Genomic DNA, 140241 nt, shown 5'->3' on the forward strand with positions numbered 1-140241 from the left:
TCTGGTCCTGACTTTGCCAGGGCATTCTGGGAGACCTGTGGCAAATCGTTCTCCTCTCTGTGCCTCTTTTCCCATCCTTAAACTGGAGATAATGATCCTGGCCTTCTTTCTGCAATCCATGGCTGAAACGTGCTAGATAAGAGGGAGGCATTATTATGAATAAAGTGTCCTGGAGAGAGCACGCTGAGTGTGTGTCTCCTCTTGAACACGCTACCGCTTATCTGAACACAAAATGGCAGCTGCCTCCAGCACTTCAAGCACTGGCAAAAGCAGCTCTGGTTTTCGTCCCACTGCAAAGGACGGCTTCATCCCAAACCCGAAATGTGGCCATTGAACATGAAAAAAAGAGTGAGGAGAAGATTGGAGGCGAATTGTAGCAGGGCAGGAAACACAGCAAGCTCAAATCCAAACCAATCTGCCGAGGGAAGCTGGGCACAAAGGAACCCTTCCCAATTCAGGAGGCGCGAGGCGCCTCCTTTACTTCCTGCCTGAGCCCCGAAGGGCTCATCTTCCCCTCCACAAAGGTGGCGAATCCTCAAGCACCTTGCAGCAGAGTGTGTGTGCGTACGTGTGTGTATCGCTGTATGGCTCTGAGCATTGTGTGTAGGTGTTTGTGCCAGTTTTTGTGGGGTGTGTGTGTGTGTGTGTCAAGATTAGTGTGCATGTGTGAGTGTGTGTGAGATCTCATTCTCTAGACTGAATTTATGAACATATCTATGGCAGCTCGCCCCGCGCCCTCAGTTCAGTGTCATTTGCCTCTTCACCCTGTGTGCCGGTGCCCACATCCTTGCCCATTTCATGTTCCCCCTGCTTGGCGGAGACATTGCAAACCAGTCCAGACAGAGGGAAAGAGCAGCTCACAGCCAGCAATCGGGGGCAGCAGCGGGGTTATGTTGCTTGGAGCCAGAAGCGTCCAGCTTTACACACAGGAGGGAGGTGGGATTCATTTAACGGAACGTCCCAAGGGCAGGGTGGTGAACGGCCCAGTGGCAGTGCCAGAGTGGGATGCAGGTGCCAGAAGCCTCGCCAGCTTCTTTGAAGCAGGGTTTGGACTAGTGGCTCTTGGACCCAGAGGATCAGCAAGTGCTATTTATTGACTAAGCTGCCGGAGAGCTGGCTGGGTTAGCACAGCTCCAGCTTTCAGTCCATTGTGTCAGCCAGGGAGGGGAGGGACACGAATTTGCTTGGAGGAGGTTGGTTCTCTGGACGTCTTGGGAATAGTGCCTTGGGCATTAGTGAGCAGCTGAAATGATTGAAGCTTCTGCTTTGGTGATGCTTAGGGGCGTCCGTGGACGGCTTTAACATTCCTCCAGTGCTTTTGGAAAGCCTTTCTCTTCTCCCTCTGGACAGATGCAGGGAACTGAACGTACTTTATGAGCTGACCTCTAATTCAAGGTCAGCAGGTCCTCTGGCCCAAACCTCAGGAATGTTGGATCACAGGATTTTCAGATGTCTTGCTAGTTAACTTCATTCTGAGAGCGATGTATTCATTTAAAAATATCCTCTGACAAATGCCTGCCTCCTTAATGAGCACAAATACGGCGCCTCTGACGGGAAGAACACCACCTATTTTTTAAAGTAGCATCTGTAATTTTCCACTGCAATGAAACATTTCCCTGGCCTCGGTGCCCTGAGTTTCTGCCGAGATTTTAGTCTTTAGTTTAATTAATGGCAATACCACTTAGGCCCCCTCCAGCCTCCTGCTTTGCAAGTTATACTGAATGCAAGCTCCCAACTCTCCGGGGAGGGGCGTGACCCCCAGCGTGACCCCCAGGAGAGGTGAGGCACAGAGGTGAGGAGACTGGCCCAAGACTGCACAGGGAGTGAGTGGCACAGCCCGGAAGAGAAACAAGTCCTGGCTCCTGGCCTCAGACCACCAGACCACACACCTTCCTTCCCCACAGCTGCTGCTTTCACTCAGAGACCGCTGCCGTATCCTCTGCTCCCGGGTTAGACTGACGCTGGGAAACAGCAGGCAGTGAGTGCTCACCAGGGGTGCCGCCCGCGGGTACCGGGGGCTGACGGGCACCACCGGTGCGTGGCTGGGTTCAGCTGGCTGATCAGCGGGCAGGTGCATGCGCGGTTCCGGGTGAATGACAGCGAGCAGCCAAAGAGCCACTTCGCCGGGTCGCCGTGAGCCCAGGAGTTCACTCCGCGCTGGCTGAGCGCACGGCAGAGAGGCGGGTATTTTCCCCAGACTGCCAGTGTCTATGGCACTTTTGAGGCCGGGCCCAGCACTGCTCGGTGCCCCCCGCCGCCCTCCTCACCCGTACGGAGCCCCTTGCTGCCGTGGAGAGGCAGCAGGCCGCTGCAATGACTCTATGGGGTGCTCTGGGGAGGCAGCTGCATACAGACAGCCCCTGTGCTCCTCTCTGGCTCCCAGACTGACCGACACAGCCCACGCTGGCTGGTGTCGCCGCACAGGGTCTCCCTAAAACCTGGTCTGGCCAGCAGTCCTGGAGGGGTCTGCTCAGTATGCTGGACTCCTCTGGCTCTGCCAGCAATGCCGTCTTCACCACTCCCTCTACTTCTTTGCCCACTCGCCCCGTCCATGCCTGGAATGGCCGCTGTATCCTAGGGCGCCAGGCTGCCATCCTCAGCCCCCCAACCCCGCAGGAAAACCTGCCTCTCATGCAAGACAAGTTGTTGTCACTAGTCCCGTTTTTAGCAAAATAAACCAACAGAATGGCCACCTGGTGTGTCTCCGCCAGCTTTCTGGCTGAGCTTAGATTGCAAGATCCCTGGAGCCTGCAGTGATACCTTGTTCAGTGCCAGCGCTTACTCAACAACCATGACTCACCTCCCTCTCCAGAGAGCACCTCGCCCCTCCGAGCCGGCACTGAGGGATGGTCTAGCACACCCTTGGGGGAAGTGGCTGGAGTCCATTCGGGACTCAGCGTGACCCTGGTTTGAGGGATTAGCAGGCTCCATTTCCAGGTGGAAGAGGATGTTCTCGGGCAGGAGTGGAGTACCAGGACCTGGGCCTCTTGCTCTGTAATGCACATCACGGGTGCCGGCTACCCGGCTGAGCCACGTTTTCCTCTGGGCGGGGTTAGGTTCTTGCACCTGTGCGCACTTGGCCCTAGTTCTGTCCAACAGAGACTTGCTCTGGTGTCACACCATCCAGAGATCCTGGGTGTTGTTCCACGCCCCAGAAAGCAGAAGCCCTCCCAGCTAATGAGCCCTGCTGTCTGTGATGGAAGCCAAGTCACCAGCAAAAAGGCTGCGCAAGAAACCAGAGGGGAAATGAGGGTAATGAGCCTGCCGGCTGCTGCCCGGGAGCCGTGTCACTCTCCCATGCAGCATGCAGCCGGCACAGGGCTCTGTCAATCCGGAGCACTGGGCAGGGAAGGGCCTGCTTAGGTTGCGGAGCCAGAGGCTGTGGAGGGAAGGCCAGGCAGCTGCCTGGGAGCTGGGCCAGGACGGTTGAGAGCAGGACCAGCAGTAGCAGAGGGTGACAAGACTCAGATCCTTGTATTGGCTCCCCGGCCCATGTTGTGCTGACGGGCTTGGTAAGCATTGAAGCCATGGCTCCTGGGGAATGTCAGCCTTTCTCTCTGGCATGCAGGAAAGTATCCTGTGGTCTGTATGGAAGGTGTGAGTGTTAGTGGGGGTGGGCTGTGAGCCCAGGGCTAGGGGCAGCCCCAGTGCTAGCCGCCCAGCCCACAGTGCACGGAGCAGCTCCCAGCCATCAGACAGGACTGGTATCACAGCCCTCGTGGCCTCACCCTGCAGGAGAATAGGGCAGGTACGGGCCTGGGACGGCCTCCCAGCCCCATTCCCAGTGGGGCAGCCAGGCTCCGCTGCAGGGACTTCTTCCCCTTCTGATCCGAGCGAGCGGCGCATTGCACCTGGCTGAATCCTGCATCATCAGACCTCAGCAGGCTGGATTCGGGGTGAGAGCCCAGCGCGTGGGCCTTGGCTGCTGTGTTGTGTCTAAGCCTGGTCCAGGTACGGAGCCCGGCTCGTCGGTGGCATGGTGGATCTGGGTGCTGACTCGTGGCGCTGAGTCACTCGCCCCGGGAGGGGCCGGAGCCAGGCAGGACACTCTGTCAGCCCAGTCCTGTCTGTGGCCAGGGGCACTGCGTGACCCGTTCAGGGCATTCCCGGGAGGAAGGAGCAGAGATGCTGTCTTCACAGGCTTCACCAGGCTGCTCACCCAAGGAAATAACCCGCTATAACTTTGCTGCCTGGGCACCTTCAGGACGGGGAGGGGTCACGGGGCAGCCCGGGGGCCAGCCTAGTCCCTAGCGCAAGGAAGAAGAGCCCCCAGGTCTGTGCTGTGACATCAGCTGCCCACAGCCACCACCAGGTGCAGTCCAGAGTCGCTCCAGCCATGCCCCTCCTGCCCCAGCCACTCCCCCGGCAGGCTGGGGCTGCCTGCGGGTGGAGATGGGGCTCCTGGGACTGGCCCTACACTGACCACACGGTGAGGTCCCTGCCACCCCATTGCAGCAGCTCAGTCCCTACCGGGGGCCGTACTGGAGTCCAGAACGGAGACCCCGCCCTGCACCAGTGAGGAGTCCACTAGCAAACAGCTGCCCAGCAACTGCCTGCACTGCACAGACACCCTGACCACGGCTCCCCCAGAGCCTGCACTGCGGGCCATGGCATTGCCCTGCGTACAGAGCCCAGAGCTGCACCGGGTCTCGGGTCCCTGGCAGACGAGCCGATCCCGAAGTGCTGCAGTTCCCTCTGTTCGGATGGGCCAGATCCTGGCCTGGTGTAAAGGGGCTGGAGTCAGTGGAGCGGATTGCCAGCAGCTGAGGATCTGGCCCTGTCTCTGTAAATGCCAGACCCTTTCTTCTCCGGGAGCGCCCGCTGGGCCTGGGCTGGGTGCACAGCGTGAGCCCTCCGAAGGCTCTGAATGAAGGGGGGTCACCATGTGCTCCTGGGCCGGGGGCCGTTGTGGGCGTGATGGGCAGGAGGCAGGCAGAGAGTGGGGTGAAGGGGGAGAGGAGCAGGGTCTGGGGGGTGGAGGAAAAGGGCAGAGCCAGGGAGCCAGGGGCAGGCCAGGAGCCTGGGCACGGTGCTGAAAGCATGGGGCAAGGCTTGTCGCAGGCGTGTGGGGGACTCTGGGGCAGCGTGATGGGAGCAAGGAGGGAGGCTGCGGCACTCCTGTCTCCTCTCCCCTCGGGAGCCCTTTCTAACACTGTAGCTACGCAGAGCACCCCTCTCTGAAAGCCCCCGGGCCAGGCCAGGTGCAAACAGCCGCTGGCCTCCAAGCAGCAAGCCCCGGCCTTCTAGCAGCCCCAGGCACTGGAGAGCAATATGGCAAGGGACAGAAAGGAGCCCTGCCCCGCCCCTAGGAGGACCACGGGAAAAGCCACGAAAAAGGAGTCTTGCACGGAGCTGGCTGGGTCTCCTGCAGCAGCAGGCCAGAATTGTGATACGGAGCCCGCCCCAGCTGCATCAGCTCCACGCCTGGTGTGCATGCGTGTGCCTTGGGCCCGGGCTGCATGGAGGGTACCATGCTGGACCAAGGGCTGGGGAGACCCGGGGGAGTTCTGGTTTCCCCAAACCTTTTGGGATCCCTCAAATCCCTTTCCTCCTCCCTCCAGGCCGGCGTGATGCAAGCGAGCCAGTTCTGTCCCACCGGACACTCCAAACAAGCGGGGCTCTGCTTTCAACAGCACGCTGCCCTGCTCCTAGGACGAGCCTGGAATCAAAGCAAACCATGTGGCAGCCCAGGGCTCACTTTGGGCCAGAGGCAAGTGGATCTAGAGCCTCCACAGTTCGGAGCTGGTGCCGTTGGGGCTCCAGAACCCAGGATTGCTGAGTCCGTGCTACGTTGGGCCAAAGGAGCTTCTGCCAACTGGCCCTTTCCAGCGTGGGGAGTTGTGCTGTGCGTGTGTGTGCACGATCCGACTCACACAGCTCAGGCTGCCAGTGTCTGTGCGTGCATATGTGCTGCATGTGCCGGTAAACTGTGTGTGTGCGTGTGCTGGGTGTGCAAGGGCGGAGAGCCACGGGTGCCTCAGCTGCATGCGTGCGTACACCTGCTAACTCCTCCTCAGACATGGGGTGTTTATGTGTGAAAATACGGGAACGTGTTGACTCCCTGTTTAGTGACCTTCAAAAATGTCCAGCAAATTCGGCTTGGACGGTGAGCCCGACCAGATGGCCCGTCTCAAGCATGTTGGCCGTGCAAATTGGGGTTTTGCTCTTGATTCCTGATCCTGATCCAAGGCAGGCTCATGAAACAACGCATTCAGTATGTGCTACTGGGAAGGCAGCCACACACCCCAGCTTGAAGAAAGATGCTGGGAAGAGGCCAAGTCTGGGTGTGGAGCGGAGGGGGAGGAGGATGTTACAGAACATTCCAGCAGAGATTTTTTCCCCGCATTGAAATGTGAAGCATGGAGCTAAGTCCAGAGAATGGAAATCGCAGGCGTCGTGGAGGAGGGGCAGCTGGCAATCCTGGAGTGAGGTGGGCCTTGCGGCCCGAGGGAGGCAAACATGCAACCAGCTCAGGCTGGCACCGTGGGGCGTGCTCTCCGAAGCTCTCCAGGAGCTGCTGCTAGAAGGTGCAGCGCCAGGCGGTGGGTGGCAGGAGACACCCGTGACGCCCAAGGGAGCCTGGTGCACACGGCGGTGACTTAGCTCTGCTCCAGAAGAACCAGCGTGAGCTTTACCATTGGGAACAGAGGGAGGCCAGACCCGAGCTGTGGCACTCTCTCCCCCAGCCCCGTGTCGTAGGAGCGGCCGCTCAGTGGGACAGAGCCCAGCATTGCTCCCAGCCAGCACCCACTGCCCCCAGTGGGCCAGACCCAGTGACCGTGAGCCCGATCCGCCCTCACTGACACAGGGGTAAATCAGCAGAAGCTCCATGGAAGCCAGTGGAATTACAGCCGGGCAAAAGAGAAGAGAATCAGGCCCTGCATTTTAAGGGTTAAGCCCTGCATCCTACTTCTGCCCCCAAATGAAAATCTCAGAAAAAGGGCTTCAGAACCACCCAAACTGTCCCCATCTGGCCTGAGAGACCTGCCGTGGGCTGTTCATGGGCAACATTTCACCCTGACCACACTTAGTAAGCCCTTTGGGATGTCATGCTGTTTTTGTACAGCACCTAGCGCCCTGGGTTCTGGGTCTGTTCTTGGGGCCCCCAGGCGCTGCCACGCCACAAACAAGGAATCAGAATAATCACTGAATTTTCAGCTGGCAAAGGAAAGGTCTCTGCTGGGTATTAAAGCCCTTCACTGCCTCAGAGATGCTGCTGCTGGGCCCAGCTGGGGAAGCGTCCCTGCTGAAATGCTGAGCAGGCCCAGGTGGAAGAGGTGTGACAATGCAGCAGCTAGAGCCCATCGTGGGCTCCAAGGAGAAGGGCATGTCCTGGGTTAGCGCCCTGGAGTAACGCACAGCTGGAAGAGCCCTGACCAGCTCCTGTTATCTCAACAGCTGCCACCTGCATATTAACTAGCTGTGTTCCGGTAGCACTTAGCGACCCCAGCTGAGATCCGGGCCCTTGTGCTAGGCGCTGTACGCCCACACAGCTCCCAGAGGCACGTAAAGGGACTTGCCAAGGGCATTGGCAGAGCTGGGACTGGAAGGCAGCCCTGCTAGACCCCTGCCCTGCCTGCCTGCCAGCTCACAGCACCGCTCCCTCGCTGGGCGACTGACCCACAGCCGCCTGGTGTAATCCACCTGCTTTTTAACTTTCCGCCATAAGCCAGGTTCTAAATGTTAACCCCAAAAGTGCTGGAGCAAATCATTTGCTGAGCTCCGCCTCATGCAAGGCAGGGGATTGCCTGGGTGGAAAGGAACGCTGCTCGCTGTCCTGCCCCAAGTTCGGGGCCGTGTCTGGGGTGTAGGAGGCTCAGCCTTGACTCACTGCCTGGGAGCAGGACTTGAATTCAGCTCCCCCTGACCCTCCCTAAGCAGACTAGCCTCCCTGCTCTAGGCTAGTCTGCAGTGGCTGCTCCCAGTCGCTCCTGTTGTAGCTGCTGCCCTTTGTACAGACACTTAGCCATCCGTTGGGCCGAAGAGAGGGAATGAGGCTGTCGCCTGGTGCTTAGGGCATGCCGTGGAGAGCTGGCTTCCGGTCCCTCCTCAGGCTCAGGCAGAAGGAACAGCTGCTGCTCCCCAGGTGCGTGCTCTGACCCCCGGCGACCGTCCTCCATTCACGCTGGCTCAGCGAGTATCTAAGTCTTCATACAAAGCAGAGCAGCTTCAGCAGGTGCTATTGAGAGCAGCCCACCCCGGAATAACCGGCAGGGCCGGCTGCTCTCCTGGGCGGGGAGGGGAGCTGAGGTTCAGTCCCGGCTTCAGAGCGAAGATTCAGGCTAGCAGATCCCAGGCAAGTTCACTGAGCACCGGGCTGAAGGGCACACAAGCCCCGGTGGTCAGAGCATTGCCTGGGGAACTCACGTTCTGCGGATTATCCCCTGTAGCCCCCGGGTCCTTCCTGGAGTCCCTGCTTCCCTGGCTAGAGCCCCTCATCCAGCGGCCGGGACTGACATGCTTTGTTCCCAGGTGTGCTCATCGACGTTTGGCTGGAGTAAAACACAGGTGTTAGTTTGCACCCCGGGAAGCAGGGACTCTGAAAAGATTTGGGGGGAGGAGGGGAGAATCAGCTGAACATGAGCTCCCAGTGCGATGCCGGGGCCAACGGGGCTAATGAAATCCTGGAACACATAAAGGGGAATCTCAGACAGGAGCAGGGAGGTTCTTTTTCCTCTGTGTTTGGCACTGGTGTGATCAGAGCTGGAACGTTGTGTCCAGTTCTGGTGTCCACAATGCAAGAGGCTGTTGATCAGTTGGAGGGGGTTCAGAGAAGAACCACGAGAATGATTAAAGGATTGGAAAACCTGCCTTCTCGTGACAGACGCAAGGAGCAAAATCTATGTAGCTTCACAACGAGACCATGAAGGGGGGACGTGAGCACAGTTTGTAAGTACCTCTGTGGGGAACAAATATTTGGGGTGGGCTCTGCAATCGAGCAGAGAAAGCTGTACCCTGATCCCACGGCTGGAAGTTAAAGCTAGAGGAATTCCGAGTGGAAATAAGGCGAAATTTTGTAGCAGAGAGGGTAATTAGTCGTGCAAACAATTTCCCAAGAGTCGTGGTGGAGTCTCCATCCCTGGCAATCTTTAAACCAGGATGGGATGTTTGGTTAAAAGCTCTGCCCTGGGAATTGTTTTGGGGCAGGTCTGTGGCTCGGGCTAGCTGATTGCAGTGGTCCCTGCTGGCCTTGGCACCAATGAACGGGGCATGCCAGAAGTGGCGCCAGGCTGTGCTGGGGCAGGAGAGGGAGTAGCTGGAAGGTCCGTGCACTGCCTTGGTACGGCTGCCATGGGCTACAGCAGCCTCCGGGGTCGTCTGAGTTGTTTGAGGCGCTATGATGGCCCCCTTGGTTCTGGGAGGCTGAAAGGGATGTGAAAGCCCCCCAGGCTGTGGTCTTTGAAGAGCCCAGAGTCACAGCCCTCATCTTTCAACGGGCGAGTGCTAAGCGAACAAATGTAAGTTTGGAGCCATTTTCATCCAAGCCCCCAAGGGGGCTCCTAGCCTTGTCCTAGTCCCACTGGACACTCAGCCCTGCCAGCAGACGGAGCAGGCACTTTCCAGCCCGTGCTGGTGTGGGAGGAGGGAGGCTATCCTGCCGCAGCCTTCCATGGCTTTCAAAAGACAGCTCGAGGAAGCTGAGCTAAGCAGACGTGGCCGTGGCGCTGAGAGACACCTGCCCACTGGCTGCCTAGCTCCTTACGCAACAATCCTGAGAATGCAGGTCGCTGCTGGCTCTCACAGCTCTTTACCAAAGGGAACAAGGCTCATTTACAGATGGGGAAACCGAGGCACAAAGAGGGCAAGTGCTTCGCTGGATCTCAGGTGTCTGATCCCTACAGAGTTCCCAGTGAAATATCGCCTGGTGTCTCCCTGGAGGTTATTAGTCAAATTAACAAGCTACCAACGCTCCACCAACAGCAAGAGCACATGGCTAAAGTTACACCAATTCCCAAGCGCACGAAGTCGAGTGCAGCCTAGAAGGTGCTTAGTCCGAGGGTGCAACCTAGCCCAGCGTTTTTCAAATGCAGCCACCGGGGGCTTTTCGTGCGGCCACGGCCTCCTGGGTGGTGACTGGGGGAGTAAAGCAGGGGCCCCTTCCCTGGGGCCGCCAGCAAGGGTTAGGCCCTGCCCCCCCCGGAGCCACAAATGCTGGAGGAGCAGGCAGCTGGTGTGAGTTCCCCACCTTCCCAATCCTGGGGCAGTGGGGCTTGGGCCTCTGCCCCGGCTGGGGGGGTAGGGTGAGGATGGAGGCGGGGAAGTAGGCTGCTGTGCGGCAGCAGACTCTGTCCCAGCCCTGGGCTCACCAGTCCCCCATTGCCCCTGGCCAGCACTTCTTTCTCTGGCCTCCAGACTCCGGACTCACTCCCACATCGCTCCTGGCCCCCTCTGCAGGGCTCCGGTCCCCGGCTGCACGGCTGCAAGGCTTTGGTCCCCGGGCTCACACCCCCACATGGCCCCTGGCCCCTGATGCCTCTTCACTTCTCACTGCCTCCCTGCTAGCTAGCAAGGCTGCTGCTGTGAACAGTGATGTTAGCAAACCTGCAACTATCACTTCTCACCGAAACAGACTTACTAGCTAGCAAAAAAAGAGAGCGACCGAAAAAGCAAAAGAAACAACAACAAAAAAGACAAGAACATGCAGAGCATCTTATTTGTTTCTATTCTGTTTAGGTCCAGTAAAGAATAGAGACAACTGTACGTTATTTTTATTATTGAATCTGCAAAAAAAAAACCCTACATAAATAAATGAAAATGATTTGGACGTGTATATGTGTGTATTTATTTATTTTTCCTAAAGTTAATTAAGTATTTTAGGAAAAACTGTCAGAGCGACCACCAGCAAGAGTGGCTAGAAATGGTTGTGAGAACCCCTGATCCAGCCCACACGCTGGTCCAGCTAACGGTCAGTGCTCAGCACTTTAGAGCGACTCGCCCGATTTTCTTCAAACTTGAGCTAACTGTAGAGCTCTAATGGAGGCTTGAAAATCAAGGCAAATGTGATGCCTGTAGTGTGCTGTGTATTATTAACTCACGGCAGCCTGGAACTTGCTGTGTGTGTGGGGTGCTTTGGTAAGAAATTCTCAGTAGCTGCTATTTATTAATTATAGACTATAGCTACAAAGCACATGATTTAGGTAGAAATCCAAGTAGTCAACAGTTAGGAGATTGCCTGTGCAACCTTAATTCTGCCCCTGTGCACACAGTGGGGGCGGGGTCACAAAGTGGGGGCGGGGTCACAAAGTGGGGGTGGGGTCCAGTGGAAGAACCGGTGTGCAATTAAAGATTATCATAATGCAAACATACAAGGAGCCTGAATTCAGGTTACACGGACAAATGTAAATCTGACATATAACTGCCAACTGCTTGACTTGTCAACCTAAATAGAATCATAGAAATGTAGGACTGGAAGGGACACCTTGTCTACTCACCTAAACTGAGGCAGGACTAAGCATTAGCAGACCATCCCTGCTTGTCTGACTGATTCTTAAAAACCTCCAAGGGTGGAAATTCCACAACCTCCCTAGGCAATTTGCATAACGACCCTGACAGTTAGGAAGGTTTTTGTAATGTCCAACCTGAATGTCACTTGCTGCAATTTAACCCCCTGACTTATTGTCCTGTCCTGAGTGGTTAGGGAGAACAATTTATCACCCTCCTCTTTAGCACAACCTTTTACATACTTCAAGACTGTTCCACCTTCTCTTCTCCAAACTAAAGAAACCCAATTTTCTCACTCTTCCCCCAGAGGTTATGTGTTCTCGCCCTTTTCTCGTTTTTGTTCAGGACAGAAAACCCATGCATGGGTTTTCCTCCACAGGCTTGTCTTGCGTCTCGTGGTCATGGGGTGTCCAGAGTCACAGCTGGGCTTTCAGGCCGGCCGGGCACCAAGGACACGATCTGTGCAGCCCAACAAATACAAGAGAAGACTTGCGAACAGAACAAGCACATGATGTTTGTTGACCTGCCCAAGGTCTTTGACACGGTGAATGGTGGGGGCCTATGGAAATTCCTTCATACATCTGGCTTCCCAGAGAAGATGATTGCTGTCATCTGCTCATTTCACAATGGCATGATGGCCAGGGTGGTGGAACATGATGACTCATCAGAAGCCTTCCCCATCACCAACTGCACCAAACAAGGATGCGTAATGGCTCCCACCCTCTTTGCCATCGTCTTTCCAGCCATGCGCTTGTTTGCATTCCAGGACTTTGACAGAGGTGTACGCATCCAGTTTAGGTTGGATGGGGGTCTAGTCAATCTACAGCGACTCAGAGCCCACACCCGGGCAATCAAACAGCTCCTAAGACAGCTCCTGTTTGGCTGACAACTGTGCCCTCCTGACACACACACTTGAGGACATTCAGCTTAGTGCGGGCCGCTTTGCTTATGCCTCAAAATGCTTCAGTTTCACAATCAGCCTGACAAAGACGAAGGTCTTGCACCAGCCAGCACCAGACCCCAGCACCATGAGCACTGTGATCCCAAATGACGAGACACCCTCAGCGCGGTCAGCGAACTGCTGTCTGGCTAGCACACTTCCCAGCAGCGCCATGTTGGATGATGAGATCACTCGGCGCCTGGGAAAGGCCAGGCTGGCATTCGGCAGGTTCACCCACAGGTTCTGGAGGGAGCATGGAGTCTGCCTCAGAACCAAGATACAGATCTGCCATGCTGTTGTACTCCCCCCACTCCTCTCCGGCTGCGAGACATGGAGCTTCCACCATCCCTGCCCAAGATCCATCTGCAACATCAAGTGGCGGGACAGGATCCCCAACACTGCAGTCCTTGGCAGGTGCCAAATCCCTGGCATCAAGAGTACGCTCATCAGGGCTCAACTTCACTGGGTCAGGCATGTGGTCCACATGGAGGTTCCCTGTGTACTGAAAGCGGTGCTCTGCAGCCAACTGGGCGTGCTTGGTCCATCCTCAGATATAAAGACACCTGGAAATCCAACCTCAAAGCATTCCAGATAGGCATTAAAACCTGGGATATTGGTTCACGGGACAGAGTTAGATGGAGAGGTCTCTCTGACCTTTTTGTTGTGGTGTGTGGTGGGGGGAGTCCTCCTCCATGTGGTGGCTCCAGAGGGGGTCATGTGTTGGGTCTGATGGGGGGGAAGCTTAGCTGGGATCTTTTTGCACCCTTATAGTTGCTTTGGCATCTCCCAGGTGTGTTTCCCATACAGTGTCTGCAGCTGCTTTGGCATCAGCCCAGCCTTAGAATATTCCTGTTCAGTTATTATTTTGGCAGGGTAACAAAATGTCCCTGAGGTCTACAAGCAGGGAAGGGAGATGGTGATGTTTAATACTTTATAGCTCAGTAAAAGCTGAACGAAATATCAGGGGATAAAGAAGAGGCACTTGTCTAACCTGAGGGCTTTGCCCCGATGAAGGCCTGCTGCGAACAATGGCAGTGTGAACATTTTGCAAAAGAAAGATTGCAAGAATCCTGTGTATTGGCAAGTGTTAAACAACCGAAATGTAGGGGTCTATGAGCTCCCCCTGTAATTATTACTCATGCAAACACAGGAGGGGTCTGTTAGAGGATCAAGTGGATCTCAGGATGAGGTGTAGGCCTCGGCAACCATACATAGAAAGCCAAGGTTTTAGGCACCTACATCTTGCGCTATGTTCAGAGATCCCAGGTTCAATCCCAGCAGCAATCTGGGGTATCGTTTTAATGCCCGGGATTATTTGTTTTCGGCATTTCCTGCCTACAGCACATTTGATTTCCTCGCGTTAAGGCTGCTTTTCCACAAAACACGTGTCGGTATGTCTTTACTGCAGTGAATCTTCACCACGTGCTCTCACGCACCAGAACTAATCACTGCCATTGGTCTGTCACTGGCGCCCACAGAACCAGGCTGTTAAAAACACAACCAGACCAGCAGCCCCCGTGTGCCTCTCAGCACCCACTCCACTGGCTGGGAAGGAAGGGAGAAAGGCCAGGGCCGTGCCGGGCCTCACCTCGCCTGGGAGAGTCGAGCGGCAGTAGAGGTCTCGCGGCCGGCTGCTGTACAGGGGCACAAGGAAGGGAGAGGCTACTTGCATCCTCTGCACCCTTTGAGGAGCTGTGCAGGGCCAACCAAAATCTAGACCTTGATTTGCCAACTCTCCCTGTTAGCAGAGCATGGCACGTGCCGATGGGACACACACCGTGAGGAAAGGCATGGCTGCAGGGGGGAGCCTGTGGCCGTGCAGGGGAGAGAGCGGGGCTGCAGCGGGAGGGCGGTGCAGGGGTGAGGAGGCGCGCAGTACACGGCTGTAGGTGGGAATGCTGTGCAGGGCGGGGAATGGAGCGCGCGGCTGCAGATGAACGTGATGTGCGGGGCCGGGAGTATCTGACTCCCCTGGCTCATCTTGACCCTGGAAGGGGGCAGGGCATTTGAGGGCCTGCCACATTCTGTGCGTTCGGTATTGATCCAGTGGAGGAACATGCACACAGCACAGCTCCAGTGCATGCCCAGCCTTTCCCAGTAACCGGCGAACTGCACCTGGGCCTGGCTTGCGGGCGGGCATCTGACTGAATTCCAGCAGCAGCCCAGTCCCCTAAGGAGCATGCCATGCTGCCCAGGCAGTCCTGGATGTGCTCTTGCCGGGAGAGAAGGAGGAAAACCATCCAGTCTTGGGAATCAGCTTCCCTGGAGCAGAGAGAGCAGGGTACTCAGGAAATGCTCATCACCCAATGCCTACCGGCTGATCCTGAGCGGACAGGTGCTGAAAGCTGCCGCTGGCTCTGCTGGCTGGAATCCTTTGCCGGGTGCAGCTCTCCTGCCCCTTCCACCTGTGCGGGACGCTTAGTGCTCACAACTCAGAGCTGGCGAGACCCGTCTCTGAAGCTAATCGCACGTAGGCTTCGTGAGCACAGCGGGGGCCTGAGCTGCAGAGCTGGATGCAGATTCTGATCCTGCTTTTCCCCTTGTCTGGGAGTTGGGGAATTGGCCCCGTCCCCCTAACATGCACCAGCACCGTGGCCGCTCCTGTGAGCGTGGACTGTGGGTTCATAGACACGTAGGCTTTAAGGCCAGAAGGGACCATTGTGATCATCTAGTCTGACCTCCTGCACAACGCAGGCCACAGAACCACCCCCCCCCCCCCACTCCTGTAATAGACCCTGACCTAGGACTGAGTTGTTGAAGTCCTCAGATCGTGATTTAAAGACTGCAAGTTAGAGAAAATCTACCATTTATTCTAGTTCAAACCAGCGAGTGACCCACGCTGCAGAGGAAGGCGAAAACATCCCAGGGTCTCAGTCAATCTGATGTGGGGGGAAATTCCTTCCCGACCCCAAATATGGTGATCGCTTAGATGTTAGACCCAGGGGCCAGTGCAGAAATGCAACTTTGACCTCTTTTGGAGAGGCATGTTCTGTGCATTCTGTCCACCCACCCCCTCCAGCCCTGGCAAGAGCTCGCTCTTCCTCCCCTCCCACCCCCAGCCATGCAAGGAACTTGTTATTCCTTTCCCCTGCTGTGGCCCTGCAGGAGCTTGCTCTCCTCCCCACACCTCGCTGTCAGAGGTCAGACAGGGCCAGAGGATTTCTGTGCCCCTGACGATTATTGGGGGGCCCATCCCCGTGTTTGCCCCCCCTTGTGCATGCCCCTGGTTAGACCCTGAGCATGGGGGTGAGACCCACCAGCGTGACACCTGAGAAAGAATTCCCTGTAGTAACTCAGAGCTCTCCCCATCTAGTGTCCCATCACCGGCCGTTGAAGAGATTTGCTAATAGCAGCTGTGGACGGGCCATATGCCATTGTAGGCAACCTCACCATACCATCCCCTCCATAAACTTATCAAGCTCAGTCTTGACACAAGTTAGTTTTTTTGCCCCCATTACTCCCCCTTAGAAGGCTATTTCAGAGCTTTACTCCTCTGATGGTTATAAACCTTCATCTAATTTCAAGCCTAAACTTATTCCTGGCCAGTTTATATCCATTTGTTCTTGTGCCAGCATGGGCCCTTAACTTAAACAACTCCACTCCCTCCCTGGAGTTTATCCCTCTGAAAGCAATCACATCTCCCCTCAGCCTTCATTTTATTAGACTAAACAAGCCAAACCCCTTAAGTCCCATCTCGTAAAGTGGGTTTTCCATTCCTTTGATCAGCCTAGCAGCCCCTCTCTGCACCTGTTCTAGTCTGAATTCATCTTAAACATGGGAGACCAGAACTGCACACCGTATTCCAGATGAGGTCTCAAAAGTGCCTTGTATAATGGGAATAACACGTCCCTGTCTCTGCTGGAAATACCTCACCTGATGCACCCTAGAATCGTATTAGCCTTTTGCATCACACCGGTGGCTAGCAGTCTTCCTGTGACTGTCAATGCATCGAGATCTTTCTCCTCCTCTGTCACTTACCAGCTGATACGTCCTCAGCTTATAGCAAAAATTCTTGGGGTTAGTTCCTAGGTGCATGACCTTGCACTTTGCACTATTACATTTCTATTATTCCAGTTTTCAAGATCAATCAAATCTTCTTGTCTGATATTCCAGTCCTCCTCCACATTGGCCATACCGCCCAACTTTGCGTCACCCGCATATTTTATTAGCACCCTCCCAGTTTTTGAGTCAAGGTCACTAATGAAAATGTTAAATAAGATTCATCCCAGGACCAATCCTTGAAGAACACCTTTCGTAACCTCCCTCCAGCCTGGCCTTTCATTTTTTAGCATGACCTGTAGTCTCTCCTTTAATCAGTTCCTTACCCACCTTTCGATTCTTGTATTAATCACTATCCTTTCCAATTTCACTAATAATTTCCCACATGGAACTGTATCTAATGCTTTACTGAAATCCAAGTAGATTAGATCTACTACATTTCCTTTGTCTAGAGAATCAGTTATCTTCTTAAAGAAAGAGATCAGGTTGGTCTGGCAAAATCTACCTTGTGTAAAATGATATTGTTTTATCTCAATTACCATTTACATCTATGTCCTTAACTACTCGTCCTCAAATTTATTCTAAGATCTTCCATACAACTGAGGTCAAACTAACAGGCCTGTAGTTTCCTGGATTACTTTTTTTCCTTTCTTAGATATAGTTACTGTATTTGCAATTCTCCAATCGTAGGGCATGACCTCCGAGTTTACGGATTAATTAAAAATCCTTGCTACTGGGCTTGCAATTTCTTGTGCCAGTTCCTGTAATAGTCTTAGATGGAGATCATCCGTGTCCCCCAGTTTGGTACCATTAAACTGTTCGAGTTTGGCGTCCACCTCAGATGTCATAATTTCTACTTCCACATCCTTGTTCTCATTAGCCACCCTTCCACTGCCCCTGAGCTCTTCATTAGCCTCACTAAAAACTGAGGCAAAGTATTTGTTTAGGTGTGGGGCCATGCCTAGATTATCTTTAATCTCCACCTCATCCTCAGTGCTTAGCAGTCCCACTCCTTTCCTTGTTTTCTTTTTATTTATATGGCTAAAAAATCTTTTACTGTTGGTTTTAATTTCTTTTGCAAGGTCCAACTCTGCTTGGCTTTTGGCAGTTCCGTGGGTCTCCGTTCGTGCTTGCCTGGCTTCTCAGAGGCCCTGGCTCTGCTGGGAATTTGGCCCTTCTCCAGTGCAGGTGCTTGGCATTATAAAGGGCTGCCACTCCCTCTGTGTCCTCAACCCAACCCTGCTTGGCAGTACAAAGGATCTGGAGATGGATCGCTGCGAACAGGCATGATTGCATGTGCAGAGCGAACACCTTTCGCACCTGGCTGGAGTCAGCCCTCCAGCTGTGCTGGCAAAAGGCCAGCCTGCAGCAAGGAGAGGCTGAGCAGAGCCACCCAGCAGCTCAAACACCTGGGTGCTCAGCTTGGATCCGGGCCCCTGGGAGCACTGCAGAGACACTGTGCTCAGCTGATGATACAGGGAAAGGGCTCTGGAAAGAGCTGCATCCAGCTTCTTCTTGGGCTGGGGGAGTAAGCAAGGAGGAAATCAATATACCTCCCCACACACGCCCCCAAAATAAACCTGACTCTCTTGTCATGCACACTGGTGTAAATGAGGGGAAACGCCTGTGAATCCAATGGAATTATGCTGTAGAAAAAGAGCACGCGAGACTAAAATCAGGCCTACTGCAACCCTTGCAATGTCTGTCTTAAAGTCTCAGCCACATGAGACTCAGCTTCCATCTGAAAGAAACATGAATTTCCAGCTGTCCTGGTTGCAGAGAAAAGCTTGCAAATTTGATCAGAGTGACAATGAGCTAATGGCTCCAGGATCCAGAACCAGAAAGCAAATAGAGACCCCAAATGTATTAATTTTTAAGCCAATCTCCTCGTTTTGGGGTCTTGACTCATGATTTTTGCATGCTTGAGGTTGGTGATGCTGCCTTCAGACAAAGCACCTTATTCTGAATGCCAGCCACATGACTTGGCACTCGGTGGTGGGATGCACTAAGGGGGCGCCCTGTGCTGCAGTTGGGGAGCAGAGCTATAGCCGTGCAGAGAGAGGGCTGTCAATGGGTGGCTCTTGCACTGATTTGGAGAGAAGAATAAAAATACAACAACCCAAGGTCCATTTCCCATCTCTTCAGAAATCCAATCATCTGAGCGAATGCTCTTCTGTGCTCACTAGGGCTGCATTTGAATATAGCTCTTCAGTGTAGAGACCTACACCATCAGGTTCTCCCATCAGCGTAGGTAATCCACAGCCCCGAAAGGCAGTAGCTAGGTTGATGGAAAAATTCTTCCATTGACCTAGCACTATGCATGCTGGGATTTAGGTCCGTTTAACTATGCCATTCAGGGATGTGGATTTTTCACACCCCTGAGTGATGTGGTTAAGCTGATTTGATTTTCTAGTTTAGACCAGGCCTCACAGACACTTCTCACTTATGCAGCCAAAATAACGAGATCAAAGCTTCCCATGCATTTAGCCACATTGATGTGTCCTGGTCCTAGAAGCATTACATAATCAGACCTGTGACCCTACAAAAATATAATTCCAGGTAAGAGGAGGACTCAGGCTGCACTATTTAGATCCAGATGTGGATTCCATCACCCCAAAGATTTGGGGACATTCAGGTCTGCAGGTTTAATTCAGACCATTATAAAGATAAGGGGTTGTTTGCCTCATATGGGGACCAGATAGCTAACATGCCCAGAGTTCAGGGGTGTTTCCTTTGGGTTTATCTCTAATATGGATACAAATGCCAAGCAGCATCACGAGTGGGGCTGGGGCAGTACACTGCTCTGAGGTGTAAACAGACAGCTTACAAAGTCAATGTGCTGTTAAACAAATGTAGGATCCTTCCATCAGCAATTCAAAGTGGAGGGAGCGGATGCTGTGTAGGGTGCTCTGAGAGGTAGAACCAGTAACAGCGACTGAAAGGCAGAATATCAGGAAACCTTCCTCACCAAGGTCTGGTGGAAGAGTCTGCCTGAAGCACGTGGTGGAAACTCCTGGGTTGAAAACTAGGTTGGACAGTGTCCGGAGGAACATGCTGTAGAGCCGGACCCTGCCCTGCTCCCTGGAGGGATGGACCTCCCCCTAAGAGGACTTTTCAGTCTCTCGTTCTAAGGTTTGGAGACAACGCTGAGAGAGGAACCATTCCGTTTGACATTGCAGACAAGGAAGAGGATCACCAAGGGTCGTTCCTCCACTAGTAACCTACAATTCACAGCTCTAGCTCGCTGCTCTAACTCGCTGCCCAGCTGGGAGAGCGGCTCACTCAGGGCAGCGAAATGCAGCCTCCTCTGGGGTGTGCGTGGGCACCACCCGCTGCACGGCCAGGCCTGCCAGGGCTGAGCCCGCCTCACGGGAGAGACCTGAGCCTAGAGACGGGCTGTGGGCCAAGCCCCACCCCGGCTAGCTGGCTTGGCCTGGCCTGGCCTGGCCTGGCCTGTCCGTCTGTCCGGCCGGGGATGGCCACTGGGCCTGTCACGTGCCCCATTCATCACTACGGCCTCGTTATTACCGCGCCGGTACCGCAGCTGACCCCTGCTGCCGGCGGGGGCTGGGTGGGGGAGGGGAGGCGCTGCGCAGCTAGGCCCTATGCCGGAGCCTCGGGCCCGGGCCGGGCGGCGGGGCCGGGGACCTCTCGGCTGGGGGAGGGGTGCGCGCCGCCGCCGCGCTTGGCACGGAGGAGGCTTTGTGAGGGAGGAGGCGGGGCTTATGTTCCTGCGGTGGGTGGTGTTTGGCCTAGTGGGCGGAGCGTTGTGTGTGTGGGCGGAGCTTTATGACAAGTGGGCGGGGCTTCTGCCTGGGCGGGGTCTGTGGGGCGCGTAGGGCTCGGGGTTATGTGAGGGTCCGGGCGCTGTAGTAAGTGGTCGGGGACCATGGAGACGGAGCACGAGGCGTATCCGTAGCGGAAGGGCGCGGCGGTGGGCGTGGCCTCGCTCTGGACGGGTTCGGAGGCTCCGTTGCCCTGGGTTACTCAACGATACAACTGGAAACCTGACGTCACTGAGGAGGAAACCCTTGGCGCGCGGGGCGTGTCTGCCCCGCCCCTTTGGAACACTCCCGATCAAGCCAATGGGAAGGCGAGGCGGGCGGGGCCTGTGCCGCGTCCTTCCAATAAGAAGGCGCCTGTCGGTGCCGGCTGCTGTAACAACGGGGGGGGGCGGGGGCAAGCGACGGCGGCAGCACGCACCCCCCGACCTGAGGGAGCCCAGGCGGCAGAGGGGGCGGGGCATAGGTAGCTAGGGCGGGACAGTTGTGGGGGCGGGAGGAAGGAAGGTAAGGGGCAGTTGGGGGGGGCGGGGTCGCTGTTGGTCCGGCCCGGCCCCGCTCAGGCTCCGAGTCCGGAGCGGGGCGGGGCGGGGCGGGCGGTGCTAGCCCTCCTTGGGGCGGGGCTGGGGCTGGGGCTGGGGCGGGCCGAGGCGGGGGCTGGGCAGCCCGGCCCCTCGCCCCGCCCCCCGCGCTGGCCCGCCCCCCCCCCCCCCCCCCGGAGGTGCCGCCGGCTGCTGTGGCGGGCGCTGCGGGTGCGTTGGCGGCGCGGGGCACGGCGCCGTCTCAGCATGGTGCCGGCCGGCCCCAGCCCCGTCCCGGGAGAGAGGCGGCGTCAGCCCAGAGCAGCGGCGGCGGCAGCAACAGCGGGGGAGGCGCAGCGCCGAGCGGGGGCCCGCGGCGCCGGCAGGTGCTAGGTGCGGCCCGCCGCTCCCGGGGCTCGGCGGCGCTGCATGCCACTCTCGCACGGACGGACCGACGGACGGACGGACGGCGAAGCAGGCGGCGGATCCGCCAGTCCCGGGCCGGGAGCCGCCCTCCGCCCCGGCCGTGAGCATGCCCGCCTCGCCTCCGCCGCCCTGCCACTGCCACCGCCACCGCCAGCCACCTGCCGGGGGGCAGCGGGCAGCCGCGCCCTGAGGAAGGGGCAGCCCTGCGCCGGGGAGGGGCCGCCGCCCGCCCGCACCCAGAGGAGCTGATCGCGCCGCCTCGCTCCGCGCTCCCGACGGGGCAGGCGTGCGAGCGGCAGCCGGGCTCGCCTCAGCCTGCGCCTTGCCCAGGTGACCCGCCGCCAGCCCGCCCTGAGCCGCCCGGGCTCCGAGCATCTGTTGCCGAGACCCGCCGCCTCCCGAGCCTGGCCCCGATGGATGCGGCCGCCCGCCCGGCTCCAGGCCCTTCCGGCTGAGCCCGCCGGCCCCGGGCTGCTTCGCTCCGGGGCAGCGCCGCGCCCCTCTCCGCCTGCTGCCCCGCCGCCCTGCCCGGGCTGGGCTCTCGCCTTAGACTCCGCCTGGCTGCCATGGGGCTGGGGCCATCTGCCCGCTAGGTGCCGGCGCTTCGCCCCGCTCCGCATCCGCCCCGCCGCCGCGGGCCCCTCCTCTCCGCCCCGCTGCACGCCAGGCTCTGGCCCGGGGGCTGGCGTCCTCCCCTCCCCGCCCCCCCGCCTGTGCCGTGAGCTCGCGCCCCGCTCGGCTGCCCTCCCGTCTCTCGCCGGCCGTGCGGGAACCTGCCGTGACTCCGCGGGGGAGGCGGAGCGGGGGGAACATGGAAGAGAAGCTGCAGGCGCAGCAGGTTGAAATCGACCCGGATTTTGAACCCCAGAGCCGGCCCCGTTCCTGCACCTGGCCGCTGCCTCAGCCCGACTTCCCCGGGGGGGAGGAGGAGGACGGAGGCGCGGCGGCGGCGGCCGGCGGCCCCCGAGCTCCGGCGGCCGAGGGCTCGGAGAACACGGGCGCCCTGGCCGATCGCAAAGCCGCCTCGGCGCTGCCGTCGCTGGGGGCGGACGTTGGACAGCTCCGCAAGGCGAAGAACTCGCGGCGCAATGCCTGGGGCAACCTGTCCTACGCGGATCTCATCACCAAGGCCATCGAGAGCTCCCCGGAGAAGCGGCTCACCCTGTCCCAGATCTACGACTGGATGGTCCGATACGTCCCCTACTTTAAGGATAAAGGAGACAGCAACAGCTCGGCCGGCTGGAAGGTACGGTGCGTCCCGCCTGGGGCCGGGCAGTGCCCCCGCGTCCCTGCCCGCCGGCGCCAGCCGAGTTGAATTGAATTGAATTGAAACCCGTGTGCGCGGCCGGAGAGGCGGCGCTGAATCGCTCCCGGTGTGGCCCTGGGCTGCGGGCAAGTGTCTCTGCCCGTGCGGGCCCTGTGTGCGACCGGGCAGGGGTCGTTAAGGCGAGGCATGTGGGCAGAGGCCGGGGCCGTAGCCGAGCGGGTGTGCTTACAGGCAGGCAGCTTGGTGTCCGTGTGATCCGAGCCGGGATCCCGGAGATTTCGGAGCTACCTTTGTGCATCGGCATAGGGGAGCAGCAAGTTTTCCCGGCTTCTCTGCGGTGGAGGGGGGGACACGGACGATTCCTGTTGCCTGGTGTGTGTTCGCAGGGAGCTCCCTACAGGGCTAACTTGTCTGCAGCAGCCCCCGTTCCCCTGCTCCCCCATTTGGATGGCTCTCCCCCGCCCTGGCAGCGGGCAGAGGGGTCAGTCGCCCCGAGGGCTCGCTGCGGCTGTTAGAAAGGGCCCGGCACCTGCCCATGGACCCTTGGCAGCAGAGGCGGGAGGTGGTTGCCTGTACATGACTCTCTCCCTCCTGTGGGTGTTAATTGAAACCTGGTTCAGATAAATGGCACCAGAGACTTGCCCCCTCCCTCCCTTTTTTCCATGCGGTTATGTTATAAATCTTTGTTCTTGGGTTGCGTTTTAGACCAAGGAGTCTGAGAACAAGGATGCTGGGGGAGAGGGGAAGATCCATGTCTACTTTCTCCCATGAGCAGCGGGCGGCTCACCTCTGTCAGAGGCTGGCAGGGCTAGTGGCCAGCAGAGCTGGAGTCAAGCATGTGACCGTAATCTTGGCTCAGGGTCTGTAAGGATAAAAAATGGTGCTGTGCTATAAGCTGTCTTTGCCTGCCCATATGTGAGCATTAGAGCATTATTAATTACAGTCCTGCCAATCCTCAGCACTCTGTGTGTGGGGGGGGAGGAGCGGCTATATGGATGTTCGGGATGTGCCTGGCAGCATTGTGTGTTTCTCTGGGTGTGTGGTCAGGGAGGTGAAATTACCTGTCTACAATGGTAGAGCCAAATAAGCCCGCTTTGCTGGGAGAGGGTCTGACTGCAGCCAGAGGCAAAAGGCTCTCCCCAGACAGGTGTGCTCCAAAGACATGGCTTTGTAAGGTGTGTTTCACTGTGCATGTGAGAGTCTGGGGCAGAGCAGGGTTTAACTCTTGCAGCACGGGGAGGGAAAAGCAGGGTTCCCTGCAGAAGGTGCTGTGCTTCCCTCCCCTCGTGCATGCACACACATCCCTCTTGTCTGCGTTTGGTGTCATTGGCAGCGCTCCAGGCTGTTGCCTTTGGTTTGCTAAATATTTCTGTCAGCAACCATCGATCCCTCTTACTGTGCTTTCCCGTGGAATTGTTACCCTGTCACTCTGCAGCCCACGCGGTGGGGGGCGAGCTGCACTGAGCTCCGTCGCACCTGTGGGCTGAGGCGTCGTCTCTGTGTCACGGTACCCTGCCCAGTAGGACAGGGCGCTTACAGAACGACTGCCACTTGGAGACATGCCTCCTGTTAGCAACACTTGGCAGAGCGGAGACATTGCCTTGTGTCTAGATGGTGTCAGTAAACTAGGAGCTGGTTTCTCTTAACCCCTCCCCTAAGCCCTGTCACCTCCAGTGTGATTAGTGAGTAAGGAGCAGTGTGTACGTTAATACCAGGGCTGCAGGGGGATATGGGCCAAGCTCCGTCCGAGCATTAGTGAGTCCAGCTCCCATGGGGGTCAGGAGGCATTATGCCCATTTTGTCGTTGCTGAGCCTACCCCCACATCGTCCTGATGACTTGTAGGCTGGGCTGCTCTGGCCAGCCCCAGGGGATGGCCCCAGCTGTTCTATGAGACCGTTTGGAAGAACTAACTCCAGTAGCTCAGGTGTGCAGATAACATGTTGGTCATTTGTATTAGCGTAGTCCCTGAGCTCCCAACTGAGAACAGAACCCATGTTGCTAGGTGTTGTACAGCTGGGCTCTGCCCCAGGGAGCTTATACTGTACCTAACCGGGACAAACAAAAGGAGGGTTGTTATCCCCAGTCTACAGATGGCGGAACGGAGAGATGCAGTGATTTGCTCAAGGTCACACAGCGAGTGTGTAGCAGAGCCAGGAATCAAACCCAAGTCTCCTGAGTCCCAGTCCAGTGCTTTAACTACAAGCCTATCGTCGTAGAGAAGGGTATGCAGAGGAGCCTGAACAGAGCAGAGGAGGCTGAGACTGTTTTACAGATATGTGCCTAGTAGAAATGTCCAATGTAAAGGAGAAAATTGTAGGGTAGTGGGCGTGTGGGACACTCCGAACCAAGAGCGCATGAAATCAGCACTTAAGAGTTGGTGGCAGACATACACTGAAGTAGCAAGGAACTGAAGGGCCAGAAACAGCACAAGGTGGCTGGAGAAATGTGTCCCTTACTGGAAAGGTGTTAGTCATTGAGAGAGCCACACACTCCATCACTGAAAGATGTGAGTGCTGGGCTTCCTTGGGGAACTGAAGTGTTGTTGGGTGCTGTTAGGCAGCTGTCAAGTTCAACCCCAGAGGTGGTTGCATTTCAGTAGCAGGTAAAGAGATTCCCTTCGTCAGCTCCCTGGGATATTGTGTTGTGTAACGAGTGTGGAAAATGCTGTATGATCTCCAGATCTAAGGGCTCCTGGAAGGATAAAGGATTCTTCTTCTTGCTATGGTGGGAAGGAAGAATGGGGCTTGAGGAGGATGAGGGGTGGCAATGGTGAGGGATGCGCAGGTTTGCAAAGCTAGAAGGAGATGGAGAGGGTTGAGGTTTATGTCTCTAGTGGCGAGGTGCTGGCACTGGTATGGCATATGGGAGGTAGAAATTGTCCCTGAGCAGAAGCTTCTATCCCAGCCGGTCAGAGCGCTGGCCGAGGCTGGCATGTGGGCTGAGAGCCAGGTTTGGAGCGGAGCACAAAGCCTTTCCTTGTAACATGCCAGCGCCAGGGGTTGAGCTGCCCGCAGCTTGCAAGCAGGAGGAGTGGCCAAAGGGGTTCCTCTGTGGGACGTGCGAGGGCTCAGCCGAGCGCAGTGGCAGGGCCGTGGTGGGGGCGCTCAGCAAACCATGGGGTGGGGGCCGGTAACAGGGTGGGGCTTGTAATCGCGCAAACACTGGGATGAGCAGTGACTTCGGCCTTGCGGCAGTGAGGGTCTGAAGAACATGGTTGTTGCTTTCTCAGCCCAGCCTTGGCCAGAATGAGTGCTGAGGAGTTTCCTATCTGGAGAGCAGGTGTGTCAGAATCGGGACCCTCTCTGACATTCCCTCCAGTCCACCTCGCTGTCTGCACGCCGCAGCCCATAGCTACGCGGCCAAGAGGCCAGACAACCTCATAGCATGATGGCGTGGTGCTGCTCTAAAGCATCCACTAGGGAGCACTTGTGCACGATGCAGCTTGCACTGCTGCTTCCATCCTCACCCAGAGACCGGAGAGCGTCCCCATATCAGCCCTCTGGGGCAGGCATGGTCTCTACCTGCCTTCTGGAGAGGGCCACACGCCCTCACAGCACCGCCTGCGCTTTCCTAGCAGCGTGTGGGGCCAGTGGGCAAAGATTCTGTTGTGTAGCTGCCGGCCCAAAGGGGGATCGCTGATTTAATCAAATGTTTGCATTAAAGGAGCTTCATCCGGCGTGTTATCCCGGGGGAGTCACAGCATGAGAGAGGCATGCAAGCACAGGCAGGGTGGTACCCAGCCAGGTGTGGGCGCCCCCCCCGCCCTGCCCCCTGAATGAGGTGGATATTGTGGCCACAGAGATGATGGGGATGGGAGGAATAACCCAGGCAAGGAGCCAGGGGAACCCATCATGCTGCAGAGAAGCTGGGAGCCTGGCTGGAGCCGGGGTGGGGTTTAGAGCCCCAGCTCCTGCCTTGAGGGAGGAGAGAGGAGGGCAGAAGTTCTGCTGGGGCCTCTCCCAGTTCCGCTCCATGGAGCGTAGGGCATGCAGGAGTGTGGGCACCTACTCGGGCCACCGCTGCTGCAGCTAGGGAAGGGGCAGGAGCAAAGGATCCAGTCAGATGCTTGGCTGCTTGGACGGTAGTGGGCATTTGTCTGGGCAAACCTGTCCACCCTGCTTGGCAGAGCAATCCCAGGCAGCCTTGGGTGTTCCACGAGCCGAAGGACTTGACAAAGGGGTTGGGGGCATGAGTGCGATTTGCCTCTGTGGCACTGGCCAGAGGAGACCCGTCCCCATGGCTGGCAGTGGGTCACACCCAGGCTGATGGCTAGCAGCGTTACCGCGCCCCTTGCCTGGGCTGAGAGAGGAGGGTTCGTCTGCAGGGTAGCACAGACTTGTCTCCTGCAGTCTCCTGGTGACTTTCAGACCGTGTCTGATGCCTCCCACCTGAGCACCGCTGTTGGCAAGCTGCCCGCCCAGCATCCAGTGTCACGCAGTTAACGGCAAGGCCCCGTACTGAGTGCGAATGCAGCGTGGCCCCGGCAGCAGCATGCCCTAATGCGGATAGCCCGTGTGAATTTGGGACGTGCAGGTTTCCGATGCCCCTTGTGAGCCAGGAGCCTGGGAGCTGCGTGGCTGGCTCTCTCCCTGTCTGTACCAGGGCACTCAGGACCCATGTTCCCTGTCTGTGCTCGCTGTTGGGGGGCCTGTAGCAGCCCCTGGCTGCTAAAAGCCCCTTTGGTCTCCTTGTCCTTCCCATTGTGTTTGCTGAACCGCTGTCCTGTGGTGCTGTCCGCTCTCTGCGCTAGAGGGACTGTTCTGTGGTTTTTCTCCGGCAGCAGAAGAGCCAGGCTGCCATGGAGCTGTGCTAAGCCAGGGCACGGGGCCTTTCTTTGCTGAGGTCAGACTGTCCTGTGTGTGCAGCAGCCTCAACGGACCTGGGGGTGGATGGGTGATCCCTGTAAGTGCCAGCGTGCCAAGGGTCAAATGCCAGACCTGCCTTCTCACCTGCAGCGCCCCAAAGCCTTGCTAGCGCGGCAGGGCGCCTGGCGTGGCCACGGTGCTCTGGGCTGGTGTGGGGGGGTCTCATTATCCTTCTCCCTGAAACACAGACCATTTCTCCTCTTTAATTTGTGGAGGCGAGCGGGGGCTGGGAGGAAGCTGCCGGGAGGCTGATGCACACCCCCCCCAGTGACAGCCTCTGTCTGTGCCCTGCTTCTCAGGCCTAGTCCTGGACCCTGACCTATCTGCTCCCTATCCCTGGGCTGCAGCACAGCTGCTTTCCTCTCGCACCTGTCCCAGCAGAGACCTGCTGGACTCCCTGGGCATGCCCTCCCCTCGACGCATGCCCCCCTCCACAGTGCTAACGGGCGCTGCACTCCCCTGCCCCAGTGCTGGCTGCAGGCACACCTGGAGTGGCGGGCGAGAATCCGGTAGTAATGAGCTGCTGCTCACTGCTTGTTACAGAGCCAGCGGAGGCCCCTCTTCCCCTCCTGCTCCAAGCCTGGGAGAGGCATCCTGGCCTTAGTTTCATTACTGACACAGCAGTCTTGGAGGGGGGTCTCGGGTAACAGACCTTTGCCTTTAATTAGCTCCCTGCACAAGCAGGAGCCCAGTGCATTGCCCTGAGTGAGGGGGGGCTGCCTAGAAGGGAGGTGACAGTGAGTCAATGGTAGAACTAGGAGTTGAATCCTGACTCCCAACCTCCTCCGCCTGCTGGACACCCCTAACTCACAGAGCCAGGAATAGAGCTGCAGGGCCCCTGCTCTAACCACTAAACTGGGCTCCCTCTCAGAGCCAGAAAAACAACCAGGAGCTCCTGCTTTAACGCTTCTCCGAGCTGGAAACAGAGCAGCCGCCCTGGCTCCTGCCCTACTCCAACCACTAGACATGCATCACTTCTCCGCCAGAGCGATGTGCCTGGAGCTTAGCAGAGCTCTTGTGTGGAAGGGGCTTTCCAGGATTTGAATGAGTCTTTCAGGACCAACCTGCCGTGTATGCCAACTAAAGGGGGGGTGTCTTTGGGAAGCTCTCCACCACTCACACTGCTCCCTACCTGGGAGCCCCTCGAGTGTTTGTTCCTTGGAGTCCACAGTCGTTTCCTCCTGCAGTGGCGGTAGCACTTAGTCCCGACCCGGGGCTGTGCGCAGCCTTTCTCTGAGTTGGCGGAGCCACTTCACAGAGGGTCGTTTCAAAGTGTCCTTGGTGGAGGCTGAGTGGGCTGTGCTCCCGCAGTGAGAGTGCAGCCAGTCCACAGGGAGCTGCCTTGGCTAGTCTGCCCTGGGAGCCTGCAGTGCATCTGACAGACGGCTCTGGAGCAGTGTGCTGAGCTAAGGGCATGAAGAGCTGCATCGACCAGCCGAAGGAGAGCCCATTTCCCCTCCCCTTTTGGACTCCCTTCCATCCAGTGGGCTCACAGCACTTTGCAATCAATATCCCCTCCAACGGAGTGGGTTGTAGTAGCCATGCCTTACATTTGGGGAAACTGAGGCACGGTGATTAAATGACTTGCCCGTGTCAAAGTTTGGAATAGGACGGAGGAGTCTCTGCTCCTAGTCTCCATTGTGTTCAGACCTCTAGGCAGTGCTAGAGTGTGCGGCTAAAGGGGAGCTCTCCGCTCTGGAGGCATGCTCAGGGGCATGTCCTGCCCTCCCCGTGTGCGGTGTGAGTGGCAGCACACCCCTGTGCCGTTATGCCGTGCACGTGTGCCGGAAGCTGCTCTGTCTCCCAGTACAGGGCAGCCAGTGCCTGTGACTGACAGTTCTGCTTAATTAGGGAGTTGTTATTTTATCAATTCCAAAGGCTTGAAGTTTTCTGCTCCAGCTCACGCTTTCCACTTGTTAATGGGAAGCAAACACCCTCCGTCAAAAGGCAGCAGCTCTGATGCATTGCAAGGCTCTGCTTGCTCCGGTTTGACATCCAAAATACAACAAACAGGCAATCAGCTGGTGGATGGCTGCTTGATGCAGCTCTGACAGTGCCGAAACCCTTCATTTCTGAGCCCGTGCTGTGCCATGGTGCACTGCGGACACAGCCCCAGCAGGCCGGCACTGCGGCCATGGGCAGGTGGGGCTCTCAGGCCAGCGAAGGGTCGCATAAGCACAGGCTGGAAGCCCAATTGCTTGGGACATTTCCAACTTGGGCTGAGTAAAGTGCCTAGCACGGCCTCTCCTTCCCCCTGCCGGACAAGGGCCCGGTGAGCAATGCAGTGGGCCTGAGATGGAATCAGTGATGGAACACAGCGCCCCGCCCCGGCGGGTGGGCGACGCAGCTAGCGCCTGCCACAGCCCATTGCCTGCTCCTCCTCCCCACAGCATCAAGCACCAAGAGCTAACGCTGCTTGGAGGGAAGGAGCTTCGCTTTTTGGCTTGGTTGGACAGTCTGGGTGCACCCCGCCCCCGCCAGACTGTGGCTTGGTCTGCAGGTTGTTATCCCACGAGAGGTGCCATTTTAAACCCCTTGAGGCAAACCGCAGTAACCTCCTCGGCAGCTGCTTTTACTGGGTATTACAGATCTGGTAGGAACCCATTAAGCCCCTGGAGGCCTGCCTGGGGGGTTGTACCAGTTTAGCAAAAGGGCCTGAAAATTGCACCTTTTCTTCCTTGGGAGCCACTGTCTCCTGTAGGCTGCACGGCCAGGGAGGGTGGAAGGCAGGGCAGCTGGAGCTGAGGAGGCGGCATGGCTGAGACGTGTGGCCGGGAGTTGGGGCTGATGGGGAGCCGGAGCATCGCTGCTGAGCCTGGGGTCTCGGCTGGGCAGCCCTCATGACCCGAGATGCTCTATTCCTCTGGCCCCTTCCTGGGGGAAATGCCCTTGCCTCTGTCTGCTGGCAACTTGGGCCCATGCTGCCCTATCCTGGCGACCTGCCAGGCTTCAAGTTGCTTCGCCTTCCCGTTAGCACCCGTGCAGCTGAGAGCAAAGTGACACTTGCCTGGCCCCTCTGGAGTTCCCTTCCTGCACTCCATGCGGAGACATTTCCCCAGTGCAGCAGGAGCGCCCCGTTCGCTGCAGTCCGTGCAGTCCGTGGGAAGTGACGTCTCTGCCACGTGAGCTGGAGGGGAGTAAATGACACTCACTCCAAAGGGATGGGACGAGACGACCAGAGCTCCTGGCCCCTGCCACGGGGGTGCTTCAGGAGCAGGCTTACACAGTGCACCATCAGCAGGATGTTCCCTGCTCCTAGGACAAGGTAGGGGGAGGAGACAGCTCCCCTCTTTATGGGCCCTCAGCAAGGTGGGGCCAGGAGCCCCGGCCTCTTCCACTCCTGCTGGAGCAGGGACTGACAGGCCCAGAGCAGCCCCCCCATGCTCACTTGGAGCTCACCCCTGGAGCGGGGGCTAGGGCACCCAGGAAAACCCCCAGTTTTGACTCTTCAAGCACGCACCGTAACTTGCCTAACAATAAACACCCCAAATGACCCCCTGGACCCAGCCCAGTCTGTGCCAATGAGCTGGGGGCCCCAACTCTTAGTGGCCGGCACTGAGCGTGTGATCTGGGCTTGCCTCTCTCGCCACCTCCTCTGAGGATGGGCATGCTGGGGTGAGCTCCCCACCCACTCCCCCCGATTCCCTGGGCTACTAACCATAGCAGAGGGCTGGGATGGTGGCTCTGTGCCCCTCCCTGCAAGCTGGGACCTAGCGGGGGGTGATTTGTTCCCACGCCCTGCTGGGGGGGTTGTCAGGAGAAACGTTCCCTTGTGCGGCCGGAGAGGCTCTGTGCTGGGCAGTTGCTGCTGCAGCGGGGAAGCCTCCCTCAGATCAATCCTTGTCCTGTCTCCTGAGGCAGTCACGTCCCTGGGCATCCGCAGCCTGTTCCCCTCGGAGCAGCGTGTTAATTAGTGATGATGCCTCTAGAAGTGACGCGCGCTGAGAGATGGAGCCAGCTCTTCCTAGACCCTGTGGGTTTAGCTGTGTGTTTGCGAGGCCGGGAGCGGTGGGAAGGACAGGGCAGGTGGGTACGAGTGTGAGGAAACCTCCCTGGCGTGGTCCTCCTCCTCCCCACAGCGTTTCTCTCTGCTCTTTTGGAGGTTTTTCATCCTTTCCCCCCTCCGAATTGCTTCTCATGCAGCGCTAACTGCTGGAGTGCCACAAACCTGCTAAATGGTGCAGCTTTATGATAACATAAAAATGATACTACAGCAGTGAGTGGGGCTTTATGAACCCCCAGGGAAAGGCTCCAAATGAACAGCTTGCTCTGTTCCTAGTTCTCTTTCCTTGATTTTTAATAACCACTGGAATATAAACTACAGTTCAGATGCTGTGGACTAGAAGGAGCACTTCCAGGTGGTCGCTCTCCAGCACAGGCTGCTGTCTCCCTCCTCCTCTCTGCAGCCTGAGGCTGGGGGGCGTGTGCCAGATTCCCGGGCTGGGAATTGGATTTCCTGACGTTTGGAATTTTACGTAACAAGTCTTGTAACTATGTCGGGTGGACGCTGGTGCCCTGATAAATCAGCTCAGGCTCAACATGGTAGCAAATCTGAGCTCCTGGAGGCAGAAGGACCCCAGGATCTGCTCCATGTTGCTGCCCTTCGGAGAGCGATTTCCCAGTGACACTCTCAGCTGGGGATGTTGTCTGTGCACCCTTCCTACTGCTCTGGGGCCAGATTCTCAGCTGGTGTAAATCACCGTCAGTCCATTGATGCTCATGGGACTACATCATTTTACTCCAGCCGAGGATCTGGCCTCTAGTTTTAAATATCCTCAGTGGGACAGGGAGGGGAGCAAGAGGGAAACCAGGAAAAAATAGGGTCCCCCCCCATGAGGCTGGTGTGCTGCCCTAGACCATTGGACTGGCGTCTATCCTAGTACTGGTCTTGTGCTTCTCTGCCCCAGCCAAGAGCCTGGGGAGAAGCCTCCCAGACAGACAGTGTCCCATCTACCCACCTAGTATAATTAAGGTTGCCTGACGCGTTCCATTATAAGACCCTGTTTTCAGTTGCTTATAACTTTGCCAAGCGTTAGCCATTTGGGCTGAAGTTTTCCACTCTGGGTGTCTGCCTCAGGCTGTTGGGGACCAATACGACTCTGGGCTCCAGAAATGAGGGCAGGGAGAAATCTGCTCTGTGCTCTTAATGCTGTCCTGTGTTTCTGAAGCTAGGCTGTGTGACGACTGCAGAGGGGACCAGAGCTGGGCTGGGGGCAGAGGACGCAGTGGAGGAGCAGTAGAGCAGAAGTCTGCATGGTAGATGCCCTGCTGATGACCCCTGGATGGAATTTCGTGGGGGGGGGAGTGGGGTCAGTTTGTGTTTTAAAAACCTTGGTAATTACACCCACACACAACTATGTTCAAAGAACATGAAGGTTGCAAAGTCAAGGCCTCCAAAGGTAGAGAATGGCTGAGTTGGGGCTGCTCATGCCACCCTTCTGCGGGTACCACCACTCTTCGGATGTAAGAGCACAGAGTGCAGCCGGTGGGTTTCTTCCTTACAGACAGCTCCCGGAATACCTTGCAGCTGCCCTTCTTGTCTGTGGAGGCAGCCCTGGGGCCATCTGTGCAAGTGAGCAGGCCTCTTTGTGGAGCTCCCTGCACTCAGCCCCACCTCATTTCCCCCCCCCCCATCAGACAGGAGCAACTTTTGGTCACTAAGCAGAGTGGTGAGGATGAGAATCGCTGAGCCAGGGCTAATGCACGCTGTCCCACCTTCCCAGCCCCCTGAGCAATCCGGCTTCCCGGCCCACGCCGCAAGGGATCGGCCCTGGCTCCCTCTGCTGCTGGTGCTTCAGTTGACCAGGAGCACTCAGAGTGAATATCCACGTAGCGCCAGGCCACAGAAGCAGCCTGGGTGGTGGTGTCGCCTTTCCAGCCCTGCTGCTGTGACCCCCACGGCAGCCCCCTGGCAGGAAGCAGGTTGTTGGCCACGCAGCTGCGTTTATTGCCCCCTCCCCTGTACTCCTTTGCAGCGAGCTCTCCTGTCCCTGGTCACATTACTTGTAATTAGCCCGGCCGCTCCTCTCTGCTGCTGAAGGTGCCTGGCTCTGGCTGAGTGACCGGCACGCTGGGTTACGGAAGGACACTTGGAACAGGTCACCCGGTTGCTGCTGAAGCTCGTTTTGGGCGGCATCTGTTCATTGTTATGTGCTGGCTTGGCTGCTCGCCAGCAAGGAGAGCCGAGCGCTCGGCACAGAGGTTGCTGGCACCCGGCTGCTCTCCTGCCTCGACCCAGGCGCTCGACGAGAGCTGCGACCCAGTAGAGCCGGTCAGGGTCGGCCTCCATGGTGCTGGGCGCTGTGCAGTCACCGAGGACGGCCCTGCAAGCAGGGAAAGCCCGTCTTCCCTGAGCAACCAGCAGCAGCTAACGCCTCCCTTCTGCACACACTGCTCTGCCTCATCTGCCCTGCTTCGGGCTGTCCGTGCTGTCTTCCACCCCTGGACAGCCGCTCCTGTCAGCCCCAGAAGCCCCTCGCTGAGGAGGGGAAACTGAGACACAGAGCGGCAAAGTATTTAGCTGAGGAGGGAACAGACCCCAGGAGCGTTCGCTCCCTGCTCTCACCCCACATGTGGGTTATGTCATGGGTCCAGCTGACAGGCAGAGCTGAGCTCTCCTGGCTTGGTCTCAACACTCTCCGTAGCCTGAGCGCCTGCCACGCCAGCCCGTTGTTCCTGGATCGATATCTGCCTCTCTCTGTTTCTGGAGAGCTGCATCCCCATGCCGCTGGCTGGACGGCGTCCTCGTATCCCTCAGTCCCTGCGCTCCTCCCCGCCTGGGGGCTGGGAACAAGAAGAGCTTTCCACGCATGCTGCTTCCTGGCGAGGGAAGGGCCCAGCCGAGCTCCTGTGCTGAGAGCTGGTAGCTCAGGCTCCTGCCTCTCCGTCTGCTGCTCGCTGCCTCCAGGGCGTTGTTCTAGCGGCAGGGATGGCTAGCGCGGGACAGACTGGAGCCACGTCTCAGCTCGCTGCTCCCCCAGGCCCTGCGTGTCCCCACTGTGGTGCACGGGGGTAGGTGGGAGGCCTAGTGGTTGGTGTGCCGCACTCTGGGAGGGGGCGAGGCAGGGTCCTTGTTCTCCTCTGGTGTGGGGAGAAGGGCCGGGAGTCACTTCCCACGGGCCCCAGGGCCAGTGGTACTGGCTGGGAACTTGGAGCACTGGGGCCGTCTGACTGGCCACGTGGAGCCGAGAGCAGCGGAGGCCGGACGTGTGGGCTCAGCAGTGAGAGGGGAAGGATGGGGCTTTAGTGGCAAAGCAGGGAACGGAGAGAGGCCTGCACAAGGCCAAACCCGGGCCTGGCCTCGGTAGCCCCAGTCCTCAGGGAAGCGAGCGAGAGCACTCCCCCTCCCCCCACTGACGCACTTGCACACTCACACGGGAGGCTCCCTTTGCAGCGTCAGCTCTGCCTTTGCCCAGGGCCCATCACCAGGGTGTGGGCACTCAGCACAGGGCTGGGTCTAACATGTGTCATTGCGACACGCATCCAGCGTGCGACTGCACCCTCACAGTCGTGCCCCCTCATGGTCACGGGCCTGGTTTCCTGTGCACACACTGTCCTGGGCACTCCAAACGCGTCCGACGTGCACACGCACATGTGCACACACTCACCTGCATGCACTTTGCTCACACGACACTTGGACACACACTCTAGCACTCCCATGTGCACACACGACACTTGGACACACAAGCACACCTGTGCACGCTGAAATGCCCATGCGCACACAAGCGCGCACGTACACACAGCATATTCACACCACGTGCTCACATGTCCTCTGACAACTGCCACATATACACACTCACCCCTGCCCCCTCGCGCGTGTGCCAACACCCGCACCATCTGGCTGTGTAATTGCGTAGTGGGTGTGCACAGAAGATACTGGTAAATATTGTGACAGTCAAACTGGGTGAATAACGCAGCAGTCTGGCCCTTAACCGCACCTCCAGCTGGGCTGACCCCACGCCGCCCTGCCCTCAGCCCTTTCTTTGGGGGGCTGGGGGAGAGAGCTCCCCATCTCACTGGGGGACTGAGAGGGGAAGAAAGAGCCTTTTTGTTGAGCAGTGGGTATCAAAGGGGCTGGAGCTCTGGGGTGCTTTTGAAGAACACGCCGTGTGTCAGGGACCTCGGGGGAGGCCGAGACAGAGAAGCCGAGCAGACACCTTTGATTGGGTCAAAAAGATAGGGGGGGTTTTAGAAGCCGCCTGCCACCTGGCGCGATGCCAGCGATCGGGACGCGCTGAAGCAGACATGCCAAGCTGTAATTGCAGACAGGCTCGTTCAAAGAGACGAGACATTTATTTTTAACTTGCATTAAGGTAACGCGCTGATCTCCAGACTGCAGGTTCAAAAGTTCACTGCCCCCAATCCCCCCACCCCCCAGCATTCCCTGGATTGAGTCTCAGTGCAGGCAGCGCGTCCCTTTGCCCCAGCGCCCTTGCATGTGGGGCGGCTCGTCTGGCATTTCTCTAGACACCCTGTTCCTCTTCTGAGCAGCCTTTGTTGTCTCTCAGGGAGTCTGGCTCCTTTCATGTGGGGTGGGAGGAGCAGGCCCTCCGGGAACTGAACTCCAGGGAGGAGCCTGGGCCTGGGACTGCGCTGGCCCCCGGGGTCGGGAGGAGATGGGAGCGTGTGGGGCTTTGCCAGCTAAGATTCCTGTCCTGCCAAGTGGGGCCTGCAGGCTCCAGTCCGTGCTGCTCCCGGCTGGACAGTCCGGCAGGGAAGGTGCTCTGGCCGCTGGAGCTCAGATGTGCTGGTGGTTTGTTAGCAGAGGGAAGGGGGGTTGCTGGGAGCTGGGCTGGAGAGAGACGGGTGGACGTGGCAGGTGTGCAGGGAGTAGCACTGGGAGCCAGGAACCTGGCACTGACTCCCAGGGTAACGTGTGTAGTTCCTTTGCCCACTCTCTGCCTTGGGTTTGCCCCCTGTGAAATGGAGGCAGTGCTCGTTACCCACCCCCAGTGCAGAGCCTCGTTCATTAGTCTGTGTCAAAGGCTGGGGACAGGCTCGCACCTCTGGGTGGATTGTCTCCCTCAGCTGATGCAGGTTTCCCCCCCTTCCCCCCAACCTGGGCTCCCACACCTCTGGCACTGGCTGGAGATTTAGTCCCTGCTCTCATCTGACTTTGGGGGCCCAGCTCGAGCTGCCTTCGACGTGGCCCACGGCTTTCCCCCCTAGACCTGCCCACCAAGCCTGTCTCTGGGAAAGCACCGTGTCTTTCACACGGACAGCCCTTGGCTGCTCCCCCACCCCACCGTTAGACGGTAACAGAAGCTGGAACCTGGCTGGGCGGTTGAGAATGAGGAATTACTGGGGTACAGGGAGCTTTCGTTGCCGGGCCCCTTAGCATGTCGTCCGTCTTAGAACGGCTGGGTACAGAGTGCCCCACACAGCGGGACAGAGAGCCAGACCCTCAGGAGATTCCCATTGTCCAGGGTGCTCTCCCCATCTCTGCCTGCCTTCAATCCCCGTGCCAGATTGGATGGCAGGGAGAGAGAGCCTTCATCCCGGAAAATCTCAGCTCCCAGTAGGTGCAGAGTGATGCCTCTTCATCATCATCATCATCATCGTGTCTATCTGAATAGCCTTTGTCACCCTGAAAGATCCCAGAGCACTTTACGGCCGTGCCCCCTGCAGGCTGCTGCAGCAGGGAACTGAACTCTCCATTATAATCTGTTGGCCTACGTGCCTGCACAGGCCCCGCTTGTGCAATACTGAAATGCAGCCACCTCTGGGGGGGAGGCCTGCAGACAGCAGGTTTTGCAACACTGGGAGAAGGAGGGGGAGTTTGGGGAACCCCTGCTCCTATCACATTGCGCTTGCACCTTAAAGGGTACACCGGGTTTAAAGGTCGCCCTGAAGACCTCGCATTGTAAAGTGCACGGACCTCAGTTTATCAAGATGCAAGCGACGAAGGGCTGAGCTCCCCTTGCCGGGAGTTGAACCAGGGGCTCTAGGCACTACAAGCCTGACACTTATTTCGACCCTCCTGCACCTGGGTGACTGCTGAGCACTCAAACGCCTCTTGGTGCGCAGTGGAGCTGCTGGCGTGGGCAGGGCATCAGCAGCTGCACATTGTCCCATTGCAAAGATTTAGGCCCAGGCAGTCAGAATTGTGTGCACACAAAAACGCAGCCGCCGTGCACGTGAGCGCAAGACCTGCCCGTGCAGAGATGGCCTGTTAGACACCCGTTGGGTGCTCTCTTACCCTGTTGTGTGTGCAGCTCGACTCACAGCGTGCGTGCATTCTGTGTGTGCCAAGGCAACTCTGGAAAGCTGGCTCGGAATATCTTCAGGTCTTTCATTTTAAGTTAAAGTACATAAAGCTCATCACTGTCTGGACATGAGTGTGTCTCCTTTCTAGGGGGATTCCTTTGGTCTCCAATTAACCACCGCCATGAGACAGATGTAATCAAAGGCAGTTAGAAGTGGCTAAATAGTTGACCAGTCACTGCCAAGAACAGGAATGTGATAACGAGGTTCTGTCAGGTCTGGTTCCTGCCCCAAGAACATCTGATAAAATATCCTAAAAGAAAAGTGCAGCAGAAATGCCTTCTGATGCACCACCTTTCAACCTGCAATAATACTAATACATTATTAATAATAAACTATAATGTGAAGGGGGGTTGATAGCGGCCTTCAATTACCTGAAGGGGGTTCCAGGGAGGATGGAGCTAGGCTGTTCTCAGTGGTGGCAGATGACAGAACAAGGAGCAATGGTCTCAGGTTGCAGTGGGGAAGGTCTAGGTTGGATATTAGGGGGAAAAATTTCACTAGGAGGGTGGTGAAGCACTGGGATGGATTACCTAGGGAGGTGGTGGAATCTCCATCCTTAGCGGTTTTTAAGGCCCAGCTTGACAAAGCCCTGGCTGGGATGATTTAGTTGGGGTTGGTCCTGCTTTGAGCAGGGGTTTGGACTACATCAGTGTTTCTCAATCTTTTAGATACCAGGGACCAGCTTCCTATTCCGTGTCAGGGAGATCTCAGGGACTGGTGCCAGTCCACGGACCGGTCACTGAGAAGCACTGGACTAGATGACCTCCTGAGGTGCCTTCCAACCTTAATCTTCTACGCGTCTATGATAATCCTTCCCTCTTCTTTAGCCTCCTATCCAATGACCTCAAAACATTTTACAAACATGAATTAATTAAACCTCACAACAATCCTGCGATGCAGGGGAAGCGTCTGTCTGTCTGTCTTCTGCTCCGCGGCTGTGCGTTATCGGTAGTATGTGGGCTGTTCTCCTGATGCAGGAAGCCAGCGCTCTCCTTGGTTTTGGTGAGGTGTTGTCTCTTCCTCTGGTCGCCCTGCCGTCAGGGTGCTGATGATGGTGTGGATGGCAGAGCTGGTTCTCCTGGTGTGGGCAGCATAGTTTCTCCCTTTCTCCCTTGCAGGGGAGGTGGCCCTTTGGCACTGCCACCCGGCTATTCTTTCTGTTGCCATTTCTGGGGCATCGTGCTTGTGTAACTACTTTGGGCTTAGTTGCCTTCGACCCAAGAAGGTTGTGCGACGTTAGCGCTAAGATTTGTGACCCTCAGCTTACAAGTCGCTGCTACTGGTGACCTTCACGGAGCCTTGTGCAGTGCGCTGCGATCTTCTCATCATGCTGAACAGGGAGCCCTGCAATCTACCATGTTTCTGCATCGAGTTCTTTGCTCTTTGAACCGACTTTCTTGCTGACCCACTTGACTGTGCTCAGTAGGTCAGGGCGTGGTGTGCGTGAACTGATCAAAGGGAAGTGCCAGGATGAGTCAGTGGTGAACTGTGGGCCCTGATCTCTTATTAGCCCATCTAGGATCCCATGGTGAGCAAACCGTGATTTACAATGGGGTGTTGTAGTGAGTATGGTGATTATTTGTTTATGGCAGCGCCCACAATGTGCTAGGTGCTTCCAGACTCACAAGAAGGCCTGGCCCCTGCCCTGGGGAGCTCACAATCTGTTACTACAAGTGTTAGGATATTGCTACTCGATGTGGTGTACAACAGCACCATGTAAATCGAGAAAATATCGTCCCAATCCACGAATAAGAGGTCACATTCCCCATGTGTTTCATACAGACCTGCCCCAGCCTGGGGCCAAGAATGATCAAGAAGTACGGCTCTACAATGAACCACGGTGGTGCTTGACTGTGGTCACGTGGAGCTTTCTTTGCAAAGGTGCTGAGCAACCGTAACTCTAGCTGGAAGTCAGTGGGAGCTGGTGCTGCTCAGCTGTTTAGGCCTTTGTCATCCCTTGAGTGACATGTGTACAGAATAGCTGCTCGTTCAGTGGCTTCTCTGCTGTGCCTTGAAACCACGCCACATGTGGTCTGAAATGCTGAGAATGATACATGTGCTCACCTGGGTGCTGAGAACAGAACCCGAGAGGTGCTAGTTGAACCAGGGACCAGTGCTGTCCTCCAAGATAAGGCAGCCAAAGACATTGACAGTCGATACAGGAAGGAGAAAGCAAAACAACCAGTGAAACCTCATGAGACTGACTTTGTATTTAAGTGCCTCCTATACTAAGTGTCCAGTTTTTGCTGGGTCCTTGAGCGGCTGCTTAATGCAGGCCCCTTTCTTATGTGTGTGTGCGAGCGCATGAGAGAGGGAGTTTGTGGTTTGGGTTACAGGTGTAACAGGAACTGAAATGCCTCTCCCTGAACATGGGAGATTTATATATTGTAGCTGGATTTTAAAAAGGCCTGAGTAATTGTAACAGTAATTCTGCTCTGTATTTGGATAAGGAGAATCAACCTGCATGCTTCAATGCCTAAACTGATCACCAAAGGGGAGAGGGACGAATCCCCCCACCCATGGGAGAATGCTGCTCAATTGGCTCGGTGGCTTATAATAGGGGCAATTTGCCCTCCTATTAAGGTATCACTGGGCACCATCCGCCGTTGGAAGCAGGACAATGGTTGCATGGTCTGACATCGTTGCAAATCCAGTTCCTAAAGACTAAGCAAATACAGCTGCACGTGGTAGCTTAACAAACAGGACTTCTACTGTCACCCCTGGTTGGAGTGTCCAGGGGGACAGGAGCATCTTTGTTATCCTGCCTTTTTAGCCACGTCCACCCCTGTACCTGGGGTGCGGGATTCAGGGCGAGCTGTAGAGAGGGGATCAACAAGCAGGAGGCTCATGACCTCCCTCCCTCCCCCTTCTTTTCTTTTAGACCGTCAAATCTACTTCTGTCCCAGGGATGTGAGACAGCGTTTTACTGCTGCACGCTTGATGCTGCTCCCGTTTCCCCTGCTGCTGTGATTTATCTCTGCGCTTTGCACTGATTGGATTAGAAGTTTAAATGCTAAGAGTGCATAACAATATATTTTTCTTATTAATATTAAAAAACCATTATTGGATTTTTGATCGTTCTGTTTTGAATTGAATCCCCATCTTTGATTTAGTCTCTCTCTCGGAGTAGAATGTAACGCTAATAGGAACAATCATTGCTTTGTTTTGAGTCTTTGACTGTTTGGGAAACTTTCACTGCAAAGGGAAATTACAGCGTTATTAAGAGTCCATTAACAAAGGGTTTGTCCATTGCTGGCTTGTACCTGCAAGCAGGCGAGACAACAAAAACGTAAAGACAAAGAGCCTGTTTTGCAGGCTCTCTCCCCGCACCTTCCCGGGGTGTCACATAATTATCATGGCAATTATTATAATCAACTCTATTATGTTACAGGTATTAATTGCAGGTCCCACTGGTTACATTTCCTGTGGGATGCCAAACTAAGAACGTGTGTAAATCACTGTGGAGTGTGATTTTGTGTAACCCGGAAAAGGAGAGATTGTGTGTCTTTGTGGTTCATTTTATTAGGTGAAGCCTTGTCTTCACTGCTAAAAAAGGTGGGTTTCTTGCCTCGGGGTAACTAATGCTCGTGCACTATCCCGAGGGAAAAGCACAGCGAAGATCAGATGCTTTAGTTTTACCAGGAGGTCAACAAGGCGAGGCCAGCCCGAGATGGGGACGGTGGCGGCCTGGCCTAGCTAGTGTGCTCAAAAACTGACGGGTTTGGACTTAGCTGTGTTTACCTCGAGACAGCCCATGTCTGTAGCGATAGTGATAGAAATGCACCTTTCCAGCAGTGAGGGGCAAAGCCCGAGCGCCACTGAAAGGGGCCTCAGTCAGGTAAAAAACGCAGGTCTGTTGTTAAATGCTGTTCCCCAGGCTGCCAGCGTAGGCCTAGATCCTGCAGTTGGATCTGCTCTGGCTGACACTTGTGTCTGCACATAACCCCACTGGGGCTGCCCACCTGGATCCAATCGCAGGACTGAGACCAGCTCCCGGGGAGTGTGAGGTTCATCGGCTCGTGGGCTCCTTCCTGCATCAGACTGCGGTTGGAGAGTCCGAGCAGGCCGGCCGGGCCCGTAGGCTGCCTGCTGTCCAGAGCGGAGGCTGAATTCCCAGCACTGCCGAGGGGAGGGCTCAGCCAAGCAGAGCTCTGTTGTCATGGATTCTTTTAGCGCTGTTGCTCTTTACATTGGGGTTGGTGTGAACTTTTTTTTAAACAAATTCTAAAGTTGGATCCTAGACCCCTTGCTCTGCATGTGCCTCTTTCCACGTGTTGTTATCCATGTTACAGTGGGCCCTGTAGGCTCTTCCTTGTGGTTTGAGTTTGCACACTGCTTGGCATAGTGGGTCCTTGTCTATGACTGGGGCTTCCCGGCCTCATGGTCATACAGATAATAAAGAATAACAGGGCCCAGCTGAGATCCCAGCCCCATTTCACTGGCACGGCGCAGCTCCATGGGAACAGGCGCTCCCTGCCCTGAAGAGCTCAGAGGCCAAATAGAGACGACCGAGGTCGGGAGGTGGAGATGAGGCTCAGAGAAGTGATTTGCCCAGGGTCCCACGGCAGATTGGTAGCAAAGCCAGGAACAGAGCCAGGGTCTCTGAAGTCCCAGGCCAGTGGACAGGTCCCTGGACCACAGGGCGTCTCTTGTGAAGCCCGCTGTGGTGGGCCATGTGAAGATGTGGAGAAAGATGGTGTGGTCCTGTCGGAGAAGAAAATGGTGCTGTCCATGACTGGTGAAAGGGAGCTGTGTACTCTGAGCAGCCTGCCCTCTTGCCCCTCTTGTCCAAGCCATCTGATGTGTGCCACCGTTCAGGGCGCGAAGGGCAAACCTCAGGAAGGTCAGAGGTCCCGTGTGGTTTGGAGCAGCATCCAAAGGTTCAGGCTGCTAAGCGGCAATTTTAGTTGCATGATCCCTGCTGGCTGTGCAAAGGGCTGCAGACGAGAGGCTGCTCCTGCCATCCCGTGGCCTCTTGGCCTGCCCCAGCCCACCCGGTGGCGCACGCTGGTTTGGGACCGTGTGGAGCCGGGGATCAGCTCGAAGTGTGGGCCCAGGCTGAGTCTTTCCTACCTGGCGCCTGCAGCCCTCGAGTCACACACGCTGGTATCAAAACGTTATTTCTTTGCCGTTCTGATAGCCAGACATGTCCCCGCTAATCCCAGCAGGTGGGAGGGCGGGCAGCTGTGTCCCCTCTGACGGCTAACTCTGGGTGACTCCTGCATGACTGCACGGGGCTTTCTGCCCCTCTGACATGCGGTGAGGGACGGGGCGTGGGGCCCGGCCCAGGAGTGCAGGGAGCAGTGCAGTGTCTCTAAGGCATAGCTTTGACACAGGCTGTGGTGTGATTGAGTGGATGGCTTTCAGCCCCCCTCAGCCTTCGGGGAGCTAGGACCCTTCCCGGGGCAAGTGGAGCAAGTCTGTGTCTGTTGCTGCGCTCCGGGCTGCCTTCCCGCTCCCCAAGGCACCGTCTGATTGTCCCCACACCCTGCTTCCAAAGAGCATGGGGCGAGAAGATTCCCTCTAGCTCTCCGGGGCCCCAGGGGTTCCTAGCAAGCCGTAGCAATCATATGATTGAAATATATCCGGAGTATCTTTCGAACTCAGCTAATTCACTCTCTTAATCCTTGATCTGCCGGGAGCCGGGCTCTCCACGAAACGAGAGGGAAGGGGTAGCACCGTCGGGTGTTCGCCTGGGGGACGAGCGAGGCTGCTCTCTTCCCAGCGCTGCCGGGCGGCAGTTTGTGATCGTTTCCTCTCCCTTGAGCGCTGATTCCTCCGGTCCCCTGCCCTGCCCACGACCCCATTCCTGTGCCGCCAGCAGCCAGCATTCCTTCGCACGCAAGGCTGCCCCAGATAGCTGGCTGGGGCTGGGCCGCCTGCTCTCAGCTGCAGCCACTCTGCCCAGCTGCTCCTTGCCAGCTTCCTGCCTGCCTTGAGCCAGTGCGTGAGACGCTCCCGGTAGGCTGCCAGGGTGGCAAGCAGGGAAAGCGGGTTACGTGCTCTGTGAGAGGCCTAGCAACAGAGTGTGCACAGCAGGGAACGGGGGCCCCTCTGGGGTGGGCACACGGCCCGAGACGCACGTGGGGGCGGGGATGGAACCGGGAGCTGTGCAGGGCAGGCCCAGGGAACCAGGGCCTGTGGCATAGAGAAGCCTGCACCCAGGTCTGCATGGAGCCGAGGCTAACGTAAGACCAGTGCATGGACTTGAGACACGGCTGGCACACGCACACATACACGGTACAATAGCGAATGTGGCCTGCACATGACCTCAGTGACAGGCCCAGCCTGCCCTGCCTCAGGAAACGCCGAGAGCAAGCAGAGGTGATGTTGAACTGGCGCAGGGAATCACAAGCGAGGGTCAGAAATCTCATCGGCAGCAACCAGCCTCCCAGCACCCCTCGCCTGCTCCCAGGGTGCACTGCTAGGGGACAGGCCCCTGACGTTGAGGGGGCCCTCACTGGCCTGCTCGTTGGGGCTGCCTGGAAGGAAAGCCGGCAGCGCAGGCCCCAGGGACGGATGGTGGCGTTGGATTGTCTCAGCCAGCTCTCTCCTTTGTCGCTGGCTCTGCCAAGATGCTGCCTTCCAAGAATCCCGCGTGTGTTTTTGTCTCGTGGAGTTTCAAATGCCGGCGCTTGGAGACCTGCTAACCCGACTCAGCCACTTGTTGGAGCGTTTCTGTCGTGCAGCCCTGGCTCTGTTCCAGCGGCTCCACTCCAGATCCCCTCCCCGGGCGCAGGCTGAGTGGGGGCCGCAGCGGGAGGTGTTTGGGTGAGGGGCAGGGCCCAAGGCACCGCGTGGCAGTAACCTGAAGGGGAAGGTGTATTTCCCACACTTTGCACAGGGGTGCAGGACAGCCCGGGATGTTCAGGGACCAGGTCTTCATTGTGCTGTCCCCATGCTAGGTGCAGGCGGGATAAAGGTGGCTTTAAGCCCCTTTTCTGCTCACCATATTCTTGGGTTCCCTGGGGTTTGCTCTGACTTAGCTGAAGCAGCCCCCTAGGAGCCGCCTGCCAGCTCTTCGTGTGCCCAGGCCATACCCCTTCTCTGCTCTGCCTCCCCCCACACCATAGGTTTCCATCCCCTTTGCTGCCATTGGAGCAGTGTAAAGGGGCCAGATGCAGTGGGAAATGACCCCATTAATGTGCTGCCTGAGCTAAGGGGAAAGCGCCAGCCACTTTCTCCCCCAGTCTTGAGCTGCCAGGCCCTGGGGCAGGCCCCGTGAGAGCAAGCTGTGAACGGCATCTTGCGGCCCCAGCAATTCATTATGGGATTGTCAAAATTATGCAGCATTTGGACAGAGAAGCTCATTCTTCCCTGTGCACCTTGCAAGGAGAAGCCTTTCCAGCAGGCACTCGTTGCTCTGCGCTGGCTCCCTCCCTCACATGCTGCCCTAGGCAGGATAGGGGGTAAATGCACCCGGCTGGGTTACACGCTAGCAGTGTAATACGGCATCACTAGTTGATTAGCCTAAGGAAATTGGCTGTCCTTTCTGCCCCTACCACACAGCCTTCTAGCTTGCTAGCGGGAGTGGGCAACTGGGGATATGCCGTCTGAAATCTCCCTGGCGGAAACCTAACAAGGATCATTCTCCCTAGGAGAGGATTTGCAGCCATTGTCATGTCCAGGCTGTCCAGGGGACTGTGGTCTGTGGGCACAGGGGGTGGGAGTGGTGTAAGCCCCTCTTTCCCTGGCTCATGAGTGTGCCACTCCAGCTCTGAAGCTGAGACGTGGTCTCTGAGCTCCCGGCCCTGCTAGCTAACTTCTGCTAAGCTTGCCGTAGTGAGCACCTTTTCAGCAAGCCTGCTTAGTCATGGACCTGTGTGTGAACCCAGCAGCCCTCTGCATTTACACACTCACAACACCTCCGTGCAGCGCACAAGCCGTGCGCGTGCAGTGGAGCAGGGCCACTGAAAAGCTGTGCTGAGAGCTGGATAAAGGCTTGATGAAACCCCTGCTCCACGGCCTTTGCTGGCGGGCAGCACGTCCTCAGGAGTCCGCCCGTCAGCAGTGACCAGATGGCAGAGATTTCCCAGCACCCAGTTCACAGCCAGCTAGGCAGCTCTGGAATCCCAGCAATAGGATCCACTCAAACCTCCCTGTGTATTTCTTGGCTGACCTGCTGTCTTTTTCTCTGCATCCTGTAGTCTGAGCACGCGAGCCAAGGAGCGGTTGTATGGGAGGCTACGTGCCAAGCTCTTAGCCAGCTGTTAGACCTTAGGATTTATGGCAGGATGAGGCTGCCCTTGGTTAATGATGGTGGCTTCAGGTTAATTTTTGAACACCAGGTCCTTGTTTGGACTCAATGAACAGATTTGGCTCCCTGAGCTTTCCCAAGGGGATCCAGACTTTATATGCCCGGTTTAATAACACTGCCTTTCCCTAGCTTCAGCCAGCCTCGTCGCCCAGAGCACCGCACAAACGTTGGTGGATTCAGCCGTGTAACCTCCCATCTCCAAGTTGGGGGAAACTGAGGCACAGAAAAGTATACGGATCTGGGTTTTAAACTAGTTAGGTCTGCAATTGCATGTGCTGCATGTGCGCACAGCTGCACCCCTGATTTGTGCATACAGCTAACACGACACCGTATGTTGATCAGGTATAGCAACGTTATTGTGGTCACTTGCACACTCAGAGGTCCAATGAGCACGCCGAGCACACTGGTCACTGACACAGGGGGGTCCCACATTTTCCATGCAGAATTGAGCAGAATTGTTATAAAACGGAGGGCTTGTCCGACAGCAGATCTTTTAGAAAACACCAGCCTTGATTAAAAAATTGTCGATGATAGAGAATCCACTATGACCCTTGGTACACTGTTCCAGGGATTAATTACTCACACTGTCAACATTTTACGCCTTATTTCCAGTCTGAATGTGTCTAGCTTCAATTTCCAGGCATTGGCTCATGTTAGACTTTTGTCTGCTATATTGAAGAGCCCACTATTAAATATTTGCTGCCCATGTAGGTACTTACAGACTGTCATCAAGTCACCCCAGAACTTTTTCTTTGTTAAGTGAAATAGATGGAGCTCTTGGAGTCTGTCATGGTAAGGCAGGTTTAATCCTTTCATCATTCTTGTGGCTCTTCTCTGAGCCTCTCCACTTTATCACCATCCTTCTCCAGCTGTGGCCACAAGAGCTGGACACAGGATTCCAGCAGTGGTCACAACAGTGCCAAATACAGAGGTAAAATAACCTCTCTGCTCCTGCTCAATATCCCTCTGTTTATGCATCCCAGGTTCACACTGGCACTTCTGGTCACAGCGTTGCACTGGGAGCTCACAAATTCTTTTCAGAGTCACTGCTTCCCAGGGCAGAGTCGCCCATCCTGTCAGTACTCTTCATTCCCAGATGTAGACATTTACATTTAGCCATATTAAAAGACACATTGTTTGCTTGCACCCAGCTTACCAAGCGATGCAGTTTGCTCCGTATCAGGGACCTGGCCTCTTCATCATTTGCCACTCCCCCAATTTTTGTGGCATCTGCACCCTTTGTGGTGACCAGCCATCATTCCTGTGAGACCCCCAAGTAGCATCTCTCTCCAGCTACCTTGGCCTAGTGTCTTTCACAGGTTGGAGGCTCCCTGGTGAAGGGGCATTGGCTGAGATTTTCCATGCAGTCTAGAGCGTTTAGACACATACCAGCATCCATCTGAATGGAAGGCGTGTGTCTGAGTCTCCTAGACAGCCTCGGCAATCTCATCCCTTATCTTTGATCTGCTTCAGAAAGTGCCCTGCATGGCTCTGGTGTGGCATAAATGATAAACAAAGAGCAGAGACGGGCCCTAAGGCAGCAGCACAGTCTAGTAGACTGAGCAAGGACCAGGAAGCAAGTGTGTCCCCTCCCCCAGCTCTGCTGCACCCCCACAGCTGCCCCAGCACTCCAGAAGGCCGGCTGGAGGCTGCTGTTTTGATTTACCCCACTGAGATGGGAGTGTTAGGTGACGGCTCCCAAGCCCTGTGTCCCCCGCTGACTCCATGCCATCCAAGCGGTTTGTGGGTCCCCAGCCACGCCCTTTCCAAGGAGCAGAACCGATTCAGATCCAGCCTGCAGACGGGGGCAGCCAGCAGTGGTTCCTATCATTATTGTTAGGCCCTGAATAATTCATAGCATCATGACTTCTGCCCTCCTGAGCTCATGGCTGCCTCTGCCTGGGAAGCATTGGCTGAGGCTCGGGGGCATCCAGCGCAGGCCAGTGGGACCCAGTGCAGGCTGGGCTGCACCTAGTGGCCGGGGCAGAAGGGGCGAGACGAGGCCTTACGGCAAATTGTGATACACCAAAAGCAGCTCTACTGGGCCTGGTGCCGTCTGCGACCGGGGAGGGGACAGCGATGGTGACGGGGCTCAGCACCAGCTGGCAGCAGTGGGGAAAGGCTGGAATGGGTCAGCCACAGAACCGGATGGGCTGTGTCCACCGCACAGCACCTGGGCTTCCAGCACTGGCCACTGAAGGCAGCCGCCTGGCTGCGTAGTCAAAGCCAGGCAAAGGGAAGCGGGACTCCTGGTTCTGTTCCTCACTCAGGGGTGGCTTTGGGCAAGTCAGATCCCTGTCCTGTGCTTCCATTGCCCCCTATGCAATGGGAATAAAGCTACTGGCAGTGGGGCTGAATTTGTAACGATGGCCAAATAATTCAGGCTTGGGGGACTTCAGTAGCAGCTGCAGCTGCCCAGCCCCTCTGAAAACCAGGTCAGTTATTTGGGCATCTAAATATGCAACAAGGTGGCTGGTTTTTGTCCCCCAGATTTGGCTATGGAATCTCCACCAAAGCGCTCAGCGCCGTGGGGTGGGGCTGGAGGCCTGGAATTACCCCAGTGTTGAACTTGCCCTGTGATGCTCTCCGTGGGGTTTATCCTCTGACGGTTTTGGGAGGGGGTGGAGGGAGCATGCTGGGAAGCAAGGCTTCTGGTGCAAAGCGTCTGCGCACTGCTCCTTGCCTGGTGTCCCTGCCCGGGAGCTGTGAAGGGTTAACAGGAATAATGCCCGGGTGAAACTTTCGGCTTTGGAGCTCCAGGCAGAAAGTGCATTTGCAGCCTCCAGTGGCCGCCCTGAAGACAATCCAGACCTGTCTGGGAGCTGTCTGCTGCTAAAACCCTTTGATCCACTTACTGTCCTCCGGGGAGCTCCCTGCAGTAATGGTGCTAATGCCCCCATGGCGACAGGGGCTTAACTGCCAGACAGATGCAGGCGTGGCCCCCTCCCTCTGCCAAGCCGTAAAGCAGCAGCAGCAGAGAGAGAGAGAGATGGGGTCCTCTTTCCTGACAGAGTGAGGACGCCACATGGCTTAACCCCTGCAGTCAGGAAGGCTGGATAAATGTGTCTGGAGCTGAGACACCTGGCAGCTTCATCAGGATGGGGCAGTTTTGGAGAGGGGGATTCATTAGACAGAAATGAATTATTTCCGGGCTCTGTTTTCAGATTGTTTCAGGTATTAAAGAACAGTAATTATGGGAATTTTACTGCTGGAAGAACTCTGCTGGGTGGTCGTGGCAGGGAATCCCATTTGGTGATCACAGACATTTGGGGGGATCTGCTGGGCCTGTGGTGGGAGTTCCAGGTTTTGCACAGGAGGTGGGGTGAGCAGAACCTGATGGAAAAGGCTGGGCTGGCCTAAGAACTATGCCCCCATTGGAGAGGCCTTGAAAGGATCCTGTGGGCTGTTGCGCCATGTACAGGCTCCGTCTCTGCTGCAGGATGTGGAGGGGAGGAACTCAGGATATGTACGATCTCCCCAGGACCAAGGACGTAGGTTGCTTGTGGGGTGGGGTCAGGGAAGATGGAAAAGCCCAGAGTTGCAGGGAGTGGGGATCTTTCTCCAGGAGGAGAGCGCCAGGTCAGCAGGAGAGCTGTCTCCGTTTCCGGGAGGTGTAAAACTTTTCTGCGGCGAAGGGTTTGTTAAGGCTGGAGGGAAGGCCCTGATCCCAAGGCATGGCAGTCTGTGGCTTGAGGAAGGCAGGCTCGGGGTTCCCTTTGGGAACGGGACTGAGAAAACAGGATCTCTGTAGCTGCATGGGGATGAAGTGCTGAGCTGAGCCCATCAGCAGATGAAACTCCTGCATCCCTCCTAGTTCCCAAATCCCCTGCCCCTCCTCCGCCTGACCTCCCAGGGAGTGTGTGGAAGCTCTGGCGTGGCCAGCATGAACACAGGGGCTGCATGCTGGGAAGGAATGAACCTGAACTGGGTTGCAGGTGTGTTTCTAGGTGAAATGGGCCCAGAACGGCCTTGCTCGGATGAACCTGGATTTCCGCTTCCTTCGGGTGCCCAGAGTCTTGGGAAAGGCAATCCCGCAGAGATACATGAGCACTGTGATAGCAGGGTGGGCTTGCAGTAATGCCTATGGATATGGAAGAAGGCGAGTGTGCTTGGCTTGTGTGCAGAGAGATGCTGCACCCCACAGAGAGGATAAGGGACCCACCAGTGCTGCTGCTCGTGGGAGTCCTGCATTAGTTCAAGTGGCAAAGGCCCGTCTTTTCTGAGCTGAAGATCTAGCATTCTGGTCCGGCTCCTGCAGAACGCGTGTGGTTTTTCTGGTAACTGTCTGTTGGCAAGGGCCCTTTCTGTCCGTTGGGTGTCTGTGATTCTGCCCCAGGCTAGAAGATAGCTGGGGTGGCATTTAGTTATTTACTTACTTACTCCCTTGTATGCAAAGTTCAAACGGTTTTACAAGTGTGGAACAATGTGAAGGGGGCCCGAGGACTAAAGGTCCCAGACTCTGTACGTCTGGACAAGGTTTCCATTAGCTGCCTTCCCCTTGTGGGTCCCAGGGTGGCCTGTCCCTCCCTTTCCCTACATAGGCCCTGTGGCCTGCCCCTCCCCCTGCTCAGCCCCCCTGACCTACCCCTCCCCGTGTGGGTCCTGTGGCCTGTCTCTCCCCATCCCTGGCACGGGCCCTGTGCCTTACCCCTCCCTCTATATGGGTCAGATGAGCTGTCCACCCCTCCCCCTATGCAGGCCCCTGTGTGGCCTGGCCCCCCCCCCCATAGGGTGAATGCTGGCAGGGGGTGCTGAGTTTAGGGCTCTCTCCAATGGCCCCAGTTTGCTTTTGGGGGCACACGGCTGGGGTCAGCGCGGTGCCCGGGAGTGTAGGGTAAAGGAAGTACCCCTGTGGAGGGGGGCACAGCTGGGGGCATTCTCTGGGTCTCTGATGCAGCGGAGGGGTCCGCACTGGGAACAGGTCTCTGGCTCTGCAGCTGTGGGCGGGGGCTGGTTCCACCACAGCAGAGCATCGCCAGGCCCCCGTGGGGATCGTCTCGCTGCCGAGCCTTACCCCATCACCCGGTCCTGCTGTGGCTGCCGCTCTGCGCCCTGGTGCACGGGTCTGGGCCGGACCGTTTGGGAGACGGTTTCCTAGAAGGTGACAGGTGCTTCCTGTTGGCACCGCGCCATTGCCTCCAGGATGCCGGGCAGCAGCGAGGGGCTGGCACCAGGGAGGGTGGTTTTGGCTGTGAAGGTGAAATTGCCAGGCACTGCGGCAGCCATCCCAGCTGCTGGGGACAGGCTCTGGCCTGGGGCTCTGGCCTGCAGAGAAGGGAAGGAGGGTAGGAGCCCCGGAGGGGGGTGATGAGGCACAAAAGAGAAGGGCCTGCCAGTGAGAAAGAGAGGCCAGGGGAGGGCGTAGCAGGGAAGGGGAGAGGGGCCTGCTAGGAGAGCGTGTGTGGGGCCAGAGAGGCTGATGGGGCAGGCGAGGGGGCTGGCGGAGAGGGCGGCAGAGGTGTGAAGGGGGTGACTCTGTGAACCTAACAAAGGCGCCATTGAGTGACAGCGCCTGGCCGCTCTGCTTTGTGCCGAGCCGGAGGCTGGCCAGGAAAAACAGGGCTGGAGCAGGGAGCACATTGTGTCCCTGGCTGAGCCGTGCAGCCCTCGGCACATTCTGTTGTGGAGGAAGTTGGCGGGAGGAGGCTCGTTTGTCAGGCCGGCTCTGCACATCTGACCCTGGCTGGGAGAGGCTCCCGGCCCTGGGGCGCTGCTCCCTGCCCCAGCTCTGCTCCCCTGCTTAATCGGCCGCATAATGAGCTCCATTCACCCTGCCGCTGGGGGGTGGCGGGGTGGCCGAAGGCTTGTCAGTTCTAGGGCAGCGCTGAGGAGGCAGCGGGGGGTGGGGGGGGGGGGGGGGTGTCAGACTGCAGACAGAGCGGGCGCCTTTTCCAGGAATTTGAGGCTGGTTTGCAGGCTGCTCTGGCCAGGCAGCAGCATCTAATTCAATTAACACTGAGTGTCACACAGCTGGAGAGCCCAGGAGGAGAGCAGCACGTGGGAGCCGGGGAGGGGACCCTCCCGGGCAGGGGGGCACCTGCAGGGGACTGCCAGTTCGAGGGGGGGGAGGAACAGGTCACAGGTCACCTTCCCGGTGCTGCTGCCAATACCCAAGCCTGGTCTCCTGGCATCTCTGCTCTTGTCTGACAGCTGCAAAACCGCCTGGTGAGAGTCGCTGGTCCTGGGGCACCGAAGGGGCTGGCGCCAGGGACGGCGGCTTTGGCTGGGAAGGTGAAATTGCCCGTTGGAGGATCCCCTGTGCCAAGCTGCCGTGGAGAAGGGCTGGGGCGGGGGGGGCCCAGGGACTGTGTGAGCCCTGGAGACGGGCAGCTAGGTCCATGCCAAAGCCTTCCATTGATCTAGTCACCGGAGCTCGCGTCAGTCAGTTACACAGAGCGCCCGTCCCTCAGCCCGTGCCACCGGCCTGGCAGCTTCCCAACCGCGCCGCCGAGACGCTGCCCAAGGAGATGCACCCTGCCCCCCCACACCCCTCCCGGCCGCTGCCCCCCAAACCCTGACACACACACCCCATGCCCCCATGCCCCTCCCCCCTGCCCCCCAAACCCTGACACACGCACTCCATCCCCTCATTCACCCCTCCCTTCCCCTTCCCCCCTGCCCCCCAAACCCTGACACACACAACTGTCCCACTCTTTATACACACCCCATCATCCTTCCTATCACTACCTCCCCCACCCATCGCCACACCCCCTCTACCCTCCTCCCCCTCCCCCACCCATCGCCACACTCCCTCTACCCTCCCCCTACCGATCTCTACACCCCTTCTAATCTCCACAGCTCTACACGCCCGCACCCCTGCAGCCTCCCCCACAAACACTGCCCCTCCCATGGCCAGGCACCCCTGCCCAGCCCTGCCCTTCCAGAGGAGGCTGCTTGTCCCTCAAACATGGTCCCTGCTCTGCAGCTGGGCCAGGATGCAGCTGTTGGCCCCTCTGTTACCCCCCACCCCCAGGGAAGCAGGGTGTAGCAGGCCTGCGGGTGTGCAAGACCCACTGTGGCCCACAGCTGATTGTCTTCCCCTCCCCCACTGCTCCGATCTGGCCGTGGCCATGGGGCTCAGGTCACGCACCCTGGCTCAGCAGCAGCCGTGAGGGTGCCCAGTGCCCTTTGTATGGGGTTTGAGCTCTTCTAATGCACAGAGGCAGAGTTCCCCTGACTTGCTAATGGACATGCACCTGGCACGAGAGGGCTTGGAAATGTAAGTGTCCCACGCAGCCGGGCCAGGGTTCTGCCCCTGGGGCTCCGGCTGTGGGGTCAGGTGTGGAGCCCCCCCTGCCAGCCATTGCGCTCTTGATATCGACTCTAAATGCTTCCGCCTGCGAGCTGGGGCTGGGGGAGCAGAGGGTGCGAGGGAGGGGAGGGAGCAGAGTGTGCAGACGGTCACTTGTGGGAAGCGGGCACGACATATGGCAGGATCCCTGCTCCAGCCGGGGCCGGGCACTCGCGGTTCCAGGCACGTCATCCTCTGAGGTGTCCAGTGGGAAGCCACTCAGGGGCCCGAGGTAGGACGGACCCTGCTCTCACTGGTGCACACGCAGGCCAGGAGAGAGGGAAGGTTTTCCCCTTCCAGTGGCTTATGGGAAATGAGTCTGTGATCCCCAGAGTGCCCACGTCGCAGACCCCCCGAGCTCAGGAATTGGCCCCTTGCTGTTCGATCTCAGCAGACTGGCCGCTGACTGAACCCCACTCCCGCCTCCAAAGAGGTCCTGCCAGGTCAGAGCTGATGCCCCTGTCAGCCAGGGCTCTCGGTGTGGCCCATGCAGGGCACAGCTGGCTGCTTTGCTGTGGGAGATGCTAGCAGCCATGAGAGGTGTCTGTGGAGCTCTGCAGCAGTCACAGGTTGGCGTAGTGGTTTCAGACGGACAGGAGCTTAGGTCTCACTCACACGCTCCTTCCCTGGGAGTCACTAGCATGTGCAAACTGTCTCCCTAGGGCAGGCTCAGCCTGAAGTGTCCAACACCTGCCAGCAGCCAGCACCAAGCATCGCTGCAGATGTGATTCCATTGTGTGGATGTTTAGGGCAGTACTTTCCAGCCGGCACAGGCCTGAACCAAATCCCATTTCTATGGCAACTAAAAACAAAATGAATAAACACCTCCCCCCAACAATAACAAAACCGGGACCTAGCCAAAACTTTATCGATCGTCCATGTGCTCGTGTGCTATTCCCCATCCACCGTCCTTGGTCTGTTCATGTGTCTTTTTTACTGCGAGCTGTATTTGTACATGGTCTCTCTCAGAGTTTTATACCATTGCCCACCACCGTAGTCACCCTCTGTATAAATCAATGGCAATAGCCAGCTCTGGATCTGCTCCCTTTTTGGGGTAAGAACTTTGCATGGGGTATGATCGATCCCAGTTGGGACTTTGGGCACTACCAAATGTAATGCTAAGAGTAGGAAGAACAGCAGCCCTGGACCCGAACCCCAAACCTGGGAAAGTCTGAGTTTGGAGCCACGCTTTGTACCTTTGCAACGAGTCAAGCCAGCTCCTTGGGATCCCCTCTACCCCTCTACTGGGGTAAGTCTGAATCTAGACTTTGCGATGCAGACTCATTCTGGATCTAGCACCTTCCATCCTGGGAGCTCAAAGCACTTTACAGACATTTATTCTTTAAGCCTCACTTGGAGCTTGGTACAGGCAGGAGGGGAGACACAGAGAAGCTAAGTTCAAAATTAATTACAACAACACTTCTGGCAGGGATATTAAACCCTGTACTTCAGACTTAAACCAACCTGGCTGTTAGACCAGGGGACGGGGGCTACAGATGCCTTTGAAGCATCTTCATTAGATGGACCTCAGGGCTGATCCATTCTGGCAATTCCTGTTCAAAGTGTCCATTCATTCGGAGACACCTGCAGCCTCTGATTTTGGTGCCTCAGTTCTGGGGGCCCTTCTTAGGACACCTCTAGATTTCTCTGCCCAAACTAGTCACTTTTGATCATTCGTGCCATAGTGATGTGTCTGATGCCATATGATGAGTCGGGGGCAGCGATAGGACTAGATGCTGACAGCCTCATGTTTAGTTGTCTGCTCTTAGACGGTGTGTATGATACAAAGAAAGGGGAGGGGAGTTCAGTGTGTTTTCCTTCCTGTAGCTCCTAAATACCCCAGTCAATGCTGGTTAACTGCTCCTAGCAATAACACCCACCCTGGGGCATTGCCTGTCATATCTTGGTTCACTATGGAAGCAGTGAAATGATTTTTGTATCTGGACAGGATTTATTATTTGGAGGCCAACATCTGGAACTCCAGGGCTCCTAGAACTGAAGGGATGTCATCATGTCTGACTAGCCCCCGCAGAGTTGCTGTGCAGCTGTACACAGAGAGAATGACGGCTTCTCTTAGAACAGCATCTCAGTGCCACTGTGCTACACAAGGAACCAGCTGCTAAGAGAGGTTCGAGATGATGTAATTTTTGCCATTACAGGTAAAGCTTCAGGTCCCTTGTGTGGCCAACTGTGGAGATCCTCTGAGACTCTGACAGGTGTGCAGGTTGTTGTGTTCCTGTTCCTCTGCTCCGTCCTAACTGGAATAGCTGCTGCATCCCTCGGCGTGCCTGTTTCTCCTTGTAGGATCTTCTTGGGATTTATCAAGGCTCTGCTGCTAATCCATCCCCTAGAGGCATTTGAGCAGCTGCTGTGGGAAGCCAGAGGCCGCTCCACTGTCACGTGTATGAAACTGAGCTACTTTTACCCCAGGAGTCGTTTGTCTAAAGTTCCTCAGATGGCAGGGGAACTGCCCATGTCTTGTTGCTTCCCATTTGACACTTGCATGGCTCCATTTGTTGCTCCCCCCAGATGTAGGATTAGTGGTCCTTGTCTCTGTACCTTTTTTGGAAATATCCCTCGCGCTGAGCCCTCTGTGTAGCTGCAGGCTGGACTCATGCATGCAGAATCTCCCTGCACAAAGGCAGCCTGCTGGACTCACCTGCCGCTGCAGTTTGGGGTGGGGCGGGGCGGGCCTGGGTAAGCAGTGGCTAAGACTCGCCTGGGGACAGACGTTTCTGTGCAGTGGTGACACCCTGCCGGGGTGAATGGCCACAAGTCCCACATTCCTTCCCGCCTGGCGACAGCCTGCTGAGATGCCTGCAGCCCCCTGACTTTGGGGTGTCTGTGGAAATGAGTGACTCCGTTTTCCTAATCTGTGGAGTGGAGATAATCATCCCCACCTCCACAGAGCGAGGACCTGTTTGTAATGCACTCGGCGCCCCTCCGAGGGAAGGGCCAGAGGCTGTCGTTCCTGTGAGGAGAACTCCAGGGCACTCCCTGCTTGAGGAGCAGTAGCCAAGCCCGAGGCTGAGGGGATGGGAGCCAAGAGGGGTAAGGAGCTGTGCCGGGTATCATGGCCCTGACCTGCGCCGTAATGGGCGCGGCTGGGTGGAAAGACCGGGGAAGCTGAGAAGACACCAAGGCAGGCAGTGAGAGCTGCATGGAGAGGGAGAGGTCTCTGGTCCTCCCTCTCCGCTCCTTCCTTCGGGTCGGCCCAGGGCAGCAACCCCAGTGTCCCCTGTTCCTGGATGTGCCTCACCTACGGGATGAGGCCCAGCAGGCTGGGCCCGCTGCACTCCCCACCCGCTGCACTGCCCTGAACAGCTGGCAGCTTGCCCTAGCAGGGAGCGTGGGGACGAGGACTTGAAAGCTCCCTGCCCCCGCGCAGCACCCCCAGTGGGGCTGTAAAACCCTAGGGTTAAACACAATAACAATACATGAGTACAAGAACATTGCAGACCAGCTCCACCTTCACTTACCTGGCGGGATCTTAGCGCCGAGCTCCGTGTTTCCTGGCAACGGTGGATGGCATCCCTAACACCTAGAGCAGAGAATTTCCCTGCCTGGCTTTAAGGTGCATGCGATGTCATCAGCCGTTTCCTGGGTAACAGAGTCCGGAAGCCAGGTCCTGGCAGGCAGGTAGAGGAGGAATTGAATTTCCCATCCCTTTCTTTGCCCCTGTCTTTGCTTCTCTAAAGGTGACCCATCAGTTCTGGAGCCTGTTCGCTGATGAATGGGGAGGGGGTTGTGCGCTTGCCCCTCCATCCTCTACCACCTTCCCTCCGTGCTGGGCCTAGGCAAGGCACGGCTGCAGTGGGGGGCATGCATGAGTGACCAGAGCAGGAGAGGCTGCTATTTCCACACTCAGTGGGAGGATGTCAAGGCGGCCTGAAGGAAAAATAAGCATTGGGCTTGTGCCCTTCCTTGCATCTTTCTGGGGGTAAAGGAAGTCTGAAAGTTCAAGAAAACAAAGTGTATGTGTGCAGGGGTGGGCGGCTCTGTCTGTCTGTGATGTGAGAAACCCAGCCTGCTCTGTAGTGCTTTCCCTGGAAGACTCCATAGATGACTGGAGAAGTGGTAGATCTCAGGCCTGGTTTACACTTAAATGTTTTGCCAGCATAGCTATGTCGGTTAATGGGATACAAAAATCACCCACCATACCAGCAAAAATGTCCTTTTGCTAGTAGAACTGATTCCATTCAGGGAATTTGTGTACGCTGCACGGCAAGAAAACGCTTTTGCTAATATAGGCTGCGTCTCCTCTAGGCAGCTTTGCTGGTGTAGCTATACCTGTATTCCTGTGGCAGCAAACTGCTTTTATTGTAGACACTGAGCAGGTGAAAACTGCTGAATGGGCTAGGAAGGCGATTTGCATCCCACTGGCAGGAGTTGGCTTTGATAGCACTTCTAACCTCCATTAACAGCAGGAGGAAGATCTCCTTTGGTTCTACATTCACAGCCCCATCCGTTCAGCTAAGGCTGAGGGAATCCACGGCCCAGACTCAAGGACCTCCATGTTTCTAAGGAAAAAAAAGAAGCAGAAATTAAACGAGGTTTTTGTGAGGGAGAAGTGAAAAAGGGCCGTGGTGGCCTTTAAGGCAAAGTGTCAGACTTGACACAGGGTCCATGGCCTTTGGGGACTTGAAGGGTGACCCATGGAGGAATAGGTCCATGAGGTGGGGTGGGGGGGTATGTCCCCAGGCGGGCGTGTTGCTCTTTTGGTCCCATCTGTAGTGCCTGTCTGCTGTCGAGGAACTGGCCCATGAGCAGCGGCCTTTCCCCGGCTGACTCTCCTGTTCCCATCCCGCTCAGCTCCTCAAGGAAATGCCTGGAACAGGAAGTGGCCTGCCAGCAGCAGCCATTTTGTGCCTGCTGTTATGTAAGTGGATTTCATGGTCATTTCAAAGGGCTTAGCTGTGTTCCAGGTCTGAGTCGCAAATCCCACCTCTCCTAATCCAGGTCTATCTGTCTCTGAGAAGCTAGGAGAAATCCTGCTCAGCCCGGACACTCGGGGGTTAAACACTCCTATCCAAGGGGTCGAGGGGGGAGCAAGGGTGGAGGCAAGCCCCAGGCTCCCGTTCACACAGACCCAGGCAGAAGTCAGGGCACCCAGGGATGCTGCTGCCAGCTGCTGCCTGCTCTCAGCCCCAGCTGATCAGGGGTCTCGGAAAGTCCCTTCTTTGGGCAGCATTTGTCAGCCCTGCCCTGCCACCTGCCCCCAGCAGGGATGGTGGGGCTGGGCAGGTTATATTTGGATGAAACCAGAGCCAGCATGCTTCAGCCACTGGGAATTCCCCAATGGCTCATGTGCCCTCTGCTGTGTACTGTGGTCCGGGGATTTCCCGAGCCGAGCTGGGAGATGAGACCAGCCAGTGACCTCCCTGTAGGCCTTTTCCAAGGCAGACCCTCACCTTTCAGTGAGTCCTTTCAGCCTGCCCCATGCTGCCTTCTCTGGAGGAGTGGTCCCCCGTAGGCCAAGGGCACAGGAAGCCCAAGGTCACGTTAGCATTGCTCCTTGGTCAGGCGCTGGCTGTGTCACATGTTCATAGCCGCATCTGTGTGGGGCCACTGTGAATGGGCACAGAGCACAGAGCCAGCAACCCGCTCTGCGTTCCCTGTGCGTGCGCACACACAAGAGTGTGGATGTCCCAGGAGGGTGTGTGTTTGTGTGTGCAGGCGTGTGGACATAGCTGTGTGTGTGTGCTTGTGAATGTGCGTGGGTGTGGGCAGCACATCTGCGGTGTCCCGGGTGGAGTGTCAGGGACACACTGTGCTGGACTGCTCTGCCCCGCGTCACACCTTGTCGGGATCTCACAGGAGGCGATGGCATAGGCGTGGGAGGGGAGCTAACAGGGGGGCTGCCCACTTGCTTCCTGCACTGACTTGGGGGCAGTGTTGGGGGGCAGGGCGGGCTCCCTGTGAGCATGGATGGCTGGGTGCGCTCTGCATCCCAGGGGGCCAGCCGTCTGTCCCCCCCATCCTGCGGGGAGGGGCAGGGCGAAATGGAGGCTGGGCTCTGGGGAAGATCACCAAAACCTAGTGCTGTGCCTGGCTCGTCCTCTGCATGTGCCCATGGCCCCCTTTGATTAGCCCGAGCCCCTGCTTTTAACGCCGTGTGGGCAGCTTGGGGGGCTTAGTGATAGCACCCAGCTCAGCACAGTGCCCGACTTGGGAAAGGGGTGAATGGGACACTGGGGGGGGGGGGGGATTGGGGGCCTTCCCAGTGGGGTGGAGGGCAGCCTGTGACCTTCCAGCACCTGGGCTGGCGGGCACCTGCGAGGATCTCTCAGAGCTGCGGAGCAGTTGTGGTCTTTGGGGCTGGTTGGTTTCATTCCCCCCTGCTGCTGATGGGGAAGCTGAGGCAGAGTGGAATGGGGGCAGGGCCGGGGCTAGGTCTACAGAGCGGCAGTGCAGAAGCTGCTGCGCTGCCTGGCGTTCCCTTGCTGGAGCCTGGAGGGTTAATTTTCTGCAGCTATAAATGGCACAAGCCCCCCCCGACTCCCCCATTCTCAGGGCACCGGGACCGACTGCCTCTCCAGCTCCCTGTGTGCTCAGCGCAGCAGCTGATGTGTGTGTGGGAGGATCCCCCTTCCCCGCTCTATGAATTATGAGTAAGCACTGGCTGGCAAGGCCCTGGTGAGAGATGCTGAGGGGGCGGAGGGGGGAGGTAATTAACAGGTGCAAAGCAAGCTGCTGCTGGTCAGGTCAGCTGAGTCACTGCACGGATGTGTGTGCACATGTGGCCTGTGTATACGGGCTCTGGGTTTTCGTTCGTGTGCTTGTGTGTGGTGGGGAGTGGGTGTGAGAACGTGTGTGTGTGTGTGAATGCATGGCGGTATGCGGCTGGGCCCTGTGAGTGTGTGCGCACACAACCCGCTGGATGCCAGATGTCTGATAGGAGGGGATAAGCCTGCCTGCTGGCATGGGCCCTGCAGAGTTGGCTCTGGCTTCTCAGGGTGAGGTGGCCATTGCAGCTCTGTGCTCTCAATCCCTGGAAGATGGGAGCTTCAACCCCCGCCCCTCAGGGAGTGCATTTGTTTTTTGGCTCGTCTTCAGCATCAAATGGAAAATCCTCCCTGCCGTCCCTGCGCAGGGCTCCCCTGGGCCTGACTCAGAGCCTGCCAGGAGCACACTGGCATCAGGAGCAGCATGGCTGGGATCCTGCCCGGGGAGCTGAGCCGGGAAGCCTGACTGCTGCTGGCTTTACTGGCCAGAGGAGGAAAAGAGCCTCCTAGCAGACCAGGGACCTCTCCAAATTCCCCTCCCTGCCAGCACGCACGGGGGTGGGGGAGAGGAAGCACACACACAAGCAAGCACGCTAACACTATCAAACTCACTATACTTGTGCCGGGGCAGGGCTGTTTCCATTGAGGACAGCGGTGCATTGTGCCAGCCAGGCTGCTGGGGAAAAGGCCTCATGTCTCATGCAGGGAGGCTCTCGCACACTGGGGAAAGGAGATGCACATGGGCGTGCACACACACGCACACGCACATGCACACATACTGGAGAGAAGAGACGGGTGCACATTCACACGCGCGCACACTGGTGCGGAGGCAGAGCCTGAAGATTTAATGGAATGGCACGATAGCAAATCTCTCTGCCTACGTGGTGAGTGGGAAGCAGCGCGGCCTGGGCCAACAAGCCAGGCTGGGGCAGCAGGGAGCGAGGTTCCATCCCAGCCTCCCTCTGACTCACTGTCTGATCTGGTCATGTGCCCGCGCTGTGCCTCAGTTTCCCCATGACCCTGACCTTCCTTCCCGGTTACCCCATTAGTGTGTGCGGCGCTTGAAGACACGAGTCTCGCCCTCCACTCCCCATTACGTGGCTGGGATGCGCTTGCTTCCTCCGGGCTCTGCGGCAGCTGCCTGCGCCAGGGCTTTGAGATCCCGCGGTCCAGCCGTGTGACCTTGTTTTGCTTGCTCGACTTTGATCTGTGGCGCGTGTGCTCGGGGTATAATGGTCTCGAGATGGAATAATCATATCCTGCGTGGTCCATCACAGCGAGATGTCTGGGGGCAACAGGGGGCTTCTTTCCGACCCCACCCCCGTCATCTCGCCAGCTGTCCGAGGAGGGCCTGCTTTTGGCTGTCCATGGCATAGCATGGCCCTGGGCACAGACTAGGACCTCTCAGCTGAGGCGCTGCTGACTGAGCTCCCTGAAGGGACAGCAGGCTCGGCTCTGCGCAGGCAGCTGGGGTCTGCCACGCTGCCACCGTGCACCCCGCTGTGTGCGTGTCCCTGGCGTGAGTAGGTAGCGCATGCGCATGCGTGAGTGCGCACCTGGGGGTGGATATGTACCGTGTGCACGTGACTGTGTGCGGGCATGTTTGTGTCTGTGTGCGTGTGAGTTTGTGTGGAGGCGTGTGTGTGCACGTGTGCGTGCACGGGGGAGGCAGGTGAACTCTCCCTCCCTGTGAGGGGGACACACAGTCGTGCTTTGCCTCTTGCTGTCACTGGCGCTACGCCCTGTCCGCCTCTTAGTGGGGACCAGGGTTGGCCCCCAGGTGCTGGTGCTGCCCCTGCGCTCTCCCCACTGTCAGGGAGATCCTGGCCGGCTCCGAGCTGCCCTTACTCCGGCGCTGCCCGTTGGGGCTCGCTGCCAGGGGAGGGGATTAGCCCTCTGTTCCCGGCCCTCTCCCTCTCCTACGCAGCGCCGGGGGATTCGTGGCCTCTTTCCCAGGCTGGGCTTCGGCCCAGTTGGCACCGACGGGTGTTGTCGGGGTGTGGGGAATTGACAGCCACTTCCTAGGCCTCGAGCGGTTTTGGGAGGAGCCATTTCCCGACACTGACCTAATAACTAGCCATCCCGTCCCCCCGGGTGCCAGCAGGATTGCCTGGGCCTGGAACGTGACAGCGTGCCGACCCTTTGCCCCACTCCCATGGCTGGGGTCTCAGACGTGCAGAAGCCCCCATGGCCCATCCCAGGCACTAGCCACGCTCTGGCTGACCCCTCTCTGCTCCATCGTCTTTGTGGTGCCTCAGCCATGGCCGGAGGACTTGCGGAGAGGCAGCGTGTCTGGGGTCCCTGCAGGGCTGCGGGTCCCAGCTCTTTGGCCGGTGCTCTGCGATGTGCGGTTCTCTGAGCGCACCAGCCTGCGATGGTCAGGAGGGGGCCAGGCCAGGCTGGGGTCAGCCAGGGCTGACGAGGCTGAATGGAGCTGGCCGGCGGCTCAGACAAGCAGCTCCCTGTTCCCGTCCAGGCAGGACACCAGCTCAAGGGCCAGGCTCACTAACGGCTTCACCCTGGCTGGGCAGGGCGAGGACAGGGAGCGCCACAACCCCAGGCTGCGACTGGGCCCATGGGAAGGGATCGCAGGCCTCTGGCTGCCAGGGGGTGGAGGGGCAGAGTCCCAGGGACAGGGCTCCCCTTTCCCCTAGCTGAGCCCTGCCTCCCTTTCTACACCAGCATCCCAGCTGTCTGCCCAGCCACCTGGGGTCCCGATGGCTGCAGCGTGACCTGCTCCGGGGTGGCAATGAGCAGCCTTTCCCCTGCCATCTGCCGGGATCCTGCCAGGATCCTGCCGGCTCTGGGAAGTGGCGCGGGGAGGCAGTCTCCTTTCAGCCTCGTGGCCTGTGCTGGGGCTGGAGCCATGCCCTGGGCTGCGGGGAGGCCCGCGGCTCTGCCGGGATCGGGCAGCCGGCTCGGCCCCAGCCAGGTGATTCCCTTTCCCACTTTAACTGGAATCTACCAGCTTTGCAGTGTGCGAGCGACACCCGGGCCGAGGCCACGCCTGGGCTGCTGCCAGGAACCGCCTGGGCCGGGCGGCCTGTCTGCCGGTGCACACGCTGTGTGGGGGGCAGAGGATAAATGTACCACTTCTAGAGGAGAGCATGTCACCCTCAGGCCTCACCGGAGCAGCTCGGGGCCCATCTCCAGCAGAGAGAGGAGTTTACCAGTCCCTCTCCCCCCTCCTGGGCTGCCTGGGGCCATGGGCCGAGGGGGCGTGTGCGTGGAGAGGGTCTGGCTGGGGGCAGCTCGGAGGGTGTACATAGGGCTGTCAGGGTCTGGGGGTTGACAAGGAAGGGCCCTTCTGGGGCAGAGTCCATGGGGTGTTGATGGGGAGGGGAGTCTGTGTGGCGGTGATGGGGGAGGGCTGGAGGTGGGGCATGGGGGAAGAGGTATCTGTGCTGTGCTCTGATCTGCATGCTGCATCCTGAAACATTGCTGACCCACGGCTGGGGCCGGCTCGTGTGCCCACGGCTCACAGGCACAGAAGGGCTGTGGGGTGCAATGTGGGAGAGCCCCGACCTTTCAGCCCCAGAGGCGTGGGTTCAATGCTTACCTTAGAGTGCAGGCAAAAGGTACTTCTGAGTCTTTTCCTCGGCTTCATGTGTGGCTTTCAGAAACCCCTCCGCGGTGCGGGCTGACAGCTGGTCTGTGCACGGCGGGTGCGTTGGGTGGTGAGCCGGACGGACTAGCAGAGTCGGATGGGAGTGGCGGGGGGGGGCTGGCCAGGAATGAGGGGCTTTGGCTGAGCTGGATGGGACCCTGGCATGGGAAGAGAAAAGATGTGGCTATATTTTAAATTCAGGATTGGGGGGCTTTGGCAGAGCTGTAATAAATAATACCCACAATAATAATCTTACATGTAGAGAGCATCTTTCACACCGAAGGATGCCAAAGCAATTTAAAATCATAACAAACTGAAACACAAACTTGCCAGAGATGACTCTATCCAGCACTGAAATGCAGGCGCTCCTCTGGGGTGGAGCATGGCTGCTGCTTAACGGTGCACAGCAACACTGCGGAGCAGGTTAGGTCAGGAAGTGAAGATCAGCAGCAGATCCAAATGAAACGGCAGTGGAAATTTAGACCAAAAGAGTTCAATAGAAACGGAAATGTATCCAGGAACTGGGGATTAGGGACGGATCCAGAGGGGTCTGAGGAACCTCTCGCCCTTCATTTCAACAGAATATTCAGATTCACAAAACATGGTTTAGATCAACAAGCAATTTCCTCCCCAAATTGAAACCATTGTTTGCAAGGGAGAGTTATTTAACCTCAGGTATTTCTAACGAACCAGAAGCCTATGCTGGTCTAACAGATATTGTCTGGAGGTGATTCTTGTTCTGCTTCTAGAACAAGCAAGGGAATAGAATAAGGGAAAAGCCAGTCGCCCGGGCTGTATGGTTTGCTAGAGCCAAACAGGACTGGAAACGGAGCTGGCTGGAAGATGCCAATTATTTTCCCAGGCAAATTCTTTAAAATTCTTTTTTGCAAAATTTCTCATGAACAGTTTTTGCTTTTCAAAAATCAAAAGAGGGACGAATTGATTTTTCACAACCCCACTTTTTCCTGAAAACTGACATTTTTTGCCCAAAAAGAATGTTTCCATTTTTGTGTAAAAAGCTGGAAAATGTTGACCAGAATGAAAATCTTCTGTAACATTTTTTCCCCCCATTTTTGGCATAAGAGGGAAGCTCCTCCAACTCCAATTCCTCTCCTCGGCTAGGGTCTGTGTTTTTGAGTGAGCCCCCCACGGGGCAGCCAGGAGCCCCCACTCTGGGGTGCTGCTGAGAGGCGCTTGCCCGTCTGACACCCGTGCTGTGCTGAGCTGTGCTGGGATAATTCACTTCTCGAGGCACCAAATCCACTCTCGCTGGAGGGACCGGATGTTGCTCCAGCCGGGGATAGGTAGGCCTCTGCCCTTCTGCGGTGGGGGACGATTGCTCTGCAGTGAGGGAGCGTAGAGAGGGGTGGGGAAAGCCTAAATCACTGGCGATGTTGTTCCGTTGCCGAGCTCTGAAGCCAGCTTTCCGTGTGGAGGCGTCTCGCTCTGCAGCAGCCAAACCAGCCAGTTCACTGACTGGGGACAGTCACTGCCAAAAACAGCACTTGCGGTTTTCAAGACAGCTCCATGGCTGCCGTCAGCCTGTGGCTGTCAGTGTGTTCCAGGCAGCAGGTGGCACCGGCTGGAGGCTGCATGGCCGGGGAGAGGAAGAGCAAAGACGAGGCCAACCCTGGCCTTTGGAAACCACCTGTGCTCTTCATGGCGTGGAGCGGACTGGGGCGATGTGGGGGCAGGTGGCAGAGGAAGGGCGAGGAGGTGGAGAAGGGAATGGGTCTCTCAGCTTGCTGCCCCTCAGACATGCTTCGGAGGGCTGTTGGCAAACTCTGAGTAAGGTTTGGCTCCTGTGGCCAGGTGGGCATACTCCTGGCAGTCACAAACCTCTGTCACCCCTGGACTGGCCGGCCGGGTGCAGCGGTGCTACCAGTCTGCACAGAGAGCTGGGTTTGGGTGCAGGGAGCGTGTGTGCTAAGGAGGAGGGGTTCGCAAGGGGGAAAGAGGGCCTGTTAGCTGCATGTCTGCCTGCCCATTATGCCGTGCTCCGCTCTGCAGAATCCATGCGCCTTACAAATGTAGAGTAGAGCAGCTCATCCGCAAGGGGTTTTGTGACCTGCCACATGGCCTGGTGCCCAGGGTACTGCGGATTCCTGGAAACCGTCCAGTTCAAATGTAGATCATAGCTTGGAAACGAGGCCTCGGCCAGCCTCTAAAGCAGGGGTTCTCAACCGGTGGTACACGTACCACCAGTGGTACGCGGAAGCCGGCTCGGTGGTACGCGAGGGAAAATCCGCCGCCGATTTCGCCACCGAATCCCCCTCTCACCGCCGCCTATACACCCTGCTGCCGCCGAAACCCCCCGCCCTTGCCGCCGCCGATAAACCCCTCCTCCGCCGTTTCTTCCCCCCCTGCCGCCGCCGATGAGAAAGCTCGCCGCCGCCGAATCCCCCCCTTCCGCCGGCGAGAAACCTTGCCGCCGCCGAATCTTTTCCCCCAGCCGCCGCTCAAAAAGGTCTCTGCCGCCGAATTAACACCCCCCCCCCGCCGCGAAACCCATTTCCCGCCGCCGGGAAACCGCACCGCCGCCGAAAGTCCCATCCTCTCTGCCGTCGAAAACTGGGAAACGGCGGCAGGGTTTCGGCGGAGGGCATCGATTCCTCCACGCAAGCCCGCTATTTTACAGAGTCTTACTCGGGTCAGGTACAGTCAGGTGAAGCGGTATTTGACCCGACTGTACCTGACCCGAGTGGTACTCTGTAAAAAAAGGTTGAGAACCGCTGGTCTAAAGAATTGGTTCAGGTCAGCATCCAAAAGGTGGGATGCTTTTCTGAGCCACTCCAGGCTGAAATTCCCTGTCCTTGGAGGTTTCTGGTCCCTCCTCCCCATGGGCTGGAGATAGACCGGGGAAGAACATCATTTCCTATAGTTCTGTTTCTGCTTCTGCTCCGGCCGGCTTAGAGCAGCAGGAACATCAGATGTAAGTTCAGCCATTTTCAGACTCAGGGTCTGGCTCCCAGGTCAGTGCAAAGGTGCAGGTCGGGTCTGACCCAACTCAAGGGAAATCCCAGGGTAAGTGACCTTCCCAGGTCCCAGCCTCCTGGGGGAACGTTCCTCAGCGTTTCCTCTCTAAACGTGATACTTCCGCCACAGGCAAAGCATTGGAGCGCGCTTTCGGTGCCGCCGTCCATCAGAACTGATGTAACACCTGCCTGAACCCTGCCGCTGGCTACGGTGGAGGCTTATGGAGTCCTCAAAATGAGAGCTGGAAAAGTCCTCTCACTTCAGATCTAGTCCATCTTCTTTGGACCCTGTGGTCCCTGGTCTAGAGCTGTGTCCAGCCGTGAGCAATGGGACTTCCGTCCTTTCCCCGGAGGGACTCGAAAGCCCAGCAGCTCTCACCCTCTGCACGTTTCTCTCAGCTTCTCAGACTCCTTTTCTCTTTACATTTTAAGAACAATGAATTACGCTTGGCCCAGGGAAGTCCCAAGGACCTGACTGGCCAGCAGCAGCACTGCAGAACTGGCAGCTACCCAAAGCTGATTGGGGTAATGCACAAGTGTGTGCATGTTGCACACGTGTCTATGGGTGTGCTCACCACTGCCCTCTCCTGGAGTGAGCATGCCAGGCTGGCTCAGTCATCGTCTAATCCTCTGCGGGCTGTGTTAGCATGTGACCCTATTACGAGCGGTAACTAATGGAGACCCTGCTTTAGCACAAGGGGGCGAGGCTGTGTGCTCGGAGCCCCCAGCTAGAGGTTCTGCCCCCCGTACCACTCGGCGAGGCGCTCCTGAGGAGCACAGTGTTGTACGTGCGCGTTCAACACGCTTCGCTTGTGCACGCCGAGTTTCCAAGGTGCCACCCTGGCGACCTCTGAGCTGCGGTGCTGGGAGCTCTTCAGTTCCTGGTGCTTGTCCGTCTCCGGACTGCACAGATTGGACAGCGGGGCCAAGGGCGATCCTGCAGGTTGGGCAGCAGTGGGCGTGTTCTCACAGCTGCCAGCGCAGCCAGCTCACCTGCCACCTCCGCCCGGGCCCCAAAGCGCTGGGCTCTGCCCGGAGGCTGGCACAGCTGCTTGCCAGCTGGCGGCTGCGTGGGCTGCACTCGAACAACAGAAGAGAAGGCCAAGCTCCAGGGCCACGGCGAGTCGGCCAGGGCTTTGGGGCAGGCCTTGGGAGCTGAGCCCCATGGCCAGTGCCGGGAAGACGAGGCGTGGGGCTGGGGGCCCGAGGTGTGAGCTCCGCCAGCTGCCACTGTCTTTGCCAGACCAGGCTCCCTTCCCCACTGGGCTTTGGGGTCCTTCAGACCCCGCTCCTCACCTTGAAGCTCCCCTGCTGCATCTGTTCAAGCCTGTCCTCCCTCTGACAGCCCACAAACCCGCCGCACGCGCCAGTTTTGGGGTGGGGGGGTCCCCCTCCCCTCACTCCTTCATCTCCTTCTGCGGCTGGGGTTCCCTCTCACCTGTGCCACGCTAGCTTCACGTGCAGCCTTCCCCGGCCTGTCCCCCTTGTGTTGCTGAGCCCCTGTCCCAGGGGAGGGTGCCCTGGGGCATTCGAAAAGTACCTGAGGAAAAGGCAGTGCTGCCGCTTTAATTACTTGGCTGCAGTAAGAACTTGGGGTGGACGGAATTGAACCCAGGGGAGAATACTGTAATTTCATGCAAAAATTGCATGGCAGCTCCGTGTGATTCACTGCAGCTATTTTGGTGGCCGGCTCAGGAGTGCAATTAGAGCCTGAGAGGGGAAGTAGCTCAGAGGGGAGCGGCACCGAGTCATGGTTAGCTGAGCCGGGGAGGGGTCGGGGTGGACTCTGCTTGGGTCATTTGGGGGCAATGTATTATCCCCTGGGGCTTCCCCCTCTTCCAGCTCAGACACCTGGCACAGGGCTATGGCTCCTGCAGCAGCCCCCGTGGCCCCAGGGGCTTTTACAAGCGGAGCCGGGCAGCTGCCAACAGCAAGGGATTGATGCAGTCCGTCTGGGTGCGTCCTGGGGCTCTGCGGCCCTCCTAACATCCTGGGGTACTGGGGCTATCCGGCAGCCCGAGGGCCTGGATGCCTGAGTTCTCTCCCAGACTCTGGGTAGGTCTGTACTGCAAACAAAGACCCCACGGCAGCCAGGCTCAGAGCCCAGGACTGCTGACGGGCTCAGAGGGTTCGCGCTCTGGGGCTAAAACCAGCAGTGCAGATGTTCACATTCGGGCTGGAGCCGGCTCGGAGACCCTCCCCCGGCCCCGGCACCAGGTTTCAGAGCCGGGGTCCCGCCCGAGGGGGGCAGGCTGCGCGGCTCTTTGTAACCCCAGAGCTGAGCCGCACGCTGGAGGCTGTTGACCAGGAACCCTAAGTGTCTGTGTGTGACTGGGGCAGGTCACGGTTGCTCTCTGAGCCGGGCAGGGCTGGTGCTCTCTGGATGGGAGTATTGCTGGCTGTTATGTCCTGCGGCTCCCGCCCGGAGCTCTGCTGTTAACCTGTTCAGCGCCGAGCGCCAGCAGTTTTCGCTTTGTCACGGGGAGTGCACAGCTGGGATTTCCCAGCATCCCCAGGAGCTGGCTGCTCAGGGAGCTGATGGGGAGCAGTTCGAGAACATGTTTTCCAATTAAAAATGCAAAGGCTCTGTGATCCAGGCCGCTGCGTGCCTGGCAGCTGCTGAGGGAGCAGGGAGGGCAGCGGATGGGTGCCAGCATGCGGGTGCTCCTGCCCCAGGCACTCTGCCTTCCCCGGCAGGGGCAGCTAGAGCAAGAGCTTCCCATGCTTGGGCTTTAGGAAGGAAAATGCTCCCCGGACGGCCCAGCTCCCAGGAGCACACCGGGGCCCTGCGGCTAGGGAGCTGGGCTAGGGGAATGGCTGGTCTCACCTTAGGCAACTTTGCTTTTAGTCCTTGGATTCCCCCCCTGGCCCAAACGCCATAGAGACCCCCACGGCAGGCGGGCCCCGTTCCCCAGGGGAGCACTGAGCGGCACCATGCCCACGGAGCCGACGCTTTCCAGGGGATGGCTCTGGGCCCAGCCTGTTTCCTACAGCACGGCTGTCGCTGTGGAGCCTCTGCCCAGATCTGATAAATGCCACCAGGCAGAGTCGTCGGCGCAGACAGATGGCCTGGCCTGTTGGCTGGCGAGTCATGCGCAGCGCTGCCAGCGCGGCCGCGGCCCCTTCCCCGTTGCCCTGGCTCGGCGGGTCTGGACGGACCAGTCCAGCTGGGGCGTTGGGAGGTGCGGTTGGCATGGGGAGGGGAGGCTGCGAGCTGGTCCCTGCCAGAGCCCTATCAGCGTCAGCCCCACGGAAACGTGGCTGTCAGGCTGTTCCCGCCGTGGCTGGTGACACGGATGAGGGCCCCCAGGAGACAGGAGTCTCCCCTTGCGGTGCTCCTGGGACCCTCCCCCCGCCCACCCTTTGCTGGAGCCACGGCCCCCGCTCTGCGCTGGCTATTCGGGTTCCACGGCAGCGCGGCCGTCATTACCGGGGGAGGCAGGGACGTCTTGCAGCGCACTGGAAGGAAATCCAGAGCCAGCCCCCGGCGGGCGGCTGGAAGGCAGGAGGTACCTACGGTGCAGAGTGCAGTGCAGTGCTGTGCCGTGCTGAGTCAGGCCTGGTGATGCCAGCAGCCTGGCTCGCCATTGATAGACCTTCCCCTGGGAGCAGCGTGGGATTCCCTGGCCGGCTCCTCTGCCCAGGAGCAGTGGTGAGCTGCAAGGCCGGGTGCCATTTGGACAGCGGGCTTAGGTGGCCTCAGCAGAGGGAGAGTTTGGGTCCAGCCGGCACCTCCCAATGTTCCCTCTCCTCACAGCATCATCTCTGTCTTCCCGGGGCTAGCCAGGGGCATTTCCTGTGTGCGACACGGCACGGCACGGCACCGTCGGAGCCTGCTGAGGAGGAGACGTACGTGAGCCGGCTGCACGGCAGCCTGGAGCAGCGCACGAGTCGCCTGGCCCTGCACACGGAGGGGGAGCAGGAGTGCAAAGGGAGCAGGGCCCGGCAGGCCGAGGGACTCTTGGCCATCATGATTCTCCAAGAGGAATGAAAGCAGCTTCCCGCTGCCCTGCCTGCTCCAGCTAATCCGTGGGATTCAGGGCAGCTACGGCGGTCGAGTGCTCTGGTGTCAGGACTGGGGTTTGCCCTGCCCAGGACTGTAAGGAGATCAGCTGGCCCTGCAGCTAGAGCCTGGAGGAGTTAGCTATAGGGATCCCCCAGGGCCTGCAACCGAACCCCACAAGTACGGCACCCCACAACCAGCAGGAACTCCATGGGAGCCTGGTGTAATGGAGAAAGCAGGGCCCCGGGCTAGAGCTCAGAACGGAGGGCTCCCTGCTAGCTAACCCCCGTCAGTGCCAGGGGCCCAGGGCAGCAGGGGCTCTCTGGGAACGCTAGGCGACCAGGGGCTTTGAGCCCTGAGTGCACGCTGAGTGCGGGCGGACCACAGGTTACCCCCCTTCCAAGCTTGGCCCGCCTGACTCTCCCCCTCCTGCAGCCCCACGGAGATCCTGCCGCCAGGCCCGGAGCTGTGTGTTCCTGGCTCCGCAGCCTCACACGCGGAGCCGCCAAGGCCGGGTGTCAGCCAGGAGAGCCCTGCCACCGGCGCAGTTAAAAATAGCTGCGAGGAGCGCTGCTCCCGGCGGCTAATCAGCCGCCAGTCAATCCCCTGTCTGAAGAGCTGCTCATCAGCCGCGGCGGCTAATCAGCGGGTAACTCGCGTCTGGCTGCTCGCGGGGCAGCGCTGCCCTGGAGACATGGCCCGGAGGCTGCTGGGCCGGGGCCAGGTCCCCGTTCACCCTGGGTAAGAGGCCTGACTCCCCCTAGGCGGGGCGTGCAAGAGGGGCCTGGGGGCCAGGCCATAGCATCACCTCTGAGCAAAGGGCAGCGGGGAAGCCAGGCCGGGAGATTCATGCCGGTTCAGCCTGGCCTTGACTGCTTCTGCTGCTGGGGGACGGAGCCAGAGCCAGTTTCAAACCTCCTGTGGCTCACGCAGGCCTAGCAGGGGATTACACACGCCCTGTCCTCACACTGACACACCCAACCGCATATCCTCCCCATCCCCACACACACACACACACACACACACGCCTCGCCAGGCCGGGGTTCGGCTCCCTCTGTCCTTCCAGAGCTCCCAGGAGCCGCCGTCGCTGCCTGCGTGGAGCGCCTGAGGAGTCTGGTTCCAGCAGGGCTACAGACCTGGGCCACGGGGCTGTCAGCAGGGCTGGGGAGCCAAGAGCGGGAGAGGCAGGGCGTGTGTGTGCAGGGTGTTTAGACAGAGCGTAGCAGAGACAGGCTGAGCCTCTCCTGCTGCCTCTCCTAGGACAGCCAAGCTGAGACAGCTCCAAACGCACGCACCCCCCAGCCGCACGCATCCCCCCTCCCAGCCCGCTGCAGTCCCCCAGAGGCAGCGCTTGGCTTCGTTATCTAAATTCTGCACATTTCGATCTAATGAGCCCTTTGGAGAGAGCGTGGGGCGGGGCAGACGGTGCTGGGTGCAATCCAGGAGACAGAGCTTGGACTGGCGAAGCAAAGGGATTACACTGTTACACACACCCGCCGACCCTACCTGCCCTCTGCACGTAACGCACATACACACAAACGCACCTGCACCCCGGCACAGAGGCATGCACCCTGACCCACACACACGCACAAGCGATCGCCTGCTGTGCTCTCACACACCCGGCTACATGCCTGGCCTCCTAAAAATATCCTTCAGAAAGGTGGCGAGGCACAGCGTCCTCCCGTCTGCCCCCTGCCTGCTGCGGGGTGGGTCCGTCTGAGCCGTGGAGGTAGGAGACGGCCCCAGCTGGGAGGCGTACCTCGCCGTCCACAAGTGAAAGCCCGGAAAAGCAGTGGAAGGGGCAGTGTCTGCGCAGTGGAACGGAGATGCCGTCAAAGCAGCTTGGGCATCTACCATCAGACCCACCCAGTCGGGCTTCATATAGGATGGTGGCTGATGGGGCCTTTGTCAAGAACCCGTTGGCTGCTTGGCGGGAGGCTGGAGCCGTAGGCAGCTCTGGCGGGGACCCAGGGCACGGCAGCAATGCCAGGGACTCGGCACCAGATCTCAGGGCTGACCTGCCGCTGAACTGGACCTCAGAGGCTGAGCGATGGACCTCTTTGGCTGCCCGCTTGCCTGGGGGCGGCGGAGCCAGGAACACCCAGCCGGGGGCCACCTCAAGGGTTTCCTTTCCCAGCCGTTTCTGTCCTAACTCGGCCTCCTTGGTGCAGTAAGCACAGATGAAAACGCAGCAGCGACGCCCTTAGTATCCCCACAGCCAGGACTAGCCGTGGGACAGGCAGGCTGGGCAGGAGGCATGCTGCTGACGCCACGCGCCCAGCCCGGCCCAGGAAGAGGCAGGGACTTTTGTCCCAGGACAGAGCGTCCCAGAAATGTGTGTGGATGGGTCTCGGCCAGGCCGCTCGTCCTCCCGCAGCTGGTGGGAACTGGGCAGAGCTGCTCCTTGCTGCAATGCGGGCTCGGGGCCTCCTGGGACCAGCTCCATGCCACCTGGGTGTGGCGAGCCTGCCCTTTGCCCCGTAGCAGCAGCTGGCTCGCCGCCTGAGACGGGTAGTGCCACCCCCCATGGCAGGGTGATGTGCTGACCGTGCAGCTTGCCAGCTGAGAACGCCCCGCTCAGCACACATTGCAGCCGGCCAGAGGGGAGTGAGCATTCAGTTCCCCCCTTCAGCCCCGGGCGATGGGCCTGGCAGTGTTTGCCGGCGTCACTGGAGACTCTCCTCCGCTCTGGCAGGTGCTGGGTCTGTCAGTGATGCCGTGCCCCTGGCACCGACCGCAAACCTCCCGCGTTGTGACTCATGCCTCCTCCCTCCCCCCAGGCCACTGTGGCTGGAAAGAGCCATCACCTGACCGCAGAGCCAGGTCACAAGGGCTGCTCACGCAGCCGGAGTGGGTGAACCAGCCGCGGCTGGGGGCGGGGGGGAAAGGAGCCACCCGCTACAAAGCCGCCCTGTGTTCCCCCTCCCTGGCAGGCAGCGTGGAAAGGCTGGCGCGCATAAAGACGCCTTGTGCTGGGGCGGCCAGCTGGGGGGATGCTCCCGGGACAGCAGGTGAAGGCGGTGTCTGGAGAACCAGGGGGGCACATGGCTGCAGCTGCCGGGACACAGCCGGCTGGGCGATCCCCCAGGGTGCCGTGCGGGGCGTTGCTCCCCGACCTGGGATGGCCCTTCTCCGGTGTCGGGTGCTGCTCTGTCGGGTCTGTTTTCGAAGGGGCCAGCGTGTGGTCGTGGCTGGCTAAAAGAAATCCACTGCCATGGCAACGGAAACGCTCCCTTTTCAGGACATCTTAGCAGCCAGCTGTTTGGCCACTCCGGTAACCAGGGCAGGTGGACAGGGTCTCAGTTACCCACGCCTGTCCCGTTCCCCCACTTATGTGAGGTGGGATCCGCATTTCCTCCGGCTGGGGCAGATTACTCCAGATCTGCCCCATTCAGCAGCTTCCTGCCCCGTTCTCTGCAGCTCAGGCAGAATCCTGGGCTGGACGGACCCTGCTCTGATCCCGTGGGGCAACTGCCCTGTTCCCACGCCCCCTCCCTTGTGTATCATGCCTGGAAGGGCATGACATGGTCTCTGGTAGAGCACACCTGTCTGACACTTGGGGCTGGGGCCAGGCCAGGGCTGGTTGGACTGGCGGCTCTCTGGAGAGCTCTGGATCCTGTCTGACCTGCTGCCTGGACGTCGCTGTGATGGGAACACAGGGGACGCACAAGCAGACGACCCAGAGCCTGCGGATTCTCCCACAGCATGACAGATGCCAGGCTGTGGCCTGTAAGCCCCTAGAGGAAGCAAGGGCAGGAGGATGGGTGGGTGGGAGCTGTGGTTTGATTTGCATCAGCCAGTTCTCCGGTTGGTTGGAAATAACGCGCAGAACCTGTGGTCAGGAGCGGGAGGAGGGAGCTGATCCAAAAGTGAAACGTGGCAACACACAGGCAGAGAGGGACACCTGCCCGGGGAGGGGTGACGCCAGGGCAGGGAAACCTGCCCACAGACACCTCGCTCAGAAGAGGGTCCCTCTTCTCCCAGTGTGAGGGCAGGACCATGCAGCAGCGCCTGCCCTTTTCTCCACTGTCCACTCAGGGCTGGTCACGTGTGGTGGGATTTCTGCTGTCCTGCCAGCCAAGAGCTGATGTGGCCAGGCCAGGGGAGCCCAGCCAGGGGACAGCACACAGCACGCTGGTTCCAGCAGGACGGATGCAGACTATGGACAGTTGACTGGCTCTCAGGAACCCTCCTGGACGGGACGTCTAGCCAATACAGCGTCCATCTCCTGCCCAGGGGCCTGACCCAAAGCCCGTTGGACCAGTGGACAGACTCTTGCTGACGGCAGTAGGCGTTGGATCAGGCCCTATATGCATCTATGCCCTGGGTTACCTCACCTGTACGTTGCGCCCATGTTCATATCACCCCCTTCTGGGTCACAGCCCCTCTGTCCAGTCTCCGGGGGACCTCAGGATACTGCTCGGCTGAGTCCTCCTGCCAGGAGACGCTTTCCTCTGTGACCCCAATGGACCCGGCACGAGTGCAATGGGATGTGCAGAGAGGGCTAGGGAGCCTGGCCTGGGGCGTGGCGGGTGGGGAACGCACAGGTATCACCAAGGTATCCCTGTCCCCTCCGGCGCCAGCTCAGACCTGGCTGCAGGGCGCAGCAGCCAAACATGCCCTGCCAGCGGCGGGTGTGTCGCCCGTGTGACGGAGGCAGGGCCTCTTCTCAGCCCAGTCCACGTGGCAGCTCCCACCATCACAACTGTCCCGCGGTCTGCCCTGGCTGGCCCTCGCCGCCACGGGCTGGCGCCCCAGCCGGCGGCATCCCGGCTCAGCTGCTGGGTGTGTGACCAGCGTGCAAACATCACGGCTGGCAGGACTCCCGGCCTGCGGGAGCAAGAGGATAGTGTCACGCGGTGTCTGTCTGAGGGGCGCCTTGCTCAGCTCTGGGGCAGGAAGGCAGGCAGGAACCATCCCCGGCTCACGGGTGGAAGCAAAGCACAGCGAGGCTAGCCATTGCGCAGAGGGTGGCAGCTCCGCCGACTCCTAGCCTTGTGTTTCCAGCCCGCCTTTCCCTGTGCGCGGCGGCCGGCCGGGCCCTGCGCTCGAAGGAAGGCTGGCTGTGATCGGGTATGGCCGGAGGAGCCAGCTCAGACTCGATGCAGCGGACGCAGATTTGCCGGCGAACCTTCGACGCGTCCGGCGTGTGTTGTGTCCCCGTCACGTTCTGGCCCAGCCCTTTCCTTCCCCTCCTCTGCCTGGCTGCGCAGCGAGCGCCGGGCTGCTAACGAGATGCAGGCCAGGCTCCTGATTGACGAGCGCGCCCCGGCCCGCAGCGCGTGACAAGCAGAGGAGTGCTCTGGACAGGCCTTTGCCGACACGCTGGGCTGCTTTCAAGCAGAAGCTGGGCTCCCCGTGTGCCCGCCACCTGCGACGCGGGGCTCTGTGACTGACACAGGCTGTCATGCCTCTAATGGGCAGTTGGTTCACTTATCAGCACGTCAGGCTGGTTTGGGATCAGGCAACGCACTGACCCGCACACGGCAGCCTCTGTTCAGCCGCCGCCGGTAGAAAGCTGCGTGCAGACGCTGAGCACGGCCGGCTCCGGACAGCCTCACTCCTTGCGCTGCCCAGCCGGCTGCCTCTGCGCTCCGGCAACCCTCCCGCTGGCGCCTTGGAAACCCTACTCCCCGAGGGTGGGCGGCGGGAATTGAGGCACCCTGCACGGGAGACCTCTGAGTGCTCCGCCTGAAATGATCATCCAGCGAGAGAGGCCGTGCGGGATGGCGCCGTCGTGGTGGCTGGGGGGGAAGCACTCCCAGCTTCCTCCAGAGGGGGCGCTGTAGGGGTGGGGCATCCCAAGCTTCTTCCAGTAGGGGGCACTATATGAGGGGGTGCAGGAGTGCTGGGTGCCATGGGGTGTTCAGGGGGCGCTGTGGGGTCCTGCCGGAGTGCTGGCCATGGGGCGCTGTGGGGCGCTGACCGTGGGGAGTTCAAGGGGCGCTGTGCGGCACTGCTGGGGTACTGGCCGTGGGGCGCTGACTGTGGGGAGTTCAGGGGGCGCCGTGGGGTGCAGCACTGCTGGGGTGCTGGCCATGGGGCACTGACCAAGGGGAGTTCAGGGGATATTGGGGGGCACTGCCGGGGTACTGGCCATGGGGTGCGTGGGGTGCTGCAGGGGCTCTGGCCGTGGGGCGCTCTGCAGAGGACACTGCAGGAGGTGGTGCAGGAGCCCTGGCTCCTGGGAGTGAATGACGGAGGCCGGCACAGGACTGGCTGCAGACAGGGCAGCTCTTGCCTGTCTCCTCTCCTGTCTGCGTTTGCTCTGGCTGTGCCGGCCCCAGGGACAGGCAGGCCCGGGCAGTGTGGGGCTGAAGCTGTCACCCTCTCTCTGGGCAAGTCTGCTCCCTTGCCTGGAGCTGGGCACAGCTCTCCGTGGGCTCGGGGGCCGGCCTGGTGCTTTGGGGGCACTGCCTTGCTCAGGAGCATCCCCTGCTCTGTGGGAACCTGCAGCTGCCCTGCCTTGGGGTGGAGAGCGGAGGGCAGCAGAGCCAGGGTAGCTCCGGCCCAGCCAGAGCGAGCCCTGCACTAGCTTGTGCACTCCCTCCCCTGCGGCCCTGGCTGCCTGGAGAGGGGGACAACGGGGAGGTGCCTGCAGACGGGCAAGGCTCCAGGCGTGCGCCGAGCATGGCACCTGCTGGAACGCCAGGCTGCCAGGGCTGACCGCCCGATGCTCCACTCCAGAGACAGAGCTACCCCTGCCCTTAAAGGGACAGTGCCGCACTCAAACAGGACGTAACTCAGGGCAGGTCTCTGGCCCGTGCTGTGCAGCAGGTCAGACTAGTCGATCACAGGGGTCCCTCCTGGCCTTGGGATCCATGAATTATCCCCATTGTAGAGGCAGAGAAACCGAGGCACAGAGAGGGCAGGAACAGAACCCAGAAGCCCCTCCCCCCTCGCCACGCTGGAGTGAGAGCTGCTTGAGGGGCAACCACGCTCCCCCTGGCCGGGGCACCAGTTTCTCCTCGCCCCAGAGCTCTGTGCTGGTGGCTGGGGCCGCGTGGTGCACGCCTGGGCTGCTGGCATGGGGTGCAGGGGGGAGGGTGTGGTGACCCTGCACTGGGAGGGGCCCGTTGTGCCAAGCGGTGGAGCCAGTTCTACCCGCTTGGGGCCCCACCCCACCCGCAGACCTGGCGTGGCCCGGCCCCGCCATCTAATCCTGTTCTGCTCGGCGGGTTGAGGGCAGCCGGGCACCCCAGTGGTGACTGCCCTGTGCGGGGCGGGGAATGGCTGACGCCTGTCTGCAGACCTCTCCGAACTCACAGCGTCTGCACCAGCAGCTTCTCTACCAGGCACCCTGCACTCCAGCCGGTGCCAGGGCTAAGCGCAGGGGCTGTCTGGAGACGAGGGTGGGGTGGGGGTAATTCGTCTCTCCCAGCCTCCTCCCGTCCCCAGTTTGATGCTCTTCAGGGCTGGGACCGTGTCTGTGCAGCACCAAGCACGACGGGCCCTGGGCTGACACGCGACGGGGCCCTCGGTGCTGCAGCAGCTCAGATAATCCTGGACTCTTGCTCAGTGCCCACCCTGGGAGAAGAGGCGGGTTACGTATTATTTCTATCCCCGTAGTGCCCAGGAGCCCTTGTCACGGGCCAGGGCCCCGCTGCGCCAGGCGCTGCACAGACACAGAACCGAAAGCCAGTCTTGGCTCCAAAGTGAGGCTGACCCACAGCCTAGGACAGGGCAGGATCCTCTTCCCCGAGCTTCTCTGCCTCCGTCTGGCTTCTGTCTCCTCTCAAGCTCCCTGCTGCGGCCGGGCGAGGACACCCGCTTACCGGGGGCGACTAGAGGAGCTTGGGGATTTGAAGTCGCTCAGGGGCATGTCACCCCGGCACCTCGCAGGCCGCAGTGGGGTATGCCGGCTGGCCCTGGCAGTGGTCGGGTGCAGTGCTGGGTGTGGGTGGCTGGTAATGGCAGGTGGGGGGGGCAGGCTGGGGTGTGGCTGGAGCTGGGTGCAGAAGTCAGTGCTCAGCCCAGGCCAGGGGCTTCAGCACAAGCCGGGATGCCCTGTGGGGTCTTTGCCCTGCATCCTGGTGAAGCTCAGCTGGCTCCAGTGGGGTCTGGGCAAAACCCAGCTCAGAGCGGGCGTGGGGAATGGGTGGGCTGAACTCTGGGGACGACGCCATGTAGTGTCTCAGGGCTCTAGTGTGAGACCTGGCCGGACTTGCTGACCTTAAATGCTCCTCTAGTTACCACCAGGATGGGGTTTGCCTTCACTTCCTGTCCTAAATTGTTGTGTGAGGTTGCCACGCTCCACCCCAGAGAGGGCTGCATTTCAGTGGCTGACAAGGTGCCCTATGCAGCCCTTGGGCATGGACGTTAAACTCTCTCCTCTAACTCTCCGTGCAGCCTTCGGTGCCTCTGTGGAGCTCAGGGCATGTTTCCAAGGCTGCCAAAGGGTCCTTCACTCTGGAAGTGGGAGGTATTAATACGGGTAGAGCTGTATCTGTGCAGCACCTAGCGCAGCGGGGCCTCTAGGCCTGACTTTAATGCAGATAATGATGCTCAGGGCTTTCTGGGCCCAGTCCGGACTCCTGCTTCCCTTCCCCCACCACCTTATGGACAGAATGGTACCTCGTCCTGTGCTGGGAAGATGGCACCCAGAGACCATGGTGACGGGCACCTCAGAGATGGATATCCATTGAACGATGCTGCCCCTTGCCCACTCCCCACTCGAGGAGCTCCCAGTGCAGGCGTGTGGGGGTGGGCTGCATGCACCGTCTCAAGCTCAGGGCAGAGCACTGCGGGAGGGGCTGTACCAGGCGTTGTCTGAGGTTTGCAGAGCCCAACGCTGGCTATCCACCATCGCAGCCTGCCATTGCACAGCTTGCCTGGGTGCCATGTGCCCCCGCCCTGCCATGTCAGCGTCTTCCCGGAGGGCAGGGAGGCGGTGCTGGAGCCGTGGCACTGATTCCCGGCTGCGAAGCATTTCCTCCAACACCTACCACTTTTGTGTGTAAAGCAAACAAACTGCAATTAGCCCCTGGAGCCGTGCGTGCTCATCCCGCGGCGCATGGCCCAGCCAGGCTGAGATGAGGAGTCTCATTAGCGGCCTGTCACCACTTCCTCTCGTTACGCAGCACCAGCCTACAAGGAGCATCGCCAGGTAAAAGGCTCGTTAGCTGGCATGACCAGCAGCTGGGCCAGATGTGCAGACTGGGTGGGTCCCACGCCAGCAGCCAGGCTGCTTGGACATCTGCCATCTGGAGTCAGAACCAGCTCGGTAGGATCAGGGCTTTCTGGGAAATCAGAGACCGACCCTTCTCTGAGCACATCCAGGGCTCCCTTTGCCAAGACAAGCAGAGCAGGAGCTGAATCTCATCCTTCACCCCGCTGCTGCGTGCTTGGCAGCTGGCAGGAGCTCAGGAGGCAGGAGAGCGTCTCTGACCCTGGGGTCTATCAGGAGGAGCCCTCGGCAAACACTGTCGACAGGCTGAGATTCCCAGAGCTGTCAGCTGCGTAAGTAGCCGTGTCTCTGATCGCATGCAGGGCATCCTGAGCCAAGTGCAAACGCCGTCAGCGCCAGGGCGGACCCGGAGGGCTGAGCCACTGCACTGGGGAAAGCAAGAGAGCCGCCGGCTATGGCAGCAAACTCTGCGACCTCACCACCAGCTTGGCTCCACGTCCTCAGCGATTCACAGCCTGCCCTGGAAGCACTCAGAGCCGAGCAGAGGCCATGCTGGCCGTGTGAAAAGGAGCCAAGGGCAAGGGCTGCAGCTAAGTTTGGATAATGGCCGCCAGAGACCAGAAGCTCTCTCCATGGCCACTCATGCTTAGCAGGCTGCCCCGTTATATTCTTATCGTAATGCCCAGCAGTCCCCGTCGTGGGCCAGGGCTCCCGTGCCGGGCGCTGTACAAACACCGAACAAAGAGGTTACAGCTGAAGTAAGAGCATTTCCCTGCATTTCCCTACCTAGAGGATCTTGGCCACATTCTGTCCCAGTCAAACCGCTCTGTAATCGGGCGCAGGTCTGCGTGGGATGGGGTTTCCCTCTGGGGGCTGGGTCCCTCTGAAGGATAACAGCCTGTTACTGCAACCAGGGAAAGGAGCTTCTCCTATAGTTCAGGTGCTGAAGAGCCCGGTTCTATTTTCACTCATGAGTCATGACCTGGGGGACGGGGGGCTAAGGTCTATTTACTAACCTGGGCGTGACCGTAAGGTAAGAGGCGTGAAGCCTGGGGGGGATGCAGAAGACATTGGGAAGCACTTTTCAGCAGGACTCCAGGGTGTACCCAGGAAGCGCACTGGGACACGGCACGCCGGTCTCACCTCTGCACCTGGTCCCTTAGGAGATTTGGCTGGATGGTTCCTTTCCTCTGGGGGGCTCTGAGCGGGCCCGGACTCCATGGGGGTCTATTCTGCAGCAGCTCCCTCCTGCCTGCTCCCCGGCAGCTCCGGTGGCTAGGTTGTTTCTCAGTTTCCCCTTGTTGTCATGTGAATTTGGCGCAGGGCTGAGGTGCTAGCAGGGTGCCACTGGCGGGCAAAGTCACGGCATGGCGCAGCGCAGCCGGCCAGCCTGCCTCCAGCCCCGAGCAGCAGGGAGTGGGCCTGCGTCTCCAGGACCCACTGGCCTCTCTGCTGGTTCTGCCAGCCAGGGGGCTGACAGGTGCCAATGTAGCTGGTGAGGGGGGGAGATGTGGCCAGCCTAGGAGCTGGATGAGCAGATTTGAAGGTAGTCAGGGCCCATTAGACCATGCAGTGTGACTTCCTGCCTGACACGGACCAGAGACTGCCTGCCTCCCCACCCCTGTCCTGCGCCGGTAGTTTCTGCACGAAGCCTGTAGCTTCTGGCCGAGCTGGAGCACACAGACATCCCTTCAGCCTGGAGTCGAGGATTTCAGGGGCAGAGGGCTTGTCTTCACTGCAGAGATCTCGAGTTATGCCCCTAACCCGACAGCCGCCTGCCCGCAGCCCCCGTCACTTGGCTGCAGTGGGTGGTACATAGCGCACAAGTTGGCTGGCACGACTCGTCAGCTGTTCACACAACCGGTCTGTGCGAATGGAGTGTTTGTTCACAGTCCGGCGTCTCTCGCCTGAGCGAGGCTAACTCGAGAGGCATTCACCTGAGTTCACTCTGCAGTGCAGACAAGGCCTAAGTTGCTCCAATGGTTAATTAATAATCACCATTAAAAAGGTGCACCTTGTTTCTAGCCTGAGTCTGTCTAGCTTCAGCCGCTGGATCTCAATGTGCCTTTACCTGCTGGATTAAAGAGACGCCTGTGATCATCAATCTCTTCCCCTGGGAGACACTCACAGGCTGTGATCAAGTCACCCCTTAACCTTCTCATGGATGAACTGAATCAATTGAGCTTCTTTATCTCTCCCTGCCAGGCAGGTTTCCAGACTGGGACTCAGTCTGCAGCCGCTTCTTGAACCCCTTCTAATTTTTCACTGTAATTGTTGAAGTGGGGACACACGATCCAGTGGTGGCCTCATCAACGCCAGGCCACAGCACCTCCCGTCTCCTACGCGGTACTCATCTGCATTCGCCCCTTAGCTGCTGCATTGCACTGGGAGCTCCGGGCCAGCTGCCCGTTCTCTGCTGGGAACCGAAGTCCTCTCTGGGATAGTGCGCCGCTAGTGAGCGTGACATACGCTCTGCGCTCCTGGCTGCGCAGCCATGCTGCGGGCTGTGTTAGAACAGGTTCTGCTGAGCCCTCCTGAGCCAGGGATCTAGTCTGCGCCGCGGCCCGTCGTTATTTACCGCGCCATCTGCACGCGTCCCAGCCCTGCTCTGAGAGTGAGGTCAAGAGCTACTGGGCTGAGGTCGGGGCCGCTACGCCAGCAGCTCAGTGTGTGGCATCTGGGTGGCAGGAGCATTTGGCCCGAGCTGGACTTGAACCGGACCCCAAGTGGTGGGAGCACCTGCCAGCGCCAGAGAACGGTCCTGCACGGCGCAGCGCTCAGCTTGGTCCTGAGAGCAAACGGCTCCCTCCTCCCAGCCCCAGCGAGCTGGCGGGCGCTGTGCCCATCCGTGACACGGGGCCCACGCTCCAGGCAGGCCTGAGGTGCGCAGATCTCCTCGTTGTGCTAGCCCTGAGCGCCATGCGTCACCGGGCCCCTCCCGACTCCCAGCTCACGCTGCACACGCAGGCCGGCAGCTGCAGCCTGCACTCCCCTGCTGGAGAGAAACGGCCCCCCCGGGCCTGGCCCGCCCCACGCAGGGAGGGGAAGAAGGGCCCCCGTCTGTCTAGACCACCAGCTGCCTCCCACCGGTTCATCTCAGGACAAGCATGTGACCGGAGCCAGGCGCCCGGCTGTGAGCGGCCCAGCCGCTGGGGGGGAAGCTGTTTGTTTCAGGCGAGGTCTGTGGGCAGGGAGTGGGGAGCGGCGGGGGGGAGGCGTGGGGTGGATGGGGGTGTAGGGGAAGGAGAGGACTCTGCAGCGAGATGGGCTCCTCTGTTCCCCAGAGCTCAGCAATGGCCTGTCCACCCCGTTGCTGGCTGCAGGAGAACCAGGGGCTCCCCACCCCGGCTCTGCCGCTAGCAAGCATGGGCCTAGACGAGGGCCGAATGGGGCCCAGCCCCAGGGCTCGCTCCTCCGAGGCACAAGCCACCCTGACTTGCGGGGCGGCCGAGCCCGCCTTGGGTGCCCGATCCTGTCCGTGTGAAGGCAGGCAGGGCACCAGGAGGTGGCAGGGGCATGGCTGGGCAGGGAGCGCTGGGGCTGGCTGCGTCGCCGTTTCAATGGCAGTTCCCTTGGCCTGGGGGTGTCGGGGAGATTCCCCCCGAAGCTGGCGGCCGCTCGGGCTGCGGAAGCAGCTCCCTGGGACAAGCAGGCGAGCGGAGCCGCTCGTGGGAGGTGAGAGTCCATCGGGGGCACTCTGGGACTCTCGCTGGCTTTGGGCCTGTCCCCAGCTGCCCGCCGCTCGTCTGGCCCGGGCTAGCCCCAGCCCTTGTGACAGGCAGAGAGACGAGGCGGAAGGGGGGAATGTACTTTCAGGCACCTGCCTGGCTAGATTTCCAGAGGCGCTGAGCTCCCGGGGGCGCCGGGCAATCAGCCCACACCGGCTGGTGCCGAAGGCTGGACAGATGGGCGGGCAGGTGCCCAGCGTTAGGCAGAGTCTGACGCCAGGCTCTTGCTGGGCAGGCTGCACCAGACCCGGCTGCAGGTTGCTAGGCCGCGTCGCCCCAGATGGGCGTCTGTCCAGTCACAAGGACCCTGGGAAAACGGACAGCTCCTTCCAGATGAAAATTGCGCCTCCAGCCACTCATGAAAACAATGGGTCTGGCTAATCCTGCTACAATGGGACTAATTGCTAATCAGACCAATTTCACACTGCCTGTTTCCCTTGACAATGAGGCTCCTTGGAGAACAGCTCGGGGGGGGGATGGGGGCCGTTTCCCTGGTGCGCCGTCTCTCAGTGCTGGGCTCGCTGGCACGGGGGGGGAGGGGGCCACCGTTGGGATTAGCGCCTTCCCGCTCTCTGGATGGCTCCCCAGCCCCCGGGGGGGTGCGGGGTTGGTGGAGCCGACTGCAGGGCGAGGCGCGTGGGATGGCAGCTGGGCTCTGCTGTGCTGGGAAACCCGCTGGCAGCTTTCCGCAGGGGCCCTGCCTGCCTGGTGCCCCTCCACCCCCCAGCGCCGCGGGTAGCTGCCTCTCCCCCTCCCTCTCCTCACTCCACCCTGCTGCCTACCGGGGACCCTCTGAGCCAGCCCAAGGCTGCTTCTCACAAGCTGCCTAACCAGGGCCTAGGCCAGTGCATGGCGCTGTGCATTCATGCTGCTGCTGCAAGCGACGGTACTCCTGCCCGCCGCTCCACATGTCCGCCAGCACAGCCTGGCCTGGCAGCTCTCCCAAGGGCTATTTCACCTGCCACTAGCAGGCAGCCACCTCTGAGGTGGAACACAGCAGCTGTAGAACAGCACAGGTTAGGGCAGGAAGTGAATTGCACAGATTGGAGGAGGAGAGAGGAAATTTGTCCAGGGTGGTGGGGCTAGTCCCGCTCTGCAGAAGGAATGACCCCGGGCGGAGGAGCCCCCAGGCCATTTCACCTCTCCAGCGCACGGCCCTAGCATGACGCTGGGGTGTTGCTGGGAGCTGATGGGGGGAGCAGCGCCCCCTGCTGGGGCACCAGGTGCGGCGCCGCCTGCTGGCTGAGCTGCGGGAAGGCCAAGGGCGTCCTTTGAGTTGTGGGAATTGCCGTCGTGCTGTGGCGCTGGCTGCACCGGCCCCTGGGCTCCCCCAGCCGACTCGGAGATGTGCTGCACCCCATGCTGCCCTCCTATGGCCTAGGGCAGTGGCGGTGCCTTGCCTGGTCAGAGCTTTGTGTGTCTGGCCTTCGGGGCAACCAAGCGACTCCGTGGACATGCTCCGCCTTGTGGGGAGCTGCCTGCGCTTCTGGGGTTGCCCAGGCCCGCCCAGGAACCTCCCACATCCTGCCAAAGGCCCAGGTGCCGTTCACGGCCCAGCCCGCTAGGAGAGATTCCTGCCTCAGCAGGAGGGGCCTGGGCAGCGTCTGACGGGAGAGGGGCCTGAACGGCTCAGGCTGGCTGGAGGCACCGGTGACGGGCTGCGTCGGTGCAGGGGGGCACGAGCGCGGGTGCGAAGGGTCGGGGGGGCTGCGGCAGTGACGGGGGAGAGGCTGCTGGGAAGAGCTGAGGGCGTCGTTGCTGTGTCTCCTCGTGTGGGTGTGGCTTGGGTGCGGCACCTGCTGGATTTAAGCTGTGAGAGGCAGTGTGGACTAGTGGTGAGTGCACCGGGCTGGGAGCCAGGAGCTTCTTGGGCCTGGTGTGCTGTGTGGCCTGGGGCCCAGGGCCGGGGTGATTAAGTGGCTGGTGTCGCTGTAGGACGTTGCAGGTGCACTGTGCTCGGTCAGTGCCGGGTGTCGTTAGCCCTCAGCCCCGTTTGCCTGCAGGAGCAGGGCTGGCCCCAGCAGCCAGTGGCCCGGCCTGCCTCTCCCTGCACTGGCTCCCCCACGCTCACAGGGCAGGGAGGAGGCAGGTGGCAGCTGTCCTACAGAGGGCCCCGGCCTGGGACCGATCGCCAGGCTCTGCTCCCTAGCATGCAGCAGGAGCCCGGCCGCGCTCGGCAGGACGAGGGAGGCAGGAGGATGGCCAGGGCTGTCCCTCTGCCTAGGCTGAGCCCTCACAGGGTCCCCCCAGCTCCCTCCCTCACTGCCGCAGGGCCAGGCTGTCCCCATGCCTGTGTGTGTGTGTGAGGGGGGGAGTAGTCAGCAAATTCGCTCCCTTTCCCGCCACCTCCGAGGCTGACCCGTTCCCCTGGTTCCTGCCGTCTCTGCAAGCCCAGCCCGGGTCAACGCCTGCTTCACTCACGGATCGACTTTCACGTGGGGGAAGCAAACTCCTTTTTGTGTTGATCAGAATGCTCCCCACTCCTGCCCCGCAGCCCCCCGCGATCCCAGTCCTGGGGAGCTCCCCCCAGCTCTGCCGGCACCCCTCCATCCTGACACCTACATGCATCCAAAGAGCCATTTGCACACACACCCGGGCATAGACTTGGGTGCACACGCACACACACACACACACACACAGATACACGTTCACACCGATGTCCACGTGCACAGATGCTCACAGATACACACCCCCACAGATGCACACTCATATGTGCACACGCACAGCGATGCATGCGCACACCCAGGCCTAGGGAGCGAGGTCAGTGCCTGGGCCCAGCTGGGCCTCGCCGGCCTCCCCTCCCCGGCTGCAGTGAGGGCCCCTGCGGTTCACCGCAGCTGCTGGCTCCAGCTCCTGCCGGCTGGCGGAGGCTGGTGCGGTCGGGGGAAGGTAGACGCAGCTGCCCCCCTTCCCCAGGCGCGTCCCGGCGCAGCCGCCAGATGCGTGGGAAATACCGGGTGTTTACATTCCTCCCGCCCTGCCGCCGGGCCCTGGCCTGGGTCTTGCCCCCTGCCAAGCACTGCCCCCAGCATGGCCCCCCCACAATCCCCCAGCGAGCACTGCCCCCCAGTACGGCCCCATGCCGAGCACTACCTCCCCACAGCCCTCTGCCGAGCACGGCCACCCCCAACCCCTGCCAAGCACTGCCCCCCCCACAGTCCCCCGCTGAGCACTTCCCCTCAGCACAGCCCCCCACAATCCCCCACCAAGCACGCCCCCCCCCACAGCCCCCTGCCAAGCACAGCCCCCCAGCACGGCCCCACGCCGAGCACTGCCCCCCCACAGCCCTCTGCCCAGCACGGCCCCCCATAATCCCCCACCAAGCACAGCCCCCAGCACTGCCCCACGCCGAGCACTGCCCCCCCACAGCCCTCTGCCCAGCACGGCCCCCCCATAATCCCCCACCAAGCACTGCCCCCCAGCACGGCCCCACGCCTTCTGCCGAGCACTGCCCTCCCCCACAACCCCCGCCAAGCACTGCCCCCCAGAGCCCCCTGCCAAGCACTGCCCCCCAGCACGGCCCCACGCCGAGCACTGCCCCCCCCCCCCACAGCCCTCTGCCCAGCACGGCCCCCCCAACCCCCGCCGAGCACTGCCCCCCGGCATGGCCCCCCCATAATCCCCCACCAAGCACTGCCCCCCAGCACTGCCCCCCAGCACGGCCCCACGCCTTCTGCCGAGCACTGCCCTCCCCCACAACCCCCCGCCAAGCACTGCCCCCCAGAGCCCCCTGCCAAGCACTGCCCCCCAGCACGGCCCCACGCCGAGCACTGCCCCCCCCACAGCCCTCTGCCCAGCACGGCCCCCCCAACCCCCGCCGAGCACTGCCCCCCAGCATGGCCCCCCCATAATCCCCCACCAAGCACTGCCCCCCAGCACGGCCCCACGCCTTCTGCCGAGCACTGGCCCCCCCACAACCCCCCACCAAGCACTGCCCCCCAGAGCCCCCTGCCAAGCACAGCCTCCCAGCACGGCCCCACAGCCCCTTGCATTCCCAGCTCCCCTCAGCTCTTGCCATCCCTCCTTTCTACGACGGGGGTCCCAGCATGCGCCGTGGGGTGCAGGGAGGGGGGCCCTTCCGGGACGCAGCGAGAAGGTTGCCGCTGTGCAGTGACACTCCAGCGGCCCAGGGAGCGGCAGGGCGGCACCGACCAGGCCATGGAGGCTTGTCCTGATTTCTGTGCCCTTGGGCTGGCCGCCCTCTCGCCCCGTCCCTGCCCCCCTGAACCCGCCCGGCAATGCCCCACCTCTGCTGTCACGTCCTGCGCTCTCTGCCTCTGCCGGCCCGGCCTGGGCAGCGCCTGGCACGGCTGGAGCAGGTCGGCTGCCCAGCACTGGGGCGGAGGCAGGGGGCTGGCGGTTCCACCCCACTCACGGGTTCCCTGTGCCCCGGGCAGGGCTGGCTGGGACCAGCAGAGCTGTCCGCTTAGCACACGCCACCCCTGCCTCCCATCACGCGCCGTGGGTCTGTCTTGGGGGGCGCCTGGGCCACTGCACGCCCCGCCAGATGTCAGGGGCGGGTCTCAAAGCACCTGGCAAGGACGGCGCGGTTACGCCTGGGGGCAGATGGAGGCACCCGAGATCCCCCGGCGAGCGAGGAGCAGACTCCGAATCTGGCGGGGGGCTCAGCAGGGGGCGCTCTCCCCTCGCAGTCAGGGCAGCTCTAGGGGGCGCTGCGCTGCAGGGAGCGGGGCGGGGGGCTCGCTCGGGGGCGCGCGCCCCTGGCTGACCCCAGCGTGGTCTGGGACCAAGGGAGGGTATTCACAGCTGCTGTCTCTGGGCGTCACCTCTTCCCAGCGCCGGATGCCCGTCGGCTCCCCTGGGGCTCTGCAGGAGGCCCCACTGATTCCCAGCGTCATTAACGCCGCCCTGCTGACTAAATCCGGCTGTGACGTGGCGCCTGCATCCTGTCCTAAACTGCTGCATGCCCTGTGCGACCGCTGCTGATCACGTCCCACCCCAGAAGTGGCTGCAAACCATGATAGGTGAAGTGTCTGGCTCGCCCCTGTGCTTTGGGATCCTTCGGGATACCGCAAGCTCCTTGGGAGCCGGACTGAGGGGGGCTGACGGGAGAGGCAGTCACAGCACCAGGGAAGCCGCTCCGGGCCCAGAAGCCAGCCTGCCCCTGTGCCTGCCGTGGGTGCTGGCCGGAGTGGAGCTGTTCGCCTGGCAGAGGCGCCAATGGCCTGGGGCATTGCTCAGGGCCCGGTGTCTCCTGAGGACGCTGCTGTGAACAGGAAGCAGGAAGCAAGTGGACTTATTCCAGTCCATTAATTAATCCCTGTCCCTGCCCCGCCCCGGGAGTGCTGGCTCCCTGCTCAGCCAGCTGCCCTGGCACGCGTGCCCACCCGGCCGCAGCAAGCAGAGTGCCGTGGGGCATTCGTGAAGCAGAGTCCGGGGGAGTTCCCGGCTCGGCTCCGCCAGGCCTCGGCTACAATCAGTCGCTGCTGCCTTTTTGCTCATAATGAACCTTCTCTGCAGGAGGCAGCAGCAGCCTCCCCACGCCGAGGGGCCCAGAGCTGCTCCCCTAGGGCTGGGCCCTTGGTCTCAGGCCTGGGCGGGGGCAGCACAGCCCCCCAGCCCCCTGTCCCAGCCGACGCAGTGGCCTGCCGGGCCCTCTGCCAAGCAGGGATGGCTTTGGGCGCCAAGCTCTGGGAGGGGAGAGAGATTTCCAACTTGTTGGAATTGCCTAAAAAAGGAGAAAGGCCGCGGCTGGAAGTGGAAAGCAGGAGCGGGGGCTCGGGAAAGGACTGGAGGCGAAGGCCCTCTCGTTAACACTGCAGGGGAAGCCACGGTTTCAGCCGGCCTCAGCCTTACCTCAGCCCCTTACCCGGCCAGCAGCAGCAGGTGGCTGTGACTCCCTGCCCCGGGGGGGAGGGCAGGTGGCTTTTCACCTCCCTCCCGCCCTCCGTCCTGCTGTCTGCCCTGGGGCACCCGGATCTCCTGCCTGACTGCCAACGGGCTTTGCGGAGATGAGTGAGCCCCAGTCGCCTGGGTCTGGATCGGTCCCACTCGCTGGCCCCAGGCTCTGCATCCCCCCTGCACCCTGCAAGGGGAGCAGGCATCTCCATGCCCCAGAAATGATGCCAGAGGCGTGCCGGTCACCGCTCTGAGGCCGTCCCTGGCACATAGGAGGTGGCAGCCTCATTCAGGATCCCTCTGGCTGCGTCTAGGGATCAGGGCCCCATCCTGCCAGGTGCTGAGCGCCCTCCACTCCTGTTGATCTCTGGGGGGGCCAGTGCAGGGCCAGCTGCCCACACGGGTGCTGGATGGTGACAGCCTGCGGCATGTTGTGGCTGGGTGGTGCCAGGCTGCGTTGCCCTCGAGGTGCGGCTGGAGCTGCGTGGCCCAGACTGCGCCTGCCATGGCGCTGCCCCAGCGCAGGCTGTCCCGGCCCGGGCTCCCAGCGGAGCTGCAGGCGGGGTCAGTAGTGGGGGGTGCTTTGCTGGCACTGCTCTCTATCCCCTGGGCGGGGGCGCCGTCACGCACGCCTGGTACCGCAGGCTGTGCTGCGGGGGGGGGGGGTGCTGCCGGCGCCGCCAAATGCACAGAAAGACGGTTCCTCTGCGTGCCAGCGGCCGCGCTGGGGTCCAACCGGGGCACCCCTTGGAAGAGCAGAAGGGACTGCAGGGGCAGGGGCCTGCAGGGGCCTGTCCAGGAGCCAGCCGGGCAGGACTGCAGCTGTGCGAGCCAGTGGGAATGAGCCTCCACTCCTGCTGGAGCAGAGCCGGCAGCGCGGCGGTGCCGTGCCCTGGCGCGGCCGCTGCCCATCCTGTCACCAGGAGCGGGGCGAGCGGGGCATCCCGCTGCAGGCTGCCAGAGCAAGGGGGCAGCGCGCCCAGAGCCCAGCACCCCTCAGCTTGGAGGAGCTCCAAGCACTCCACAGGCACCACCATGCCCCTGGCCCAGCAGCCGCAACTCCTCTGCCCTCGCCTTGCCAGGACGGCGCTGGCCAGCCAGGCAGAGAGGTGGTGTGGGGAGCCCTGCAGCCCCCGGACGCTGGGCCGGAGCTAGCCGGGGGCATGAGTGAGGGGCAGTCCTTGCAGCCGTTTGGGGCCTCCTCCAGCAGGCATGGGGCTCGGCGCCATTCTCAGCCGGCAGGCGTCCACACCACCCGCATGGCCGGGCTCCCCGTGGCAGCCTCAGCAGGGAGGTCAAAGGCTGGGCGGGCACTGGAGACTGGATTCCCTTCTCGCCCCTCGAGGCCAGCGCTCGAACTGATCTCCCCCTGCCTGAGGGGGTGCTGTGTCCTGCCCCTGCCTGAGGGGGCGCTGTGTCCTGCCGCTAACTGGGGGGGTGCTGTGTCCTGCCCCTGCCTGAGGGGGTGCTGTGTCCTGCCACTAACTGGGGGGGCGCTGTGTCCTGCCCCTACCTCGGGAGGCTGCTACGTCCTGCCCCCGCCCAGGCTCTAGCAGTTCTAGGGCTAGGACCCATGATCGGGGGTTAGACACTGAAGCTCTCACCACTTGGGATCTCCAGCCTGAAGCTCTGGGCCGTCACTCCCTGGGCACGGTGCCCTGATTAGAGGGCGGCACGTGGTCCCTGGGCCGCGAGTCTTGCCCACCACGGGGCAGTCCGGGCTGTGGCTGAGAGCAGTTGGGCTCTGCTGGTAGGAGCTGCGCAGGGAGCCTGGGCAGACGGTCGCTGGTGTCTGAGTAAGGGCCTGGATTAGCCTTTCTCTGCCCGGCAGGACACCCCACGCTGCGGCCGGCGGCAGGGTTGACTTGGGGGAGCAGCAGCAGCAGGTGTTTCCTGCCTGGGGGGGCCCGTCTGTCCCCCCCCCGCCGAGGATCCCCTTCACGGCTGTTCCACACCGAGGGCAGGCCGGGAAGGGGTTAACGGCCAGCCTGTACCTGCAGTTGCATTTTAAAGATGTGAAATTAAAGCCCGTAATTTATTCTCCCCACACACGAAGGAGCAATTAGTTCTAAACACGGCTTAATCAGTCAGCGCGAGATTGATTTCTGTAGACTTGGATTTGGTGGCTGCTGGCCGGGAGCCAGGCTGGGAGCAATCTCCAAATAAATGAAGTGCGGAGAAGGAAGCCGTTACATAATATGATCGATGGGCCTGGAGCTCGCGCGTCTCCTCATTAGTATGCCACTCGAGGCTGGCGATGGCACCCAACTTTCTCCAGCACCTCGGCAACTTCCCTCCCCTGCCGCTTTCCTGCCAGCTGGGCTGGACGGGCCGACCTCACCTGGGGCTCCCAGCAGCCCCTCCGCAGCGTCCCTGGTCTTCCCGTCTCTGGCTTCCCGCTGGCACAGCGTGCCCCTGCCCAGGCCTCAGATCTGGCCCTGCGCGAGCCTCTTCCACCCCCAGCTCTCTGGGCACTGCGCTGGGCACGGGGCCTCCCCAGAGAAACCACCTTTGCCCCCATGTCACAGACAGGGAAACTGAGGCACGGATGGAGCACATGACTTCCCCCAAGGTCACGCAAGTGAATTGGCAGCATAGCAGCAGAGAGAACCCAGGAGTCCTACCCCTGGTCCTTCCCCTTCACCCCCAAACTGTCCTGCTCCCTGAAATCTCTGAAAGGGGCACTCAAGGTAGCGAGGGGGCAGAGGGGCCTCCTCAGGGGCCCGGTGTGAGGTGGCCTCAGAGGACATTCATCACATCACCTCCCCATGGCCCGGCTTTCCCTAGTGTCCCCACAAGTGATGCGTGCTGTTGGCGGCTGGGCTGGCCCGCTGGGAGCTCCATGGGCAAATTGCCCCCAGCTCCGAGGATTAATCCACGGGCCGCAGAGTAACGGTCCCCACCTCTCGTGTGCGCCACGGCTAGACCTGCCTGCTGCTTCGCCCTGCACCAGTATCAAAGCGTCCGGGCGAGCGGAAGGGCGTGGCCCTGCCTGGCGCCCGTCGGCTCATGGCACCCCACTGGCGGTGGTGGCACAAAATGCATCCGCGGCAGCGGGCACTGGCATGACACAGCCCGGAGAGCCTTTGTCTCCCGCCTGTGCGTGTGACTCCGGGAAGCTCCCGTGTTCTCTGCCTCAGGGTTTGAATGCTCCTTGGGGGCGTCTGATCTGTGAACGCAGAACCCAGGACGCTCCAGCATCAGGCAGGCTTCTGGTGCGAGCGGGCAGCGCCGAGGGGGCTGCAGAAACACCCAGCACCCGGATTCAAAGGAGCTGAGGGCAAATGCAGGGTCAGATTCCACCACGCCCGTGGCCGTGTGTCAGGCTGGCCTCGTCACAAACCTCACGAGGCTGCTCGGGGGGAAGGAGCCAGTCGGGGGGAATCGGGCTGGCAGCATCTTGCCGTCAATAGCAAAACCCTCAGCGTGTGTTTGCAGGAGAGACAGGATCCCAGAGTGGCACGCTCTGTGCTTCGGAGGGGCAGAGCCTCTCGCTTAGGATCGGCCTTTGGCAGGGTCAGGATTTGCCATGTTGGGGAGGATTTGCGAGAAGCCCTCATGCCAGGCGAGTGATGTCGGGGGCTGCGTGCCCTGCCCTGTCCTGGCTGCCAGGTGTCTGGTGCAGGCTCCGATCGGTGCGCAGCGTGCTGGGGCCTTGGCGGAGCCGGCGTTAGGCACAAGCCAACTAAGCAACTGCTCAGGGCCCCGGGCAGCTAACGGGGGCGCCCTGTTCTCTTTTTCAGTATGTGTTGTGGGGAGGGCCCAAAATAGTCCCGCCTGGGGCCCCAGTGGGCTAGCGCCGCTGTGGCATTAGCTCTTGGAGGACTGAGGAGAGCAGAGGCCAGCCGACTGGCTCCTAGCGACCTCTTCACACCAGCTGCTGCCTGGACTATCCGCTGTTCACGCGGCGCAGCCGGTCCCGGTGTCACGTGCCGTCGTGCCCCTGTGTGATCGGGTGCCTCTTGCTGCCTGGGCGCGTTCAGGCTGGCCAAGCTGACCCTTCCCGCGTGGGGTGATGGCTCCCAGTTGGCTGGGCCGAAGGATGGGCCGAGGGAATAGGAGGGAGCCAGGGTGCCGCGGCTGGGCCAGAAGGGACCCACCCACCCTTAATGGGCCGTGGATAGATGGTGCCAAAGTAGATTCCTAGCTGCAGAGCCCAGGAACCTCCAGGTTTCTCCAGCCCGATTTGCTGCCATGGTCTGAACCCCCCAGGAGCCAAGGACCATCACACGCCTGGCCACCTTCTGCTCCAGGGCTGGGCCCATTGCTGTCACCTGCTCCTCTGCCCTGAACAGAAGCCAGGGTATTTATCACATCGCCCCGCACCACACTCTGCCTGCCCCGGCACATGCGTCCCCCGCTGGGGAGGGGAGGAGAGCAAACAGCACGTGCAGCTGTGTACTCGGGGTTACTGCGCGGCCGGAAGGCGTGGGGCTCCTCTGGTGACAAGCATGGTGTAAAACCCGTCTAGAAGAAATGAGAGTGGGCCCATGCCACTGAGCCAGTCCAGTCCGCGCCTAACCCAGAGGCCCACATCTGCAGCGGGCCATGGGGCACGGCTGGGTTGAGTGGCGAAGGAGACAGCTCGCAATAGCTTTGGAAATAAAATTTTCTTCCTTCCTTCCCGGGGCCGGGGGGATCGTGGAGTTTGCCAAGAAGTGGGAGCTGGGAGCTGGGCTGGTGGGATGAGTTTGGAGCCAGCCCAAGCACTGGAACAGGGACTCGGGGCCCATCTGAAGGGGCCGGTGGGGACTTGTCTGGCAGCCAGTGAGGCAAGCGGGATGGGTGCGCTGGGTCTGAAGAGGACTATGTTGCGTGAGGCTGTGCTGGGAAGCCAGAGAACAGCTTCCGGGCCCCCAGAGGACAGCTCCAGGGGCCTGTGTTGGGCGAGGAGGGCTGGGCGGGGGTACAGGAGCCCTTCTCCTCCCCGTCCCTGGCTTCTGCGGGCCCGAGTCATCAGAAAGCCAGGGCCTGGTTCGGAGCCCGGTCCCTGCCACTCCGTCGGCTCCCGCGGAGCTGTCCTCGCTTACACCCCTGAGAGAGCAGGGTCGGCCGAGAGCCGTTCCTATCCAGCAGCCTTTGGGCCATGGGCTGGGGGGCTCAGTGTTGTCCGAGGGGGCAGCCCCCCGATGGCACCAGCAGGACCCCGGCTGCAGCCAGAGCAGAGGGGCCAAGGACAGATGGAGCCGTGGAGGCTGCGGCATATTGGCAGGGTCAGGCGGAGGAGCTGCTCTGGGGAGAGGGGCTCCGTTATCCTGGCTGTCAGCGCCGCTGCAGGGTGCTGAAAGAAATCCCAGTCTGCCCAGTGCTGGTGCGTGTCAGAACGTGTGTGCGCCGCTCCTAGGGCATGGCATGGAAGGGAGACAGAGAGAACAGCCCCCCCCCCAGCTCTTCCCTTCCGTAGATCTCAGTGCACTTTCCCAAGGAGTCAGTATCGTTATCCCCATGGTTCCACTGGGGAAACTGAGGCGGGGGGGGGGTGGTCACCCAGCAAGGTCACCCAGCAGGCCTGTGGCAGAGCAGGGACGCCGGCTCTCAGGAGTCCCAGTGCAGAGCTTTCTCCGCACACCCCTAGGGAGGTTGCCGGCTAGCCGCGAGGTTCTGGCGACTCACTGACCGGGGCCCTTTGTGTCTTCTTGTCTCCGCAGAACTCGATTCGGCACAACCTGTCTCTGCACACCCGCTTCATCCGCGTGCAGAACGAGGGCACCGGCAAGAGCTCCTGGTGGATGCTGAACCCCGAGGGCGGCAAGACGGGCAAGCCGCCGCGCCGGCGCTCCGTGTCCATGGACAACAACAGCAAGTTCCTGCGCATCAAAGGGAAAGCCAGCAAGAAGAAGCAGCTGCAGGCCGCTCAGGAGCGCGGGGAGGAGAGCCCGTCCTCCCAGCAGGCCAAGTGGTCGGAGAGCCCCGCCTCCCACGCCAGCGACGAGTACGACGCCTGGGCCGACTTCCGGACGCGGGCCAACTCCTCGGCCAGCACGCTGAGCGGGCGCCTCTCCCCGATCCTGTCCAGCCACGAGCCGGATGAGCTGGAGGAGGACGACAGGGCCCCGTCCTCCCCGCTGATGTACCCCAGCCCCTCCAGCAACATGTCGCCCTCCCTCAGCACCAGGTGCTCCGTGGAGCTGCCCCGGCTGACCGACCTGACCGGCACCATCAGCCTGAACGAAGGCCTTGGGGACAGCCTGCTGGACGACCTGCAGGACAGCTACAACATGAGCCCTTCCCAGCAGCTGCCCTCGGGCGGCCTCAGGCAGAGAAGCTCCAGCTTCCCCTTCCACTCCAAGTGCTCCACGCTCGGGGCAGCCCCCAACACGTACTGCGGGACCATCTACAGCCAGCCCGCCATGAGCCTCATGCGGCGCCTGCCCATGCAGACCATCCAGGAGAACAAGCAAGCCAGCTTCTCGCCCGTCAGCTCCTACCGCAACGCCTCGCTGCAGGACCTGCTCTCCTCCGTCTCCTACCTGCACAAGGAGAGCCTGGCCCAGGGCGAGCCGCCCCTGGCGCAGACCAGCGCCATGGCGCCGGCCCGCAGCCACAGACACAGTGCCCTCCTGTGCGGGGGCGGGGAGCTGGGGTATCCGGCCCACTCGGCCTCCCTCATGAAGAGCACCGCTTTGTACCACCCGTCACCAGCCAGCCACCACCCCGCCGTCAGCAACAGTGCCTTAGCCCACCCTGTCAGCCTTATGAGCGTGCCTAGTGACTCGTGCAGCCTGGCGGCCATGCCCCACCACGGGCATCTCCATCCCTACGCTAACCCCCCGGGGGCACACATGGGCTTGCTGGATTCCCTCCAGGGCCCTTACCCGGGGGCCATCCACCCCCCTGTTTTGGGCCAAGACAGGTTCCCAGCAGACCTCGACCTGGACATGTTCAACGGCAGCTTGGAGTGCGACGTGGAGTCCATCATCCTCAATGACTTCATGGACAGCGACGAGATGGACTTCAACTTCGACTCGGCTCTCCCGCCGCAGAACAGCCTCAACATGGCCACCTTGCCCAGCGCCCCCCAGCCCACCAATCAGAGCTGGGTGCCGGGGTGAGGCGAAGCCGGGCGGCTCCCGCCGAGCAGTCATGTGGGGAACAGCAAAGCAAACTTTTTTCTTTCTCTCTCTTCTGCCTTTATTTGTTCTGACGGGCTAGAGCCGTCGGGTAAACGCGGGATCAACACGGACCGCGAGCCGTGGGGTGAAACATCCGTACAGGCCCGGGACACGCCCCAGCCAGCCCTTCCAGACTATCGTCCCTTAAGTCAGACCCAGCACTGGTGTGCGCCCCCGGCCAAACTAGCCGGCTCAGGCCGTGCGGAGGAGCCCCACGCCCACCAGTTGTGTCACTAGCGCGGGAAAGCAAAAGAGAAAGCAGATCAGGTGTGGCTGTGAAGGGCAGCCTGGCTCCAGCCCTGATGGGTTAATCGCGCTCCCTGTCCCTTCGGGGTGTTCCCAGCCACGGCAGTGCAGGAGTCAGGGCCCAACACATTTGCATTTCCAAACGGCCCCCACCTCTGACCCACCCCCTCTTTGTGCTTTGTTTCCCCACTGCCCATGGCGAGGGTGGCCCTGGAGCGGAGGTACAGTGACTGCAGCCCTGGTTTCCCTGGCCAGGCTCAGAAAATGAAACTGCAGCTGCAACCATCAGGAGTGGTTGCCTGGCTCAGAGGAGGCGTCCCGCCCCCCGCAGTAAGGCCTCTTCCCGAGAGCAATGAAAGCTAGCCTCTGCCTGCAGCCCCTTCCACCCACTCACCCTAGAGCAGACCCGTGGATTTCCTCGTCCTGTTTAAAACCTGTTCTAGAACCGGATACTAATCCTGGGCCTAGCTGAGAGCCAGGGAAAGCTTCTGAACTCTGGGGATCCAGCAGCTGGTGCAGGCTGCTGGCAGTGCCCAAGCGTCCGGGGCTCACTCCAGAGTTTGCTTCTGGCTTCGGAGCCGGTTTGATCTCAGCCAGCTTCACGGGTGGCCACGTTTTCAGTCATCAGTGCCTGCAAAAAACCCAAGCCCCCTGACAAGTGGCAGCTGTCTGTATAAAGCACGCGTGTCGACGTGCAGAGCAGGGGCTTGCATGTGCCGTGGCACATACGTGTGCCCTTGCATGTGCAAATGCCTGCCTGGCAGGTGCGTGTTTTGCAGGCCCAGTGTCCTGGTGAGGGTCTGGGCCCCGTGCCAGGCGTGGCATGCTGCTAACCAGGATCCCTGCTGGAGAGGTAGGCTGGCGGCAGGTTAGAGGGTGGGCTGGTTATTTATTTGTTTTCATGCACTCTCTTGCCATTGAATAATCACCTTGTTAGAAAAGCAAACGGGAGAGCTGTGCTGGGAGCTGAGCTCTGCCCTCAGCCCCGCACTGGGGAGGCAGTCTGCAGGCCATGCGGGCGATGGGAGTTAATATCAGGGATATGCATCATGCACTGTGCTGAGGGCAGCAGAGCCATAGCTGTGAGGTGTTTGCAAAACCTGGGTCTGGCTTGTGATGGCTTGTCTGCAGAGTTTGGGGTGCTCGGCTCCAGGGCGTTGGACCTCCCAACGGGACTTGGGGTTCTGACACCCCTGCTCTCCGCACAGGACATTGTGCCCTGGGTTTTCAGCCCAGATTAACCCACCACCAGCAAGTCGTTCCCTCCCCTGACCCCAGGGGTCAGTGTGCAGGGTCTGGGCAGGCTGCCACCCGGCTTGTGCCCTGGGGCTGCCATCTGTAAGGCAAGGGAGAGGTGCTACTGCTCCCCAAAGCAGAGAGCCATGGGGCTGAATGTCGGGGTCTAGGAGCAGGGACCTTCGTGTACCCATCCTCCAGGGACCAGTGTGCTTCCTGAGTGCTGCCGGTCTGCGCGGGGGAGGCCGGGCAGTGACAGAGAGCACTAGCAGGCACAGGAGGGGGTCAGCATTTGGGGGCCAGTCAGTGGGAGGGGGAGGATCCCTCCCGTTCACTGAGAAGGGGCTGTGCTGGTGTCCAGGAGTGGGACCAGCCGGCCTGCCAGGGAGGGTAGCCGCGGTGCAGGCACAGCTGGGCAGTGCTGGCCCCACACCCAGCGGGATTCCTGGTACATCTGGGCTTGGTTGAGCAGCAACAGAGCCCCAGGGCATCTCAGAGCTGCCCAGCGCCCTGGTCTGAGCTTTGTGGACAGTCCCTGTCTGTAACGAATCAAGCCCCCCTCTGCCCCACATACCGTCTGAGCTCTGGGGCAGGAGCCTTTCCTTTGGGGTCTGGCTCCTTGACCTGAAATGAAGACAGGTTTTGTCTGCTGCGCTTTGCTGTCGGTCTCCGGTCCATTGGACCCTGAGCCTGGAGTGACCCGGCGCAGAACCCCTGGGTGGGAACGGAGGTTTCGGTGACTGTAGGACGCAGCCTGGCGCTTCCCAGGGAGGGGGGAAGGGACATTTGCCAGCTGCTGAATGGGAAGGAGAGATGGGTCCCCATTCCTATGCAAAGCAGAGCCCAGGAGGGTGCTGCCCTCCCCGGCGGGGCTGTCCCCGCACCCTTGCCCTGCAGCCCACCTCCTTTCCTTGTGCATGTCCCAGAAGCACCAGGCACCGAGAAATGGGTCGGTTTGTCAAACTCACTCTTTTTCCAGTCCCCAGCTCTCTGTCTTGCCCTCCAGCAATTCTCCCGGCCCCAGCTCACAGCCAATGCATCTTCTTTGGCCAGGCACCATCTCCTGATGGAGGTCGTAGCTGGGGTGGCAGCCGCTTCTTGCCTGGGGCAGAGTGGCACCTTGCGGTGGGCAGACGCCATGTCCTCTGGTCTCCCGGACCGGCTCCATCGGGTGCCCACCGCACGTCCATGGTGGGTAACAACAAAGGAGCCCATTGATGTACCACTGATGGCGTTTGCTCCGGGTACATAGAGGTCGTAGTCTATTTATAAAGACATTATTACCGATTAATTAATTATGTTTACATTGTTGGATCATGTACAGAATTTAATATATTCTATTCTAGATACTCTTTCTCAGATGCTTTTTTTAAATTATTATTATTTGGTGGCTAGCACACATTCACTCGGTAATCTCCTGCCCTCCGGTTCTGGTTTCAGACGTATTTAGTTCATTGCAGGAAATACCCAGACACCTCACCCGGCTTTCGCCTGGGGGTGCTAAGGACTGGTAGTGAGGGGGGGTGTTGCAGGACGCCATGCTTACCATGGGGCTGGAACCAGCTACAGGTGCCAGGGGCGTTCGGGGAGCAGTTCTGCCCCGCCTGTCCTGACGTGGGAGGAAGGAGGAGGGAGCCCCCTTCTTCCAAACACCTGATCTCCCAGACGCATCCCCGGCAGCACAACAGAGGAGGGCGGCGTGAGGCGCAGGAAGGCACGTGCCATCCGCATGTGGCATCAGGCGGGCACCAGCCGGCCCCTCCCAGCACCAGCCATGCGCGTGGGGCGTTTGTGACTTGGCAGGCAGGCAGATTGGTGGCTCCAGCGTCAGTGTGTCGCCCCCCTCGGTGGCAGGGTCCACGGCGCAGGCTGGCTCAGTCCTCGCCGGGCGTGGCTCTGCAGTGAAGTCGCTGCTCCTCTCAGGTGCTTTTGGAGACGGGGGTGGTGAGGGGAGAGGCGGAGCCCAGTACCCAAGCTCCGCCCCTCAGTGGGAGATGCACTGGGGTCTGGCAGGGACCCCCACACCGGGGGACGCCTGGCTGTGTCCCTGTGATGGAACCGGCTCAGCGCCAGGCCCCCGTCACCTCTGCTCTCTGCCACTCTCAGGGCCTCTCCTTGTTCTCTGCAGCCCACGTGCCTAGACCTGCCCCTGCACCAGTCTGTGGAGCGTGGGGCCCGCTGGGCCTTTGCATTTACAGCCTTCCCCTGGGCAGAGGGGCAGAGATGCCCCTGGCAGCCCCAGGGAGCCCCTTGGCTCTGCCCAGCCCTGAGCACTGTGTGGGCACTCAGAGGACACAGCCCCAGTCATTCAGTCAGAGAAGAGCTCCCCCCGCCGTCCCCGTGCCTGCCCCACCCCGCCCCGCCCCGCCCTGCCCCGCAGTGTGTTTGACCTGGGAACCCAGCCCCGGGCATGTCGTGTTGCGAAGCTGTTTGTGGTTCGTGACCGTGGGGTTGTCGTGTGTACGGTGGAGTTGTGTTGGTAAGCGTTGTGTGTGCCGTCATTGTGCAGTGCGAGGGGCGTAGGGGCGGGCGGGAGCTGGGCAGGGCGACCGGTCACCCTGGCTGCCCTCGGGGAAGGAGACATTCGGCCTCGGGCCTGAGGCGGGGAGCTGGATGTGGGGCCCGGGCGGGAGCCGAGGGGAGGCCACGGAGGATCGGTGGCTGGGGCGTGGGAAAGGAGCAGGGCAGGAAGAGGAGGGGGGCCTACGGCCGGGGCTGCACGGGGGTCGGGATGGAGATGGAGGCGTTGCACATGGGGACGTATCAGGTGTGGGGCGGGTCAGCGATTGCCTTGGAAATGAAAACGTTGAGCCCCATTCCTCCCCGGAGCCCCCGAACTCCTGTGTGCCAGGGTCAGGCGATTCTAGAGACCCCCCTTGACGGCTGGGGCCGGCGAACGGCTGGGCAGAGTGACTGCTCCTTGGCGGAGTTACTGCAGGTTCTGACCCTGGGTGGGAGCTGCTGGGCAACTAGCCGGGTGGCGTGGATGCCCCGTGTGCGCTGCAGAGCGCTAGTCGTGGCTGTGAGCGGGCCCACGGCACGGAGCTGCGTGGGAGGGCTGGGGTAGGCCATGGCTCTCTGGCCTGTGAGCACGCGGCTGCTGTGTCTGCACTCCACAGGCTGGCGTCTCTGGCTTGGCCATGAGTCCGTGTTTAGACACAGCGTCCCTGGAGCCGGCCGGGCTGCCCTGCACAGCCGGGCTGTAACGCCAGAGCCGTTGGCCACGCAGCTCCGTGCAGCTGGGAGCACAGGGAGGAGAAGGCTGGTGGTGTGATTCGAAGGAATCGGGGGGTTGAGATTCAGGTTTCATTTTTAATCTCCCTCAGGAAATGGGTCCACAAGCGCAGGCCATCCCCAGCCCCCGTGGGAGACACCTCTCCTGGGCTTCCCGCCCGGCTCCCTGGCGCTCTGCTCCATTCCAGCCACTCTGTCCCCCTTTGCCGAAGTACGTGCCCCTCTCTCCACGCCTGGCTCTCGCCTCTGGGGCCTGGCTTCAGTGACTCAGTGACGGGTACACAAGCAAGGAGCCATCTTAGAGCAGAGCCAGCTCCCCGGCGGGGACGGCGCTCTCCAGAGGGACTGGCTCCAGCAGTTTGCTTTCTACAGATGTTTCAGTTCATTCTTTCCCTGGTATTTATAACTGTACAGACTTGGGGGGAGGGTTCGACAGGCTGTTATCTCTCACCGCACATATATTGTAGGCAATGTAACCTTGATTGTGCTATTAGAGTTTGTGTATGTGGCAATGTAAAGAACTGTGTATAGTGCATTGTACAGCATATTTTCATGAATAAAATTGTTTTAAATATTACAAGTATGGCCAGCTGGCTTCTGTGCTTGTGTGTGTGACTGTGTGTGTGTGTGTGTGTGTGTGTGTGCAAGAGATGGAGGGGTCAGTGAAGGGGGGAGCCCTATTGTTATGTTGCTGGCAAACGCACAGAGACGTTAGATAAAAGGATCGATGCTCGTGCTAGAAGGCTGCAGCATCACACGACTTTATTTCTTAGAATTCAGAGGATGATGCACAGGGACTCAAAACCAGAGAAAGAGAAATCAGGCTGCTCCTCAAAACAGTGAGGTTCAACTCACCCCACCTTGCCCTGGGCTGGCCAGCTGCAGACTGACTTTGGTAGACTCAGATGTCCTGCGTCTGTCCAGAGCTCCCTAGTCTGCAAGCAGGGCCCAGAACCCCCGCAGAGCAGAAAGGGAGAGCTTCCAATTTAACACCGGTTTCAACACACCTCAGCTACCAAGGAGCCCTTGGGAAGGTGGAACTAAGACCGAGCTGAGAGTCAGAGGAAGGCAGCACTTCCGAAGTCTCCGTAGCCTGTCTGGGTCTTCCTGGGGCAATAGGATGGTTCCCCAAGGGACCGTCTTTGCTGCCGAGAGGTTCAGGTGCGTGAGGCTGCAGGGTTACTGCACACAGGACAAGTACAGAGTGGATCCAGATCTGTCACTCGTCTGCTGGCCCAGGGCATTGGAGAAGGAAAATGGCTTCTCCAGCCCCTCAGAAACGGGTCCGGCACCAGGGTGGTGGGGTGTTAATCCTGATAACGGGCAATAGACCAGAATCAGTAAATTGCATCGTTTGTGGCGAGGGGACCTGCTCCCGTGTGGGAGACAACGGCAGCAAGGGTTGGGCCCTGCGCCATGGGCTGGGGCCGGGGATGTGAGAGGCAGGACTAGACGAGCCAGAGACGTGATCACTGCGCCATGGGCTTGTGTCACCCTTTGGCCCTTTTCCCGCACTACGTCCTCCACAAAGCCCTCCCCTCCACCTCGCCCGGCTCTGAGCACCAGGGAGCTTCTCCCGCCATCTGTGAAAAGATGGCAGCCAGCCACACCTTCTACCAGGCCGATGTTCCCCACGCCACCGCCCCTCTGCCTGCCCAACCCCTCCCACCATCTCCCCATTCACAGACACGTTCCCCAGCTCCCCCCACGCCACCTCCCCATTCACAGTCCACTCTGTCACCCCCCCATACTCCAATCTCCCGGTATCTGTCGGTGGGACTGAAGTGGTGCCTAGCTCCCGGGCAGGCCCTCTGCTCCGCCGTGAAGCTCAGTCTTGAAGCTGCAGTTCATCACTTAGGCGCCTACACGGCGCCCTGCAGGCGAGGCGCCTTAGACGCCAGCTGAAGGCGCACACGTGGTTTGAGCATGCTGAATTCAGGGGCCCATGTTGGAAATCTGGGCTCCCCATTTTTTAAATCAGAAAAACCAGCCAACAAACGAAAGGGCCGCTCACGATGCACCGAGAGATGTTTGCCACATGTAGATTTCATGGCCCAAAAGGAGCCCTGTGATCGCCCACTCTGCTGCCCTGCAGACGGCAGGCTGGGGAATGTCACCGCATGGCGCCTGCCACCTGTGCGTGAGTCAGAGCATTTTCTGATCCTGTAGGTCCATTGCTGTGACGAATCCACCATCCTCATCATAAAACCAGCCTGTAAAACTGGAGTCTGGCTTGAACCTGCCATAGCGGCTGGAAACATACGCCAGAGAGTGAAACAAAAATATTGTTCTCCATTATCTTGACATTTTTATTGACATAATTTTTTTTTTTATGGACTTCAGCTTTCACTGATGACTGAGACGATAGATGGCCTCTATCACCAGCCTCTCGCTGCCCACTGATGTCATTCTCCTTCTCCGAGAGACTCCGGCTTCTCTGCACCTGCCGCCCCATCCCATAATGCATTTGGGGGCCTCAGCGGCACCTAGCGCTAACATTACCTACCTGTTTCCATTAGAACAGCTGTTACGGTGACTCACGGCTTTCTGAACCTTTCCCCTCGTGGACTGACCTTTTTCCCAGTCTTGGGGTGAAATTTTCAAAATTATCACCCCAAAGTGACTGAAGAACTCAGGGGCAGATTTAGCAAGGTATTTAGGCTCCTAAAGATGCAGAGAAGCCCTAGTGGGCGTTTCAAAAATGCCTAAGTGATTTAGGCCCCTAACTCCAGTGACTCTCCATGAGTTCGGCCCCAGGGAGCCAGATTTCAAAGGTGTCCAGGTGCATGAAGGTGCCTATTGAGTGTTTCAAACTTGCCGGAGTCTAACTCCCGTTGAAGTTAATAGAAAATCCTACTCAGCGTTTCAATACCTTTGAAAGTCTGGCCCTAAGTCGCTCTTGGGAATGGGACTCGGGCTCCTAAGTCACTTAGATGCTTCTGAGAATGTTATCATTACTCTCTTGCCCAAAATAAATCTTGGGTGGGGAAAGATTGAGGGGGGAAAAAAAACCCCAACCACCTACAACTCCCAGGGATAAACATTTTAAATCAGGCCTGGATAACTCACGTCCTGAGCCCTAAAGGCTGAGAAATGCTCTGGCCTGCTGCTGTTCACATTTAACAAATCTTGGAAGAGGAGGGAAATTCCAGAAGACTGGAAGATTGCTAATGTTGGGCTGATATTCAAAAAGGGTAACCCAGGTAGCTACAGGCCAGTTAGCCTGACATCAGTCCAGGGCAAATTCATGGAAAAGCTGATACAGGATTTAACTGATAAAGTGTTAAAGGCTTGGAATGTAATTAATGCCCATCAGGATGGTTTATATGGAAAACATCTTGTCAAAGAAAACTGGTATGCGTTGATGAGATTACAAATGTGGATGATCAAGGTAACTGCCTAGATGTGATATATGTAGACTTTTGTAAGGCATTTGACGTAGTACTGCATGACAGTCCTATTAAAAATCACCACTATAGACTATCCATAAAGCACATTTAAGTGGTTTAAGACCTGGCTAACTGACGGATCTCAAAAAGAAGTTGTCAATGGGAAGTCATCATCGAACAGGGGTGCTCTAGTGGGTTATCAAATTGGTCTAATGCTATTTAACAACTCGACGTGAGCTCCCAGTGCAATGCTGCGGCAGAAAAGGTGTCTGAAAAGATATAGTGGCAGGGAGATGGTTTTACCTTGGTAAACAGCATTGGTGAGACAGACACTGGAATACCATGTCCAGTTCCGGCATCCACGTTTTTAAAAAGATGTTGAAAAATTAGACATGGTGTGGAAAAGAGCCACAAAATTGACTCAAGGACTGGAGAAAATGCCTTCCAGTGAGAGCCACAAATAACTCAATCTCTTTAGTTTATCAGAAAGAAGATTGAGAGGTGCTTTGATTACAGTATCTAAGAACCTTCATGAGGAAAATAATACCTGGCGGTAAAGAGCTCTTTAATTTAGCAGGGAAAGGCAGACACAGAACCAATGGTTTGAAGATGAAATCAGATAAATTCAAATTAGAAATAAGACACACATTCTTAACACAGGGTAATTAAGCACTGGAACTAACTACCAATGGAAGTGGAGAATTCTCCAGCTCTTTATGTCTGCAAGTGAAGACTGGCTGCTGCCCTGGAAGATTCATAGATTATAAAGCCTGAAGGGAACCATTGTGATCATCTAATCTGACCTCCTGTGTAACGCAGGCCAGAGAACATCCCTAAATTAGTTCTGGTTCGCTCTAGAGCAGATCTGTTCAGAATCAGCCAATCTTGCTTTAAAGGTTTCTAGTGATGGAGACTCCACCACAACCCCAGTAAACTGTTCTAAAGATTAAATCGTCCTCACTGCTAAAAATTGCACCTTATTTCTATTCTAAAAGTGTCTAGCTTCAACTTGCAACCAGTGGATCACATTATATCTTCGTCTGCTAGACTGAAGAGCCCTCCCTCTATTATCAAATTTCTGTTCCTCCATGTAGAAACCTATACACTGTGATTAAATCACCCCTTCAGCTTCTCTTTGGTAAACTAAATAGATTGAGCTCCTTGGGCTATCGTTATAAGTCATGTTTTCCAATCCCTCCATCATTCTTGTGGCTCTTGAATGAACTCTCTGCAATTTATCAACATCCTTCCTGACTTGTGGACACCAGAACTAGACACAGGATTCCAGCCATGGTCACATCAGTGCCAAAGACAGAGGTAATATAACCTCCCTACTCTGATTTGATGTTCCCTTTTTTATACATCCAAGGATTGCAGTCCATCTTTTGGCCACAGCGTCACTCTAGAAGCTCATGATCAGCTGATTATTCACCATGACCCCCCAAATCTTTTTCAGAGTCACGGCTTCCCAAGCTGGAGTCCCCCACCCTGTAACAATGACCGACATCCTTTGTTCCTGGATTATACATTTTCATTTAACCGTATTAGAATACATATTGTTTGCTTGTGCCCAGTTTACCATGTGATCCAGATCACTCTGTAGCCATTACCTGTCCTCATTAATTATCACTCCCCCAATATTTGTGTCATCCGCAAACTTTATCCGTGCTGATTTTATGTTTTCTTCCCGTTTACTAATAAAAATGTAAAATAGCCGAGAGCCAGGAACCAATCCCTGCAGGACTCCAGTAGAAACACACCCATTCCACAGTGATTCCCCTTTTACAATTACATTTTTATACCTGTCATTTAGTCAGTTTTTAATCCATTTAATGTGTTCCAGGTTAATTTTATATCATTCTAGTTCCTTAATTGAAATGTCAGGGGCATGAATTCAAATGCTTTACAGAAGTCAAGTATATTACATCAACACTATTACCACTAGCAGCCAAACTTGCAATTGCCTCAAAAAAAGATGGCAAATTAGTTTGACAGGATTTATTTTCCATAAGCCCACATTGCTTGGCATTAAGTATATTACCCTCCTTTAGTTCTTGGATAATTGACGTCTGGATCACCATATTTTGCCTGGGATCAATGTCAGGCTGTCTGGCCCTATAAATCATCCGTCTCATCCTGTTTGCCTTTTTAAATATTCACAAAACATCAACTTTCTTCCAGTCCTCTGGAACCTCCCCAGTGTTCCAAGACATTGAAAATCAGCATTAATGATCCAGTGAGTTTCTTGGCCAGCCCTTTTAAAACTCTTGGCTGCAAATTAACTAGAACCGCTGCTTTAAAAATGTCTAACTGCAGTAGCTTCTGTTTAACATCCTCCTTAATTACTGCTGGAATGGAAAGTATTTCATCATCATCATCATCATCGTATGATGTGGACACACCAGCTGCTTCGTCCCAAGTACAGAGCAGAAATGTTTCTTGAACTTCTCTGCCTTATTCTGGACAATTCTACCGTTTCCATCTAGGACTGGGCCAGTATCATTATTAGGATTCCTTTTGTGTCTGTTGAACTTTAAAAACTCCTTCATAGTCAAACACAAGCTTTGGTCAGACACACGTTATGGGGCTCAGAACAGGGGTAAATGGGTGAAATGCTACCGGCTGTGACATGCAGGGGGTCAGACTTTGTGATAGAATGGTCCCCTCTGGGTTCGACATCTATGAAAACACACCCTATCTCCCGTCCTGACCACCCCCCATCACCCCCTCTCAGCCCACACGCCACCACCTCTGGCTGCCTCCCCAGGGCCCAGTCATTTGCCTTGACCCCAAAGTCTCACTGTGTTTCTCAGATCTGCAGAGGTGCCTCCTGGCAGCGCTGTGGTGCCGTGTGCCTTGGGTACCGTTTGGCCCAGCCAGCTGTGGTGTGACCCGCCGCCCCCGCGTGCCTTTGCCTCCACTGCAGTGACGTGTTTCAGTCTATGCTGCCCCTGCAGCCGCCTCCCTACCCAGGCCGTAGTCTCGCTAACCCATGGCGTCGGGGAGCAGATAACCCACTGGGGCCCTTCCCCAGACGTCTGTGCCTTGCTCTGCCTTTCTGCCCAGGTACACGTATTACCACCCCCTGCGCTCACTGCCACCCTGTGAATAAACGGCCGTTTTTCTGCACTTCTCTCCACTGGAAATAAATGGTCTCACCTCAATGGTGGCCAATTTGCTTCTGACAGTGGAACAGTGACTGTTCTGCACTGGTGCGTGGTTTCCATCCGTGTCTGATCCTTGGGAACAGCAGGAACCAGCTGAGGGGGATCACGCAGCAGCTGTGCTGACTCAGATAGGAACAGCTGCTCCGGCCGCAGCACCCCCGTATTGCCAGAGCCGTTAGCGGCAGGGAGAGGTGCTGCAGTGACAGCTCTAGGGACTGAAATCCCCATTAGCCATCACAGACGCAGGCTGGGCTGTCCCCCCCGAGCCTCCCTCTCCCTCGGGGACCGAGGGAGTTCAGTTTCCATGGCCCATTCAATCCATCCAGCAGTCTCAACTGATGGGCTTGGAGCCAGCCGTGCTGCTGGTGCTGCTCTGAACTGAGCAACTCCTGTCACGCAGCTCCGGGCGCGGGCTCAGGGAGCCCAGCTGGCGTCAAAGCGGCAGCTAGAGATGGTGGCTCTGGGCTGAGGAGCCGAGGAGGAGCAGGGGCCTGGAGTTCAAGCACCATCTCCCCGTCTTTACTTCACAGGCCGAGCCCAGTGCCGGCCTGGAGAACACCCGGCTGTGGGAAGAGGAGGGGTGGGGGAAGCCGGGGTGACCTGAGGTTAGGAGCTGCCGTGCTCCCATCTCACTCGGAGCCACAGGGAGCCCGTTGTTCCATGTTCTGTCTCCCGAACCCTCAGGCTGGAGCCAGCACCAGCCCAGTGTCTCTTGTGGCATCTCGATGTTTCTGCTGCCGGCTAGATGGGGGCGCTCAGCTCAGCAGCACGTGCCAGTTAAACAGACGCAGCTCCCAGATGTTTTCCAGCTGCAGAGGGGACTGAGGTTTGGTTTGTGCTGGAGCCATTGACCCTCCTCCTGTCAGCACAGCAGATGGGTAGGAGTGGCAGGGGCGTCCCCTGCCCAGTCTTTCTGCTCTGCCCCATTCCCCTTGCAGGGAACAGCACCTCACATCAGCAGAGCAGGGTGTTTTCTGCATCGCGGGCAGGCTCCCTGGCACTGTGTGGACAGGAAGGGTTAAGTCATAGACAGACAGACAGACAAGGTGGTCTGAAGTTGGTTCAGTAAAAGCTGTGACCTTGTCTCTCCAATATCCTGGGGCCAACAGGGCTAGACAGACAGACAGATCCCTCAGGATGTATGTACACCGCCATTAAAACCCCACGGCTGGCCCATGCCATCTGACGAGGGCTTGGGCTAAGGGGCTGTTTAATAGCCGTGTAGACCTTTGGGCTGGGAATGGAGCCTGGGCTCTGGGACCCTCCTACCGGGCAGGGTCCTAGAGCCCAGGTGACACCACAGATAAACAGCCCCTTAGCCTGACCTCTCTCCACCCCCGTGCCCAAGCCAGCTGGCTCTGGCCAGCCGTAGGTGTCTAATTGCAGTGTGGAGATACCCACAGCGGCTGATTCATTATTTGCCTGGCTCTCAGGGGTGGGGCTTTCTCTAAGCAGGCAGTGACTCACTGCAGGACTTGGTTGCCCAGGGGTTCTTTCCAGGGCCATCCTGCAGCTGCCGCATTGTGATGCTCCCAGACAGCAGGGTCAAGCCCATGCTCCCATCTCAGGGCCCCTCCGTCAGCGCCCTGGCTCAGCCACCTGCCCTGCTGGGCTGGCAGTGGGATGGGAGAGGCAGCAGCCAGCTCCGCAGTGCGACTGGCCACCACCGTAGCTACGTGGAGATCTGGCTTTGCTTATCGGGTTTGGCTTGGAGAACCAAGGGCGCCCAGTCCATGAAGCCAGCCAGACCTGTGCCCGTTGCCCGCCAACCCCTCCACTCCCACTGCCTTGTGCTGGGCTCGGTGATGGGGCTGGGCTGATTTAATCGGGCTGCAGGATGCGCTGCCGCATTTACTGTCATAGGCAATACCTGGCACTTGGGAGGCTTAGCTGGCGAGTTGCACCAGTTGCACCTGTGAAGAAGCAGGTCCCTGCGTAGCCATGAACACTCTCACTTGTCCACTTGGCCTCCCCATCACTCCTGCGGTTCCGTCGTTCGCCTCCTCAGACCCTCCAGCTGAGCTCCAGGGATGCAAGCAGGGGGCTGGACTCTGCTTTATTGTCTCAGGAGAGACCAGCAGCCTCCCCGTTCCCAGCAGCCGCCCAGTGGGCAGGAGCCAGCCCGAGGCACCCGCCCCGGTGGCAAAGGGGTTTTCTGGCTCCAGCCGTCCCCCCTTGTGAAAGATGCCCCGGACCATACGGAGAAAAGTCTGCGGCCGAGAAGGACAGAATGTTACAGACAAATAACAATGCAGACTTTAAGGAGCATAGTTCTGTCATAAACTATTCCTGTGCAGAAATCTTGGAAACCTTAGAAAGAGTTTTTGCTCAATGTTATTAATTAAGGCACAAGAATGCCCATATGGAAAGAGAAACAGTCAAGTTATATTTTTGCTAAATACGCCGCACCATATGGTAACATACAGAAAATTGGCCACATAGGCAGCTTCGAATATATGTTACCATATGTTCATATGTACTTTATAATTTCTTTGTTTTTCAAAGAGGCCATTGTCTTATGGGGCAGAAATGAGCAGCCTGCCCCAGGGGAGAAGGGAAAGTATCACCAGCCAGCTTCGCTCTGAAACGAACCTGGGCGCTGATCCAAACGGCTGGCCCCAGGGGACGTGTGCGCACTACAGGACAGATAAGACAGGCACAAGGGCAGCACGCGCTTCTGCCCAGCGCTGTGTGGCCAAAAGTGCTGCCTCCGCAGAGGAGAGTCAGTCAGCGAATAATCTGTGTGCTGCGCACACCGCAGCGGTCCCTGGAGAGGCTTGGAGGAGGAGGGGGAGAAGCAAGGAGCTCCCTCATTGTGTTGTCCCCGGGAAACCTTTAGCAAGAAGCAGAGGGAAAGTTCTGTATGGGAGAGGCGCCAAGACAGCGACCTTGGGAAAATCCAAAACAACACACGTGGGCTGCTTTTGGCTTGGGGATGTGTGCGCGTGTGTGTGCGTGCACATTCCACAGGCATGTGCTAGCACAATGGGTGCATGTGTGCACCTTGTGTGTGTGTGTGTGTGTGTGATTTGCACTCTGTGCATGTGGATTCTCAAGGAGGCTACATCTGCATGCATTCCCTGTGTGTTTGTGTGTGTGCTCAAGGGGAGTGCGTGTGCACGCGCCACCAGCGTGTGACTATGTGTGCACACATTCACATCAGAGTGTGTGTGTACGGAGTCAGCATTGTGCACTTGACGAGTGAGCGCGTGTGCCCAGCACGGGCCGGATTCTGCTGTCCTCACCTCGGCTGTGTAGCGCCGACTGCAGGAGTGAGCCCATTTACTGGCCTGGGAGGGCTCGTCACGGGGGCTGTGCACCTGGTCCTGTCTACACTGCATTGCCACCAAGGCACCGGCAACCTTTGCAGGGCGGGGCCTCAGTGGCTGTGAGGTCAGTGCTGGACGGGGCACAGCCTTGCGGACAGAGAGCGAGGAGCACGTTGTGCCCAGCCCCGGGGCGCAGTGGTCTGGGGAGGAGCGTTGCTGGCTGGCCCACCCACTCAGAGCCAGGCACTGCTTCTGCCTGACTCTGCTTCTGACTTGGCCTGAGGCTGGGCGCAGCACGAAGGGCCGGCACCGAAGGGCTCCTGTCGTCTGCATTCCCCTGCTTGGTCCATTTCCGCTGGCGGGGGGGCGGCTCCTTGGAGAAACCCGCTAAGGCCACGTCACATTTCCCGCACTCTGGAGGGCCCAGCCAAGTTGCAGGGAATGAACCCATCTGGCCAGGCATGCCCGGCAGCTAGCGGGCCCCATTTCCACCTCCTCTCTCACTAGAGAAGGAAAAGTCCCAGCTCCAAACCTTCCCTGCCGCCCAGCCCCTTCTCCTGGTCCAGACAGCTGGCCCCAGCGTGCAATCCCTGGGCAGCCAGACCCACCCAAGACCCCGGCTGCCGGTCATGTGGAGGAGTCAACTCCCTTCAGCCGGACCAGCCCCGAGTCCCGTGACACAGGGGCCTCCCCCACCCGCCCTCAGATTTGGGGCCTGTCCTTTGTCCCCTCGCTCAGCTGTGGCCCTGGGATTGAGGCCCTTGAAATATAGAGATCTGGTGTCTCCAGCAGGCCTGGCACCGGAGCTGGGCACCTCCCACGCTGCGGGAGATGGGGGCAGATTTCCCTGCTGACAGGTGCCAGGCCAGTTTGTAGCTTCCTTCCCTGAGGCTCCTCATTCAAACATCCCGGAAAGGTGCCGGTAACGTCACCTGTTCCTGGCAGCTTCTCAGAGGGTTTTGTCTGTGCAACATCCCTGCCGTGCTGCCTTCTGAGCCTGGGTTGGGAAGGCGGCGTCTCACCCCCTCGTCCCTGGCGTTCAGACCATTGGCTAGCTGGCTATTGATTAACCAGGCTAACACAGTGTGGGTGTCTAGCAGCTGGATCCCAGCTGAGATTTATGGGTCTGCCACTGCCCCCGTGCTGGCCGTTTAACTCAGGCAGTGTGGGGTGTTGTTTTTCGGTGAGATCCGGCGGTCTCGGGGTTCAGTCCCCACTGCAGATGACCTGCCCAGGGTGCTCTGGCTGGGGCTGGAACAGAGGCAACATTTGTGGGGCAGGGCATGTTTAGCAATTCTTCCTCTCCAACCCACCCTCTGCTGCTGGGCTGTGTCTCCAGCACAAACGAAGCAGGCTCAGGCCGATTGCCCCCAGCCCGTGCCTCTGCTGGGAGCGAGCCCCCGCGTGTCCCATGGCATGTATCTAGTGCTGCTCTGTGGAGACTCCAGTGTCCAAACTGCTGCAGACCAAAGGGCTCCATTTGCAAAGGGTTCGTGCGACTAAACCAGAAGCAATACCCAGCCCGTGGACGAGCTGCCAGTCCTGCGGCGAGCCGCGTCCGTGTGCAAGCCAGCTGCACCTGCTACTCTGTGCACAAGTGTCTCCTGAAGCCCCCCGAAGTCCACGCCACAAACGACACTGTGTTCCGGGGAGCGAGGCCTGGGAGCAGCTGTGCAGCAGTTTGGCGCTGCGTGACTGTGCACCAGCCATGGGCTCTCACCCCGCAGTGCCGCCTCGCCCAGAGATTCCCAGGCCAGTGGCCAGCTGTGCCCAGGTAGCAGGGCAGGTAGCGGCGAGCCCCCGAGACTGGCCTGCCTGAAGGGAGCTCTCACTCCCAGGAGCTGGGTCGGTGCTTCTGGGCACCAAGGCCAGGGACTCCCGGCAACCCGGGCACATCCCAGGGGCTCTGGGAACCCCACAGGCCCCAGAAGCTGCTCTGCCTCTTCCACCCTGGTGGCTGCTGGAGGTCGGTGCCAGGGTGACGCAGCGGGGTGCAGAGGTAAGGCCGCTGCCCGGCGGTGCTCCCCTATGCCCGGCCCCTCGCCCAGTCCTTCTCCAAACGCTTCAGAGCCTGGTCAGGCTGGGCCCCTCGCAGCTAGCAGCAGTTCCAGCCCTGGGGTTAGTAGCTGCCTGGTCTCTGGAGCAGCTGCTGAGATAGGAACTCTGCATAAAGAGGGAGAGGTGCTGGGAGCCAGCCCTCACGGCAGACACCTCTCTGGGTTCTGCTTCAATCAGCTGCTGAGGCCACATGGCTGCCTTTAACTCCTCTATGTAAAACTTCTCCCTCCCCACCCTGCAGGCCGAGTGACTCAGCACTGAGGGGGTAATGTGCACAAGACAGCTTGCCCCACACGGAAAGTGGGAGAAACAGTGAGGTGGCAACGTTTGCAGATTATTCAAAATGACTCCACATAGTGAAGTTCAACGCAGACTGCACGGACTTGCAAAGGGATCTCACAGAACTGGGTGACTGGGCACAAAAAGGCAGCTGACATTCAATGACGATAAATGCCAAGTAATGCACATGGGGAAACGTAATCCTACAAAATGATGGGGTCTCAGTTAGTTGTTTCAACCCATGAACGAGATCTTGGAGTCACTGTGGAGAGTTCTCTGAAAACATCTGCTCGGTGTGCGGTGGCAGTCAAAAAAGCCATCAGACTGTTAGGAACCACCAGGAAAGGGACAGATAATAAAGCAGAAAATATCATAATGCCACTCTATAAATCCCTGGTACGCCTGCAAGCTGTATACTGCCTGCAGATCTGGTCACCCCATCTCTGTGAAGATATATTAGAATTGGAGAAAGTCCAGAGAAGTGCAACAAAAATGATTAGGGGAATGGAACAGATTCCATCTGAGCAGAGATTAAAAAAACTGGGATTGTTCAATTTAGAAAAGAGACGACTAAGGGGAGATGGGGGGGGGGGGGAATTGATAAAAACGTGAGCAATGTGGAGAAAGTGAATAAGGAAGTGCTATTTACCCCTTCACATAAAACAAGAACCAGGCGTCACCCAATGAAATTAATTGGCAGCAGGTTTAAAACAAATCCACTTTGTCAGCCCTTCATCACACAACCCACAATTTATATGTGGAACTCCTTGCCAGAGGACATTTGTGAAGGCCGAAAGTATAACTGGGGTAAAAAAGAATTAGGTAAATTCATGGAGGACAGGTCCATCAGCGGCTATGAGCCGAGATGGTCAGGGACACCACCCCATTCTTGGGTATCCCTAAGCCTCTGCCTGCCAGAAGCTGGGCCGGGATGGCGGGGAATGGATCACCTGATGATTGCTTGTTTTGTTCATTCCCTCTGAAGCACCTGGCATTGGTCACTGTGGGAAGACAGGCCCCTGGGCTGGATGGACCATTGGTCTGACCCAGTATGGCCGTTCTTATGTTCTTATGCACAGCTCTGGACACAGCAAAGGATCATGTTTAGTAACGGCTGCCACAGCCGGCAGGACTGACCCACAGCTGCAGGGAGGGGCCAGGACCAACTACCAGGGTTACAGCTCCACAAGGGGCAGCTGAGGCTGTGGCTCTGGGGCTAACGATGCCCAAGGCCCAGAGACACGGCAGCTGGTTTGCAGAGAGGTTGGGTGGAGCAAGTTCCTCCAGGCCTGTGGCCACGGTGAGAGGCTACGAATGCCTCCTGCGCCTGGACAGAGCCCGGTGGTGGGAGCAGGTCTGAGCTGAGCCTTCCTCACGGCCCTGCCTGCAGGGCAGGCCCAGGTTACACAGCAGGCCCGTGGCGTGGCAGAGACGCCTGGGAGAGTGCTGGGTTTGCAGGTGCCTGGGCATGAAACACGACCTCACTTCCCCTCCAGCACGTAGAGGGGGCAATGCCTCCCGAGGGGAAGGGCTCTGCTGGGCTGGGGGAGGCTGGGCGTGGCTCATGACGTTTCCCAACGTGACCTGCTTCACCCGCACCCAGCACGTGCTGGGAGATGAACGTGTGAGCGGAGGGGGCCGTCGTGTGCACCTGCAGCCTGGAAGTCATCAGGGGTGGATAGGCTCAGCACCCACGATTGGGGCCCAGAGCTCAGATGAGCCTGGCACGTCTTTGGGGAATGTGGCCCCTTGGGGATAGCCAGGGGTAGGTAAGATTGCAGCGCGCCCCAGGGACGTTCCCTGTCAGCCCACCAAGGACAGAAGCCGGGTAACGTTCCAGCTGGAGTCTCAGAAGCCGCCACACTGCAGGAGAAACAAGCTGGGAGCCCCGGTCCCGTTTAGCCTTGCTTTGGCCAGGGTGTTTTGCAAGGGAGTTTGGGTTTGTAGATGGGTTTCTGTCCTCAGCGCCCTGTCTCCTGAGGAATGACTGTGAGAGACGGGCACCCATTTTGACGGAAGGGAGTTGAGTTTGGAGGGAGCCATGGGTGAATATGCTACGTGGTCATCAGCTCCAGCACCACGGCTTCTCCAGATATTCCAAGTCCAGATGAGTGCAGGGAGAGGCCATGCAAATTTCTCCCCAGCACTCACCACTCACTCAAACACCACCAAGACCTCCCTCTCTGCTAGAAAGGGCTTGATCTCCAAAGCCCTCCCAACCCCTCCCCCCCAGCACACACCGCCTGCTGCACTGCTTCAGGCTACTGCTGATTGCGGGGGCTGAGAAAAAACTCATTCCACCTCCCGCAGCAGATAGGATGCCACATGGGACAAGGCAGAGCTGGTTTCCAGTCCCACCTCCCAAGTCCCCTTTTGGCTCAGAGAAGCGTCATTAAAAAGAAACACAAACTAGAAGCAAAAGGAAGCACTTTTAAGTTGCTGGCAGCTTTGCCTCTCAGTGAGTTACGAGGTCGTGCTTTATTCATGCTTATCTCCTGAGAGTCCATTATGTTTCATTTGGAGCATCAGTGCAATCAATGCTTTGGCAAAGGAAACGCCCCCCCGCCCCAAACTTTATCTCCCTATTTCATTACTGCAAGTTGCACTCATTCTGGTTTATCAGCAGTGATGAAGTGGATTGCTGAGTTCTCTGCTGTCCTAGCAAAAATGAGGATGGAGACATTATACTTCAGGTTCCTGCTATTTTCAGAGACCTTGGTTGCATGATTTATTCATAAAAAAGCCATTATTTATGCCAAAGAAAGAAGACAGAATGGGTTAGCTTTTTAAGTGCTTATAATGCATTATATGGTACCTTAGCCTGCCAGACATCATTTATAATTGTAGACTCCCTTAACCTCTTTTTTTTCTATTTTTTCTACCCTTCATATCAGTGCAGAGGGTGATAGCAAACTCGGTTAATTAGGAGAAGTCGACAGATGTGGCAAGGAGAAGTAAGGTGAAATATCACTGAAGGAGACGTTTCGCAGGCACCTATGTGAAGAAAGACCCTCCCCTTCTCCAAGCCTTGATCTGCCAGCGCAGGCAGCAAAGGGGGGGCCTTAGCACGATTTGTCGCAGGTATTCCTCTAAACCATCCGCAGTGTTTCACACAAAGCTGCTTCTTACTCTTTTCTCAGCCCCCTGCACGTCTCCCAGCTGCTTCCCTCCCCAAGGAGGGGCGTAAAAAATCCATCCTACCTGTCGTTGTGCGGGGACGAGGTTCTGGATTCCCGGCTCCCCGGGCTTTTGCTGCTGCTAAGATCCTCACCTGCCAGGCCCATTCACCCAGACGCTTTGCTGAGGGGCTTGGGAGGCTCAGAGAACTTGAGCCTGGAAGAAAGTTAGCATCCTTAGGACCCTGGGCAGGCCCGGCACTCAGCTGCACTTTGGCTGTGGCTCTGTGCTGTGCCATGGCTGGGTTTTCCTGTTCACAAACTGCTCTTTTTATGGCTCACATGAGGAAAAATGTGAGGAAAACGCGTTTCAAGATGGGATTGGCTCCAAAAGTGAACAAAATCCAACAGAACTCTGGGGCAAGAAATAGTACCTGGCATTCACAGCCCAGAGTGTTGCAATGCACAGCAGAGTGCTCAGCTGCACTGGGCAGTCGATGGGGACACACAAAAGGGCAGGAGGGGACAGAGCAGGTGTAGGGCCTAACACCATAAATACACATTGTTGGCAGTGGAAAGACCCCCCTTGATTTCAGTGGGCTTTGCATTTAGATACTACGGTGATGAGCACCCGAGAAACACCCTGAGATAGCTAGGTAGGTCATATCTGTGACCATATCACTAAATCTAGCTCGTTAGTCATTCCATTAAAGGTTGCACCCATTTTTAGTTGCAAACACTTACGCAATTGTCTGCAAACACTTATGCCACTGTTTTGGGACAAGCTTTTATACCTGTATAGTCACAAGTGCACAAGCATATTTACACCAGAGGTCCTCCAGTTTCTATCCATCTATCTATCTATCTCCAACTAGCTAGCCAGCTGATAAAACCGGCCTCTAACTTTCTCTCTTTGCTTCAGTCAGGAAGGAACCCACCCAGGATGTTTAAATCTCAGATCTGTGTCCATAGCCAAATGTGATGCTCTTCCTTGCGCACAAGATGCTGGGAGAAGACAATGTTGCATATCCTCACACTTCCTAGGCCTGCTTGTCTCCTACACGGCTCCGTCTCCACTTCTCTCCCAGAAAGATGCAACCTCTCTTGGGCATTCCTCCCATTTATAAGGGAAGGTTGTTCAGTCAGGGACCAGAAATCCTGCCATGTGCCTGAGATGACACTGGATATCGAATAGTCCAAGGAGTTGCAGTTGTTGCAGAGGTACAAATAACCAGCACATGGCGGGTGTGCAGCCAACTCGTGAACAGAAGGTAGGAGAACAGAGCTGGCTTCAGTAGTAACCCGCACACGTGGCCGTTCTCCAGTCACCGTTCCACTCTGTGATATGTCAGCAGTTGATATACAGATGGGAACCTGAGGCAAGGCAGTGACTTGTTGCAGGCCAAGTGCGAGGTGTGTGGCAGAGACAGGACTGGAACCCAAGTCTCTTTCCTGCCTTCCCCTGAGATGGGCCAGGATAGCCTGCACAGGGCTTTGCTAACTGCCATGTCTTGCTGTGGTTCCTGAGAAATGGCGGGGAATCTTCCATTGTGCCTGCTCTAGTCTGTTACGTGCCTTCCCAAAGGTTTCAGGCAAGTTCACGCCAGTTGCTGGCATCAGACCAGCATAGTGTGCGATGGGGTACAGGTCTTTATAACAAACAATTCGTTGCTTGGACGTAAGTCTCCCTCCTTGCCTCTTGCGCTCTGGCTCCTGTTCTAAGCCTAGTTCAAGTATCAGAAAACCCAGGTAAAAGCCATTGCTATTTCCAAGATTTTGGAGTTCGAAAGCAAAGAGAGAGAATCTCCGTGATTATTTTGGTTTGTAAGCCTAAAATAAATAAAAATGTCAGACACAGGAAATAATGTGATGTAATCATCAAGGAGAAGAGAAAGCAAAGGCACAACTTTCACACACACACAAATATAAACACACACACACAGACCACATTTTAAAACCAATTAAATTCCCTTTCTAGAGAGAGCTCTTTCACCCACTCTCTAGGATACGAGGCTATCGCTTCCTTGGCTCTCTGTATATGAATAATTAAAAGCAAAACATATGTTAAAAAATGCAAACAGTACATGATACTGGAGAGGTTTTTTTCCTCCTTATTATTTTTGCAAGAATCCATCCAATGGATTAAAACCCCCCTCCTGAAATACACCAACTTTGAAGTCTTGTGCAGTTTCCTAAAGCGGCCAAGAAGGAGTTAAAGCCATTTGGCAGAGACTAACCCATTAGGCCTAATAATTATGAAATTATAGAGGTACTCAGGTGACTGTTAATTTCACACATACTGTTCAGCTCGGAGGCTAATGAGAGCCTGAAGAACTCAAGTGCCTCATCTTTCTTGTTGAATGGTGACCTGCAATTAATGAGCTTCTGCAAGGAAAGGCAGCGTTTTGCACTGGGGGCTAATAAGACGGCTTTTGTGCAGCAGCATTGTGATACCAGGAGCTTTTGAATGAAGATGAAGAACTTTTTCCCTTATTTATTTATGAGCACCATGTAGTCCAAGAGACCACACACGCCGAGAAGTGGCCCCGGTGTGAGTCTTGGAACAAACTTAAGAGCACAGTTGCTCTGAGGCGACAGCAAGAATCTTCCGTCTCCTCTGCTAGGTAATAATGAGACCGAGATAGCAGAAAAACCATTTCCGAGTGATCGCCGTGTGGGGGGCGAGCGCAGGTTCCTTTCCAGGAGAAGGAAGGAAATCGACTGCTTCCCCCACTCCTGGCCCTCCCCACAAGCACGCACTCTCTCTCCTTGCAGGTGTACGTGGGCCTGCAGAGTTCTCTGCATTTGGGAAACAACCAAGAGCCCCAAATCTGAAAGAGGTAAACAGCGCCCCTGTGAAACGGAGTGCTGCTCCCAAGAAGGGCCTGATCTCCAGGCAGACCAGAGGTTGGAAGCTTTCACACGATCCTGCGCGAACGTGATTCCAGAGATGAGCAAAGATACAGACACCTTTTCAATCTCTTACGAGAGCTGCCGACGCGTGTGGGAAACTGGATGACTTAGATGCACAAGCGTGAATCTGGAGCCCTCTGGCTGCTGGACGGTCAGCAATGCAGTTAGACGGCTCTCTCGCCAAAGCCGGTCAACTGGTAGGTGTTGAAGTAGGCGGGTTTGTTAGAATGTAGGCCCATTCCGTCCACCCATCCATCCTTCCTTCCATCCATCCATCCATCCACGTATTGTCGTTACGTATCGGCTGTGCACTTGCCTTTTGGTGCACTGACTTTTAGATGAACACACAAGCTCGCAGAGCTGAGTTATAAACCGCTGTTAGGCTAACCATAACAATCACCATGATCTGAGGCCACTTAGAAACGCCATCCCCCAGAGTCCCGTGGCTATGAGGAACCACCTGTCCAAATCTTTACCCAAACAAAGATCTGGGTAAAGCAACGGGCCTTGATCAAAACCCAAATGTCAGGCTGTGACACAGGGATCTCTTGATGCCAGCTGGCAGAGGGCATACGGGGTGCACAGGGGTTTAAAGGGATGCCCTGGGTCAGATATAAGTATCATAGTGCACCAAAGGGTGACGTGAGGTCTCTACCAAGAGCCAGTAGCCCACTGGTTGTCATCACTGCTGAAAGATGTTTGTACAGGAACTAGCTGAAGAAATATGTAATATGGAAACTATTGGATACCAAACCTGAGTAAGTAAAACTTGTACCTGAGTCAAGGTGTATCCCAGGCCCGCCTCAGTTAGCACATGGAACAACGAATGGCCAGGGAAACAGGCGACATGTACTGTCTGGGCCAGGGCAGGCCTGACAACTTACATAGACAAAGGAATCCCAAGATGAGTGTCTGAAGAGGAGACCTCCTGCGGTAAGAGACAATCATCAGTAACTGCTGAACAAAGAGGAGAGCGGACAGGAATTTTTCCCTATGAGACGAGCTGACGGGGTGTTTTGTCTCATGACAGAGGATCACAGCCCGCCTGGCTGGAAAGCGCTGCTCAGCAATGCCGTGTTGGACACGAGAGGATCTGGTTAATTAAGCCTAGGCTGTAGAAGCGTGTTAGGATTTGATATGATATGTCATCATCTGTTTCCAACACCCCGGCTCGCTATCAGTCGAATCTCTACACTTCATTAAATAAACCTGCACTGGCTTCCCCTAGAAACGTAGCCACGTGCTGGGAGTTCAGCGGCACGCTGGTCCGAGCTGGAACTGGCACTGCGAGCGTCAGAGGTGCAGCTGGTGCTGCCGTGGGACAGGTGCTGTGGTGTGAGCATCACCAGCCCGGTGAGACAGGGGAAGTGTTTGTGCTGCCTGTGGTCGGTGGGGCTCAGGAGCTGATCGCTGTCAGCACGGACGAGGAGTCCTCGTGCTAAGGGCAGGTGGTAGTGAGATGCCCTGGGAAGCATCACACAGGCACTGGCTAAGAAAGAAGGCAGGGAAGCGTACGTGAAATATGGATTGTGGAGCTGGGAGCCAGGAGTCTGGGGTATGTCATGGACTCTGCCGGTCATTTTCTGTACAAAGCTGGGCAAGTCACTTCCCCCGTCTGCACCTGGCTGTTGTATCCTCCGTCTGCAGACCAGGGCTAATGATAGCCCTGTGTAAAGTGCTCTGAGGGCTCCAGGAGAAAAGCACTGCAGCAGTAGTAGGTATTACTGGGCTCTACACAGCTACCATAAGCCTGTGGCCTTGCCATCCTGCCAGCTGGAAACTCTCATGGCTCTTCGAGAATATCCCCAAGCAGAAGGTGTTCGAGCTGGAACTGCCAGACTACTCGCCGGGACGCGTTGACGCAGCACATTTAACCCCTTTGCCTTGAATGGCTGCGCCTTTGATCTTTTAATGCATGTTAGTTATTGGCCAGTATCCAATGGGCAGTTTGGGGAACACACCAACGCTTCATCTCATGTTTGGTATTATTCGCGATTTGTTCTTCTCACTCTGTGATTGGTCCTCTCAACCGCCTGGTATTGTCTCTGCTCCCGGATTGGATGACTTCTGCACCCACCCAGAGTTTCAAGTGGGCCACCTCTAGGCTGAAGGTTGCTCCATTGCTATAGCAGCGTTCACAGAGAGTGGACAGGAGTCACAAATAGCGGCCAAGCAAATCCGCTTCTTTTTAATTCTGTGCTTGCTCACAAATACTTCTTTGCAGATTTCCCCCATTCCAGTTACAACGCTCCAACCTGGAAGTGGCTTGGATAACTTCACTGAGCTCTGCATCTGCGAGAAAAGGCTTTTGGCCAACTGCCGATCAGCCCCACTGCTACCTGGGAAATCAGGAACAAAAGCCGTTCAGGAGAATTTGTAGACGGGGAGCATCCCTGGCCAGGCAGAGCAGTCGCACACTCTGCTAGTTCCTACAAAAGCCTCCACCTGCCGATCAGCATAATTTCCATCTTGTCTCAATTGAATTTCAGCCAGCTCAGCCTTCCCTGGGCCAGACATCAGGAATACAGCCAGTCCCAAAATGTTACACCTTTCACCAAAAACATTGGGGGGAAATAATTTTCCCCTACAATGTTAATGGTTATTACTTTGTTTGTTTCTAACAAAAAGTTCCTAAATGAATATTTTTGAATTTAAAAAAAAAAAAATTTGTGGGGGGAAAAAAGCCTCGGTCACTTTTTTTGCTTTTTCCCAGTGGAAAAACAGGGTAGAGTAAAAAAATGTGAGGAAAAAATGAGGGGGTTTTTCATCAAATCATTTTTTCTTGATATAACTTTTAATTTTCATAAAAACACCCCAAAAAGTCTGTGTAAGACATTTTGACCAGCACCAGTCAGGAAAGCAGACACTGGAACAACCCTGGGCCTTTGCTGGAAAGGAAATGAGGAGCTGGCTGCAATGGGACTGGGGTCTCCACAGCCCCAGATATGTCACAGGCCGTGTGGACGGTAGAAACTTTTGCCTGTTTAGCACCGTTGCTTAGGGCTGTGATTTTCTGAGACATTTCTATCCTGGCTAAAGCCCTAGTGTAGACGCAGTTGTGCCGGGATAAAGGTCCTGGTGTCGATGTAAGTGTTCTCTTGCTCGTCTAGGCTTTGGCTAGAGATAGATCCGTGCAGTGTTTCTGCTGCAGAGCTGGCCACAGATTCCCCCAGCAGCCCACACACGAGAAAGCTCCTGGAGCCGGAGCACTTGCCCAGCCCCAACCTTGGACCACTTAGGGAGGAAAGAAAGTAGCCAGTAGTGACAGTCATGTCCTTCAGTCTTAGAGATGAGGGATAGCCAGTGGTTAGGGCACGCGCGAGGGCTTAGGGGACCAGGGATCAGTTCCCTGCTTCCTGTTAGACATAGGGCAAGTCACTAGCACCCTGCGTATGTCTCCACTGCACTGTAAACCTGGGCTCATGTTCAGCTCAGAGCCCTACCGTCCACTCACAAATCTGCCTGACTCAGGTCAGCAATCCTCAGGGCCCATTTTGTGCGACCACAGCTCAAACCCAGTGGTGAATCAGAAGCTCTGCATGCGGCAGTGTGGACGTGTCAGCCTGGCTGTGAACCCTGAGTCCAGCATTGTAAGGCCGGTTTTACAGTGCAGTGTGGGCACTCAAGCGTGGACTTGGAAAGGCTGAGGCCACCAGCCTGGGTCCCGCAGACCCAGGTCGTCCGCGCCTTGCCTCGGTTTCCCTGTCTGCAAAAAAAGCACCTCACAAGTGTGTGGTGGGGATAAATTCAGTAAAGATTGTGCGTTCTCTGCAGATACTATGGTTAAGGGGCCAACTAAGCCGCAGAGCTAGACAGATGCACTGGTTAACAAGCACTCTGAGAGCCCGAGCCAATTCCCACTGAGTCAGTGGGAGTCATTCCACTTAACGGGAGCTGGCTCAGGTCCGAACAACGCAGGATTCTGCACGTGGGCCTCAAGCAAAGGCGGCACAAGGCTGCCCACTGAACTGGTTTAAAACTAAGCAAGAGGGGCGCCCCCCATCCCCAGTGCAGATGATTTGATTCTGTTGATACAGCCTGAAACCAAACTTGGGTTCCCCAGCACTCTCTTCAACGCCCAAGGTCCTTCTGACTCAGCTCACCCCCTCGAAACGCTGGGCTGCCCAGCTCTCCAGCACGTACGTGGCCATCGGCCCTGAGCATCCCTAGTGCCCAGGACTGTCACGTGGGAAGATACGGGCACTTTTCCAGATTGGATCCTGACCGGGTAAGACCCAGTGAGTAATTATTACTTTCTTCCCTTATGCAGCAGGAATGCAAGTGACTGTGTCCCTGTAACAGGCGGTCCCTGCACACCGAGTCAGCAGCACGGAGAGACCCGAGGAAGCTCCGTGACAGAGCGAGAGCTACAAAGCATCAGAACGTCACCGTTAAGTAGCAGCTCAAATGCATTTCATCCCCACCCGCCTGACCCCACTGTGCAGCTCCTGTGAAGAGCTCTTCCTTGTGCAGCCGCTCGCGCTGGGCGGGGAGCTCCGCTGGAGAACTTGTGCGAGGCGCAAGGAGAGTGGAGTGTCACGGCAGGGCCGGTTGCGGTGCAGCAATGCGCTGTCAGAGGGGCATGCGTCCCGTCCGGAGCTGGCGTGCAACTTACCACGAGCGCCCTTCTGTGGTTTGGCCTTTTTATATTTAAAGCCACCCCTGTGGCACTGGGAAGGCGCCCTCCACCAGGATGTGACGGGAGAGAAGGCGCTGAAACGTAGCTGACGAAGCGGGTGATGGCTGGCTTGCTGCAGGGTGATGACGGCCTCGGACAAGCGCAGAGAGGGAGGGAAAGAAGCAGGTGCCTGAGACAGCAGCTACTTTGGACCCGCTTCGACAGCTGGAGGTTTAGCCACCATGCCCCAGCGGCAGCGCTGGAAGGCAGTAAATCCGAGCATGCACTGTGCAAAGGGAGCGCGTGGGACTACAGCACAAACCCCGCTTGGGCCCAAGCACTCTACAGCTCTCCAGGGTCTCCTCTGGCCCCCATGGCCATGGCCTGACTCTCCTGAAGGAAGGGTCCATCGTGCCCCTCCTGTGCGGCAGAGGGCACCAACGTGACGCCCAGCTGCAGGGTGAGGAACTGAGGCACACGGAGAAGCACCAGAGGTCACAGAGGGAGCCAATAGCAGAGCAAGAACTGCACCCCCCTCTTCTGCACCCACAGCCAGTGTGTTAACCACTCGGCCACTGAGCCTTGGGCTTGGCCAGTCTATGGCCACGGAACCAGATTCGGTCAAGCTGATGAGGGTTTGAATGTCTGCTCAGCCACCAGTGACAGCGTCCCCAGTTTGCTCTGTAAGATGGCCAGAGATCGAGCCCCCAGAATCACTTGTTCCTTTGGGAGATCTTGGCCTTAGTTGGTCAGAGGCTGACGCACAAGAGTGCATCTATCTCTGGCACCTAACTGGCCCATCAGCTAGTATCTAAGGACACTGGCAATACGAGGCCTGCAGAGATAGTCCAGGTGGGTTTCCACCACGCCCATGAAAATGGTACTCAAATTTGTCTTCTCTCTAGTACAGGTACAAAATAAAACCACTCACCTGCCTGTCTGCACCTGTCTCTCTGTCTCTCTGAAATGATCTGACGTGCACGAGTCCATGGCAATGTTACTGAGATTGTAGGTGTTTTATCTTCCACATCCCTCCGGCATCCGACTTAGAAACCAGGAGATTCCCACAAAGAAAAACTGCATTAGAAAGCAGTGCAAATTCTTTAGAGGATCATCCGGCCCCGTGAACCCTTGACAGCAAAAAGAAGCCAAGCAAAGGCTCCTTCTTTAATGCTGCCTCGCCCCCACACATCACACTGACCGCAAAGTCTGCCATGCCATGGTCAGTCTCCTGCTTCCTCAACGTGTGCAGTACGACCCAGCACACACCATGCTCCCCACCATCACACTGCAGGCAGAAACACACTGCAAGGAAATGCCAGCGGCTGGCCTGGGTCCGCTGACTCGGCTCATGGGGTTTGGGATACCGGGCCATAAAGTTGCAGTGTAGACTTTCAGGCTCAGGCTGGTGTCCAGGCTGTGGGACGCTCCCCCCTTGTGGGATCTCAGAGCCTGGGCCCCAGCCCAGGCGAATGTCTACACAACTACAGCCCCGCATTCCAAGCCCAGACCAGCTGACACAGGCCAGCTGCGGGGGTGTTATTGCAGTGCAGACATACCCATAGTGCCTGAAGGGAATAGCCCATCACACAGGTCACCAGGGCCCAGATGCACGACACACATGGACGCCAATGTTGCTGAGGTCTCTTGGCTTTCTGGTGGTCTAAGTAAACAAGTTGGTGGATTCTCAGCCCAGTTCCTAGAGGACAAGTGTCCACAGCTCAAAACCACCATCTCCATGTGTGCTTATGGGTACTTCTGTGGCCAGCTCAGCAGAGAGTCGAAAGAGACCTAGGTGCAATTCTCATGCCTAGAGATGGTCTCCCGGGGTTACAGGTGACGTGTATAGGAAGGGGAGAGGTTCCACAGCCCCAGCCCTGCGTTACCTTTATACAGAAGCCTTTTGTCTCCAGAGTCCTTGGTCTAGCGCCTTTCACCAGCAAGGCACCCCCACACACACCGAGCGCTCTATTGTGACTGAAGGGCAGGCCGCTTCCTTGCTCAGTGCGGGAGGGTTTCATGTTTCGTGGTCCTGCCACGAGTGCAGGGGATGGGCCAGATGCCCTTGCCAGGGCCCCTTCCAGCCCTTCTAGGTGGAAGTGGAGAAGAGCCCCAAGAAGATCGCACAGACTTCACGTGGACCGGCCTCGGGTGCTCGGTCAGGCACGGGGTGCCACGCGCCACGCTGGGAGCTGCAGGGCGGCTGTCTGGCGTGGCGCGCTCAGTCTTTTACCTTGCGGGTCACCGTCTCCAAGAATAAAGTGGACGTGGAGGAACCCGGAGAGGCGAGAGGAACGGTGAGGCCGGCTTCATCTCTGACTGACACCCATTGATCACCCACAGCAATAGACAGCGAGGGCCCATGTAGAACAGGAAGCAAACAGGGTGATCCCAAAGCGGCAAATGAGTCTTCGGTCTGTGTGTAACCTCTGCAAAGAGCTAAGACGGCAGCAAGCTAGAGAAACGATCCCATTGCCCCCTCCCACTGGGGAGAGAGAGAACGCTGAGGGGCCCAAGGGGAAACGCAGGGTCGGAGCAGCAGGCAGGCAGTAGACGAGCCACGTCTGCTAGAACACGTGATGGCCAGTGGAGAAAGGCCAGCCAGCTGAGTGAGGCAAAGTGCAGGTGCGGCAATGCGAATGCTGTCTGTTTCCCCAGGGATTCCCAAGCACTGCTCATATACTAAGTCATGAAAACCCACAACATAGGTGGGGAAATAGACGTAATCCCTGAAAATATGAGACTCCACTGACTGGCGAAGGGACTCGCCGAAGGCCACGCAGGGCGGACGTCACTGCTCAGCAGAGAGCCAGCACGAAGCACCTTCCCCTTCTGATCCCTGAGGCTTGGGGCTGGCTGACTGGATGCACTGATCAAGAGATATTGACAGGATTTGCATGAGGAGCTGAGATCCGGCTGCCAGTCCTGAGCTTTGCAGTGCAGTGACTTTGGTTACGCAGTAGCTCCACTGCACAGAGTAGCACCTGGCTGATGTGCGTCCAGCCCAGAGCACGTGGCTGCATTTCCCCCATTGTATCACCGAAGACAGTCAATCACAGAGCAGGAACATGCCTGACCAGCATCACTCAGCAGCAGAGTCTAGGCTAGGACGCAGATCTCCTAAGCTCCTGCTCTAGCCACACTGAGATTGTGGCTTTTCAATACCGGTCCCTGTAAGGAGTTTAACTGTCTGACCACGTCACTTACAGTTTGCCTGTTTCGTTTCAGGCTGAATCCATATATTTTTTGATTCCAGGTAGGTACATTTGATTTCAGGTATTTACTCTGAACTGAGACTTTTGGGTCTATTTTGTGGGGGACACATATACCAGCAAAATTAAACCTCAAAGCCAGTAAGGCAGCTACACTGTGTTTAATGTTCCTACACTTTAAATAGATCCTTATTAATAGTGGAACTCTGACCCAAGCCTCTCTGAAGTCAGTGGAAGTCTTACCACTGACTGCCATGGCATTTGAATCAATCCCTTGGACGTGTTTCTTCTGGTTAATCTTCTGCTTGTGGGGTTAGGTGCTGGTACCGCAAGTGTCAGTGGTATGTATTAAATAAGACACTAAAAGGGTGCTGGGAATTAATAACGTCATATAGTTCACTTGCTGAATATCCAAATGATTGATAATTACAGGCATCGTTAACCTCGGTGTAATTACATTGTAATAGCAGGATAACTGCAGCCTAGTTACAGTAACTGTATTATAAAGTGCAACTGAAAACTTGTAATCAGTAAAAACATTCCCGAGAGGTGACATTCATCTCCTGGCCGAGGGATGATGCTCCACTTATATTCTATTTTGAGGACTTCCTGGAACTGTCTCTCTGCCCAGGGATAAATATCACCCAGTATGCGGTGGAGGAAAAAAAAACCCAGCCATGCGGAATCATTTCACTCTAATTTTGCTGCCCAAAGAAATGGGACAAAGAAGCGCTGAGGAGGGAAGGGCCAGTCTTCCCCGGGAAGGACAGAGCATGCAGGCGACTCGCCGAAACCCTTGTACCAGCCTGGCAGGGATGGCTCCATTTCCTCAACAGGCAGCACACCTCAGGGTGCTAACAGCCCGGGGATGAACGTACAGCTGCCTGGGGGAGGGGGCGACCTGCCCCCGCAGGAGCAGGGCACCTGTTTTAATGGCAAACCTTAGCACAGCCAGAAATACGTCCTTTGCAGTTCTGTCCCCATTATCTGAGACTCCTCCATCTCCATTAGGGCTCTTCTAAATACCAGCCCCGCGTTGTTTGGGTAGAGACGCAGAGCGGCTACGGAGAAGTCAAAAGCGGCGAAGATTTTAACGTTCGCAAGGAAGGCAAGATTGATGTGCTTTGCAGGCAGGACTGAGCCAGGCACGCAGCAGGGATGGAATAAAGGGCTGCGCAGTGGGAAAAGCCTGTAGCAGCTACCAGTCCACACCTGTTAAGTGCTGCGTGCCGCTGTCGGAGCGCCATTTCAATGAACTCTGCCCAAGCAGGTGTGCCGTTTAGCCACTGAAGTGCATATATTGAATCTCTTCCCCGGCAATCTTCCCGTGGAAGAGGCTGCGTCAGGCTGCGGTGGGGGGGGGGAGAGTTGCTAGAACAGTTACAGCCGCTGCATGAGCCAGGTGTCTGCTAAGTCCCAGGGTGACATGACTGCTGCCTGAGAAGTGACAAGTCAGCATGGGGGCCCTGGGGAGGGTGGGGATGGGTGGTCCCTGAGGGGCCGAGTCTGCCACCCTTATACTGAACGGTATCTGAGAAGATCGACTCTGGTCTGGGCTACACTAAACAGTTAGGTCGATCCAGCTTATTCGCTCAGTGGGGTCAAAATGCCACCCCCTGAGAGAGGTTGTTAGCCGACGTCTCCCCTGGTGCAGCCATCGCACGGTCGGTGGAAGGATTCTTCCGTCCACTGAGCTGCCACGCCTCGTGGAGGGGGATCAACTCCACCAATGGGAGACCTCTCCCGTTGCCGTAGTGCATGTCTACACTGAAGTGCAACAGCCGCACCGTCAACCCTTCACAGGACACCAGAACCAGGGGTCGCCCAGTGAAATGAATAGGCAGCAGGTTTAAAACAAACGTAAAGAAGCATTTCTCCACACAACACACAGACGATCTGTGGAACTCACTGCCAGGGGATGTGATGAAGGCCAAAAGTATAACTGGGCTCAAAAAGAAATAAGATAAGTTCATGGAGGGCAGGTCCATCGATGGCTATTGGCCAAGATAGTCAGGGATGTAACCCCCCGCTCTGCGTGTCACTAAACCTCTGACGGCCAGAAGCTGGGACTGAACGACAAGGGATGGATCACTCAGTAACTGCCCCGTTCTCTTCCTTCCCTCTGAAGCACTGGCCACTGCTGGCCGACAGGTCACAGAGCTAGATGGACTATTGGTCTGACCCAGGATGTATTTGCCTTTGCTTCTTTGCACAGGATAAAGAGTGTCACAAGGGCTCTTTCCCCCTGCTCCCATCCCAAAAGCTCAGGGGCGGGGTGTGTGTTTCCTGAGATTTTATACATCACGTTAGAAATCTGAGACCTGCTTACCCTTTCCTGCTGGATGCTCGGCCAAGGAAGTCCCCATGTTAGAGCTGTTAGAGAAAGAGACAACTCCTGAAAATAAAACTCTCTTTTTTACGAGATGTTCGGTAATATTTTGCGATTTGCAGTGAAAATCAGAAATGAAAAATTCTTCTTCGAGTGCTTGCTCATGTCCATTCCACTCTAGGTGAGTGCACGTCTCCGTGCACGGCTACCGGAACCTCTTCCCCCTTAGCAGATCCCGTAGGCTGGCACCGGCGTCCCCTGGAGCCCCGTGCACATGCCATGGTATATTAGGTGCTGCCGGCCCTGCGCCCCCTCAGTCCCTTCTTTCCGCCCATGATGGTTGCTGGAACTAGCCTTGCTCGTATTCTAAGTTTAGTTTTAGTTAGTTAAGTAGTTGCTAAGTGTTGTTAAAAAGACTAGTTAGAGATAAGGCAAGTCCCTGCAGGGACTTAGAGCGGCCGGACCATGCCCCAGTCTCTGGGCTTCAAGCCGTGTGCCTCCTGCGGGAAGTCCTTCCCGCTCAGTGACCCCACGACCGCTGCCTTAAGTGCTGGGGGAAGCGCACAGAAAGGACAAGTGCCAGATCTGCAGGGCTCTCAAACCGAGGAGTCAAAAGGACCGAGAAATCCGGCTGAAAGCCCTGCTGATGGAGGCAGCGCTCCGCTCAGCGTCCGAGCCGGCCCGCTCCGCCTCGGTACCGAGTGTGACTTTGGTACAGAGTGCACCGCCGGCACTGCCCTCCACTCGGCACCGCGCAACATCGCCAGCACCGAGGAGAAAGAAGCAGCATGTGGAGTGCGGACAGTCCCCTGCACCGTCGGTACAGGCAGGGTCGAATGTGGAGATGCACCAGACCCGGCCCATCGAGACTTCTCCGGTGCCTGTATCTCCGGTCAGGGAGCCTCCCCTGACTCCTGGGAGTGGGAGAGTGCCCTACTGACGCCGGCGACACAGGAGGCTTTTCAGGCGGCAAGAGCCTTGTTGGCCTTGCCTACGCCACCTCCACCCCCCTCCGCCAAGGGAGAAGGGGCCGGTGTCCTGGGGGAAACCCGCGTTTGGTCCCCTGAAGGATGGTGGAGATTCCTGGTACGGGGAGGAAGATCTCCCGCCGGATGGCCACCGGGGGTAGAGCAGAGATGCTCCCCCAGCAGTCGTTCCAGGTCAGCGACGTCGAGCCGGCCTTCCCCGGCACAGGGCGCGGAGTCTCCCTTTCGGTGCCAATGTCGCTCCCCGGCTCTGGAGGCAGCGCACGGCAGGAGGCAGCACCGGTCAAGGTTTGCCAGGCAGCGCTTGGGCAGCTCCTGTCCCAGTTCCCCGGCACCGAGGAGTTCGCCCACAGCGAGGCGGTGCAAAACCTGGTCGTCGGAGGAGGAAAACCCGGCACCGCAGAGTTCATGGTGCGGAACCTGGTCACTGGAGTCCGATTCGATACCGAGGAGTTCGGGGTGGTGCCGACCTCGGTCAGCGAAGGTGTCTGCAGAGCCGCAGGGCAGGAGACAGCGGAAATCATCGGTACCGAGTTGACGCTCCGGTACCTCTAGCTCTTCGGCGCGCGCCCCCGTTTGTCGGCACCACTCGCAGCAACGGAGGCAGTTCTTGTCGTCCTCCAGGTCGGAGACGTCGAGAGGGCAGTCCGCAGAACGGAAAGGCGCCCAGGGCCGAGGACGAACACGGCACCGCCGGTCCAGGTCTGACTCTGACAGTGCTTCGGGGCCTCCCAGGGGAGGACAGTTGTCAGGCGAGCTGACGCCCCCACAAAGCGTCAGAGCCTGTGGCGCAGTCAGCCCCGGGTTGGGTCCAGGGACAATGGCTGCAACAATGGCCTTATTGGACCCCATGGGGTATCCAGGTGGGGCCAGGGCCCCAGTCCATTAAATCTTCGGGGGTGCAGTCCGTGCCCCCAGCACAGGAATGGCCCATCAGCACCACTCCTCGGACGAGGAGTCAGACCCCTGGAGGGAACCTCAGCGGGTGCAACCCTTCGTCAGGAGGGGGTACACCCGCAGGCTGCACCTCGGCAGTCCTCTTCCTCCTGCCCGGACCAGGCAGTCTCCCGGGATCGCTCTGCGCCACTGGAGGATTTCAGGGCGCACCAGGAGCTGCTCAAGAGGGTGGCCTCCAACCTGGGGCTGGAGATGGAGGAGCTAAAAGGGGCAGTAGATAGCCTCTTCAATGTGCTGGCGGCAGCTGCCCCAGCGCCAGTGGCTCTCCCTGTCCACGAAAGGGTCCTTAAGACTGTGAAGGCCTGTGGCAAACCCCGTCCTCGGTTGCCCCTACGTCAAAGGTGGCCGAGAAGAAATATTACATCCCGGGCGAGGGGATTGAGTGTCTGTTCACTCACCCGCCCCGGGAACCCTGGTAGTAGACGCTGCTAACCAGCGAGACAGGCAAGGCCAGCCAGGGTCCACGCCCAAGAACAAGGACAACAAGAAGCTGGATTTGTTTGGGAGACAGGTGTATTCCACGGCAGCCTGCAGTTCAGGAGTGCCAACCGTCAGGCCCTCCTGGGCAGATCTAACTTCAACCTGTGGGACTCCCTCAGGCGGTTCGCTGAGGCCCTGCCCCAGGACCAGGCCACAGGCCACAGACTTCAATACTATTGTGGAGGAGGGAACCACGGTGGCTAGGGCAGCGCTTCAGACGTCCTGTGACGCTGCTGACTCGGCAGCTAGGGTCATAGCCTCCGCCATCTGTATGCAAAGGTGCTCGTGGCTGCAATCCTCAGGCCTGTCCCAGGAGGTGCAGCAATCGATCCAGGACCTCCCCTTCGATAGATCGGCCCTATTCTCCAACCAGATCGATGCGAAGCTGCACGGTCTGAAGGACTCCAGGGCCACACTTCGCTCCTGGGCCTGCACACGCCCCAGGCTTCCAGGCGTCAGTCATGGCCCCAGGCGCAGCAGCAACCAAGGCTCAGCCCAGGCCTTTCCAACCCTATAGGCATAGGGATAGAAATAGGGGGTTTAGAAGGAGAAATCAGCCCCCCAGCTCATCCTCAGCCCCCCAGCAGGGGCCCCCCAGGGTGTCGGCTAACCGGAGGAGACAGTTTTCATGGTGCGCCCGAGGGTGGCGCCCCGACTGCTCTCCTGAATCCGCCCCGCCCCTTCCTAAACAGGTCAAGGCCCTTCTATCCTGAATGGGCAAAGATCACTTCGGACCGTTGGGTCCTTGGGATAGTCTCGGGGGCTATGCCTACAGTTTACATCTACCCCCCCAACAATCTCCTCCCACAGCCTCTTCAGGGACCCCTCTGACGAGCAACTCCTCTTGCAGGAGGTGGACGCCCTCCTCGACCTGGGAGCGGTGGTTATGGTCCCTCAAGGCAGAAGGGGGCAGGGGTTCTATTCGAGGTACTTCCTCATCCCCAAGGCAAAGGGGGGGGCTGAGACCCATATTAGACCTGCATCGTCTAAACAAATATGTCAAACGACTCAGGTTTCGCATGGTCTCCCTAGCCTCCATAAGCCCTTCCTTGGATCCAGGAGACTGGTACGCCGCCCTCGATCTTGAGGACGCATACTTCCATGTGTCTATCCTCCCCAGCCACAGGCGCTTCCTCCATTTCACGCTGGCTGGCTCCCACTACCAATTTACAGCCCTGCCCTGTGGCTTATCTTCAGCTCCCAGGGTGTTCACTAAATGCATGGCGGTAGTGGCTGCCCACCTGAGATGAAAGGGTGTGCAAATCTTCCCTTACCTGGACGACTGGCTGATCGGGGCAGGTCCAGGTCCCAAGTGCAGGAGAATGTGACCCTTACTTGCTCTCTGTGCCGCAGGTTGAGGCTACACGTAAACAAGCAGAAGTCCACACTAACCCCAGTGCAACGCATAGAATTCATTGGGGCCATCCTGAACGCTTCCCAGGCCAGAGCCTTCCTGCCTCAGCCACGTTTCGAGGCGATGGTCTCCATCATCTCCCAGGTGCTTGACCCATGACAACAGCCAGGCGCTGCCTACAGCTGTTAGGCCACATGGCGGCCTGCACGTACGTAGTGAGACTAGCTCGCCTGAGACTCAGGCCACTTCAGGCATGGTTGGCCTCAGTATATGTGCCGAGCAGACATCCATTGGACCAGGTGTTCACAGTTCCCGCACCCGTCTTAGCCTCCCTAAACTGATGGCGGACTCCCAGGGCAGTGATGAAGGGCGTTCTGTTCAGGGTGCTGGTCTTGTCAGTCACCCAAATTTCCGACTCTCCGGACGTAGGATGGGGAGCCCACATCAGCGCCAACCTAGGCATCCAGGGGCTCTGAGCGGGGGTGGAGAGGCACCTGCACATCAGCGTGAAGGAGCTGAGGGCTATTCGCTTAGCATGCAGGGTGTTCCTCCGATTCCAGACAGGCAGAGTGGTGCAGGTGCTGACGGACAACAGGGCAGCCATGTTCTACATAAACAGGCAGGGAGGGGCGTGCTCCTCAGCCCTCTGCAAGGAAGCCATCCATCTGTGGGACTTTGCTGTGAGGCACGACTTCCACCTGACTGCCTCTCACCTCCCGGGAGTGAGGAACGACGAGGCGGATCGCCTCAGCAGGTCGTTTCTACCCCACCGCGACTGGTCGTTGCACCCGGAGGTGGTGGCTATGATTTTCCAGAAGTGGGGTGTTCCCCAACCGGACCTATTCGCGTCGGCCTGGAACGCCAAGTGCCCGAGGTTCTGTTTGCTCCAGGGTCGCGAGACCAGGTTGATTTCCGACACATTCCTCATCGACTGGACGAGGACCCACATGTACACGTTCCCGCCCATTCCGCTCCTGCCCAAGGTCCTGCTGAAAATAAAGAGGAACAGAGCGGATGTTATATTCATCGCTCCGCCTGGTCGAGACAGCACTGGTTCAGCATGCTGCTGGGCCTCTCGATCGCCCGCCCCTGGAGCTCCCGAGGCGGCATGACCTTCTATCCCAGGACCAGGGTCGTCTGTTGCACCCGGACCTGGACTCCCTGCACCTCACGGCCTGGAGGCTCTGACTGACGGAGGGAGAGAGAGCCTGCTCGGTGCAGGTCCAACAAGTCCTGCTGGGCAGCAGGAAACCTTCCACACAGGTCGTGTATCGGGCTAAGTGGAGGCGGTTTACCTCTTGGGCGAAGTCCCGGGGCGTTCTGCCCAGCCTCTCGCCTCTGCAGGCGATCCTGGAGCACCTGCTCCAGCTAAAGCTCCAGGGTCTGGCGCTGGCCTCGATGAAGGTTCACTTGGCATCATTTCAGCCTTCCATCAGCCGCTAGAGGGGAGATCCCTGTTCTCCCACCCCATGTCGGTCAGGTTCCTCAAGGGGGTGGAGAGGCTTTATCCGCAGGTCCGTGACCCGGTGCCTCCCTGGGATCTCAACCTGGTCCTCTCGAGACTCAAGCCCCCCTTTGAACCCATGGCTTCATGCCCCCTGCTCATGCTGCCATGGAAGGTAGCCTTCCTGGTGGCCATTACCTCAGCCAGGAGGGTCTCCGAGATTAGGGCCTTGACCTCGGAGCCCCCTTATACTGTATTCTATAAGGATAAGGTGCAATTGAGGCTGCATCCAGCCTTCCTGCCCAAGGTGGTTCCCCAGTTTCATTGTAACCAAAGTATTTTTCTCCCCGTGTTTTTTTCCAAACCGCACAGTTCAGAGGAGGAGAGGAGATGGCATTCGCTGGACGAGAGATGAAACGGAGGCGTGCACACACCTATATGGACTGGACATGAGCAGCACATCTCGAAGAACAGCAGTTACTGGAAAGTAGCCTTGTTTTTCTCCCTTTCTAAAAGGTTTTGGTTACAAAAGAGCTAAATTTTCAACCCCCCCCACCTTTTATTTTACTGAAAAAACAGAAAATCCTGAGTGTGGGAAGATGGAGGAGCATCAGGACAGGGGAGTCTGACTGCTAAGAGAGACTCTCCCAAAGCTGCATCGTCATTTGGCATCAGAGAAGCTCCAGCTCTGTGCTTGGAGCTGCACCAGAGACGGCTCCAGCTGGCCTGGCCAGGGGGCTTCTCTGCTGTTCTCTTTAGGCCCCATTGGGGCTGGTTCCTGGGCAGATGCACAGCCGAGCGGGAAGGAACAAGCATCTGTTCTCCTTGCGCCTCATGCAGGGGCTGCTCCCTGTTAGTGTCGCTGGAGAGGCAGCCGCTCAGGAGGGGGCAGGCGGAAGACAGGGTCTTGACCTCCCGCCTTCCCTCTGCACGGTGCTGGGTGGCGGGTGTGTAAGGTCAGAGGCCTTGTTCTTTTGACTAAGCAGTAGCAGCCGCATTAGCAGAGACAGCGGCCGTAAGCTAAGTAGCAGGTAGCCACATCTCCACGTTCCTGAAATTACATCAAGACACTGTAATGTCGGGCTGCGAGGAGGGTGATACTGTCTCGTAGTACCTACCCCACCAGATACAGGACCAGATTTTAAGATGCTTTGTTTGCTAGCTTTCTGTCTGGCAAGGAATCACTTTTCAGCAGTAGCTGGTTGTAAAATCCACACTTCTCACTGTTTGGTCTTTATAGTGCCCACTTCTCGACTGTTTCTCTGAACGATTCTGGCCGGTTCTTCGATTGTTTCTGCCTGTTGCACACCTTAGTGTGCACTCTTCAAATCACACAGACCCCTCTGGGTGGTGGGATCTGAGCAAGACTCCATGGCCAGGCCCATCTCTCTGCCCTTCTTGGCTCCTGCGGTGTAAAGGGGGCTGCAGGTGGCTCCTGGAGGATACACCAGTATAGGGGAGCTGGCGCACAAGGGCTCTGCCCCCCGCCCCAGGCACTGGCGTGGGGGATTGGTGGAGGCTCAGCTATTCCGAGCTGGCGGATGTCCCACAGAGCAGCTCAGAATCTGCTCCAACTTCTGCCTGGGGCTTTCGCTCCTTCCCACGTCCATGCACGGACAGCACGAGCGGAGCAGTGAGAGCTCAGGTGTGCCCCGGCGTAGGGCCCTCCGCTAGCAGAGCGAAACCACGCCCAGCTCTCTGACCAGTGGCCTTCAGGCTTTGACGTGTCCATGCCCCCACATGTCTGCAGCCCCTTTAACAGCACACCCGTGGGTCCCTGCTGGCTCCAAGCCGCAGCCCCAGGGTATGACTGGAATCCGCAACCTTATAATCAGAGGCGAGACAGCGACTAAAACTGGGCCATGCCGACAGGCGCAAAGCCAGCAGGAATCAACAGCAAATGGCCCAGAGAGGTGATTTCATGGCACAGCCTTTGTCTGGGAACAGCTGAGAGGGCGAGTGGGAAAGCAGGGCCAGATCAGCTGCAGCAGAGCCGAGGTTTAAGGGAGCGAGGCAGCTCAGGAGAGCATTTGGCTAGCAGTGGCCTAGCCGTGCTCGCTAATGACGATAATCTCCTGGAACAACCTGCGGTCTGTCCTCAAGGGCACCATGACAGCGTGACCTGCTGGCTGGGGAAGAGCCGAGGAGCTGCAGATTCCAACACTTACAGATGCAGTCTGTGTCGGCCAAATGCCAGCCTGGGGGGTGGAGGAGATGGGGGGACGGGACACTACAGGTGAGATTCTCCCTCCCATACATTTCTTTATGGGGGCGGGGGAATGCGGGCACTCTGCCTTTAATGGTGATGTTTCCCCCACCCGCTCCCCACCAGCGCTTCAATTAATAACCAGAAGAAAGGATGGGGTGACTGGGATTCACTGGCCTGCGTCCAGGTTCATCAGCATGACAATCTCTCGCTCGCTCTCGGTTTTAGATCCTCCATTTAACCACTCCCCAGCCATTTCCACAGTGCCACACACGTCGGCAGTCTTTCTTTACGGCGCGGCTCTCACGGCTGGGGCCCGCCTCGCTGCCCATTCCCAGGGAGGCTGGGAGGGGGTTGCACCCCTGCTTGCTGGGAGGTGCGCAGGGGGCATGTGGGAGCAAAGAGCGACTGAAGCCGGGGACCCTCCACTCGGCTGTGTCCTGTGGCAGACACACGGAACACATTAGCCGCCTTTCAGTACAAGTTTGATCGATGGGGGAAGGCATTCTAACTGACTATCAAAGCATGCATGGTATGTGAGAAGCAGACACCAATTAGTGGTGCCTTTTTAAAGGCTGCCTTGTTAAGAGGGGAATAAGGGAAAAGAATGAAATTGGCCAGAAAACATGGAGCTATTTAACCTTAATTAGAAGGAAGGTGTGGGCTTTGTGAAAAGGCCATTGCTGAAAAGGATTTCTCTTGCCTGCTTGTTATAGACTTGTTAGAGTTTATAAGACTGGGCAGGAGACTAACTTGCAGAAATGCCTTTTATGCCTTTTGAATGTGTGGCTTGCTTATTATACGCTGCCATGGGGGCTGGTGGAAAGGAGGCAGCAGCCGTGCCAACTGGCTATAAATTTCATGAACATCATAAATGTAAGTGCTTTCTGGAGAGCTGTGCAGATTGCACATAAAAGTCCCCCTTCTGTCCCTGTAAACTGCGGAGAGGGCTTTCTTGGCAAATTCACCAGCGTAGATCGTATTCCATGCTGAGCGAGGATGCAAAAAGGCTGCAAATCCATAGCTACAAAGTCACAACCGCAAGGGGGGGGGGTCTCCCGCAGATCTTGGTGCCTCCATTTGCCCCACTGCCACGCCAAGCGTTGGAAAGTGACGGACAAAGGCAGGGAGAGAATCATCCAGGGTCACTCACCGGTGAGTCCCTGCACTGAGCCCTGCTGCGAGGTCCCCGGGAGGGCGGAACAACAGCAGGCAAGTCCTGCCTAGTCACTAGATGGCAACTAGATGCGAGGGGCAGAGGAAACAGAGCAGGGAGGTTCCAGCCAGACCCCATGCAGCAGAAGAGGCCATGATGGCCACAGTTGGGTTAGGGTTATCCCATTGCTGCATCTCTCTCTTTACCGGGCTGGTTCCACTCCTTTGGGTGTCAGTGGATTGAAATGGTTGGATGGAAATCTCATCCGGTCTCAGGACATTCACAGGTTACAGGGGCTGCTGCGGTTTTTATTTTGAATGTTTCCGCTTTCCTGAGAGATTAGTGCGGCTGGAGCAGAAACAGGTAACCCCACAGCCCGGTGGGCATTGCTGAAGACAGTGTGACCCAGTGGGTAGGGCACCAGACTAAGAAATAGCAGGCCTGAGATGTAACCCTGCCACTGACCTGCAGTGTTGACATGGGCAAGTCACTTATCTCAGTGCTTCTGTGTCTGTTTAGACTGTGAGATTTTGGGGGCAGGGACTAGCCGTATACAGCATCTAGCACGCTGAGATCTGTAGGTGCTACTAATAGCATAAACTGATGCGGTTCAGGTTTTATGTATTGGCTAATGAGGGGCGCATGCTCTGCTCCCCCACCGTGCCCGAGGGTCTGGAGGGCTGTGCCCTGGTGTGATCTCTGAACCCCCCCCCCCACACACACACACAGGACAATGGCAAAGGGCCACAGGGAGAGTCACTCTCTTTTCCAGCTGAACAAAGAACTTTACTGGAATGAGGGAAACAGTGTTACCCCTGAAGCTGCTCCGTCCCTGTCTCCGCTTTGCTACAGCATCTGCCAGGAACGTTCCCAGCCTGGCTTCCTGCTCCGGAGTGAGAGAGACAGCGCCCACCCCCTTGCAGATTCCATCCGTGGGCACTGAGCTCTGCCCTCAGATGGCTCCTGGGGCCCAGCTGGCTAAGTGGGTTCAGGTTCCCATCACAGGATCAGGTGATTTTACTTTGGTGCCAGAAGGATCACAAATAGCAGCTGCTGACTTCACAGCAGGAGCATTTAAACCAGTCTAGGGCCGGCAAACCCTGAGCAGAACCCTCTGCCCCTGGCCACCCGTGTCTGAGGGCCGCCAAGTGAGTGCGCAGACAGCTGGAAGGAGGCACTTTAAAGCATAAGCTGATGACTACACCCATTTGACTAACTCACTGTGAACAAACCGTCCCAGCACACAGGGGTGGGTGGCTGGGTGGGAAGAGGAGATCAGACACTGCACCAAGATTCCTGGGATTACTCATCGACAGGCAGCAGGGGAAGTTGCTTGGGCAAAGATATGAATCTCCACCACCTAAACACGCTCAGCACCGTCAGCAGAAAACACGAGAGGCAAAGATGTGCTGGGCTGACTGCAGGGGGCCCGTTCCCTTCCCCAGCACACGCACACTGTGATGGGTGTCTGCTGTCAGCAGCTCCCAGCCAACACAAGCTTAACCTGGATGATGAGCCTCCTTGTTTAGCTGCTGCCTGGAACATCAGAGTCCACTGTCCTGGTCCGAGCCTCAGCTGTGGCTGCATGCCCCGAGACAAGCCGAGCAACCACCACCACTGATGGAGGATGCTGCTAATTGGCTCATTCAGCTGGGCTGCGTGTCTGGCCTCCAGATGGGTAATGCCACACACTCCCATAATGCTGGGAGAGCGCCACCAACGTGCCCCACAGAGCTCCCTAGCTTTGCTGTTCACAGAGATGTTAGCATCCTCCCCAAGTGTCAGAGCTGGCTGGTCCGATTCCAGTTCCTCCTAACTCCAGACCAGCTCAGTTTGCTCTTCTCACACAGGGCTTGTTCAAACGGGATCTCGTACATTTCCTGGGTTCCCAAGTGACTGTAGATTTGTCACTCTCCCTGCCTTTGGACAGCACTTTGGGATGTTCAGAGGAAACGTGTGACACAAGTACACCTATTATTATTAGTGACACAGCATCACTGACAGCCACTTTAAGACACTTCACACATTTCCATAGGCTGTGAAATCCAGCCCGGCAGTCCTGGATGGTGTAAGAGACATCACATTTGGCAATATGAATAAACTCTGCTAACCAAAATGAACCACTGTTTCTTGCATCTAGTTCAGTATCCTCTCTGGCCAGCACTGGAGTCTTCAGAGGATGGAGAATAGCTAGAATGCACCTGGTCTATTGTGCAATATTACCCCCTAGGGGGGATCCTAGCTAATGATCAGAAGCGTACGGGTGGCAGTAGCAGGATCTAGTGTTGCTGTAAGGTTTCAGCCCGGATGGTGTATGGTATGTTTCCCTAAAGTTTTGCTGCTCGGGTCTGGCAGCCAGCTAGCAAATGAATAGCACCAGGTTTCAATCTGCCACGAAT

The 140241-nt window shown here is 58.1% G+C and overlaps 1 protein-coding gene across 1 annotated transcript; it reads left to right on the top strand.

The window, feature by feature from the left end:
- Positions 1 to 20895: 20895 nt before the first annotated feature.
- On the top strand, positions 20896 to 101489 carry FOXO6 (forkhead box O6). The gene is made up of 2 exons (XM_067530709.1): positions 20896 to 22356; positions 94730 to 101489. Exons 1-2 carry the CDS (start codon positions 21922 to 21924, stop codon positions 96131 to 96133), a joined length of 1839 nt encoding a protein of 612 aa, XP_067386810.1. The 5' UTR covers positions 20896 to 21921; the 3' UTR covers positions 96134 to 101489.
- Positions 101490 to 140241: the final 38752 nt, after the last annotated feature.

This window comes from Emydura macquarii, unplaced genomic scaffold, assembly GCF_026122565.2.
Source record: "Emydura macquarii macquarii isolate MOO-44397 ecotype Brisbane River unplaced genomic scaffold, CSIRO-AGI_Emac_v2 contig_3113, whole genome shotgun sequence".
NCBI lineage: Eukaryota > Metazoa > Chordata > Testudines > Chelidae > Emydura > Emydura macquarii.

What these genes read in the sequence shown, in the direction of transcription:
- FOXO6 (XM_067530709.1), top strand. Translation starts at nt 21,922, where the DNA reads ATGGAAGAGAAGCTGCAGGCGCAGCAGGTTGAAATCGACCCGGATTTT. An exon ending in ACAGCTCGGCCGGCTGGAAG is followed by an intron (nt 22,357 to 94,729) that starts GTACGGTGCGTC and finishes TTGTCTCCGCAG; the next exon opens with AACTCGATTCGGCACAACCT.